The following is a 122,187-nucleotide window of genomic DNA, read 5'->3' as shown; positions in this document are numbered from 1 at the left end:
GAACTTGATAATCTTGATGCTAATGAGGAGTTAGGTTGGGTCCAGAAATCTCATGAAAACTGGATTTGGAAAGGGATCAAAATACTGCCTACTTCCATAGGGTTGCTAATGGCAGAAGAGAAAAAACACTATTCATAATCTCAAAGATGGGGAGGTTAATATCGAGGGAACTAAAAATCTTTTGGCCATGCTACTTCTTATTATAAAGATCTTTTTGGCCCTGTTTCTGGCAATTTGTTTCATATTGACTCTGATCTTTGGGAAGCTAATGAGATCTTATCTGTTCAAGATAATGATGATCTGACTAAACCTTTTACTATGGAGGAAATTAAACATGCTCTGTTCTCTATGAAACCCGATAAGGCTCTTGGTCCTGACAATATCCCTATTGAATTTTTTCAAGCTGCTTGGCCTATTGTCTCCTCTGATATTTTTAACATGTTCCAAGAATTTCATAAGGGGACTTTGGAGGTACAAAGATTGAATTATGGCATTATTACTTTGCTGCCTAAACTGAGTGGTGCTGATAAGATTTAACAATTTAGACCCATTTGTTTGCTTAAATGTATCTACAAGTGGCTGACTAAATCCCTCACTATTAGATTGGAACCCTATGCTGATAAGCTGATTAGTATTCAACAGAATGCTTTTATTAAAAAAGAAATATTATGGATGGGGTCTTAACCTTGCATGAAGTCATGCATCATATTCATGTTAAGAAAAGAGACTGGTGTGATTTTGAGAAAGTTTATGACAAAGTTAATTGGGATTTTCTACTTTCTTTTTTTTTGAAACCACACACCCTTTTTATTAATGACTTGACACAACTGTTACATCAGTAATAAGGAGAGGGATTTTCTACTTTCTTGTCTTCATCGTAAAGGATTCAATGACAAATGGTGTCATTGGATTGATCAAGTGCTAAGGGGGGGCACTGTTAGTGTTAAGTTGAATGATTATGTGGGTCCTTACTTTGTCAATTACAAGGGGGCGAGACAGGGTGATCCTTTATCTCCCATGTTGTTTAATTTGGCTGCTGAGGTTCTTACTAAAATGGTGTTGAAAGGTCAAAGAAATAATATGTTCACTGGCTTGGCTAGTGACTTGGTTGAGAATGGACTTGCTATATTGCAGTATGCTGATGATACTGTTATCTGTTTACAGCATGATTAGGAGAAAACCATTAACCTAAAGCTGTTGTTGTATATTTTTGAAATGATGTCTGGTTTGAAAATTAACTTTTTCAAGAGTGAAAACTTTCTTATGGGGGGGGGGGGGGGTTGATAATGGGATTGCTTCCTACTATGCTAACTTGTTTGGATGCCAAATTGGTTCTCTTCCTCTAAGGTACCTTGGTGTACCTGTTAGCTTTGCTACTATTAAAAATAAGGAGTGGGATTTTTTGAACACTAAATTTCTTAAAAGATTAGATGCTTGGAAAGGCTGTAGCTTGTCTATGGGTGGTAAGACTGTTTTGCTGAATTCTTGTTGATCCAGTCTTCCCTCTTATCACATGTCAATGTTTTTGTTTAATAAGACCTTTATTGAAAAGCTTGATAAACATAGAAGGAGATTTTTTTGGCAAGGTTCTGGAGATAAGAAAATGTACCATCTTGTTAAATGGTCTAGGGTGTGTAGATCTAGGAATAAAGGAGGTTTGGGTATTAAAGATCTGAGAAAACAAAATATTAGTTTGTTGTGCAAATGGTGGTGGCATCTTGATACAGGACAAGGATTATGGCAAACTATTGTTAAGCAGAAATATCTTTCTCATGCCTCTTTATCTACTGTGAAATCTAAACAAAATGATTCTCCTTGTTGGAAGGCTTTGCTTAAAGTAAAAAATTACTATCTTGCTGGTAAGAAGATTCATTTGGGTTGTGGGAACCTCATGAGATTATGGAGTGATGACTGGGATGAACCAATGGGCTGTTATCTTCTCAGTTTCCTGAACTTTTTCATATTTGCTTATCCCCTGATATTACTATCAAAGAGTTTATTGATGCTGGTCTTGTGGCTCATTTCAGAAAACAACTTAATCCTACTCTGTTGTTACAATGGAGAATGGTTAGGGATAAAGTGGGGGTTTTGCTTTTATCTGATGAGTTGGATCATGTTAGTTGGCTCCATACTAAATCTGGGATCTTCACTGTTAAATCCCTCTATACCTGGCAGGAGAGGTTCATGCATGGGGCACATAACAAGTGGATTTGGAAAGCTAAAATTCCTCTTAAAGTTCAGATTTTCCTGTGGTTGTTGTTTCAAGATGCTGTGCTTACTAGGGATTTCCTGTGCAAAAGAAATTGGAAAGGCTCTCCTTTATGCTCGTTTTGTATTCAACCTGAAAATGCCAAGCATCTGTTCTTCCTTTGTTCTGTCTCTAAGGTGGTTTGGGAAAATGTGGGTTCCCTGTTTGGAACTGCCACTATTCCCAGTTCTGTCTGGCAATATTTTGTGTGGATGCATTCTTTTCTTCCTCATGGTGATCGTTTTTTCGTTATCGGTTTAGTTGCTGTTACTTGGGCTATTTGAAGATGCAGGAATCGTGTGACTTTCCAGAATCATCACTTCCGTTCCCCTTTTGAGATTATCTTCACTGCTTGTGCTTCTGTACTGTCTTGGTCAGGTTTACAGCGGGCCGGTGACAAGGAGCTCTTGAAAGGGAGCTCAGTAGCTGATTGCCAATGCGAAGGAGCTCATGCGCAGTCTTCAGGATGATGCTTCTGTACCTTCTGATGATGGCATTGACGTGGCGCGACTATCTCTCACTCTCTGAAGATGTTTGTTGTGAAGGACTGCTCTCTTTTGTACCTTCTTTTGTTCCCCCTCCCCTGTTGACAATGTGTATCAGACTTTACATTTCCGTTAGCAATAATGGAAAGGGGGGAAAACCCCAGGTGGAATAGATATGGATCGATCGCGATCTCAGCACGGGGAGACAACGCTTGTCGCATGTTATAACGCGCCGCGCTCGACCTGGGTTGGCCCAGGACCGAAGTCCACGCACGGCCAGAAAAGACTCGGGCGGTCGGGCTTGACCTCATCGTGCGATTGGAGAAGAAATTGCATCGTTGGCTAACGAGGGGCAAGGAGTCGGAGTCCTCACGCGATGGGTAGGCTTGTGGGCTGTGTCCGCCTGTGGGCTGCGGGAGTCGATGGGCTGGGCTGCAAATCTTCTAGGCTTTGGGCTCACCGAGCAGCCTGAACCGATCCTTCCTGGCTCGGCAGGAAAATATAAACGAGCCCAAAAAGCAAACTCCGGTGTGAGTGTGTGACGGAGCATGGTAGCGACAGAACTTCAAACACACGTACACATAATTCCTAGTTAGGTGTCCGTGCGTTGCAACGGAGATAACCATCCTATCACTATTTATAACACTCTTATGTGTGTGTGTAAGTATTCCTGGTCCTTGTGACAATGTGGGAATAAAACAAATACTGTAACACAATCGACACGAAGAAAAACATGGGCATGCATGAACTCTCTTGTCTGAATTGCAAATATCTCTCTATACTGAGGCTGACGGAGACATTCACACGAAGATCTTATCGCAGAAGAAGGTAAAGAGGGTGGAGCTATGATGGCAGTGCACTGGCAAAATGCCGACCCGTTCAACACCTGACCTAAGCTTATACCCTCGGCCTGACATCTGATATAACTAAGTAACTAACTGGTGCCACCATAGAGAATGGCTTCACAATCCGAGAGATAGTTTGATGGTAAATTCTAATCATTTTTTACAACACACCATCCAATGCCTTATTAACATACACTTTCACTTCTTACAGGTGCAAGTAGTAGAACCGACGCACATTGCGTAGCAAAATAAAAAATTATGACAAAGCCAACATGTGGCTTGATTAATTTAAGAGGCATCTAAAAATTGATGATATATACAAATTCTAGGTAATTGTCCTGAGAGATAATGACATAATGTCGAAGACGAACAACAAGATAAAATTGTTCCTTGAAAGTTTACATTGTCATATTGACAAAATTTAATGGAAGAATAAAAGGCAACCCGAGCTTATGCATGTAAATTCTTGACTTGCGGATTCAGAAGTGAAAAAACCTCCAACTCTTCAATTTTCAGCCCTAAATATTCCTTTTTTTGTACTTCCTCTGTCCCATATTAAATGACTCAAATTTACTCAAATATAGATGTATCTATACTCAAAAGGCGTCTAGATACATGTAATATTTCGTCACTTAATATGGAACAGAGGGAGTACCATCTTTGCCAGAACTTCTTTTATTTATTTATTTTGAGGGAAAAGAGGATTATATTAGACAGAGGTAACAAAGTCATTACAATCTCTCTGCACTGTATTGACTCTTCTTCATCGTGCCGCACCATGATTCGGCAACTCAGAATACTCTTCAATATTCCGATACAAATATGTTTTCACCATGACTCATACAATGGATCTTGGAATAATTATATGATTCTTGCCATCGAATGTCACATGAAAACTAGTCAAAATAAGGTTCATGGCACACATTGGTAGGTCCATCCGTCTATATCCAAATGAGATAACATCAAGTTCACACTTTAAACTAAGAATACATTGTGATTGCAATAAATTACAAATTCTAAGTGGTGGGATGTACAGCTTCTCTTTAAACAAAATTATTCAACAAAGAAATTAATACGATCTCCACATATAATAAACAGAAAGCTAATGAGACGATAGAGCTAGCCAGCCAGGTGTAATATAAATGCACAATATTGGTTAATAAGATGGTACCACACTAACTTTCCCAATTTTTCTTACTGATTTTACTATGGATCTTTAAGACATGGAGGAACAAAAGAAGACATGAATTCTAGCAGTTAGTTAAAGGCAAAGTACATCAACGAATCATGTAATTAATCTGATACATGACACAATTTTTTAACAATATGCTAATGCAGGGCATGTGTTCAAGAAAAATAGGCTAGACAAACCTCAGGTTCATCAGTTGTCCAGGGAAGTCCTTGAGCAATATGTATGCGCTTTCATCCTCAATAAGCATTTCCTGTACTTCTTTAATAAACTGTTGTTCTTTGGCCCTTCCTATTTGCTGTTAAAAAAGGATTCACAGATCATAATGTATATATCAATATAGGTCATTTTAACTACTGAATCTACTACTACCGACTTGCCCATTAACAAGCAGAACATTAGCCAAAGATTTTGTTGTTCACCTCTGGTCTCAGCTTGAAAGGATGCTGGCTAGTAACCTTGAGCTTTCTATTCCAGCTGCTCCTTAGCGATTCAGATGACTGCAAGACAGCATTCATTTCAGAGAATAGAAGTTAATGTATCCTCCTGTTCCGCCAGCTCCTGCGCTCTCCAACCGACATCCTGCTGTCCCAGCTCGATCTAAAAAAGAGCAACAACTTTCCATCGATTGATCGATATAATGTGTCAACAACAAATAAACACAACCATCTAAAAACAAATAAATACAACTCCTTCTCCTGACTGCTTGTCTGAACAAACTAACCTGTTGCTGTTGCCATCGGGTGAAGTACAACGCCTGCTCGGCTCTATGTCCGGGAAATCAGACGGAACCCCAAAGTTGCTCTCATCCTTCCAAGGCTGCAACCCCGGCAGTGCCCAGGTCTCCTCTCCGGCACGATCGGCATCAGAGGAAGCGTCGGAGATGGAGAGCAGGCTCTCGAAGGCATGGACCAGGTGCTTGATGTGGCCAGCCCCAAAATCTGGCACGCTATTCAATGCATTTGCCATCACTCTGCTCCTAATCGCCCTCACCTTGCTCCTACCCTCCAATTCTGCCACATCCGCCTCGCTTCTTCCGGGCGGCGCAGGCGTGCAGCGCTTCTTCCGGGCGGAGTTGGTGGTCGGAGTCTTCGACTTCGAGTTCGGGTCAGAGTTCTCACAGGCTTGGGAGACGCACGCGCGCAAGGCGGACTTGGACGGGATCTTCACCGCCGCCGTGGTCGATGACTTGGGCGGGGTCTCCGGCGGCGCCGGGGCCGGGAGCTTGGCCGGAGTCTTTGTTGTCACCCCGAGGACCGGTGAGGAGGAGGGCTGGGACGGCGGCGGCGGCTCGATGAGGAGGAGGAGGTCGGTGGCATAACGGTGCGAGTAAAATCAGAGGAGGAAAGCGCGAGCGCGAAGGAGACAGCGGCGGCGGCCGTTTATGCTCCATGGCGGCGGCGGTCTCCGGGGCGGCGGCGCGTGCAGGCGAGGAGCGCGGCGGTGACGGGTCGTCCATAGATCTTGGCCGGTGGAGGCTAAGGCGGCCTGGGCGAGCGGAGGTGATGCAGTGCGCGCAGGAGAAGGAGAGAGAGGGCGGGGGTGGCGGCGAGGTGAGGAGGTGTGAGGGACATCGGGCCCTTTTCCTCACGGAAGGAAGGGTTAGCGATTCTGTCTTTTTTTTTGCATGCATCGTGGTGTGAGGGGGACGGTGTACAAGCCTACCAGCTTACCACGGACGCAACTGTAAATTAAGAAATAGTAAAGATATTAACTGATTAAACACATAGAATGAACATATAACACGACGCATTTATTCCTCCATTATTACTTCATTACTCAAGCTATAGCTAGCTTGCTTGCTAGCCCACACGGGGGATCTGGGCGACGGTGTCGATGAAGATGCGAACGCGGTTGGGCCTCAAGTCCTCGGTCACCGGCGCGCCGACGGGCAGGACGATGATGTCTGCATCAGGCTTGTCCTTGAGGATCGCCTTCTTGGCCTCCTCGACGGACAGCCCGACCACCTCCGGCCACGACGTCTTCTTCCCGCCGCCGCAGGCCACACCGTCGACGGAGGAGAAGGAGCTCATCTCGTTCGATTGAAGTAATCGAATCAGCTGACCTTAATTAGTTACCCAGCGCCTGGTGTTGTGTAACGCATTGGTCGATGTAGCGAGGTATTTATAGAATGAGATTATGAGGAGGTAGGTTGGGTGATACTACCGTGTAGTACTACGTGTTCTTCGTCTTTCGTGGGTGCACATGCAATGAAGTTATAGTTAGTTTGGTCAAACAAGCAACATATATACTACTGTATACTTAATTCCACCGACGGGGATGATATAGTAAATTAATCAAGCAGCTGGAGAACGAGACGGGACTAGATCGAGCGAGGAGATAAGGTTTTCTTTTCCAGGGAGAGAGATTTCAATCGATCGGGCATCATAATATTATTTTCTCATGATATCACACTGTTACATAAAGAGCTAGACCAAGAGAGGAGTATCATGCAATGAGCAAATGAGAGCTCAACAGGCTCTACACTATACACGTACGAGTTTTGGTGTCATTTTGGTGGAAATGTGCGACTTGTCTTTTTTTTTTCCGGAGAGGATCACCGATCTATTAATAATCACCACCAGCAGTACAAAGAATTCCAAAAGTAAAAACATTTAATATAAATAGGTCTTTAAAAAAGAGCCACCGTCCTTGCCCCTCCATCACCAGAGCCAGGCAGAGTTTGCCAAAAGAGAGCTTATGGTAGTAAACGGTGAGGTAGTGGTCGTGCTAAGGCCTCGGAGAACCAGTGCCCCAGAGCAGCAACCATCACCAAATATAAGAACCATAAATCGATCAGAAGATGTAGACCTGAAACCACACGAACAAACACGAAAGCCGATCGAAACCCAAGGGATTCGCTGGAAACCTGAAAAGCCGGTCTGATCCCAAGGGATTTGCTGGACACATAGCTCCACGCGCCCTCCGCTGGCACTAGGCGCATTGCCGGAGCGAAGACAGGATGGGGAGGGCCTTATTCTGGTTGCAAAATGTCACTGCCGCCTCGCCATCTTGAAGTAGACACTAAAAGAACCTAAAACAAAAAAACGAGAGGTCCTTCCGACAGCGAACGGCCGGGGTCTGTCGCACTCCGTGGCCAAAGAAGCCATCGGAGGCTGGACAGACTGCCGGCGCGCCGGCGGAGGGAGAAGCCGTGCAGCAGCCGCCGCCGCCTAGGGATCAGATCGCGTGGGAGCCTGACCTAAGAGCCAAACCGTTTTTTGGTATTGTGCACCTTGTCTTGACATGATGCTCCGGAGTATTTTCATCTTATCGATACAACTTCACATGCGGAGTTCACCTAGATTTTGTTGATGCTTTGAGCAATCGGGTCGAGGCGCAAGACAATTCACAAGTTAATCTTCGGGGGTCCGCCGCTGACTATTCATGGCTTTGTGGCAGAACTGCTACATTGCTAAGTTGTACGGACACGGCAACACGCATGCGCAGCCATATAGTGATACGACGAATATACATACATATAAATATTTTAGAATGCGAATCTCCTATATCTAAATATTTTTCTGCCTCCTCTGCCATGCCATCGTTTTTCCCACCAGCGAGTTGTTCCCGCGATAGGTACCGTCGGACCCTTCGCAAGATGGGTTTCGCCAGCGGCCAGCCAACCTATGCAGCAGATAATCCCAGTAGATGGGCTTCGCCAGCGCCCGTAGTTGGGCCAAGTCCGCAGCCCACCTATGCAGGCATGAAAACAACGCCTCGATCCTGATCCTGATCGTTGCTTTGCCCCCTATCAATCTCCGCCGCTTCCTTTTTCTCTCCGTGTGCTATACACAGCCACAGCTCTCACGCCGTGTGGCAATTTGGTAAAGTGAAGAAAATGACCCCAAGACACGTGGGTAAATGTTACAAACCCTTTGAAAACCTAGTTTAAAATCCGTGGTTCCGTGAAATTTACTCCATTTTGGTAGATGTGCTGATACTCGGGAGTTGTATCTTATTGATACAACTTCGCATGCAAAGTTCACCCAGATTTCATTGACGCTTTGGGCAATCCGGTCGAGGTGCACGGCAATTCAGGTGTCAATTTTCTAGAGTCCGCCAACTATTCATGGCTTTGTGGCAGAAAGCCAGAACTGCTACATTGCACGGCGACACGCACACAAAGTCATACGGGACACGACGAATGTGCATATATAAATATTTTAGAACGCAAACAGGATCGGAGCCAGGAATTCAACATGAGGGGTACGAGTTGGGATTAGGTGGGACGAAATTAAATACTTCATCTATTTTTAAGTGATTTTTAATGAGCTAAGTACTAAGTTTTAAGTAAAATTAATTTCTTGGGGGGGCAAAGGCCCGGGCGCCCCCTTTGTCTCCGTCCCTGAATGCAAATCTTTTATACTCCTATATCTATAAGTAGCAGCTCCCAGTGTTTGATTTTCCTGCTTCCTTCTGCCATGTCATGGTTTTTTCCACCAGCGCCTTGTTCCCAGCGATAGGTACGTATCGTCGCACCCTTCGCAAGATGGGCTTCGCCAGCGCCCAGCCCACCTATGCAGCAGAAAATCCCACTAGATGGGCTTGTCCAGCGCCCGTAGTTGGGCCAAGTTCGCAGCCCACCTATGCGGGCATAAAAACAGCGCCTCGTTCCTGATCCTGATCGCCTCGCGCCGTCTGCCCTTCCTAAGCAACTGCCGTGCTCCCCTAAAAAAAAAGCAACTGCCGTGTGTCGCTCGATCCGGAGAGGGCTGACGTCTTCCCTCTCCCGTGCCCTGCGATCGCCTATCTATTCTCCGCCTCTTCCTTTTTCTCTCGGTGTGGTACATGTCACGGAATCGTTGAACATGTCACTCCCATTTGAGCCGGTATATTATTTTTTTCGGAAAGGAGAAATGCCCCGGACTCGATCGATGCACACAGTCATATATTATTAAAATCATCCATCATCCAAAATCATCCGAAGAACAAGAAGCCAGTTACCAAAGGAAAATTACATATAGTGAAAGAAAAACATCAATATCCTTCCAGCCTAAAACCTGTGCGCCATCCAAACCGGCTGAATAACTCCCGTGCGACCGTCTCCAAACGGTTGCACCCAGAATCCATACATTTCTGAGCCTCCGTCCGAAGCAGTAGGGACCACATACGGAGCCAATGGGACGCCCGAAAAACGACCTGCAAAAAGTTAGCCACTCTCTTGTTATGAAAAAACAAATCATTTCTGCAATTCCATATAGACCAACATATCGCACACGTCCCTATAAGGATGAGCGAGGCAAAAAATTACTCAACACCCCTAAGCCACCGCCCAAACATATTAGTAACACAAGATGGCAGTGGTAAATTAAATGTCACAAAGACGGTTCGCTACACCAAACGCGCCATCGGACACTGGAAAAAAAGATGTTGAATGGTCTCATCTTGATCACAGAAAACACACTTCTTGCTACCACCTCAATTCCTTTTGGCCAAATTATCCTTAGTAAGCACCACCCCCTGACATAAGTACCAAGCAAAAAAAATTATTTTAAGAGGAACTTTAAGTTTTCAAATAACCTTATGACGAAATTGGCAATCATTATCAATAAGCGAGTTGTACAGCGATTTCACCAAATATGACCCAGAAGAATTCAGTCTCCAGGTAAAGGAATCTGCTTGATTCACAAGATTTACAGACTCGAGTTTATGACACAACTCCAACCAATCCACCTGACGATCCCCAACAATTGCTCTACGAAATGCAATATTAGGAGGATCCGCCCCCAACACTTCAGCAACCGGAGCCTTATGTTTAAGAGCAATCCTATAAAGAGATGGAAACTGACGTCTAAGAGGAGAGTCACCAAACCATGTATCTTCCCAAAAACAAACATCAGCTCCACAATTAACCGAAAAAGAAATATGAGGAAAGAAAAACTGACGAATCCGCGGCAATCCCTTCCAAAAAGGTGAATCATAAGCCCTCGTTCGAACTTGGGACAAAGAGCTTGCGTAGAGATATTTATTCCGCAATAACTCCACCCACAACTCCTCACCCAAAAGAATCTTATATAGCCACTTACTCAGCAAACAAATATTTTTAATCTCGAAATTCTCAATCCCCAAACCTCCTTGATCACGAGGCCGGCATAGGATATCCCACTTAGCCAATCTGTATTTTCTTTTTTGTTCATCGCATTGCCAAAAGAATTTCGAACGATAGAAATCCAATCTTTTAACGACCCCTTTTGGAATTTCAAAGAAGGACATCATGAACATAGGCAAGCTAGTTAACACCGAATTAATAAGCGTAAGACGGCCACCACTAGACAAAAGCCTTCCTTTCCAACACCTAAGCTTCTTCTCAAAATGATCCTCGACACCTTTCCATTCTTTATTCATCAACTTACGGTAATGGATCGGAATTTCTAGATAACAAAAAGAAAACGAACCCACCCCGCACCCAAATAATTGAGTATACTGGTCCTCACACTCCTTCGCTTGGCCAAATCAAAATAAGTCGCTTTTATGAAAATTAATCTTAAGCACCGACAGCTGCTCAAAAACGCATAAGAGCAACTTTAAAAATTTAGCTTGTTGGAGATCATGCTCAAGAAAGATCACTGTATCATCAGCGTACTGGAGTATCGACACACCTCCAACTACAAGATGCGGAATAACCCCATTTAATCGACCAATAACCTTAGCCCTCTCTACCAGCACTGCCAACATATCCGCCACAATGTTAAAAAGCACTGGGGACAACGGATCCCCCTGCCTAACGCCCTTCATAGTCTGAAAATAATGCCCAATCTTGTCATTCAATTTGACACCAACACTCCCTCCCTTCACAAAATCATCAATCCAAGCACACCAGTGCTCATCAAAACCTTTCATCCTAAGAGCCTGTTGAAGAAAGGACCATCTAACCTTATCGTAAGCCTTTTCAAAATCAATTTTTAAAATCAGCCCATCTAATTTTCTGGTATGCAACTCATGAACCGTTTCATGTAACACGACCACACCCTCCAAAATGTGCCGCTCAGACATGAAGGCAGACTGCGTAGGTTTAATAACCGAACTAGCCACAACATTAATTCGGTTAGTACAAACTTTCGTGAAAATTTTATAGCAAACATTTAACAGACAGATAGGCCTATATTGCTGAATCTGAGAAGCATCCTCTTTCTTAGGCAACAAAGTGATTATCCCAAAATTTAAACGAAAAATTGGGAGAGATCCAGCATGAAAGTCAGCAAAAAGAGCCATCAAATCATTCTTAATCACCGCCCAAAACTTTTGATAAAACTCCGCCGGGAGACCATCAGGACCCAGAGCCTTATTGGGCTTCATCTGAAAGACCGCCTCACGCACTTCCTCCTCCGAAAACGGCGCAGTAAGAATGGTATTCTCCTCCGGACTAACACGCTCAAGGTCAGCCAACATTGATTCATCCATAGAAACTGTACTAGCCTCTGATGGACTAAACAATTGCTTGTAATAATTGGTGATATACAGTCTCAGCTGTTCATCACCAACAATCGTACCTTTCGACTGCTCAAGCTGAAAAATTTGCTTCTTACGATGCTTCCCATTAGTAACCAAATGAAAGTAACGCGTATTATTATCACCATTACGAACACTATTAACTTTCACCCTCTGTGATCATTTAGACTCATCATCACGATACAAAGCCGCTAACTGATCATCAGCGAGGCGCTTAGCCGCCCAATCATCACAGGACAAGGGACCAAGCTCAGCCCGCACATCTAATTCCTCTACCAATCGCAAATGGCGATCCCTCTCAAGCTTAAAGCCGGTATATTTTGAAATTGACAAACTTACTATTTACGTGTATAATTGTTGAACATGTCACTCCCATTGAAAGAACACCGTCAGATAAACCTTAAAATAAAGTCAACTAAATACAATCACACATGGCAAATTTAGGACTTGATTTGGGTGACTGGTTCCACCACGATGAACAAAACCTACGTTGCGTTGTGAAAAAAGAGAAGAAAAACAGCCAACATCAGAACTTACATAAGGAGAAGCAGTAAACTAAAGTTCGATCGAGGCGGAGATTCCGGTCTCACAACGACGACAAAAAGTAACGATGCTGCCATCGACGGCCACGAGGATCTCTCGTTCAAAATTCGTGTCTTGTGCTTTTTCTTTCGTTCTCTGAACTTTAATCTTTTCGCCATCCGGCAGCCTTGTACATTGTTTCTTCCTGCTAATGTACGAAAGCCAGCCGTTTTTGATAGATCTTCTATCTAAAATAAATAAAAAATCCAAATGCCTGTACTAGGCAACAAGAAACGCTTCCTCTGTTACTTTGCGTGCCACAATAAAAAACAGCTGTTCCCGTTTGCTATTCAACACGTCACATCACGCATCGATTATCTCCCTGTCACATGATCACATCAACCATGAATCAGGTTGAATCACTCGTATGATTCCATTTTACTTTTGGGCAATAACTAGTCTCTGATTTCACTCATCTGCCGGTGCTAGGTGAGCACTCAACGCATCCTGCCGTCTCTGATCTTTTCTGTGCCTTCTGAAACTTGATTGATTGGATACCATTCGCCGTGATATATAAAACCCTGTATACATCTCTCACGTTGTGCTTGACTTACACTTGCAGTGTCCGGTGGGCCACGTGTAGTGCTCGCGCCAGGTGCCATCTGCCCAGACATCAGGGAGATGCCACGTGTGCTGCAACAGCGGTGGCTTCCTGTGTGGAGAAAAATCCATCCGCGTGTCACGCCCCAATAATATGTCATGCCCAAATAGGATGGCACACGCAGGATATGGTTACGGCTGAGTCTTTAACCATTTATTTAGCTTATCCGTTATCAATACCCATATCCAGCGACGGGCAATACTTTTTTTCATATCCGTCGTCCGTTTGGATAGACGGATATCCACGGGTAAAAATAAGTTTAATAAATTTGATCAACAACAACATGTTTCTTTGAAATGACACCTTATTTATCAAAACCACAACAATTTTATCATAAACAATACTATATTAACACATTATAAATAACAACCGCACAATACTATATTACCCGCCGGATACGCCGGAGATGAATAGCCATTGCCATCCCTGGTTTCGGCCCCAATGCCGCCCGGGGCTGCGCCGCCAGGCTAGCCTATTACGACCGCGGGGCCCACCTCCAACTTGCCCGTGCAGGCCATGCCACTGCCCCGCGAAAGCATCTGGCTACGACAGCCCAAGGCGAAGCTGCTTCGTCACTTCACGGCCCTGCACAGGTGGCCTTTAAACAGGCTGACAAAGCGGCGGCGGCCTTCGTCACTTAACGTTTTTGGTACAGCTTTGCCTTTTGCTAATTCTGCCCGGCACCTGGATTTTTCTTCATTTGCCCGTTCAGTTCCTTTTGGATTTGCACAATCATGCAAAGTTTTGCATGGTTGATTTTTCCATTTTCATGGAAATAGAAACAGTGCCCGAAGCCATTTTTTTTTCCTTTCCAAGAGGTGGTTGTGATCTCGGCCTTTGCATCTAAGTACCAAAATTTAGGACTTGACAGGTTCCACCACGATGAACGAAACCTTCGCTACATTGCCACAAGTTGTCAAAAAATAAAAGAAAAACAGCCAACATCACTACTTAACACGTAAGGACAGAGTAAACTAAAGAGCCTCCAGGCGGAGATTACGGTCTCACAACGATGACAGAAAGTAACGATGCTGCCATGGACGGCCACGAGGATCTGTCGTTCAAAACTCTTGTCTTGTGCTTTTTTCGTGGAGTATCTATTTTTCAGTCGTTTAAGAAATAGTTATTTCTCAGTCAACAATCGTAACCCCAATCAAGATTTTATTATCCATCAGATCTACATTAATCTTACGTGAATTTCAATGATGGAATCAAAAGGTTGTTATCATCGACTAAGAAATAGTTATTTTTCAGTCGCCTAAGAAATAGCAAAACCTTCTTCTTTCGTTCTTTTCGCCATCCGGCTGCCCTAAACATTGTGTCTTCCTGTAAATAGATGAAAGCCAGCTCTTTTTGATAGAAGATATAAATCGAAAAGCCAGCACTAGGCAACAAGAAACGCTTCCTTTGTTACTTCGCGTGTCACAATCAATCGCAGCTGTCCCCGTTTGCTATTCAACTCGGTGCATTACGTACGTATCGATCTTCTCCGTGTGACATGAGAACATCAACCGTGAATCACTCGTATGATTCTATTTTATTTTTGCGGAAATAACTAGTCTCTGATTTCACTCGCCTGCCGGTGCCAGGTGAGCACTCTGTCTCTACGCATTCTCTGATCTTTTCTGTGCCTAGCTTGTGAATTCCTGAAATGCTACCGTGAATTGTTTCCTGTTGTCACACAGTGTGTTTAGGCATGGCGGAAATTGCAGGTTCGGCTGTTGTGCAGGAGACGGTGATCTAGCAGGGCCGTGTCTTTCGTTCTCAGCAAGCGCGAGGAGAAGACCGCGAGATGGCGCACACCGAGCTGGAGTTCGCGTTGGAAAGATCCAGCAAGCTGCCCATCACCGACACATCGTTGCTTCGTCGGCGGAGGATGCTGAAGCGCGCCCACGAGGAGTGCCGCCAAGTTCTGTACAGACACAAGCTCGTGATACTCCAAGTTCAAGAGACTGAAGAGACCGACAAGTCAAGGGTAAAACCTCCCTACTCTTTCCCTGCTCCTGGAAAGATCATTCGTGCCGTCAAATCGTATTTCTTCAGTCCGCCGGGCATGGATGAGTTGAGCTGCTCTCGTGTCGTTGGAAGGTTCGAATGGTTCGCGGACAAGGCCGGTAAGTTTGTGAGGGAAGTGGAGTCTGGATGTTCCCTCGCCCACTACAGGTTTATCAACCCTCTCGTCGCGCAACTTCTCCAAGGGAAAAATCTGAAATACGACAAGGCGCAAGGAAACCGGAAGTGTCATCTTATGATCGAACCTGCGCGTTCGGAAGAGCACGGTGTAGTGGCAATGCTATGGCTTCGTACCAAAGATAGCAAGATGCCAACGTCAAGTTTCAACTTAGTTCTGATGCTACGACTATCAGAAAGCACAGATGCAGTTGGGATTGCCACTGATTGTTTGCTGTCGCTCGGGCCTCAGTTCCGGTCGTCGGCTCAAGTTGTAGCTGGAGAATTCGCTGAGATGCCCACAGAAGACGTTTTCCATCACCCTTCAGCAATTGCGGGGATCCCGTTGAAGCTGAACATTTCTGTTGGACTTTATCGCCCCGATCCATTATGTTGCCTAGCAGATGGCCACAGGCCTTTTAATTGTGCTGCTTTTCTTTTCCAAAAGGGGGCTCTCCGGCCTCTGCATCGAAGCGATGCACACAACCAATTTATTGCAAATTTAAAACTTCTCAGTACAACATTCACGAATCACACAAAGTGAAGACAAAAATAAGCCAAATAAAACAAAGATCCTGAAGATAATTCCTATGCATCTTGCAATCTAGCAACAGGCCGCTAGCCAGCCAGGTTGGAGATATCCCGAACGACCGTCTCTAGCCGAGTGCACCCCGAAGTCGAAAGCTCCCGCTTGTCCTCAGGGAGGAGGAGGGACCAAAAGCGGATTAGAGTGGTGGCCTTGAAAATAACCTGCAAAAATGAACAACTCTAACCCTGTTAAAAATAATATCATTTCGACAATTCCAAATAGCCCAACAGACAGCAGACACTCCCACCCGAATGTGAGCCTTAGTCTTTTTGTCAATCCCATTTAACCAATTCCCAAACAAATTAGAAATATTGGTAGGGGGAGGCAAATTAAAGGCAAAGTAAATAATTCGCCACGCGAGTTGGGCATAGGGACAAGTGATGAATAAATGATGAATGGACTCCTCGACGTCACAAAAACAACATTTCATACATCCTGTCCAGTTCCTTTTGATTAGATTATTGTTCGTAAGCAACACTTTTCGGTCAAGAAACCACATAAAAATCTTAACTTTTAGGGGAATTTTTAATTTCCAAAGATAATACCGCGAGAAACCCATAGGGCTATCCATTAAATCTCTGTACATAGATTTAACTGAGAAAACCCCAGAGGAAGTTAACTTCCACCAAAATCTGTCTGGCATGGTGGAAAGATTAACCATCATTAATCGCTGGACTAAGTGCAACCAAGATGTCCACTTATTTCCAGTTAGTAAACGTCTGAACTCAACGTTCAGGGGCACCGTCGATAAAACATCGGCCACAAGAACATTTTTCTGTTGCACAATGTTAAATAATGATGGATATTGAAGCGCAAGAGGACTATCCCCCAACCAAGTATCTTTCCAAAATCGAGTACCACGACCATTCCCTAAAATAAATGTGCCTTTGTTAAAGAACTCATCTTTAACCCCCATTAGGCACTTCCAAAAAGGGGAATCGGCCGGTCGTAACTTGGCTTGGGAGATGGTGTTAGAATGAAGATACTTATTACGAAGGAGCTGCTGCCACAGACCATCTTCATTAAGTAGTTTAAACAACCATTTGCTGAGTAAACACTTATTTTTGAGATCCAACAACTCAATGCCTAGTCCGCCTTGATCTTTAGGGTGACAGATAATATTCCATTTTGTCAATCGATATTTCCGCTTCTGGTTATCAGATTGCCAAAAGAAGCGCGATCTGTAGAAATCCAATCGTTGTCGTACCCCAGCGGGTATTTCAAGAAAGGATAACATAGACATAGTCATGCTCGTAAGTACCGAATTAATCAGGATAAGTCGATCTCCGTATGAGAGTAACTTGCCCTTCCAACTCCCCAACTTGTTCTCAAAACGGTCTTCAACAGCTTTCCATTCCCTATTGAGTAATTTTCTATAATGAATTGGAATCCCCAGATAACGAAATGGGAGAGTTCCACATGCGTGGCCAAAAATCTGTTTATATTCATCCTCACACACTTGAGCCTGACCGAAACAGAAAATTTTACTCTTGTGAAAGTTAATTTTAAGGCCCGACAGCCGTTCAAAACAGCACAAGATCAACTTCATATTAACAACCTTTTCTAAATCATGATCCATAAAATTAATCGTATCGTCAGCATATTGGAGGATAGACACTCCTCCCTCCACCAAATGAGGGATGAGGCCTATCACTTGGCCATCATCTTTAGCCATATCAATAAGAATAGCAAGCATGTCCGCGACAATATTAAAAAAAATCGGGGATAGAGGGTCTCCTTGTCTCAAACCTTTCCGAGTTTGGAAGTAATGACCAATGTCGTCATTAACCTTTACTCCCACACTTCCCCCTTGCACAAATTGGACAATCCACTCGCACCCACTTAGGGTCAAAACCTTTCATCCGCAACGCTTGCTGGAGAAAAGGCCATTTGACCTTGTCATATGCTTTCTCAAAATCAATTTTGAAGAGAACACCATTCATTTTCTTACGATGAAGCTCATGAATGGTCTGATGCAAAACAACCACTCCCTCAAGAATATGACAACCGGGCATAAAGGCCGTTTGAGTCGGTCGAATCACACCTTGGGCGATCCTAGAAATGCGATTTGTACCGACTTTCGTGAAAATCTTAAAGCTAACATTAAGCAAACAAATGGGTTTGTACTGCTGAATCTGGACCGCATTTTCTTTTTTAGGAATAAGGGTAATAACCTCAAAGTTCAACTTAAACAATGGCAGCTCCCCATGTTGAAGTTGGACGAACAGGGCCAACAAGTCAACTTTTATAACCTTCAAAAAACCTGATAGAACTCCGTAAGAAACCCATCAGCCCAGGAGCCTTATTATGCTCCATCTAAAAAATTGCATCATGAACCTCCTTTTCAGTAAAGTCAGCTACCAGAATGTTATTTTCATTTGGCGTAACACGGGTAATTCCCTGATATTCTCTTCCATAAGCGAGAAAGAATTCGAAACCGGTGTTCCAAATAGTTTCTTATAATAATCTGTAATAAAAACACGCAAGTTATCCTGTCCCACAATAATACCTTCATCCTGCTCGAGTTGGAATATTTTTTTCTTACGATGTTTACCATTGGCAACAAGGTGAATTTTTTTTGTATTGCTTCCACCCTCCTGGACATACTTGACTTTTGCCCGTTGCGCCCATTTGGATTCCTCATCCTGACGCAGTTTGGACACAAAATCATTGGCATCACGCAACGCATCTCGCTCAGTAGCAGAGAGCGGAGAGGATTCAGCTTTTATGTTGAGGGTATCAATGATATGAAGCAGACGATCACGCTCTTTCTTATAAATTCCACTTTGATTCTTTGCCCAACCACGAAGGAAGCGACGAAGATGTCTAATTTTATTTTGCCATCTCTCAATGGGCGAGGAGCCTCCACGACATACAGCCCATTCGGCTGCCACTATCTCGTAGAAGCCCTCTTGCCGCAACCAGGATAACTCAAACAAAAATTGAGCTTTATTACCCAGGTGCTCCTGATCCCCGGAATCAAGAAGAAGGCGAGTATGGTCCGAACTCGCACGAGTCAGAGCATGAACCGTCACCAAGGGGAACTTTTGCTCTCAATCAACGCTAGTCAGAACACGATCCAACTTCTCATATGTTGGGATGTCCCGGCGACTCGCCCAGGTATATTGACGGCCCGAGAGAACTATTTCTCTTTAATTGTGCTGCTAACAATATCATTCCATCAGAATTGTCGTACAGATTTGAACAGCAGGTTATGTTACTGTCTTTCCGCTGCTATATTTCAGCGTCCGGGTACAACTTGGAAAGCTCAGCCGACACGAGTGTTGTGAAAGGTTGGCCACCTCTACGACTGACAGTTTTGTTCACGCCGCATTGCTTCCAGGAAGGTTCGGGAAGCAGCTATGTGCTCAGGACAATTGAGGGGCAGGAGGAGGGTACAAGTTTTAGCCTTTACCAGACGTGGGGGATGGCACGAGCAAGGGCAATCGATAGTTTCATTTATCGACCTGACACAACAGAGTATGAAATGCACTGGGACTCGCTACATGGTTTCGCATTATTTATTTTTCAGAAACCGAGCATTGAGAGGGGAAGCGTGCCCAAGACCGGAAGACTGTGGGGTTCTTTATCAAGCCGATCCCAGCTCTAAGCCTATGAGGACTGTTTTCCAGTTCTTCGTGCCTAAGTCTGTTCGTCCAATTTGCAGGGATTCTATCTTTTGTCAGTTTCCCCATATTACAGTGTTAGTCATGCCCAGTGTCATTTAACATTCGATCGAACATGTGCGTACGTAAACTGTATTCTAGGAGTAATTCAGAAGAAAAAGCACTAGCACCGTACAACGACGTGGCTCGTGGCGAACGGTGGCGGGTAATGTCGATCGACCGGCGACGTGTGGTGGTGCTAGATTGATGCAAAGGACATGGGACAGCCAAAATATGTATATGGATCGATCCGATCTCAGAACGGAAGACAGACACAGCGTGCGGCGCTAGGCGCTAGCTAGGTGTCATGGGCCCAGTGGAGATGCCCAAGGCCCAACGACTTCGAAGGCCAAGAGAGTGTCATGCGATGAGCAAATCAGTACGAGTTTTGGTGTCATTTTGGTAGATGTGCGCCTTGTCTTGACCTGATGCTCGGGAGTGGCTTTTTCGTTTAGGATAGTAAAACTGGGCACCTGGGATCACGTCATCAGCCTTCTCGGCGGTCCGATCAGGCGTCTGAGCGAAATCCGACCGTCCATTTCATGGGCTTTCGTCCTATGTGCAGCAGCTGCTCCCAAAGAAAATTGAAACTGGCTGGACCAAGCTCGAGCCTCACTGCGCCCCGTTAGTTGGCCTCGCGACAGAACCCTCGCCACCCATCGCAGCGACCTCCCCGTGCGCTGCCCCTCTCGCCGGCCTCCCTCCGGCCCTCCCTGTGCGCTGCCCCTCCTCTTGCTGCAGCGCCTGCAGCCCAGATATGGAACTGGGAATCCTGGGCCGACTCTGCTTTCCGGCGGCTGGGTCGATCGATCGAGGCGGCTGCCGATGTCTGGATCAACAGAACGGATCCTCGACCGTGCATCATTGGAGAATCTAAGTGGGCGACTTCGTGGGCGAGTGAGTTAATTCGGTCTTCAATCAAGCAATCAATCGTCCGTTTCTGGTAGCATCAACTCCAATGGGGTCCGCTCACCGGCGGCCGACGTGCAGGTGCGTTACTGCCTCCTCCCTCTCGAGCCTATAAATGGTGCTTGCTCCTTCCTTTTGCTCTCCTTCCTTCGGCAACATCACACGACATCTATGGTTCTTGCTTAGGTTAATTTCCTCCCTCACTCCCTCCGGCCCCTTCTCCCCGATAGAACCCTTCTTGCCAATTGATGTTATTTCCCTATCACATATGCAGGTACTGGTTGCTGTGGTCTTTCCAGATTCTGATTGTCTAGGGAATTTTCAAAACCGCATCTGGTATATTGATCCCAAGAATTTTGATATCACCATTTCCAATGGCTGCTGGTCAGGTAAGTTAATTTTCTATGCCAATTATCGCTTCATCTGCTCATGGTTGTTTATGTATGTGCTTGATTCATGAAATAGGGCTTCTTCGGTTTCCTTTGCAGCATTTTATATAGAACAGCGGAGTAAAAATGCAGAAACGTAACGATGGCAATGGTCCTTCACGGAAGGAGAAGATCAGCTAATGGTAATAATGCGGGCAGACCAATCTTTCAAAATCTCCATTTGGATAACCTGTATTTTTCTTGTATTATTTAATCTTCTTGTGTCAATGTTTGTAAGTAGTTTCAGTAATATGTCGATATCTAACATATCAGAACAAGAACAGATCAATTGTATTGCCAACTGCGTGATGCAATTTTTCAATTGTTGGATACTCTCTTGAAGTCAAACAATGTGAATTAAGTAACTTGTACACACTGGAATGATATTTTGGACTCTTTCTTAATTAGATCGGATCAACTTGATCTTTACTACTTTGCTTGTGTCGTGTGCAACTAAACTGAGTCCATACCATCCACATATCTTGAGTTCTCATCCTACGGATTTTTTTTCTATATGCTTTTATTTGATGAGAACTGCTATAGGAAAGCTATTCAAGAACATGGATTAAGCCAAGAAGAAGAAATGCTCCCTTCCAATTTATTGATGTCTCTCCTTCAGAAACTGAGGTTGAATTTTCATTGTGACTTACATCGTGTCACCACTAAAGCATACATGTCCTTTTTACCCTACAGTTGTATCAATTCACTTGACGTACTGAGGAATGTGATTTTGAGTCTTCATTTCATTAAATTAAATGATATATCTAAATTTCTATTTGAGCAAATGATAAGCACTCTGGATTTTTCTTTTGGTTATCTGTTCTGCTACAGATATGTTTGATCTACTTCTGTCAATCGAGCACTTAAATTATTTTCCCCTCCTGCTTATAGTATTTAACTCCTACACTTATTAGAGCATGAGGCAACACTATGTGTTTGAATACGACAAAACAAGAGAGTCCATGTGACGACCAATGGTACCTTCGAGTATGCTTTATCTCAAATTCTGCAGGCATAGGTGTTGCCATCGGTCGCTGGTTAAGGTTTCTCTTTTTTTTTTCTGGCCTCCGCTTTTGACAATTGCGTCTGGGATGCAATAATAGACCTTTGATGCTTATATGGTTAATAGGATGTTTCTGAATTGTTTTCGTTTTTATTTTCAGGAGGTATAGATGAAATCTGATGATGGAAGCATCATGTTGCTTGTTTCAGTATCCACGTGCCTTTAGCCTTTCTTTTTCATTCTGAATGGGAGAATGCATGCTTGTTGGCCATCACGTGCACATCTTCTCAGGTAAAGTAGCTCTATTTACTTTTCCCTCTAATTGTTTATGTTCTCCTTTTTCTGGTAAGGAGGGTAAGTTAAAGCAGAGGATACATAACACAGTGTTGTAAATCAGGGAAAAAGCAGCAGCAGTATGAAAGCATAGGTCTTTTGCCAAGAGGTAAACATGAACCTTGCGAGCTGTTAGTCATGGGAAACATACCTTTCATTGCTAAACTAAAATATACCTTTTGCCTGAGGAATTAGATTCAGTTTTTCTTATAATCTTATGGTAAAGATGCTAATGCATTGCTGATGATTGACCCACTGTGGCGTTTTTAACTATCGTTATGATTACTACAAGTGAGTTCAGGTTTGCAAAATTGATGTATGTTTATTGGAAAATTGTATGATATTCTTTCTCAGTGAATGGTGTTCTCAATCCAGAAGGAAGCTTCTTTGCTGATCGTGTCTCGTCTTTAAATTGAGTGATTAAACTAAGAGAACGATCCTTTACACAATCAGGTTTACTTGGGTGAAAATAGGTATAGCCACTGCATTATTTTTGGGGCATCACTTATCCAGTGAAATTTGTATAATTTATTTTGAAATTGCAAACAAGCCAAGGTTTTGTCAATACCAAGTTGCTCTATTTAAAAAAAGAAACAAAGAAATACAATCTAGCATGCCGTGGAGATGATAAATCAGACTTATGAGATGAAGTTTTGCTGTTAGATGGGCACACCCTGTGCAACTACTTATTTTTATTTGGCTGTTTGCTTTGGATATGACACCTTTCTTTCTATCAAAGCATGCTGATGGATTGTCCTGGTTTCATTTGTCTAATGGAATTTTTTTCCTACCAAAATCAATGCTTCATTATTAGTTCAACATATACTCATATAAGACGCGAGAGGAAGATAAATGTACATATTTCCAGTTGAGCTACAGACCAATATATGGAATTTGTATGTTCTGAGTCGAACATGGCTCTGATTTTCTAGGAAATCACCAGGGAGTAGAGAGTAGTTCCACTTTTATGTTTCATAAAGGTTTGTAAACGCAAAGGGAGGGACGACCATGTGAGTGGAAAGAAGGAATTCTTGGTTTCTTGCCAGTTGTAATTGTACCATTTGATAAAAACAGCCGTGGTTTCTGTTTATCTCGTTTGTTTCAAAAGACTAAACAATGCTCTACTTGCCTTGCAACTTCTGAAAGCAAAGCCAACGGCTTGGCGAAGTCTGGCTTGGCGTTTCTTTTTTTTTTCTATCGGCCAAATGGTTTAGTTTTCACATACCTCTGTCTAAAGTACATGAGAAATTGACCAAATGAATGGTCACACACAATCTATTTGTAACATCTATACACCCAAGAGTCCATAATTTGATTTGCTTCTGACTACATATCTTAAATTCTTTTGCAACAAACCGCCTCGCTATTCTGAAAGTTGGTCGTCTGTTCGTGGGCATTTGTCATATATAGCAGCTCCTCCTAGAGAAAAATGTAAGCTTTCTGGTTAATTTGGCCTTCGGCCTATGGCTAGAGCCGAATGCCAGATGTTTGGACATGTAACGATCGAACTACTTCCTGGAAATCGAGACCACTACCGGTGGAAAAAAAGAACAAAACCGAAGCTTTTCACTTCCGGTTCCTTGAGCCAAATGGGATGTCATGGCCGGGTTGGCTTTCTGGAATTGACAGTTTCATTAAAAGAGTGCCGATCCATCTAAGCCATACCGCAGTTGGGTTGATCAAAAAAGAAAAAGGAAACGTTGTTCCATAGAAACGCCGCCGGCCGCCGGGATTGGTATCGCAGGCATACAAAATTCAGTGGTCACCACTTCATTGTGCTTTCCTTTTGCAAAACCAATAAAACATGGGTTAATTTGATATATGTCAGTGCAATTTTGGAGATTTTGAAAAATGCCACTGTAATTATCATCCTTTGAAAAATGCCACTGCAATTCTCATCCTTCGAAAACGACGAAAAATCTGCATATTTGCAATAATATTTTTCAAAAGATGAAAATTGCTATGCTGTTTTTCAAAATGGCCAAAATTGTTGTGGCATATATCAAATTAACCCATAGAACCTTTATTATTTCTTATATTACTAACAAGTTAACTTCATGCAAATTAAACTTTCCTGTTTCGTGACCTCAAATATTTGTGTTCTCTCTATGGTTGTATTGTCAAAACTGTTGCCGCGCGCCATCAGGATCTGGTCTTATCAATACAACTTTGCATGCAGGGTTCACCCTGATGCCCATCGACCCGGGCAGCCGCCAGCCGCAAACGCTGCCCGCCAGAAAAGGCCTTTATTGGCTCAAGCGGCCCGTTGCTAGAAACTTGCGGCCAATGCGGCCATGCCCGCGAAGCCCAACAAATCTGCTTCGCCCGTGATGCGCAGACTCCAGACATCGAGACACCCTCTCCCTCCTTCCTCTCTTGCGGCCGCCTCGTCGCCTCGGACTGGTTGAGGCTAAGGCTGGGCGCCTCCACGCCGAGGCTGATGGCTGCTGGAGCGCCTGGGCCTCGGTTCGCCGCTGGTGGCTGCCTCCGCCACGCAGGGATGGGTCAGAGGGCGCTGCCGTTTTTGACGGAGAAGGAGGGCAAGGGCATCGGGCCGCCATTGGAGGCTGCGCCATAGGCCGCTGTGGCGCTGTAGGCTGGCCGTAGCCCCGTAGCCACGTGAGGGACTCGTCGCTGGAGGACGCGCGCCGTCGCCGGCCGTTGAGGTCGGGTCGGGGTTGTTCTGATTACAGTGAAGATTGCAACCATCTTCTTCTTCGATTCTAATCAGGCATGAACAGAATCAAAGATTGATTAGAATATCAATCAAATTAGTATGGAAAAATAATCAATGAGGGAAGACTTGATTAGAGAAATCAATCTGATTTTTGCTTCCTGTAAAAGCATGTGTCTGTTCATGCTCCAATCGATTTCCAAAGATTGGTTTCCTCATGTTTGATTTCTCATGTTCTTCTCTGTTTTTCATCTTGTGATTACCAATCATCAACTCACTGGTTCCCAACATGGAGAAACAGATACATGGAGTACTGTGTGCGTGCAGTTTGAAGCAGATTGTATTCACTCGTTTATTCGTTCATGGAGTTGCGGCTGCCCGTGCAGCCTATTGCGGCCGAAGCGGACAAGCCCGCATAGCCCAGTGGGCGAGCCGTTGGCATCCCTCATCCAGATTTTGTTGTTTTGAGCAATCCGGTGGAGGGTTCGCAAGATGGGCTTCGCCAGAGGCCAGCCCACCTATGCAGCAGAAAATCCCACTAGATTGGCTTTTCCCGCGCCCGTAGTTCGGCCAAGTGCACAGCCCACCTATGCAGACATAGAAACAACGCCTCGATCCTGATCCTGATCGCCTCGCGCCATCTGCCCTCCCCAAGCAACTGTCGTGGCCGTCGCTCGATCCAGAGACGACTGTTCCCTCTCGCCTGCCCTGCGATCGCCATGCTTTGCCGCCCTATCAATCTCCGCCTCTTCCTTTTTCTCTCCGTGTGGTCTATGACAAGGGCATCTGCGAGAGCTCAGACTACCTGCCACAGCCCTCACGTCGTCATGCTGCTTTTGCTTCTGCTGCAGCCTGCAGCCTCTGCTGGTGAGCACGGTCTGTGCAACCCTCCGTCCTCGGCGGTGAGAACTCCTGTTGTTGATATTGCTGGTGAGCAGGCCAGCATAAGTGGAAAAGATATTATGAAGAGAAGTCTTCTACCAAATGATATAGATCAGGCTTTCCCACCGTGAAAGAATTATAGGTGAGATGATTTCTATCAGGTGATTCCTCATCATTATTGTGCCGTTCTTTTTTCCTTGCAAAAAGATTTTTTTTAGAGAAAAGGAGCGACCTCCCGATTTCATTAATGAAATCAACACAGTTCAAAGTTGTCTAAATGTTCTCAGACTGCCAGGACAACGCCCAGCAGAACCAGAACTCCACCCACGGACCAAATTACAGCTAATTAACAAAGTACCAAAACTTCAGAAATAATAGGACATCAGAAATAAAAGATATTGCTTTACTTTTAGAGTGAAGAGACGTTATTGCCTATACCTACTAATCCTTCTCGGAAAGCTGTTGATTCTCCCGGCTTGCCATGTTGTCACGTGGGGCAAACTTTCTTTAACCATCTTTTCGTGATTAATGGAGTGCACGTTTATTAGTTATGTTAGGAGTAAAGTTCATTTTAAACCCTGTGCTTGTAGAGGTGGACCCAATCGAATCCTGACCTGCAAATACCTGAACTTAGCACCCTGAACTTTCTAATCCCGGTCATTAGTGCCCTTAAGTGGTTTGCCAAACAGGGATCCATGCTCCCACAGCCACCGAACTGTTCAAAATGAACACTTCAGAACAAAAAAGACAAAAGAGAGACTCGATCTTAATTGATACCAACGAGAGAAATTAACTGGAAGTTGAGCTTATCAACGCATCCCACATGCATAATACCTTCTTCTAGGATTTCGCGGACTTCATGAAATTCACCTCGGCGCCTTCATGCCGGCAGTACTTCGTTGGCTCATACTCCATCGGATCTTCACGATACGGCATCGGCGAACGCCTATCTCCCACGGTGCCTCTCCGCCATCGACGACCACCGCTCGACACAGACCCAGATGACATCTCCACCGCCGTCGCCGCCGACTCCGGGATGCGAATCCTAGTTTTTCCCCGAATTGCAAAGTGTTAGTTTCTTATTTCGAAGCGGTAAACCTTCTTATCCAGCGTGGCCTAAAAAATCCCAGCTTAGACCCTTCCACGTCAGCAATCCCGAGGCTAATCCTACTTAAGGGCACTAATGACCGGGATTTGAGAGTTCAGGGTGCTAAGTTCAGGGATTTGCAGGTCAGGGTTCGATTGGGTCCACCTCTACAAGCGCAGGGTTTAAAATGGACTTTACTCTTATGTTAATCACATTTAAAGAAAGCAATAAGAATGAATGTGTGAGACATTACTTAGTTGGAGGCATCTGCTTTGAATGAATGTTAATCACATTCAATGCAATCACCTTTTAGGACAATATGTCTCCCTACCACCAGTGGGCTATACCACTCTCGCATCCACCATTCCTCTTTGCTTTTTGATTTGGACTAGTTGGTTCTGTGGTAGTTCATTAGTTAGTCCATAGGTGGTGGATGACTCCCACAAATGCATGATTAATTTATAGCGAATGATTGCATTTAATGTGATTAACATTCATTTATCATGGCTGCCTCGCTCCAACCAATGCCTTGCCCGTTTACTGTGATTTCTTGCATTAGATGTAATTAACATAATTAATAAATGTGCATTCCATGAAACATGAACAAATCGTTAAAAAAATGCTTGTTCCACTTGACAACAGAAGTGTGCAGTAGCACTATTGATCCCCATCAGATATGAGTGACACATTCATCACATGCCTAATTAAACATGTGTGCAGAGAAGCTATGTAAGCTGTGTGGTCTTACCACACTGACTCTTCTAGCATGAGGTGAATCCGTCGTTGTGTACATGGGCGGTGAGATTTGGCGATACTACCCAAATAAAATCGCATGCATAGGCTTGCACTCAGTAGTTAGACTAGATGGCTTGATATCAAAACATGTCCCATGCATGAAACATGGGAAATGTTATTAGAATTCCTTATTAGGGTCCTCAAGGATGTTTATGGAAATGTTATTAACATTCTTGATTAGGGTCCTGATGGATGTGTATGGAAATGTTATTAACATTCTTGATTAGGGTGTCCTCGTGAAGGTGTCTGAAAAGAAATCATTGAAATGGGTGCAACAACTCACATTGTATTTATCTAGTATATCCACTCCAGCACTTATGTACCTCCCAAGTCTCGGCATTAGTGTCAGTTTTTAAAATATAGGTTTAGACTTTTTCCATGCACATTGTGGATGTGAACTAGGCAAACTAGCAATATAGTAACATGCATTTTTTTGACAATGTAAAAAAATATTAGATAACATAAAAAAGTATGTGTCAGTTGAAAATATAAAAAACAATTCAAATCGATTGTGTTGACAAACTAGCAATATAGTAACATGCATTTTTTTGACAATGTAAAAAAATATTAGACAACATAAAGAAGTATGTTGACAATGTTTCCACCGATTGTGGTTCCAAAAGAAGGAACAAAAAAGCAGCAATTAAAGAAATGCTTTGCCTATGAGTTGTGTTTTTTGTTGTTTAGTTCGGCTTGTACCGTATGGTAAGTGGTATTCCCTCCGTTCCATAATTCTTGTCGAAATCTTACATGTATCAAGACACCTTTTAGGAATAGATACATCCATTTTTGAATAAGTTTGAGACAAAAATTATGGAACGGAGGGAGTAGTTTGGTGGAGTCTCTGCTTTTTTTTTTGGGTCGACTTTGTTCGCCTTTGCTGCCTGACTTTTATAATATATGATTGTGTGCATCGGTCGACGTAGAGGCTGGGTTATCATCCTTTTCGAAGAAGAAAAAAACATTGACAGACACGTACGACTCATCTGAAACTCGCAATACATGGATCCGGAGGGCTCGGTGTTGCGCGCGCGCACGGCACGTTACCGTCCGATAGTGCACGTTATCGAAATCAGAAATTACTCACTGTCATAGCATGCACGGAGATTTGTTTGCCGGCAATAAATCGTTAACTCAGTTTCCCAACAACGTCCGTATGAATTTTAGCAATAAAGATAAATTATCATCCATGGACGGCGTTTCAGAGTTTTATTATTTAAATGACGACGATATAAATTCGTAAACTTGGTCATGATGGAGTCCTTCGGATACTCCTCTCCTCCCTGTCAAGAGTAAATTCCGCATGCATAGAGAAGGCGAGTAGCTAACTCGCACTAATTGCAAAAGGCCGGCCGGCTAGCTTTATATACGAAGGAAACCTCCCGCCAGTCCGCCTCACAGAAGCGTGGAGCCGCCGCGGTTTGTCCGCCGCCTGGGGCCGCAGCGCGTCGGAGCTCGGAGGTTCTCACGAACGTGACGCTGCGAAACCCCAACGGCGCTGAGATGTTCACGGCTGGGGTGCGGGCGTTGACGTTTTTTCACGTATTCGGTAGCGAAATTAGAACACCATGCTTGCACAAGCTTGACTAACCTCATAAATTTTGAAAACTCTCATGAGCCGTCCATTTCAAAAATGAGAACTTAATATAGTTAAACGCGCCATGGCCAGAAACATACCCTTCGCAACATAAGCTGTGAAACCGCTGCTTCGTCAACGGATCGACAGGAAAAAAAACAAAAACACCAAAATATGAATCCGAGAAACACCGACTCCATGGAGTAAGCTGTGAGGCCTGCACTGGGATGAGGACGGAACACCGACAAGAATCTTATAGTCGACACCATCTCCACATTCAAGACAATACCGCCCAGAACACAAAAACCTAACAACAAAAACAAAACTAGATGCCAAACATCCATGGTGTCCAGTCTGTCAACGCCAAATCTCAGCTACTCGGCAATAGCAGTTGCTGAGCTTTGTGGGTAGAGATGTTTGGTACACTCCGAATGTTTTGTGAAATTTGTGCCATTGCAGTTGCTAAAAATGCGTTCAGATGATTTTGTACACTACAGTGAACATAAACCACTACGAGAAAATTTGTCTTTGCCGGAGGCCTCGGCCTTTGCCGGTGGCCTTTTTTCGGGCATTCGGCAAAGAAGGCTTTGCCGGAGGCAAAATAAAAAGGTCTCCGGCAAAGAATACAAAACGTCTCCGGCAAAGAAGGTGACCACATGTACTTGCCGCTGCGGTAACGGCGAGAAAACAGACTAGATTCTTTGCCGGAAGCCGGCCTCAGGCAAAGAGGTTTTCAAAAAAAAATTCTTTTGTATCCCTTTTCTCTCTAGTTTCAAATTATGATGTAAACCATCACTTTTTGAGTTGAATTTTTTATTGTAATTTCATTTAGCATTGATTACGAGCAATATGAATTAAAATCACCACATTTTATGTAAAATATTTATTTATCATTTTCTAGAGCCGTTTAACAGGGAAAATGAAATAATACTAAAACTTTGTCGAAAAATAGCAATTTTTGTCGTGAAGTCGTATTATGGGCATATAAACTTGAGATAAAAATTTCAAGTTACTACACAAAACTAAAATATATCAAACCTGCCAAATATATACACAAAACAAAAAGAAAAAAAAAAGACAAAAAGTCTTTGCCGGAGGCCAAGCCGCCGGCAAAGAGGTTTGCCAGGTCACCAATCCGGGTGACTGCCCTGCGGATCGATGAAGTTGCTATAATATCTGAGCCGCACATCGCTGTGTCCTTTGCGTTTCTCCTCTGTGCTTCCTTCCCCTGTCTCTCATCTCTCCCCGTGCTCTTCCTCTCTCATCTCTCCCAGCCCCGTGGCCTCCCTCCTCTCTGCTCCTTTCCCCTGGATCTCTCTGGTCGGCGGTGGCGATTGGACTGCGTGGGGAAGCTGTAGCGGCGGTGGCGAGTGGCGGCGTCGACGGGACCGCGCGGGCGGCGGCGGCGAGGCCGCGCGGACAGCAGCGGCGGCGGCGGCGGCCTGCAGGGAGGTCGCTGGGGAGGAGGCAGCAGTGAACGCGGCGCGTGCTGCTGAGTCCCGCGAGCTCCTCTCTCTCCCGCAGGTCCTGCGAGTCTCTCTCTCTCCCGCAGCTTCCTCTCTCTCCTGTGAGTCTCCCGCTCCTCTATTCCGCGAGCTCCTCTCTCTCTCTCTCTCCCTGCAGGCAGCGGCCATGGCGACGAATGGGGGCTGTGCCTCCTCCCCAGCGACGGGATTTAGCAGCCGCTCTTCCTCCTCCCCAGCGGCTCCTCCTCCCCCAGCTCTCTCCCTGCAGGCAGCGGCCATGGCGGCGGAGCAGCGCGACGGAGCAGAAGCAGGAGGCACAAGCAGCGGCAGCGGCCATGGCGGGGCGAGCGGCGGCGGCAGAACAGCAGCCATGGCGGGGCGAGCGGCGGCGGCAGAGCAGCAGCCATGGCGGCGCACGCGGTGGAGCAGCAGCCATTTGCAATTTTTTTAAAGTCCAATAATTACTTTGCCGGAGGTTGGCCTTCGGCAAGGGCCTGCCATGTGGCCTTCCGTCCGCCTGCTTATCCGTTACTTTTCTTTGCCGGAGGCATTCTTTTTCCCTCCGGCAAAGCCTTTGCCGAAGGTGACGAGAAAAAGCCGCCGGCAAAAAAATCTTTACCGGTTGAGCTCCATACCGAAACCCTTTGCCAGCGGCCCCGAGGAAAGTCTCCGGCAAAGCCTTTGCCGAAGGTATTAGTGCAAAACCAGATTTTTCGGTAGCAAACTGTTTCCACGGCTCATAATTTTTTCTTGGATATATAAAAGTATGATCGATTTTTCACTGAGATTTTGAAATAATTCTAAAAGGTCAGGTCAACGTTGTTAACAGAAACTCATTCATTTTTTAGGAGATCTTCTGTTAAAGTTGCTAACATAAACTCCAGTGAACAAATTTTGAAATAATATTCTAAAAACTCTAGTGTCGAAAATTAACATTGTTCATTGGTGCAATTTTGCAGATTTGGATTGATCCGGTGCTCATTTATACCAATGTCGAACGGACAGAAAAATAAAAAAATCTACTTGATGGAAACGACGGCCCTAACCCGGATAGAAGGAATGTCGAAAGGCACAACAGCCGTGGGCACGACGAAGAGCGGGGTGCGGTTGCTCCAAAACCCATCGTACGTAGAGATCGCCGAACGGTACATCGACTTCAGTTTTTTGGTAATGGCGCGCTTCCGAGCAGCAGAGATGCAGTTCCACTGTCGTCCTGAGGGAAGAGCGCGCCGCCGACGCGGACGACTCAACGCCGACAGATGTGGGCTGAATATGTGTGTAGGTAGCACAGATCGTACGGCCAGACGGCTGCCGCTTCACTAAAAGACCCAACAGCAGCGGCAATTAAGTTGCGGGCGGAGGAGCTGCAGACAAGGACGACGTTGAAGCCGTCGCGGAGTTCCGCGTCGAACATCTCCCCTGCGCGGACTTGGTCGGTAGCCGCGAGATCCCAGGCGTGCTGAGAAGTGCAGTGGTCCAGGACCGCGGCCAAGGAGCTCTGGAAGGCGCAGGCGCGCACCGGGCAGCGCGCGTCCGGTGCGTGTCCAGGTCGTAGTAGGCCAGCCGGGCAGCACAGCCGGCGTCAGCATTGTGGCACGGGACGCGGATGGACTCCAGCAGGACGTCCATGGGGAGGCAACGGCTGTAGGGCGCGCCTGCGGGGTGATCCTCCCGGCAAGACGAGCACAGCGCGTGCCCCTCGTTAGACTGCAAGAGTGTACACGTAATAATTAGAACATGTTAGACCATCTCCAATGGCATCCCGGGGATATGGATATATTGATCACAAAATCATTCCCCAATGACATGCATCTCCTAAACCGATAGGCAAAATGTTCTATTTGTCCGAACACGTCCTGTACAGTAGGGTAGCCGTGTGTACGAAGGGGATGGAAGGAACGATGCACGTGAGTACCTCGAAGATGGGCGGCTTGAGTGGGAGGAAACAGAGGCGGCAGTGAAGGCGCGCTCTCGGATGGCCGGGGAACCGCGGAGCGAGGAAACTGCGCCGCACGGTCCCACGCGGCAAAGGAATAGCGGCGGCCGGTGACGACGCGCGCCTCCGTGGACGCCATGTCCATGGTCGAATTAGGCGCGTCCAAGGATCCGTTGAGAGGTCTTTTATGGTACCTTTAAACTGTTGTCAGCCATCCATTTTATTTAATTTGAAGGTCATTGATTTATACCGGTGGTCAAAACAAGAGTGTCAAAACGCAGGAAGGCAAAAATTGTCTGAAAAAAAATCCCGAACAGCTAAAAAAAAATAAAAAAAATCGGCCCAGTCCATCGGCCCAGCAAACCGCGTCACTTCCCTTCATTTTCCGCTTCGTTCCGCCGTCACTCTACCGCCGCCGTCCGCCGGCTTCCCATGGACACCCCGCCGTGGACCTCTGCCTCGGCTTCAGGCGCGTCCGACCCGGACTCCGCGCTCGTCGCGGCCGTGGCGACGCGCTCGTCTAGGCGTCCCGCCTGCCCGCGCCGCCGCCCATGCCCGACTTCCTGGCCGCCCACCTCCCGCGCCTCACTGCCTCCCACCACCCGCGCGTGCTCTCTCTCGCCGCCTCCAGCCCGGGGCTCGCCTTGCCGCTTCCGCTCCTCGCGTAGCCCAGCCTCGTCTCGCCGCCCTCCTGCCTCCCGCTCCTCCCCGTCCTCCCCTACCGCCACCTCTTCCCGCTGCTCCTCTCCTTCGTCCCGCTCGACCCGCTTCTACCAATAGTTCTGTGCATAATCAAGCATTGGCTCATCCCTATTTTAAACATCTTGCAAGAGTGGAGAGACAACCATCATGCCAACAACCAATTTCAAAAAAAAGTTTGAGTTTGAGCGAAGAAAATTTACCAAAGAAGACATGAGAACGGTGCCTGCCTTTGCTGAGCGTGAGAAGGGAGTCGGAGAACAGCCATGCTTGGCTTTCAAGGCAGCAATTCAGAGCCCAAGTTGGTGGTGCATAGATGATCATGTGATGCAAGCCATGGATGACAAGGAAGAACTTCTGGCTGCGAAAATGGCGAGCATCGGCCATGTCCATTGCTGTAGATACTGTGTGCCAATCTTATCTTCTTTCTAGAAGAGGGAAGAAAGACAGTGAATTTTCTCCTCTTTTTAATTAGGATTTAGGGATAGGCGCTTTTGTATATATTACAGCGAGTTCTGCTGTTCGATGCTGCTGCTTGTGTTAACATATCAAACAATCCTCTCAGAGGTGAAGCATTTCTGTTCAAGAGGAAGTTTAAGTTCTGGAGTTCCTTTGCCAGACACCTTTTATGGAATGGTCGTAGTTGTGATGAATTGCTAGTTGTGATGGGTTAGCCGTGGTTTATAATCCTTAACTAGATGATCCCCGTGCGTTGTTGCGGAAACTCAGAACAATCTTTTTACCAAGAATGAAGTTAGAACAAAGGGAAAATGAGCATAAGACATAAATCATTATAAATATCATAAATTTGGTATAATAATATGTGATTGGAAAAAGCCAATCCAAGTAGAAAGTGCATCGTCTGTACATGAGGTAAAAGGACGCCTCATTGTACAGTGAGTAAACAGAACATACATGAAGAAGATTAGAATAGATATGATTTCAAAGTACTCGTAAGAAAACCGTTGAAATTCAACAATGCACAAAGCCTAGATCTTGTAAAGATAAATGTTCCATATATTAGAACAACAAAGACTACATATGTCATACGTGTAGAGCAGAAAACCATCAATTACATACAACCTCAACAAACGTCCAAGATACACAGAGTTTGACATACAAACACTTTCTCAATCTACACAGTACTCCATTTGAATATTTGGCATAAACTTATTAGGTGCTGAGGAGAGAACAAAGCATGACAGAACATGTAATAAAGGACTAGCAAAAGGGGATCCAAAATTCTAAAACGGGGGCAAAAGAAGATTCTGCTTCTGCACCTCAAAATTCGTCACTGCACATGCTTCTCTCTTCTCATTAAATGAGAACCTGCTCAATCGTACAATATGTATGAGATGTCAAAAAAATGTTAACACCACAATGCAAATAGCATCACTGGCCAAAAGGAAGGACTTCATCCTAATTTATATATTAAAAATAAATTCAAGCTTGAGCCAGATAGAACTGTAGAAGCACCAAATGGAGGTTAACTGGAACCAATTAAAGGAGTTGATGATACATATTGCGGCTGTTCGATCAACACACAGTTTAGACGAGTGACTCCGTGCACACAGGTGAGAGGCTACTGTAGAACACCCCGCAAAGCCATAACCTGATGAGATACATACGGTGAGAGGCAGAACAACTCAATTCAATTAAGGAAATACATGGGTGGAGAAAATTGTGTGAGACTACAAAGCAGATAACAATAAACTCCAATGAAGGTGTTGCATCAAAATTCTGGTGCAAAAATCCTTCGAAGCAACTCAACCCCAGATGTATTAGCTCGAATCAGTTATTAATTATACAACAAATATGCATATACAACAAATATGCATATGACATACCGTCAGGACAGATTTCGCTGATATGGATGAAATCAATTCGCACAGAAATCCGAGATAATTCTGCTTGCTGCTGCGTTCGAGCTTCAGAAATACAGATCAATTTTAGAAAGTGGCCTACAAATCCCTGAAGAAAATAAACATAAGATGGGAAAATCCCAAACCTTGGAGTGGCTCCTAGAATCCAGCAGTTGTCGGTAGACGCAGGGGTGAGGACGAACCACGTGGAAGAAGGGACTAAATAGAGCGGTCGCATTAAGACCGACCCAAAGTCCCCACGAATTCAGGTGTGGTGGCTGCTGTTTCGGCCATAAATGAGAGGGGAATGAAGGCTGCGGTTACTTAGCGAGGGTGGAGGTGGAGCGACGGCGGAACAAAGCACAAAATTGGGGGCGGTGGGACACTCACGGTTGGCTGGACAACGCAAGACGGGCTGCACTTGGTGGGCCATCCCAACAATAGCGGGCTGGACGTGACGAGCCAACGAATCAGAAGGTCGTGGTCCGGGCGGGCGCGCACGTCAGGCACGGGCGCGGAATGAACCATTGCAGTGGTCGGCAGCAGCGAAGCCCGGCAGGGACAACACAGCAAGGGGCAGCGCATTGGCGGCGGCCGGGGCGCTCGGAGGCGCGCCATGACAGTGGTCGGCAGCGACGAAGCCCGGCGGGGACGGGCAGCAAGGGACAGCGCATGACGGCGGCGGGGGCGCGTGCATGGTGACGGCAGGCGGGGAGCTCGAGGGCGCGCGCGTGGTGACAGCGGCTGGGGCGCGGCGGGGGAACAAATCTCTCGGCTTGTGGCTTCGTGGTTGGCAGCTCGTCTGTGGCTTGCGTTGTTTTAGCGATGTCCGTGGCTGGCGGTGCTGGACGCGAGTACGCGGGGCCTGTTCGCGGGCTGGCTGCTCTGGACGCAAGATGGGCCGCACGCGGTGGGTTGGACGTGATGGGCTAAATCGAAATTAGAATGGAAATTATATTTGTTTTTTAGAAAAAACGGGAATTAGATGGAAATTTGAAATTAAAAGTTAGTTGAAATGTTGATGTGGATAGACTGCATGTGCAGCTTGCTAAATTTACCGCACTTAGTGGGTTTCAACTTTATAGAGTTTATAGATCTGGTAGTCAGAATTAAAAATGTACTATTTCAGGACAACATAGGAATCCTCAAATTTGTTCTCTTGCATCCGGAAAAATAAATACTACTCAAATATAAGGCTCCTATTGAAATTTGAGCCACACTTTGACCAACAATTATTCGGGTTTTGTCTTTGATTAAATATTTTAAAGTCTACTAAAATATAAAAAAATCTACCAACAAAGTATAAGCCGCTGAGGTGGCGGGATTTCTCGGATCAGTTAAGGTTTTAAAATGCTCCAATAGTCAAGCAATTGTTTTTATACACTAAAGAAAAACAAATGTTAAAATAAATTTATCTTATTCAACCATGAATTCAGATCCATGATTTCTCTGTCAGGAGGAAGGTCTTGGTGCCAAGAGTATCCAAACCACCAATGTTGCCTCATCTGTTAGCTGCTTCGAGAAATCGTTCATGGCCCTCAAAACATGTTGGCTCTCATTCTCAACTCTCAAGGCCAAGTACCAACCACAGACTACCATATACTCTCTCCGTCCTATATTAATTCATATTTGGACAAATTTGAGTCACTTAATATGGAACGGAGGAAGTAGAAGTCAAGTCCTTTCTCGGTTTCCATCCTCAAGGTATGGCATCTTATGGGAAACTCCTGCTTTTAACAAATTATGGATGGTAATATTTCAGTTTGGAGCATGCCTTGGTGTGATAATATAGATGACCTGAATGTTCAGCAACCTGGATTTGTTCATCCCTCGGTATTGAAGGATCTTTGGTGTACAAGTACTAAAACTTGGGATGCAAATCTTATCCGCCTCCTCTTTAGCCCTCAAGCTGCTGTCTCTATTCTTAACACTTCTATTTTTCAGTCTGAAGACCAAGATTTTTTATGCTGGAAGCATAAATCTCGAGGTCTTTGTTCCTCTAAAAGTGCTTATAAGATTTTAGTGCAGGAAGTCTATTCCCATCAGACAGCTTCCTTTTGTGCAAGAGATCTCCATTCTTCGAGCCATTTGGGCATCCAAACAAATGATCCCCAAAATCCAAACCTTCGCTTGGAGACTCATAAGGTATGCTCTTCCGGCAAAAGAAAAGCTGATTGGTTCTCTTCTCCTAGGTTTATCAGGTCTGAACCAATTGTTAGCAACAACCAGAGCATTTGCGTCTGTTATTCTTTACATTCTTAACCAGAGCATTTGCCTTCATCAAGAGGAATCTGAATCTTCAAAGTGGAGCTCTCTTAACAGACAATCTCATCCTTGCTCAGGCAGCAGCTTCAAGACCTCAAGACATCTTCAAGGCCGTTTCAAAAAAAATCTTCAAGGCCACACAGGTCATTGGGAGCTTAACCCCTTCTGGACAGGATCTTTAATGAAACTCAAGGCTCTGACGTCATTCTGCATGTATCTAGAGATTGCAACACTGTGTCTCATAATTTATCTTCTAGAGGCAGGCGTTTAGACAAAGCTTCCAACCCTTCTATAGCCTGCATAAAACTCTGCACACAGAGCTTCCTCTTGCCCTGTTTTACCTGTAATGCAATTCATTATCGTGTTCAATGTCACACTGCACTATGTACTTCGCTTCTGACTTCTGAGAAATAAATTTTGTCTGATCTTCCAAAAAACAGATTTCTCTGTTAGACCAGGTGTCTCATGATGTCCATTAACAAGTACTCCGAAATTGCAAGACCCTCACAAAGAAATTGGTCGCTCTGTCAGCCGGGCCAGATGATTTTATACTGACCGACAAAAATTAGCCGACAACTTCACTGATACACCGAAAGACATAATTAACCATCTTGGCTTTATTTCATAACTGAATCCATATGAACACTTCACTTGGTCGCTCTGTCAGTCAGACGGCCGGTCAGATGGATTTTACAACTTCTTGCAGGGAGCGAGGGGAGCACCGCAGAGGCATTTGTTATGCTGGAAGTTGTAGACATCAAGTCTCTCCATGTTCCCGCCGGCAGGCACCTGGCCGCAGAGCCTGTTGTAGCTGACATTGAAGAACTGCAGGTTCCCCAAATCCGCCACCTGCGCCGGGATTCCGCCGCGGATGGCGTTGTGGCTCACGTCGAGGAAGTAGATCCCGTCGGGAAACACCACCGCCGACAGGTCGAAATCAAGCGCGTTCCGTGAGAGATCTAGGTACTGCAGTTCCTTCCCTTGGCCGAAGAGCCCCGCCGCGCCGCCGCCGGAGCCAGTCAGGCCGTTGCGGGAGAGGTCGAGATGCGCGAATCTGACGGCGGCGAACTCCGCCGGGATGGGGCCCGTGAGGTTGTTGTGGGACATCCAGAGGTAGACCTGGTCCGCGGAGGAGTTATTACCGAGGAGCGCCGCCGGGATGGGGCCCGTGAGGCGGTTGCGGCTGAGGTTGATGCCGGAGAGGCCCGGGACGGTCCCCAACGCCGCCGGGATGTTCCCCGTGAGCGAGTTGAAGGAGAGGTCGAGGAAGGTGAGCTTCTTCAGCGCGGCGAGGAAGGCCGGGACGGGACCGGAGACGGCGGTCCAGGAGACGGTGAGGCTGGAGAGGTTGGAGAGCTTCCCGACCGCCGGCGGTATGGGGCCGGAGAGAGCCGGGAGGTGGTGGAGCACGAGGGTCTCGAGGTGGGCGAGCCCAGCGATGGCGTTGGGGATGGTGCCCGTGAGGTTGGCGTCCTGGAAGACGGCGAGGCTGACGACGCGGCCGGTGGTGGGGGAGCAGTGGATGTTGTACCAGTCGCAGCACGGGGTGGAGGGCGTCCATGACGCGAAGTGGTAGGCGTTGCCGAGGGCGGATTTGACGGCGAGGAGCGCTGATTTGTCGCCTGGGTGGCAGTCCTTGTTGGTTGGGTCCGGGGATGGCTCGGCGGTGGCTGTGGCCGAGAGGAGAGAGCAGAGGAAGAAGACGACGACGAGCTTCCTCATCCTGTAGTGAGTCCAGTATACTTACTCCGGTGTGCGCTGCGTATACGTCCTCCGTGTTTACCCCTGTATGTATATATGTATATATACCGATTTATCAATGCACTTGGACCTAAGAATTTTTGAAGCTATTGGAGTGATATCTAACTAGTCAGAGAAGAAGACCATGGCAGGGATAAGATTCATGATACGGCTGGCTAGCCCTCACACGTGATGTGTTCGGCGAATTGGCTGACATGCCGCATTTGCTGACTAGTAGTAGTACGAATGGATTCAACCCGGAATGGCAGCATCCACACCTCACATGCCGTTATTAGCATGTTTTCGATTGATAAACACACGACAGGGAACGGTTCGGGAATAACCGGTTGTAAAATTTGGGCCTGTATGGTTCGGTTGTAATTAGGTTGAAACAGTTTGGTTCGGTTTGGGTTCAGAATGGAAACAGTTTATGATGGTTTGGTTTGGGCCTAAACAGTTTGGTTTCGGACTGTGTAAACCCATAGGTTTCAAAACTTTTGACGTCTCGGCTTAGCAGAGCTTCACGAGGAATCGATCCCCACAGTAGCTGCCGGTCTCCCTCCCAGATCCGCCGCTAGTACCCCTCCCTAGCTCCGCCGCCACGGTAGCCTGAGTTTTCTTGCTCTTATCCCCTTGCTGCCCCTGCTCGTGACCGGAGCTTCTCCGTTGTCCTCCCGCCGCCGAAGTTGCTCGTTGCTCCCCCTCTTTCTGTCGGCAGGATCAGGTCGTCGTTAATTTTTGTTTGCGGTTAGTTACTTAGAATAGTGTTTTAATTTGACTTTGGTGCTGATCTTTGCTTTCTATTCCGCACGCACCTATCTTTTCAGTACGTCGTCGTCAACTCCCAACATGATTGAGAACATGACAGTGGTGGACGCTGGCGTACTAGACTGCGGCATATGTGCCTTTCCACTGAAGCCACTGGTCTTTCAGTTACACATTACTTCCGTTCCGTAATACAAACTATAAGATATATTTGTTTATTCTTTTGACAAACAATTAGTTTCCTCCTCCCTTTCAAACCGTAAGGCCTATGTCCTAATGCACATTAACCAAGGAGTTCCTAGTGAGGTACTCCATCTCTTTCGGATTGGAAGGCCTATCTCCTAATTCACACTTACCATGAATGCTAGTTAGGTGCAAAGTTAATCATTAACAAAGCATGTCTATACATATGTCTTCTTCAACCATTTGGTTGGTTCCACATTAGGAACCAAAGTTTGCTTGTTCCCAAGACAAATGGCCCTAATAAAAAGTAAAATGATTTCTGAGATAGGCCTTATGAACTTAAAAGGAGGGAGTATTGGACTAATTATTATTTCATTAATGAAGTACTACCTGCGTTCGGGTATATAAGGCATGCGCGTGTTCCAAGATCATCAATTTAACTAACAAAATCTACTCCCTCCGTCCGAAAATAAGTAACTTGGATTTGTGACGTGGATTTGTATAAGAATCTATACAAATCCAAGTCACTTATTTTCAGACGGAGGGGGTATATTATATTACACAGAAAGTATATCATTAGATTCGTAGTCAAATGAACTTTTGAATCATACTCCCTCCATCCCGAATTAACTGACGTGGATTTATATAAATAAGTTAATTCGAGACGGAGGGAGTATATTTTTTATGTCATATAACTTATATTTTGCTAGTTAAATTGTTGATCTTGGAAACGTGCGTGCCTTATAAACCTGAAAGGAGGTAGAAAATATGCACACATGTCCTCTTCGACCATTAGGGCATTTTCAATATATTGTTGTAAGATGCTTGTTGGTAAATTTGCCATGTAGGATGTTTTGGTGATGTGACATATAATAAATGAGGTGGGAGAGTGAGGTTGTATGTGGACATACAATGCTTGCACAAGCTTCAAGCCTTCAAGGTGCAAAGAGAGAGCAACCTTGTTTTTTTCTCTCATCTCCTATTGGACTAGTTAGATAGGCCTTATTGTAATAGTTGTATGATATGTTGTTGGTTGATGAAAGAAAAATTTACACACAAAGTAACATACAAGCTATTGGAGATGCACTTAGTTGGCTACACATTGGAAACCAAAGTTTGCTTGTTCCCTAGACAAATGGGCTTACATACTACTCCCTCCATTCTAAAATGTAGGGCATATAGCTTTTGTTGACTGCAAACTTTCTAAACTTTGACCAAACTTATAGCAAAAGACACCAACATATAAAGTGTCAAACCAAGATACTATGAAAATATATTTCACAATAGATCTAATAATCTTATTTGGCACTGTAGATGTTGATACTTTTTGTTAGAAGCTTGGTCAAACTAAGTTTTAATAGTTATGCGCTCTACATTCTGTGCGGAGGGAGTAAAACTGTAAAAGTGCCTTATAAACCGAAAAGGAGAGAGTAACTAGTACAATATAAAACTTATGTGAAATACCATTGATATTATTGTATTCGTATTAAAAGTACTACTTATGATTATGATTTGTATCACACAAGTCACGCACATGCATCTTAATGGAGTAATGCTACCCCTTGTATTTTGGAAAAGAGGTACTCGCTCCGGCCTGAATTACTTGTCATTGATCTAGTATAACTTTGTACTAAATCTGAGACAAGTAATTCCGGCCGGAAGGAGTAGTACATTTTATGTGCCTACGGAAACAGTAGCGAGCTTACATGTGTTGTGAATCGCAAACTAATTTATATAGATGCTATCCTTTGTTAATTTGCAGTGTGATGTGGGACACCTGGTGTGCTCAAGGTGCAGCAAGACGGAGATGGGTCCACCTGGGAGTATGAAGAGGTGCCATGCCTGCCGGCGCGACCTTCCAGGCGGCTACCGCCGGTGCTTGGGCGTGGAGAACATCCTGAAGTCCCTCAAGGTCCCATGCCCCAATGCTGCATACGGCTGTTCCGCCATGCTACCCTGCAATGACGACGACCATTAAGCGCACCTCCGCCGGGACTGCCGGCATGCGCCATGCCACTGCCCCGCCGACAACTGCACCTTCACCAGCTCCCCATGGGACCTACGGGCGGATGGCCATACACAATTTCAACGAATGCCACAGATGGCATGTTCAAGCTCTCCCTGAACGAGGGCTTCCATGCGATCCATCACTACCGGAGTTCGTGCGTGGAAAAAGACAGGGCCATTCCTGATCAGCTATACTTGTTCCTGCTAAAGGTCGTGCGGGAGTCGCATGGCTGCGTTGTCACCGCATTCTATGTACACCGTGCAGTTGCCGTCGACGAGTCAGCGGTGGCATCAGAGTGCCGGCTCAAGCTTGCTTACGAGAGTCCTTGCGGCAGCTATCGCCAGGAGTCTACTTTCAGTGTGGCCTGCACTGATCTCTTCGGCGGGCTGCCTTCTTCCGACGACTACTTCGAGTTCGTTCTACCAAAATCCATTCATGCACTCTGTCCGGATACTATTGAGATCTCAGTTAGTATTGACATCAATGACTAATCGGAGGCCTCGATCGAATGAAGGGGTATTCTGGTCTAGTTTGAACTGTACCAAATGGTTGCTGGGGCTGGCTTATGCATTATTTTTGGTAGGAAGGAGAACTGAACTGTTACCCGTTTTCATTTTGTGAACCTCTGAGTAACTAATTCTAAGCTTACTCTGCTATGTGGTACCCTGCGCGCCATGTGTGTGATGTACATTTACCTGGTTATGTTGATGCTGTACCCGGTTTGGATGTTATTGGGGAATCTGGCAGTAGTAGGATGTTATGGACGGCATTCCTGAAAATGTGTTTCACTTCACTTGTTGTTCCTGTCTTTTTTGTTTGTTTCATTGTGCTGTTTACCCAACTGCTGTGGAGGAAATTCTACTTATACATTACTCCCTTCGATCATAAATTATTGTCGTAGTTTTAGTTCAAATTTGAATTTGAACTAAAACAACGACAATAATTTAGGATCGGAAGAATAATATATTTTTGTTTGCTATAGTTTCTTCAAAGATGGATTTGCCCTAGACCAAGCACAGGCTTTTCAACCTGAGGCAATAATAGGGAGAAACATACAAGGGCATGTACAATGGTTGATAAGACTGTTTTATCTTAATTGTGACACGTCAATTAGAAAAGACAACAAAATATGTTGTACAACGGGTTATCTCTTATTGTTATATCTTAAAATTAATTCTTAGATGAATAAAATTAACTAAATAAATGCTAAGAAAAGGCAAAATCTAGTACAATGGGAAATTTGCCTTATCTTTGCCTTATCATTCTTGTGAAAAGATCATCTCTTAATTAAGAGAAGACTTGTGACTTTTCTTAATTTCTCTCTTTCACGTCAGATTTTATCCCATGTGGCATCGCTAAAAAAAGGCTGGCGTCATCCCATTATACACGTCCTAATGAGCTAGGTCAGGTGCCTGTATTGTTGGTGCCTGGATTGCAAGCCCACGATTGGCACACCATGTTTGTTTAGTGCAGTACTTCTGGAGACATGATTATTGTGCTTGCAAATCGAAGTGAGTTGCCACCAGTGTAGCAAACAAAGAATCGGATTGAATCCAGTGACAATTTTGACATGGAAGTTAGAAGCTGAAGTTAAGAAAGGAATCAGAAACATTTGGAATCGAGGGGCTTCTACAATTGTGGAGTCGTGGAGAACACTGTATTCTCTTATGCACTACACGTCATCCAGAAACACATGGTATGTAGTCTCATGGAACAAAAGAATGAACCAACAGGAACCTCGCAAACACAGGTGGTGGTGGAGCAAATTGTGCTGCTTCAACGAGGAAACCGTTCAACATCTATCTGTTAGCTGTGTGATGGAGCAAAACTAACGTGTGTTTGTGCTATTTGTTCAAATATAAATTAGAAAGAAGTTTAATTTCTGAATCGACAGAATCGTGTCATTCAAAATTTATTCTATAATCGCTTGTAAAAAATTGATATAAATTAGAAAGAAGTTTGTTAGCAAAACAATATCATAGAAAAATGGGAGAAAAAAGGGGTGTGCCGAACGGGATTACGAGAAGGGAGAACATATGGCCTTAGATAATTATTCATTTTTCTAAAAAGTAAAACTAATTTATACGGGGTTTTCATTCAGTTAGTTAATTTGTTATTTTTTTGTTAGAGATATTTTAGATAGATAAGTAAGCAAGATACGGGCATGGATAAATAAATAAAACAGAGATAAATAGCCTCCCGTCGCCTCGGCCTCGCCGTCCACCACTCCACCTGCAGCTCCGCCGCCCCCGGCCTCCCTAGAAGCCTCCCTTCTCAAACCCTAGATGGCCAACCTCCCTTCGCCACGATCCTCCTGTTAGCCCCGCTCCATCCACTGTGGTGATTCTGCCACCGGTCGTTTTTCTCCGACCCGAGTCTGCTCCTCACATTGTTCCTTTCCGTCCACGAGCTTGCAAAAGGTACAAAATTTCCCGTTGTCACTTTCCGTCATGCCATTGGTTCCAGCTAATTCATTGATGCACGGGAGAGAAGATTTTTTTTCTGTTTGATCCTACGGCAGATCTCATCCCTTGTTAGTTACTGGGACTGTTGGTTAGTACTAACAATGGTTGGTGAAGTATGTGAATTTTGCTGATCAATTATGTCTCTTGTCAGTGACATAACATGATTAGTATTTGGTGCTGAGACTGCTGAATTCTTTTTGTGGGAGAGCAGAGGAACAAGTTCATGCACATTGCTTGATTTCAATGTTAACGAGTATTTACAATAGTTTTAGAATATGGGACGGAGGGAGTTTTATTTTCTTGTAAAAAGCTGCAAGATAGTAAGGAAAGTAGATATGGAGATCCACTCATTCGTCTGTTTCAAACATCAGTTCAATTTTCATGGGTCCTTTCACCATTGATGTGATGAGCTTTTAGCACTCTTTTGTCCCCTTCTCTATCATGCTTGCAATGTCAATGAATTGGAGGTTTTTTCTTTCGTACCTGTAACTTCAGTTAACATATCCAGCACTCTTTGCCCCTGCTCGCTTATTTTGGATCTGATACGCGATGTTCACCGTTACCTAGCCAACCTGCTACTCGTCATTATATAACTTAACTTTTTTCCCGAGAATGTTTGTTATGTACCTTGCATGTATATGTTTATGTTGCATTAGTTTCCACACTTACACCATGATCTATCTCATATTTCCAATTAATTTAATGCCCTTTTATAACTTTTGTCTTGCTAAAGAAAGTCAAGTGTGAAGAATTAATACCATGTGCCACAACTGTAACACATAGCTTTCAAGTTAGAAAATCTAATCGGTGCATACACATAAGCTTCTAATCTAAATAAAAAATTAATACAGTTTCATAGTTCCTCACATCAATTAGTAATTGCATTTTATCTGTATGAATATAATTCGATGTATGTTTGATTGATATGTCTACATAATACTGTATATTCTTCTTTGGTACAGCATCGTCAAGAATACTTTGGTAATTCTTAATCTTGAATTATTTGTTCCTCAATATACGGCATACATAAATGTGATTTGATAATTCTTTATAAGCTACAATTGACTATAGTCACAACTTTTTCACTATTGCTTTGTAATTTTCATGAACAGGTTCAGATTTCCTCTGATAAAACCTCACGTTCCCCTGTTCGGTCCATCAAATGGGTGATATATCCCAAATATAATGTTTTCTCAAGGTACAACTTACTTTCTTGTTTCTTCACTGTGTATTGTGCTGTTTTTACATGTTCAGATGAGTTTTCAATCAACTATGTAAAATTACTTTAGAAGTTTAATTGAAATTTATTTAGTTATATTAAATTAAGGATCTACTGCATAAAATTTCTTCTGTGGATGAGTGGTATTTGTTGAATTTTGATAAACTATATTAAACTTATGATGTAGAATGTCTGAGATGGTAAATCCTTCTGTCAGATGAATAATGCTAGGTAAGATACGAGTTTAATAAATGTATTTTCAAGTTCACTAACAATTATATGATGTGATAGTAGAGTTCACTAATCTCATTTGGTTCACAGCAGTATATAGTTGGTTTCCATGTTTGCAACCTGAACAAGTTAGTGTCAGGTTGACGATAGGAACATGTTACTCTAGATTTATCTTACATTCTTGCATTATACGACAAAAAATATCATTTGTAGTATTAGATGAACTGTGGCATACACATATCAACCTTCTGATTTGTTACATAAGAGATGGGCATCCAATTTCTTACACCGCATATTACAACCTGCTAAAAAGTATTGAGCTAAGTGCAATCATTACATAAGACTATCTAACATTAGATATTTATTTTCTTAGAAAGTGTTGGATTAGTGTTATTTTGTGCTGTATAATTGTTTTTTTCACTTTTGTCTTTACTGATTCAGTCTTATATGGGAAATTCAGACTCATTATATCTTGGCAAGTCAGTTTTTATTGCGCCACTGAACATATTTATCCATCGATCTCTTAGTCCAATGAGCAGCTGGATTATAGTTATAGCTTACTAATCATCGCTCGATGTATTTGCATCGTGAAGCTAAATCCGAGCTCAAGTTCATTTTGATGTTTTTGGGTGCAGGATAAATACCGGTTGTAATACTACAATGGATGTTTTAGTGCACGTACGAGCACTGTTGTATGCTAGACATATCAATCTTCATCCAGAAAATGGTCTCACAATCATCGATAATTCCTATGAACACATTAATTCAAATTAACTTTTCGAAGCCAAATCACCAAACAAATACATTATTGTGCAAGGAACTTTTTAGTTTTGAGCTATGCTCAGGGACAAGAACTTTATCTTCTGTGGCTATTACATTTCTTTTATATTACCCCTATCGCCTACCTGAACTTGCAGTAAGGTTGATCGACAGTTTTGTTTGCACTGCCTGGTGTTAGTTTTACTGTACTACCTGAATGCTTTAACCCAAGAATGTTGCAGCTACATCTTTTCTGACATAACTAAGCTTATCTACATTCTAACTGTTGAAATATTGGTGACATGGGGATTTCTAGAGATTGACATACAAAGCAGCTTCCTTCAGAAAACTCAGTCTTCATAGACCTGTTTCCCAAGAAGGTATACAACATATATCCTTTAATCTCATTTCTCATTCTTTTCCAATGCAACAGATAAATCCTCACACTTCAACTAATGGCGATTTCTATGTTTGCTCTTTATGCAATAATAAAAAAGGCAAAATATCAGGTGAAAACGCCCAACAGGTGAAAACCTGAAAACTTGCAACGGCAGCCGTTGGATCCGATTTGTACGGCTCAGATCGGACGTAGGAATGCAACCTGCCACTTAAACGCAATTTTACGGAAAACCCCTTGACATTTGCGCTAATGCTGAAACTAGGAGGTCAGGGCCCTATGAACTGCTCGTCTCCCCCGATTCGATTTGGTCAAACTCCCTCGATTCGATCCCCACCGGCACCAGCGACCTGGAGACCCAACCCTCGGCGGACGGCGACCAACGGCGGCCCTGCTCCCGTAGCGCGCGACGACGACCTGAATCCTCGGTGGCGTCCCGCGTCACGCTGGAGGCGGCAACGCTGACAGCACGCGTTGGCGGCGGCGGCGGCGGGCGGGACCACACGTGGTGGTGGCGGTGGCGGCGGCGGGCGGGACCACACATGGTGGTGGCGGTGGCGGCTACCTACGCGGCTCCTCGGCCTGTCCTGCGTGACAGAAACTCTGCTACCCGGCGACCCGACGCGGCACCACGCCCCTGTTGTTTGCTGAATCTACTGTCTGCTTGATGTTATCTGAAGCCACGATGTTTGAAGCTGTGTTATCTGAAGTTTATGATGTGCTGAAGCTGTACAGAATTTTTTTGTGACATTGTTTGGTAGCTGAATCAATTCTCTTAGATGGTTTTCTGTACACTGAAGCAATTTGGATGCAAAGAATATTTGCAAGAAGAACTCTTGCAAGAATGTGATTGTAAGGGAATTTTTTTGCTGTACACTGAATCATTTTGGATGTAAAGATTTATAATTGCAGATTTGTTTAGTGAAATCAATGTGACTGTACAAGGATTACTTGAATGAGTGTGAACAGGGAATGTTTGCTGTTTTACTCATTTGCTATTGTCGCCAAAATCTGTGGATTACTTGAATGAATGAATAATGTGCTATTTTTGCCAGAATCCGTGGATTACTTGGATGTAAAAATCTGTTAATAGTGAGGCATGATGCATAGCTGAAAACTAAAATATTTGTTCAGTTCTGAAACAGTTTCATGCAACACCAGAAAAGATGGGCAAAATATAGTTGAATTCTTCACCTTCTTCCATGGTTTCAGATAACACACAGCTAGATAACACACAACTAGGCATGAATGATACAAAGAATGTGAATCTACAGGAATTTTTTGTTCTGTTGCTAAAACACTTCTGACATGAGCTCCTGGATATGTTGGAGCTTCAAAAAAACCCTATAGTTTGACATGAATTGATTAGCATTGTGTGTGAGCATACGTTTGGAGAGAAAAATAAATTTTGTGCATATGACAAATACCTGTATTTCTTAATTTTTGTTAGGACAATTACGGTTGTCATGGAAGCCAACTTGCTTACACTTCTTGCACATTCTAGACACTTTATATTTCTGTCCACCAACATCTTTCTTCCCGTTTCCATTCTTTTTTTGAGTCCCTTCTCCATCCTTATTTTGGTGTCCACCCTTGTCTAAGTGTCCCTTAATTCTTTTGCATCTACCCTTTGTATGGACATCAGTTGGAGGATGAATCTCAACTTGGTTAGAAATAGTACAACCAATGTATGCCTCGAATTCATCTTCTCTACTAGGACAATTTGCAGCAACCTGTTGAGACATGTTTCTTTTCATGTCAAGAAGAGTGTTTCTCAATGCTTCCAATTCTTTAGGAGATTGTTCAGCCAACCTGATTGTGTCATCTAGTGTTTGGTGTATTTCAGAAACCATTTTCCTTTTTTTCAGATCTAAGGAACTGCTTTCATTCTCTTCAAGCAAGTTGCCATAGCTATCATATAGTTCCCTCATGTTGACCGTTTTCTTCCACCTATCCAGAATAAAATGGCTAGGGAGCTCATTCACCTTTGCACCTCTCAAAGCCACTATGATATGTCGACATGGAATTTCACGTGTTTCAAATAACATGCAAGAGCATTGACCACTCATGGATGTTGTGTTAAATTGAACTTGACGAGACTTGGAAGAATGGTCACGACTTATAATCGTGGTTCTCACATCACCTTCACATGATATGTTTTCAATCAAGTAATGATCTCTAGCTGCACACACCTCCTTCTGAAAAGATTTGAAAACAACATGGGTGAATAACAAACTAGCATGCTTCTTAATCTCCCAGGATGTAATCAATGGAGGCGTAGAATTGAAGCATTCATGGTCAGCCTTGAGTTCATTCTGACGTTGTTCTTCTAGGGCTGTACCAATCCTAATCCAAAACTCCACCAAAGCATGTTTGAAACCAATGAAGTGGTTGAAAAAAGAGTTAGCACTCTCTGACCTTGAAGTGGTCCTTAGAATCTCAGCCAAGAATACACCTCTGAAGTATGCTGGTATCCATGATTCACGTATTTCATATCTCCTAGCAAACCATGTGTGGTCCCGGAGTCCAAATTCAGAAAATAACTTCTTCTAGTGTAATCTTCATGCTTTGGTCTTCATCAGTTACTATGAGCCTTGGTGCAACCCCATCCATTGCTTTCAAAAATGTTTCAAACACCCATTTATATGACTCTACCTTCTCACTAACAATCAAGGCGGCACCATAAAAGACAGATGCCATGTGGTGGTTTATTCCCATGAATGGGCAAAAAATCATGTTGTATTGGTTGGTGCTATAAGTAGAGTCAAAAGACCCCATCTCTCCAAACAAAGCATAATTCTTCCTACATATAGCATCAGCCCAGAACACATGTGTGAGCCGTTTCTTATCATCAAGAACGTACTCAAAGAAGAACCCTGGGTTCAATTGCTTCATCTTCATGAGGTTGTCAAGGAACATTTGAGCATCCGAATCCTTGAAAGTACTTCTCATGTCACGATGATAATTCTGCATATCTCTCTTTGTGCACCCCACAAACTCAAATCCACCCTCACCAACACGAAGCAATCGAAATGCCCCAGATGTGCCAATGCTAGCTGCGTGACATGTGAATAGTGTGCTTTTGGCCTTTTCACTGACTTGTCTGTTAGACCTGATTAAATGCTGCTTCCTTGGTGTGACAAATTCATGAGTGTGCTCTTCGTGAAAGTATGATATTTGATATTTGTCATCCTTCGTACGCTTCACGGTTATCATGGCCTCACACCCACATCTAGTGATTTTGCTAACATGTTTTCTTTTCTTCTCTCCATTCAAACTCAGCTTACGTTCCTCCTCTTTCTTTGATCGGAAGCTTGATTTGCGCAAAGAAAGCGCCTCCAGACTACCCCATTATCAATGGTCTCCTTCTTCTGCCCAATTCGAACCGAAAATCCAACATTTTGTGCATAAGCCTTGTAAAACTCTTCAACTGCTTCCATACTATCGAATGCCATACCTACAGCTGGCTTTAATTTTTCATCACATTCTGGTGTACACGATGAATCCTAAAAATTACAACTCCTGTTAGTCATACAAGCTGATAATTATTAGAGAAATTTGTGATAATGATACTCACACAAATTGGGCCACTGGAAGCTCTCTTTTTTGGTGTACTGAAGCTATCCAAAATGATCGGGGGAGGATGCATTTATGTATCATGGCCTCCTTCCTCGTTGCAATCAAGGGTTTCGAAAACCACATTGCAGCCAAGCTAATAAGAAAACAACCATTGCAGTGAGCAATTTGAATCAACTAATGAAGAAGAAAAGCACCATCAAAGAATTCCAATGCTTACCTGTGCACCAGTACCAGGAGTCAGGAGCGTGGAAGGGGACAGAGGCTCATTGATGGTGTTGCTTATGACGAGTGGTAGTGAAGCGCGCTCAGAAGGGTGAGTCACGACCGGCGTAGCGCAATGGCTCACGGCCAGGGCCAGTGGACGTCGGGGGATCACGGACGGGGCCGGTGGAGGTCGGGGGATCATGGCCGGCGTCCAGTGAGTGCTCCCAAACATGGACGGAGGAGGTCCAGTGCTCCCGTATGTGGATGGCGGAAGGGCAGTGCCATACGGGACCAGCGAAGGGCGAGGGATGGAGGCATGCAATCGGCGGGCGCTCCCGAAGGTGGTTGGTGAAGGGACGACGGTCACGTAGGAGGCCTGCTGAGGGCGGGGGATCACGGCTGTAGTACGGAGAGCGCTCCCATCGGTTTCCAGTGAAAGCCTAGAGCGCCGAAACATGGCCGGTGGAGTTCCAGCGCCAGGGGTTGGAGCTTGAGGCTCCATGGCGATCTCACGATCGATCTGGAAGACGGATCGTTTTCCAGTGGCCAATCGTTACCAGCATTAGCGCAAATGTCAGGGGTTTTTCCATAAAACTGTGTTTAAGTGGCAGGTTGCATTCCCACGTCCGATCTGAGCCGTACAAATCGGATCCAACGGCTGCCGTTGCAAGTTTCCAGGTTTTCACCTGTTGGGCGTTTTCACCTGATATTTTGCCAATAAAAAAATCCATCCAATGTATCCATAACACTGTGTTAGGGTCTTGACATTTTCTGCTTATCAGTGGAAACTATTCATGGAAGAAGTAGGCTTGCACTGTCTCGTATTACTCACTTGTTAATGCTAATGCAGAGAAGCCTAATCCTCCAACAGGCTGCAAGTATGTCAGTGTCGGAGGCATCGGGAACCTTGACCAGCAGGAAGAAGATGCGCTTCGTGGTACCGCCGGCAAATCGACCAGTTCGTGCCTGGGAAGAGAGTGAAGATGAATACGACAGCACGTATAACACCCGGGGAGATGACAGCGAGGATGAAAACCAACATGATCAAGAGCACTCAGAATCTGATGGTAATGAAGAGGGACAGGATGAAGAGGACGAGCAGGCAGAGGAAAACCAATATGATCATGAGCTCTCAGATTATCTTGGTGACGAGGAGGAAATGCAGGATGTAAAGGAAGAGCAGGTAGAGGAGGAAAACCAACGCAATCAAGAGCTGTCAGAATCTGATGCTGACGAAGAGAGGCAGGATGCAGAGGAAGAGCAGATGGAGGAACAAAGCCAAAGCAATCAAGAGCACTTAGAATCTGATGCTGACGAGGAGGAGATGCATGATGTAGAGGTAGAGCAGTTAGAGGAAGAAAGCCAAAGCAACCAAGAGCGATCAGAATCTCACGATGACGAGGAGAGTCAGGGTGTAGAGGAGGAGCAGGTGCAGGTGGAGATGGAAAACCAAAGAAATCATGCTCCTTTCGAATCATCTGGTGACGAAGAGGAGGGACAGGACGAAGAGGCTGAGCAGGCAGAGGATGTTCCTGAAGATGGCGGCTTTCAGAAGGGCTCCTCCAAGCCGGCCCTGGCACCACCATTGTCCAAGCGTGCAACGATAGCTAACATGACGCTGGACGAAGATACGCTCGATTGCGGTGTGTGCTTCCTCCCCCTGAAACGACCGATCTTCCAGGTATTCATTTATCTCATTTTTCATCTCTGCTTAATTTAAAAAAAAAGAATTATCCCTGACTAATGTATCTTGATGCTACCATGTTAATTGCAGTGTGACGTGGGTCATGTGGTATGCTCGTCTTGCCGCGACAAGCTGGCTCCGACCCGGCGGTGCCACATGTGCTGCGCCCCCCTAGCTCGTGGCTACCGCCGATGCCATGCCATGGAGCAGCTGGTGGAGTCCATCCGTGGCTCATGCCCCAACGCGCCCTATGGCTGCACTGTCAGGATGGCCTACTATGACCAACATCCCCACCTCCAGGTGTGCCGGCACGCTCCGTGCCACTGCCCGGCAGAGGCATGCGGCTTCGTTGGCTCAACAGAAGCGCTCCTTGACCACTTCGTCGTCGCACACAAGTGGCCGTGCACCACCGGGGTTAAAGTCAGCGTGATGCGCGACGTCGAGCTCCATGACGGCTTAAACGTCGTCTCTGTCGTCCACGACGCCAGACAGTATCTATTCCTGAAGATTGTGGCACGCACGCCATTGGGCCGTGCGATCTCATGCTTGTGCATACATCCTCCTCAGGTCGCCGCTGCCGGCTCCTTGCAGTTGACATCGAAGAATGTGAAGTGGAGGCTGAAGCTCTCCTACTCGCACGACGTCGTTGACGCGGATGACCATTTCTTCCATATACAGAATTGTTCTTTCAGAGTAGCTTGCACTGATCTCTCCGGTGGGATGCCCAATCCCAACGAATGCTTCCAGTTCGTCGTGCCCAGTAGTGTTCAACCAGACGCCGAGGCCACTGTGAAGGTCACGGTCGATTTTAGCATCCTTTAGGTCATCAACCTGTGGTAATTTTTTGTTTTATCAATCACTTGTGTTGGGTGCATGCTTGATGAACTGGGTGGACGAAGAAGTACACTGCTTAGCTGATATTGGCCTATGATCTTCTGGAACTCCTTTTTTTTGGGAGTTGGGCTCATAGGGCAATATTGTAATTGTGAGCAGAGGGGTCTGGGTATAATTTTGGCAAAATATTTATCACAACATATACATTACGTATTTTGTACGTCATTTGTTAGTATTTTGTTTTGCACGCTTGCCATTATTCTTTTTTATAGCCACATTTGCTATTATTCAGTTGCTCAGAAAAAAAAATAGAGCAGCAATTTCTACCTGCAAGATCAACGAATCATATTATTGAGTTATGGTTGGACGAGAGGGACCACTGTTGTACGTATGTTGCTAATTTTTTGTCATGACTAAAAAAAATTTCATCCTTTTTTTGGATGCTATTCAATATTTTGGCAATGTCCATGTTTCTTAGTCCTTTTGTTTTTTGTCAACGTTGGCTAAACATAGATGACTCAAATTCTCAACCAAAATACTCGAGTAGTGTGGTTAGCCAAATTTCGACGGTGCTGACTCGGGTTCATACAGAATACAGCAGCAAAGAGATACGGGTATAAATATGTGAAAAATCGATAACTCTGTTTCCTCTGGATGGAAAATGCTGGAAGCTTGGAATGGCAGATAAACGCGCCGGGCATATCATAGGTTCGATATGCCAATTGGACATAGGGAAGTTGTGCCGCGAATGTTCAGCTGGGCGGGCCAAACATTCCTTTCGATCGACAAAGGTCGTTGGGAGTAGCAAGTACTGTACTGGAGTACTACACTGGAAATCTAGAACACTGCTTGCTGAGCAGAGACCTTTGGTTGACAAGACGGACAACGAGAGTCAAACAGCACAGTAAATGTTGCACGTCACGAGCTTCAATGCGAAGCAATGGTGTCTCGATCTTATTTTCTCTCCGTACTCTGCCCTTTCTCTGGTGTGCTCGTCGGTCAGTTGGTGGTGGAGCCCGCCGGGGAGAAGAAAGCGCGCAATTGTTTTAATCTCTCTCTCTGCTGCTGCTCCACCAAACTTTACCAGCCGCTTGCTCGCCTTTCCCTTTCTTCTTTTCTTTCTTTCTTTCTTTCTTTCTTTCTTCTTCCTCTGTTCCCTGCTCTGCTCACTCCATCAGTCCATCCCATTTCACCTCGCCCCGGCTTGGCTAGCTCCCAGGCATTGCCTCCGCTTCGAGGGCCATGGCGACCCTCAAGGGCGTCGATGACGCCTTCCTCGGCGTCGGGGACAAGCCGTACGTCTCCTTCCCTTGCTCCCCCTCTGGCCTCCTGCTGTTCATTTCTTTTTTGTAGCATCTTTGTTTTCTTAGACTAGATTCCGGGCAATCTTGGATCAGCACTTGAATATGCCTGGCTGATTCTTTCTCTTCCACTCTTATCTTTTTTTAACCCTTAAAATGCAGTTGGTAATTTTGTTTTACCCAGGAGCAGCAATAAAACTGCTCTGCTCACTGGAATCTCTCGTAAGAAACGTAATTGCTCCAGAGTCTCAAATCCGGGATGGAATGGGGGAAATAAATTTCAGCTATATTATTCTTCACTTTACCTCGGTGGTGTAAATGTCAGGTATATATAAATCTAGCTCATGCTATTTTTTTAATTTATTGATTCTAGAGGGTTGGACATCTGGTGCGTTATGGGCAGCAATATAGTTCCAATTGCAAAATCCTTCCATGGCAAGTTCTATACGGGGAACTGCTACATCATACTGAATGTAAGTTTATCTGAAGTAGGCTGCTTCAGCTGTAAAATTGTACATCTAATTACTCTGCCACATCAGTGATTAATTCACATGTTGTGCAATGTCTCAGACAGCTGAGCTTAAGAGCGGAACCCGCCGGCACAATGTGCATTACTGGGTAGGGGAGGAAGCCAAACAGGTGTGCAGCAATTAATGGTCCCTGTTGTCATTCTTGCTTAATGATGCCTTTTGCTTATGGCTTTGCTTGTCCCTATTTTCCATCCTGCATTGTGGTCACCTAGGAAGATTGCTTCATGGCCTCGGACAAGGCTGTCGAGTTGGATGCGGCTCTGGGCTCCCAAGCGGTCCAGTACAGGGAAACGCAAGGCGAAGAATCCGACGAGTTCTTGTCATACTTTAGACCATGCATTATACCAATACAAGGTAGCTTCTCTTCGCACTGGAGTAGATCTGGGGACGAATGTGACAGGACTACGATGTTTCGGTGTGAAGGAGAGCATGTACCTCGAGTCAGAGAGGTAAGAAGTGCTACCTCAAAGATTTTCCTGTGCATCTCAGTTCCTGTCTACGTAAGACGCCTAGCTGGAGCTGTTTTCTGTGCTGTTTGCAGGTTCCATTTTCGCGTTCTTCACTGGATCATAGTGCAGCATTTATAGTGGACACGCCGTCGAAGATCTTTCTTTTCAGTGGTTGTAATTCTAGTATACAGACAAGGGCTAAGGCATTAGATGTCATTAAGCACCTGAGAGAAAACCGACATTGCGGCAGATGTGAGATTGGGACAATAGGTACCGTAATATGAAATTACGTCTTCCATCAGCAAGGATAGAGAGATACTTATTATGTTTATTTTTGCTTGTTAATGATTGTAGAGGATGGAAAGCTTGTTGGTGATTCTGATGCTGGTGAGTTCTGGAACCTATTTGGAGGCTATGCACCTATTCCCCGTGATGTACCAGGCACGGTCAATGGGGAGTCGATGACTACCTCACCCAAGAAACTTTTTTGGTGACTACCCCAGCTTAATTCTGACTCCATTTTTAACCTTGAGTTAGCACATAAATCTATATGGGTAAACCTTCCTGTCTGTAGGATCAACAAAAGAAACCTTGTTCCCATGGAGGCAAATTTGTTAGACAGAGAAATGCTGAACTCTGACAGGAGTTACATACTGGACTGTGGCACTGAAATATTCTTGTGGATAGGGATAACAACACTGGTTTCAGAGAGGAAGACATCAATTACCGCCTTAGAGGTAAGCCCATGGTATTTCCTTTTATTACTGCATATGTGCTAGTTGCTTTATAAACAAACGAAATAAGTCCATTTTACCCCCCTGAACTTATCGCAAAGTCCAAAAATCACCCTGAACTCTGAAACCGGGTATTTAACCCCCCTGAACTTTCAAAACCATGCACCCGACCCCTCTCTGCCTGTTTGAGGCTGTTTTGCTGTGTTGAAGGTGGTTTTGACCCATTTGACCCAGCATCTTCTTCCTCTCCTTCCTCTTCTCTCTCCTGAGCCACCCTCCCCTTCTCTCACGCGCGCCCCCCTCTACGCCTTCCTCTCGCGTGCCGCTCTGCTCCTCCTCTGGCGCCGCCACAGCTACTGCCTTTCACGCCGCCCCCTCTGCTCCTCCCTCTCGCTCGCCTTCTGCTCCCCCTCTCGAGGAAGATCTGCCACGAGCCGCTGGAGGCGGCACCGGCTTGGAGGCGGGTCTTGACGACATCGATCAGGAGCAGCCCGTGTAGGTGAAGGCCCTCGCCGTGGCGCCCGCGCAGGCCCTGATGGTCGCGGACGCGAGCGGGGTTGGCACCTGCTCCTCCGCCTGCGCGGAGCTGCAGGGATGTAGAGCGAGGAGGAGAAGACGGCGGCGTGGGAGGAGGAGACAGGGCGTGTGGTGGAGGAGGAGCGAGGTCCGGTCTGCGAAAAGGGAGGGGAAGTCCTGGAAGCAGCCGCCAGAGGAAGGGAGCACATGGTCAGCTTGGACGACGGCATCTCGGCTGGCCGCCGGTGCCGGCGCCGCCCGCGTGCTAAGAGCAAGAGAGGAGTCAGGCTCGGGGAGGGGATACAGTCGACTGGTCAAACCCACCTTCAACACAACAAAACAGCCAGATACATGGCAGAGGAGGCTTGGGTGACCGGTTTTGGAAGTTCAGGGGACTAAAATGCCCGGTTTCAGAGTTCAGTGTGTTTTTTGGACTTCGCGATAAGTTCAGGGGGGTAAAATGGACTTATGTCTAAACAAACTCAGTAGTGAACTTTCTAAGAGAACACCTTTAAAAAAATTATATTCACTGTGCAGATTATTTTTACTTTTCTTCAGAAAAATACTGCAGAGAAGTTACAAACATACCAGAACAAATGAGGGGTGTTAAAAGGTTTGATTATTGGTACCTACAGTCTTTGCATATGTTTGAAGTAAATTCTTATTTTTACAGGATTATGTACATTGTCAAGGCAGATCATCAATTGGTCGTACTGTTATAGTGACTGAAGGTCATGAAATTGCCGACTTCAAACTGCATTTTCAGCATTGGCCCAAGAACGTTGTGCAAAAGTTATATGAGGCAGGGCGTGAGAAAGTGGCAGGTGGGAGGACCATAGTTGATTTTGTGTACCTATCGGTTCCATCATGGCAAGGTCTAATTTAGAATCATGGCAGCAATTTTCAAACATCAGGGCTACGATGTTGCAGAAATTCCGGAAGATAAATCGCCGCAGCTCATCAGTAGTAATGGTTGTCTAAAGGCAAGTTTTTTACCCAGGTGTGACATATATGCATGATTCTGGCTTGTAAGTTCTAACAGAATAAGATGTACTGCAGGTTTGGCTGGTAGACCGCGGTTGTGCAACCCTCCTTTGCACTGAGGAGCAGGAGCAACTGTACAATGGGGACAGCTATATCATACAGTATAGCTATGCTGAAGATGGAAAAGATTATCATCTGTTCTTTGCTTGGTCTGGACAGAATAGCATACAGGTTCGCTCTTTTCTGAATTTCCTTGCTAAGGACCACTTCACATTTCCAATAACAAAGTACCATTAACAACATGCTGCTGTAGAGATGTTCTGGAGAGACTTATCAGTTCTCTTTATGCACGCGCATGATGTGCTCATCTGTAGTTTGCATGTTACTTAAGTTAGTCTGTGCATTTGGCTGCAGGAAGACAGAGTTGCTACAGTTTCATTGGTGTCAAGCATGGCCGATTCAGTCAAAGGGCATGCAGTTGTCGTGAGCTACTTCACTGATTTTCCTTTGAGCAAATCCCACTAGATCCAGGCATTGTCCAAATAGTATTTACCATGATACTCAGTAGTATCACTCACTTGCAAGTGCAATTTCAGGGGCAAATGTTTGAGGGCAGAGAACCAGAGTTGTTTTTCCTAGTATTCAAGTCATTGGTTATATTCAAGGTACACTTTTGGTGTTGTACGATTTTTGTACTTGAATACTAGTTGAAAAATGGATGCATACTTGGATATGAATACTGGAGTTCATTTTATCTCCATCTTTTTCCAGGGGGGCAGGAGTGCTGCTGCTGCATATATGAACTCTGTTCTACAGAATAGCAATAGAACTGAATGGTATCAGAAAGATGGAACTGCATTATTTAGGGTTCAAGGGCTGAGACATGATTGCATACAAGCCATTCAGGTCAATCTGGTGAGTTTGCGGGGGGATAAAACTGAAACACTGAGATTGTTTGGTCTTCTACTGTTCTAAATAGTCCTCTGGTTACTGGATTACTTACTGAATTGCAGGCCACAAATTCTCTCAATTCCTCGCACTGTTACATTTTACAAGACGGTGCTTCTTTGTTTACCTGGCTAGGAAGCCTTTCTTCACCAGGTGATCATGCTCTACTTGATAGGATGATGAATAAGTTGTGGGTAAGGGTAACATTTTACCATATCGACCTGGTCTAGGAAAATTTTGAATTATTCCCGTTGTGGACTGTATGCCGTGCTATTTTTGCAGCCACTAAAGCAATCATTGTTAGTAAGAGAAGGTTCTGAGCCTGACCACTTCTGGAAAACATTAGGAGGAAGATCAGAATACTCTAAAGAAAAGCTTGTCAAGGGTTGGCCTGCAGATCCACATATGTATACTTGTACTTTCGAACAATGTATGTTGTGTAGTTTTCTACTACCCAGTAGCCTTTTGTGCGTCAAAATGTGTCTAATCCTAACAAATCACTATTTTCAGGTCTGTTCAAGGTTAGTGCTACCTTATGACAAAACACTTGGTTTGCCACAGGAAATCAAGGATGCAGCCAAATTGTGCTTGTTGATTTTTATTGCAAATGTTGTATATATAGTTGATGTCTTTCTGAGATTCCAATCTTCCAGGCAAAGGAGGTGTTCAGCTTCACGCAGGATGATCTTGCAACTGAGGAGACTTTGATTGTGGACTGCAGCGAAGAAATCTACGTCTGGGTCGGACTTCACTCCGGTGTCACGTCCAAGGAGCATGCTCTTGACATCGGCAAGGTCATAGTGTTTCCAAACTTGTGGTCGTAAATGTAATGTAACTAACCTTGCAAGGGGAAAATCTCAATTGGTTTTTACATTACCTGCAGATGTTCCTTCAAGCAGGCATTGGTCAGGATGGACGGCGTTCAATCGACACAACTGTATATGCAGTTGCAGAAGGGGAGGAACCTGCATTTTTCACCACCTTTTTCGACTGGGATAGTTCAAAGCAAGCAGAAGCTGTAAGTGCTAATGAAGTTTACATAAATCGTGGCTTAACTCTACATGATTTTGTAAAACTCATAAATGTGTCTATCGTCTGTCAGTTCGATGGATTCAATACATCCCATGACTAGTTTCTTTTCTGTGTATTACCGGCAATACTTTTCCCCGATGTGCAAGGGTAGGTCGACTAATGGCATACTGTTTCTCTACTTTTTACATGTAGACGTTGGGGAACTCATTTGAGAGGAAGCTCGCGATGCTGAAAGGTCTTTCACCAAAATTGGAAGAGGTTAATTTATTAACTTTTCTCATTAAGTTCATTCAGAATTTTCGTTCAGAAAAACTTGTCTTGCTAAATATTCGTGTGAAGACTAAGGGTTGTGTGTTACACCGTAGTTGAAAACAACTCTCTCGAAATCATGCTCATAAAATTTGGTAAAATCTAAGAGCATATAAGTATATGATTAAACATCCACTAAATTTGTATTGTTACAAAACAAAGTACATTATTCATGTGTATCTACCAAAATTATACCTAACTTTGATAACTTTATGAAGCCATAAATGTCTAATTCCATTTCAATTTTTAAATAAATAAACCGTATCATCCACTTATTGATCCATATCGATTGAAATGTCGGTCATGACGGTCGATACACCTTGTCTATATCGGCCGGTACTTGTAAAAACAAAAAGAAGAAGACTTCATGAGAAGATAAATCATATAAAAAAGAATTAAGCATCAATGACAGGTAGAGAAAGGCAGTGCATCTGAAGCAAGTGGAAGCTAGCGTTAGTGTTGTCTGGATTGGTACAATAATGAGTTGGGTTTAACTGATAAATAAGGGATGTATCCTGTCAAAATGGAAATCTTTTTGAAGATTTGAAAACAACCTTTGAAAAAGCACAAATAAACTTCTGAAAATTTCTCAAGGAAAAAATGTACTATCAGAGAAGAGTACTGTATTACACATCTGCCCGAAATTTCAACATGTAAAATCCCATTTATGAAATACATAAAAGATCAAACTATTGTGAATAGTACCAAAACTTATTTTTACTATTTTAGTTCACTATGGGCAGTTGAATTTTTTTACCTCACAACATACATTGTTTCTCTTAGTTGCATGGTTGTATGGAACACTGTTCCCTAGCAGTAAATCCATCTCAAGAATTTCAGAAACTTGTGCATGTTCTTTTCAAGCAGCATTTTTAGAAGAAAAGAAATCTAATGCCCATTTTCACTGGGTGTGTTCCCTTGGGAGAAAAAGGGGGTGTATTCAGTGAAAATCGATGTCTTTTTCAAAAATTTGGAATGCCTTGTGAAGCACATGATAACATTTGACAAATTGCTTGCTGCTGCTTGCTTGTCGACAGTCGTCGCCGGACACCAGGATCAGCCTGCGCAAGTCACCGTCGAGAAGACCTGCAGCTGCAGGGAGACCATCGGAGCCAGCAGCCACGCCGGAGCAGCAACCGTCAGCAAGGAAGATTGCGTTCGGCTCTGCCGGGAGGTTGGCTAGAGAGAGATCCCCATCAGCGTCCGGACTACTGTCCCCATCGTCAGCATCATCGTCTCCTAAGAGCCGCGTGAACTCCTCGCCGTCGACACCGGCGGTGGCGCGGCGGCTCTTCAGCAGCTCCTCAATGCACGCGGCGGCCGAGGCAGCAGCAGCTGCCTCGCATGTCGCCTCCCCTACGGCCAAAGGATCACGACGACGGTGATAGCAGAGACAGAACTCTGTAATTCGGCTGGGCCGGGCCTTTCGCTGCACGTAGGCCTCACGACGGAGAGGACGGCCCACGGGCCGGCCGGCCGGCTGCATGATGTATATTTGCGTTGCACGCGCGACGACGTACGCGACGTGAAGAAGGCAATCGAGATCCTTTGTGTGTTCTTTTTAATAACCTTTTTAATGCGTGTGTACATGTGTATTTGTCGAAGAGTAATTTTTCGGACAGTAATTTGTGCAGCCGCGTTCCGCAGTCAAAGCCGGATACCGAGTGAATTAACCGTTTCTGGCTCAACTGGTCACGCCGCAGCAAAAGGTAAAGGAGATCATAGTGTACTACTACGTGTAAGGTGGAATTAAGTCGTTTTGATAAAAATAAGTAAATGGTTGTTTTCTTATTTGCCAAACCCCCTCCCAAACCTAAGGGGAGGTCTCCCTAAAAAAAGAGACTTTAGTAAATTCTTAATGAAATCGAAATAACAATATTACTCGTGCTAGATTTGAGGTTATGAACGTTCATTATTGGTTTTATTCGTTCTAGTTTCACTCATGTTTCACAATCAGAAGGAAACATTAATGAAGTTTGAAAATCTTAGTGATTTCAAAGTGAAATCTTAGTGAAACTGGAATTTGAAATATTTAAAATTTACTAAAATTTCAATTCATGTTTCACTAAATTCCAGGAATTTGGGGAGACGCCTCACGGGAAGTCCTATAATATTTTATTTTTATGAGTTCTTTTATTTTATAGCTCTGTCTCTAAGTAGCTCTTCGGTAACACTCTGCAACGCGTCGAGTATTTCGCTCATCTCATCTCTAAAACCCTTTCTTCGTCATGAGGGTAATTACTCGTCCCGTCCTTGCTTAATTTGAATCGTCTCGGGACTTAATTTCGGAACTTAATTAGGCGGAACGTATCTGCTGAATGACGCGAATAGAGTTGACCTCACTTGGACAACATGAGCAGGGTCGACCTCATCAAACTATTTGGCGCATCCCTTAGACATGACATGGCACATGAATTTTCTGTTTACACAAAAATGGCAAAACATCAACATACTATTTGTCGTGTCCCAGCGACTATTTGACTTATCTACCAGAAAACAAAACGATGACATGCTTCCTCATACCGATGATTACGTATACTACTCGTAGAGTGCGTAGACCCTCGCGTCTTCAATCTTTCCTTGTGAGGTTAGATACAATGCAAGTTAGTTCTCGATTTCAGTTTTCATTTTGACCCAAAGGGTGAAATATTCACTAATTTGGAATCGACTGAAATTCACCAACACACATTTTGAACAAACCTGTTTCAAATGGCAAGTTGGTGAAATTTTCGGAACAGTAAATAATCCAATACCTGTGGAAATTGCTTAAATTTACAAAATTGCACTGAAATTTCATTGACCTGCGGTTGTACACTCTAGTACCACGCATTAGTCGTCTGATCTGAGCGGCTTACGGGATAAAGCATTTCAATTTTGGAGTATATGACGAGATTTGGTCCGGACTTGTCTCCGTCGTCAGCATCGTCTCCTAAGAGCAGGACGAGAATGCATGGAAAGGGATCAGGTACCGGCCGGCGACGGTGAGCAGATCGACAGTGATCAGCTCGCTGTGGCTTGTGCAGAGAGAGAGAGAGCCGGGTTATTATGAACAGAATTCGGGCCGGGCCTTTGGCTGCACGTACGCCTCACGGCAGAGAGGACGGCCCACGGCCGGCAGCACGATGTGTTGCATTTGCATTTGCGTTGCGCCACAATCTGACATTTGCCGGATCGCCCACGAGGACGTGCGTAATAGCCTCCTGATTCTGAGTTATTTTGACTCGAATTTGTGCAAATATGAATGTATCTATATAGATACATGTAATATTTCGACAACAATTTAGGATCGGAGGAAATATCTCGATACACGTGCATCCATGCATGTAGTCTTCTTTCTAATCTTTAATTCTGTTTGAGATCCTCTGCGTGTGTTCTTTTTAATAACCTTTTAATACGTGTGCAGTTTGGTAATTCGCCTACTCTTTTCTTCCAAGAAACTTCGTGCTTAACGAAAAGGGCCTCGTGTACGTACGCGTACGTACATACGTTCTTGCTACCCGGAATCGCGTGTCGCCACACTCAGGGATTCCGTCAAAAGAACTGCCGTTTTCTCACAGATCCAGCTAGTAGAGCATACAGTGCGTATCGTGGTCCGCCATTGCCGTCACGTACATACATAGATATCGAACCACAGCGACGACAGACGACACCAGTACCGGAAGCGTGCCGTACGTACGTCAGACTCGCCACTCGCGAACGAATGCCGTCAGAAAAACTGAAATGCTTTATCCCGTAATCCGGCGTCAAAGACGCGCGGCAGTTCTTTCTCACAACAAAATGTACGTATACTGGAGCAAGAAAACCAGAAAGTTCAACGCTGGAGCAAGAAAGTTCGTCCGTACGCGCTGTCACCGGGAATTTCGCGTGGAGCATGAGAAATTGTGTATGGATCGATTTGGAACAACACGTTTACATCTCATCAATTAACACGTTCACGTCTCACTTGTATGCACGTTAATGACACTTTAGTAGTAAAATTTTCAACTATCACTAATGTTCTTTCTGGATTCACTAGAATTTCAATCTAGTCTCCACTCCAACTTCGTAATCAAAACGAGACATTAATAACGTTTGAAAGTATTAGCGATTTCGAAGTGAAATCTTGATGAAACTATAATCTGAAATGTTTAAAATTTCAATCATGTCTCAGGACTTAATGTCTGAACTTAGTTAGGTGGAGCGTATCGGTTGGATGACGTGAATAGAGTTGACCTCGCTTGGACAAAGCGAGCAGGGTCGACCTCATCAAACCTTGGCATATGATTTTTCTATTTATGCCACTAGGAATACTAACGGGGTGGAACACAAAAATGGCAAACCTCATCACACCGCTTGTCGTGTCCCAGCGGCCATATGAACTATCTATCAGAACAAAAACAATGACATACTTCCTCGTACCGATGTTTACGTACACTTGTAGAGTACGTTGACCATCACATCTTTGTTCTTTCTTGTGAGAGGTTAGATACAAGTGAGTTCTCAATTTCAGTTTTCAGTACGACCTAACGGCTAGAAAAGATCCCAATGAGAAATTAAGCTAGCATGCATGGTTTGACATTTCGACGAAATTTTGGTTAAAGTTATGAAAAATTAGGTTATTTTAGTGCCCCCCTAAATTTTAGCCTTCCGTTAAAAAAAATTCCGGTTTGACTTCAATTTGCACCCAGCATAAGAATGGCTTATGTTCCCTAAAAAAATGGCTTATGTAAAATTGCTCTATCCTAAATTCTAATATGTTCCTTTTCTGTTTCGAATGAGAATCGAGAGAGAGATTAGTTTGTGTAGTTTCCATTGGACAAATATATGTTGCGGTATAATTTTGATAAATTGCGGTGATATTTCCAACATCAAAATCTGAAATATATAGTTCCAAAAATTCCTGAATTTTCGATGTTTGCCAAAAATATTTGTCTAAAACGAATTTCTAAACCTTAAAAACCGTGCTAATTACTTCGATCTGCGCATATATATATATATATATATATATATATATATATATATATATATATATATATATATATATATATATATATATATATATATATATATATATATATATATATATATATAATCCAAATGTACTGCACCAGTATATGACAAACGATTGATATAAGAATCGCTCCGACTGTGATAGCTATTAGCTAGCTAACACAGTTGTATCGATCACCGATAAAAAGAACACACAAATGCATACACAGATATATAATCCAAATGTCTGTAAATAAATTATTAAACGGTACAACCAGACAAGTACAGTACTACAACACAGATGGTTTAAGGTTCAGCAGTACAATAAGCGGAAACCACATACACACATACTACAAGTTCAGGTTTCCTCTCACAAGCAAATTATTAAGACACAGTACTTAAATGAAATCCAGCACATGCAAAACACAACAGCAAAGTCGCCTGAAATTATTACCTCGTCTTCCAATAACTCCCAGATCATGCATGCATGCACGGAGATGGAGCAAGCAATGCATGCATGCAGAAGCAGCAGATTCTTACTCAGATTGAAGGGAACCTCGTCAGGTGGTCCTCCAGGTTGAACACCTGATACTGGCCGGGCTCCGCCGCGAACTGCGCCACATTGACCTCCTGGCCGGCAACGCTGCTGGGGCCAACTCCTCCGCCATAGCCATAGCTGCTAAATCCTCCTCCGCCGACTGCATTGTTGCCCATCAGCACACCATCAAGTCTTGCATTGTTGGAGGACGACCCACGGTCCTGTGCCACCTGCTGCTGTGCATACGTTCTGTTGAGGCCCATCTGGTAGTCTTCAGCGGTGAGCAGCGGGTACACGTTGTTGTAGCTAATGTTGTAGTTCATCATCTGCCTCTGCTGCACCTGCTGCTGCGGCACCTGCATGTGAGTGAAGTAGTAGGAGAACTCATCCCCAAGCATTCCTGTAGGACTACCGCTGTTCTCGCCATTGCCCGCTGCCGGGTCCTGCTCTTCTTCCACGGCGTCGACCTGCGGCGCTTGCAGCTGCTGCTCTTCGTTCTCTTGCTCGGGCGGAGGCGGTGGGGAGAGCGAAGCGGCAGTGGAGGATGGCGGTGGAGGGTGGATGGTTTTGATGTAGTGGGCCAGGTAGGACAGCCTGCCGGGTGCAGGCTGCCGCTCGCTGCTTCGCTTCTTGAGGCTGCGCTTGGCATTGAGGCCGCGCCGGGTGGCATTCCAGTGGTTCTTCACGTTGTTCTCGGACCGGCCCGGGAGCCGCCTCGCGATCACCGACCACTTGTTCCCGCATATCTTGTGCGCATTCACCAGCTCCAGGTCCTCTGCCTCGGACCACGGGTCCTTCTGCAAAAGTTCGTACAATAATATTGCAATATGATTGTTAGGAACTGTCACTCTGTCATTGCACCCACACATTCATGATTGGCAGATATGCCATTGCAACAACTGAACGCAACACAATGAGAAATTAATCGAACTAGCAGAAGCCTATGACAAAAGGAACGCACAAATGCATACACCGATATATATGTATAATCCATATACTACTCCTCATTGTGCCACATGCAAATTCCCCATATATCGTCCCACTCTTCAAGCTTGGTTTTCACTTTCAATGAAATTAAAAAAAAAATCAGTGGTTACAGTGGCTACCGAAATAATTCTCTTTCGGTCAAAATATGTATCAATGTTGTATCCACTATTTACATAAACTTCAGACAACATTGTATCAGCAATTTTGCGCAAAAAAAAACATTGTATCATCAAAATCATGTTTTCTAATCAAGTGCAACTAACATTTTTGAATCATAGATTGAATTCACAAAATATCTGTTAAATGTGTATCTGGATTTATAAATCATAGACTGAATTCACAAATCCATGCATATATAAAAATTTCGGTTAGTCGATGGCCATGGAACATCAATCCGCTAATCACAAACAGCGATCCGCTAGTCGTCCAGTGCAACTAACATTTTTGAATCATAGATTGAATTCACAAAATATCTGTTAAATGTGTCCGTTAATTTAGAAATCCACATACATATTGATCTCAATGACTGAATTCAAAAATCCATGCATATATCAAATTTCGGTTAGTCTATGGCATGAAACATCGATCCGCTGGTCTATGGCCATGAAACATCAGTTAGTCCATGGCCATGGATTTCGAAGAGTGTGTTTCCCGCCTCGGCTTAGGCCTAAGTAGCCAATCAGCACAAATTCGTTTAAATAAGCTCAGTGTCATAAATCGGTCTACAATCATGTCGCTCATCGATAGAATTCGCCTTGATAACCGCGTGCACGGTGATGGATCAGACATAGATCCATACATGATACATCAAACAAAGAATTACCCCGACTGCGAACACAAGCATGCCAAGACCTAGGTAAGGCACAAATTAAGATGGAGGTTTGGATGGAGATCATCACCTTGATGTCTGGGTGCAGGTGGTTGATCCACCTCTCCCGACACTGCTTCCCGATCCGTCCAGGGAGGTGCTTCGCGATCAGCGCCCACTTCCGCTCGCCGTGCTGATTGACGGCGGCCTTGAGCATGCTGCAACAGGAAGAAGTATGCATATATGAGCACAAGTAATTAATTGAAGCAGCTAGCCGGCAACCGCAAGGAGAAGAGACAAAGCGACAAAGGAGAACGAAACAAATCAAGTTCTGAATTTGTACGTACTCGTCTTCTTCCTTGGTCCAGGTTCCCTTGAGCTGCTCCACATCCTCGGCGGCCGCCGGCGGGGGCAGGGGCGGGGCCGGCGCAGCCACGGCCGCCACGGGGAGAGCGCCGCCACCGAAGCCGAAGCCGAAGGTCGCGGGAGCAGCCATGGCGCCGTGGCCACCATGAGCGGCAGATCCGGCGTGGGCTTGAGCAGCAGGGTTGATGGGGAAGAACTGGGCGGCGGAAACACCACCGCCAAGGCCAGAGCTCGCGAGGTTGAAGTAGTTGTAGTTCCCGGCGACCGCCCTGTCCATCGCCGCCGCCAGCTCCAGGTCCATGAAGAACTCGTTCCCCGCCGCCATCAGCCCTGGCTTCGAGGTCGGAATTCGAGCAATGGCGACGCGAATTCGATCGGGAGAGGAAGAGAGCACGAGCAAGGGGAGGAAGAAACGGGATACTCGCTGGCGTTTGCTGCCTGGGGCATGGAGCCCCGGCTGATATAGGGAGGAGCGCTGCATCGGGCCGTTCGTTCCGCGGGCCAGCCTTCCGATCTGACGGTCAGGGGATGTTCCTGGGTATAACGTTTCGGATACACTTTTATGCGGGCTCTGGCCTACGGTGGACCGGGTCCATATGGCGTCTGGAGAAGGTGTATGCCGTGAGCTAGAGTGGCCCCCAGCTGTAAGCAAAGGTCATACCTGTGCCAGGCACGCGTGGCTGCCTGGAATTATGCGCCTAATTCCCGGGTAGGGATTTAGAACGTACGCTGGGTTAGCTAGGTGATGACATCTCTAAGTTTAAAAAAAAAAATGGTGATGGCATATCTAGTTATAGGGTGTTTCTTGAAAAAATGTATAAGCAAAGGGGTTTGCGCGTGAATAGCACGGTGCCTTCTAGAAGCTCAAAAGAAAATAGAAAAAAATAATTGCCAATAAGTGCCGCCGTACGTTTTCTCTCTCCTGCGGACGCTGTTGCCAGCTGAGCAGCGGAAAAACAACGCATAATGCAGAGCCAATTTAGAGGCACGTACTAATGATGCGTTATCTGTTGTATTTCTTATTATAGAAGTTCAAGACACGTCACATCTTTCAAATTGAGCGACAGAAATTTTTCACTCTTGGGTTCTTTGCATCGATGAGCTCTTCAAAACGAGACCTGGTATATGTATGTTCCAAGAATAATATTTGAAAAGCAATTTTTTGTGTTGAAAGGAAGCAACTTTAGAATTATGGCTCCCCTGCTAGTTCTACTGGTAACTTTGGATTCTCTACCGGCAACTTTTACACCGTTGTAGATACAATAATGGCTTCTGTGCAAGAAAATTGGCTCATTTCCTAACTCCTTTTTCTCCATTGCATGCACCAATGCAAAAAGTGTTTTTCTCATATACTGGCAAAGTTGGATACATTGCACACAACTTTCACTCACCTTTGGCAACTGCACTCCGTTGTTACATTTTGCAACTCTAGCTACACTGTAGCACTAAGCTCAATAAAGTATTTGGGCTAACAGTGCAGGCAGAAAGTCTGGAACAACAGACAAACAACAGTTGAGAAATGATCCATTGAAATTTCCATCTTACTTTGTTGCATGAAAATGGAAAAGTATTGTGAAGACGGGCCTATAACATTAGCCATCCAGCAGAAAAATTTGGCCATACACATGGCCCAACTTATATTTTAATGTGTGCTGAGAGATTTAGTAAAAATGATCACCGTTGAATGCGTCTCAACCATTTCTGTAGAACATTGTGCTAATAGTAGAAGCACCGTTCTGGCACATGGAGCATCCTAAAAAAGTCGCAAACGTTCATATGGCCCAGGAAACCTACCTGTGCTATAATGGGCCAACCGCATGTTGTATCGTATTCAATAGCATTAATGGGCCTCCACTGGAATGCGTTGTGAATACGGAATCAAATACACACAGATGAGGGGTCTGTGGTCGATCCACATGCCAAGGGTGTTGTCGTAGGAGGGCTATACTTGGGCATACCATGGGCTGGGTTCTGGTAGCGAATCTCAAGCCCCGCCTGAGGCCCAGGTTTCGACTATTGAAAATACTAAATTAGTCATTTTTTGGGACGATTTTTTTACCAAAATTTGAAAACTTTAATTTTATTTATTTTGGGCTTTTCTTGGGCTAAAAATGTATAAACTAGAGACTTGTCCGGGAATTCTTGGGCTAAAAATGTATAAACCAGAAACTTGTCCGGGAAACCATGCAGGTTCTGGGCCGGGCCGGGCGACCCACACACTGACACACACATTGACACACAGTTATGTGTTGAGCCGACCTAGAGCTCGGGCATGTACCATTAGAGCATGTACAATGCAAGGTGCTTAGACAGGTGCTTACGAAAATAAACCAAGCACTTTTTTAAGCACCAGTGCTTATTTGCATAGAGGAGGTGCCAAGTTAGGCATCTGCTTAGTCTAAATAAGCATAAATGTTTAACAAAAACCGGTTAATTTTTCTAAGCACCCACCTAGTCATCTGGCATTGTACATGCTCTTACAACTTTGCGCCTAGGTTGGTGTTTAAACGCTGGGATACAGTAAATCATTTGACAAAGTGTATTGACCCGTTGGTACGAACAAGGATGCTAGATTTTCCGTTTCATTCTCGGAATCGTTACATGCACGTCCATTGACATAAATGGAATCGATCGTTACACGCGCCCGTTGGTATAAATGGAGTAGTTACACGGCCGCCTTGGTAACTTGGTATAAATGGATTATATTATTGCTATGACGTTTTTACCCCAGGAGACACGTGCGGCAGGTAGTGCGATGAATCGAATGAAGTTGAAGTTTCTTGTTTCCATGTACGTACCGACCCGTGTTATCATAATAGTTACTGTACTATCTTGGATAATGAAAAATGGTAGGATAAAATTTGTTAACGACGATGCAACATAACTCTCACTTTTTGAGCATGTATACGACCGGGATGGTTATTTCAATTTGTACTAAAATCATGAGAAGAATTTAGTATGGGAGGGAGCAGTTGTTAGTCTTGTTTTGAAATGCGGCCACCCGGATTGACGACGGGTCCGAGGTTTTTGGGCAAAGAAGTTTCGTGCTTTGCCTTAGCCTAGGCCTTGCAATCCACGGTACTGAACACACTACGACCGTACGACGGGCTGCCGACGTCGGCTCGCACACGCACCCCTAGCGTCCCAAGCAACATTGCTTTCCTTTGTCCGTTTTCTCTCAGAGAAAGGATCAGCAGGTGGATTCCCTGCAAAAAGAAAAAAAAATCAGCAGTCGGATTTCAAGCCGGTTCAGCGCGAACCGGGCTTCCCTTTAGCCCGAACCGAGCACACCAAAGAGGCTCGTCTGGTCTTCGGGCCGAGCTAGGCTCGTCTCGCCGGCAGCCCAGCTCGCGTTCATTCACCAAGTTTCAGTGTGTCTGCAATATCGGGATTTTCAGGTCAGGTAACAATTAAAAAAATCTCTTTGCATATATGTTTGTCATGTTAAAGGCTCATCATGTATCCCCATTTGTAGTGATGGACACCGGCCAATATTGTGCAAACAGAAATGAATGATGGAGGCTTTTGTACACCAAAAAAGAAATCAAGCATTCCGTAAGTTTGATGAGCTTTAATTGACCATGTATTGGGGGGTATTCAATTTCGTGAGTCATATAGGGCGTGTTCGGAAACATCCTAGCTTCACGAAACTTGATCCGGCTTCCCGCAGCCACTCTGGCATCCCGAACGAAACGTTTGTCACTGCTCTGGGTTCAGCTGGGCCGGAAGCCCATTTCTTCGGGCTGGCCTGCTCAAGAATACTGAGATACTTCCTGGGCTACTACTCAAAGAAAAAAAAAATACTTCATGGGATCATGGCTGGAGCCTCGTCATCATCCTGGAATGCAAATCCACTGCTCCAAATCATCAATTGGTCCCAAATCGATTGAAGGACAGAGAAGGAGGAAGTGAATTGATTTCTTCGAGAACAGAGAAGGAGGAATTGAATTGATTGGTCAGTTGGTTTGATGCGTCCATGGGCTGATGCGTTACGACGAGCTCGGGGGAGGAGGAGGTCGGGGACTCGGTGGGCGGATCTGCAGCCGGAGGAGGTCGGGGACCCGGCGGCCGGATCAGCAGCCGGAGGAGGTCGGGGGCCCAACGACCGGATCTGCACCCGGAGGAGGTCCGGGACCCGGCGGCCACACGACCGTGGGAGCTTAGCAGCTGCGGCGGGTTGAAGGGTGTGTTCGGCAGTGGGAGCGCCTCAGGCCGGGGCCAGTGTGGCGGCGATCGGAGTCGAGGATGGAGTCGGCGCGTTGGGCGGCGGCGGAGAGCCCCGGCTCCCGGTGCGTTGGGATGTGAAGTTGGGTGCTCGATATCAATCGAACGAGGCAAGGAAGAAAAGACCGAAGCGAAGCATTTTTCACTTGGTGGTGGCATCCATTCGTAATTTCGCACTGCTCCACGGTTTGCCGATCTGTGAATCGCCGAAAGGGTCGCTCCGCATTTTGTATAGCAAACTGGACCAGCTTCTCGGATCTAGCTTCTTGGAGCTGGCCTGTTCAGCACTGCTCCGCGTCGGATTCCAGGAAGCTGGAGGCTGGACTGCTTCCGAACACACCCATAGTTTCTGAATTACCAATCTTCCAGGCAAGACATTCTGCTTCTCACATAATGATCTTGCAACAGAGGAGACTTTGATAGTGGACTGCGGCGAAGAAATCTACCTCTGTGTCGGACTTACACTCTGGTATCACACATCCAAGGAGCATGCTCTTGACACTGGCAAGGTCTTATTGTTTCCAACTTGTGATTGTAGACGAAACTAACAGTGCAAGGGGGAACTCTCAAAGAGTAAATTGCACAAAATGTTAGACTTAATCTTGTGTGTATATATATACAGAGAGAGAGAGACACACACACATAGGCTGCATAGTTTGTAACGTGGGATTCTGTAAAGGGTTTTGTGAGAAGACAAAAATAAACGGATGACAATCTACGTGGGCCACGTGTCCCACATATATAGTCTTAGGCGGCTGCATGGTAAGATCCGAGAAAACCTGAATTCTTTTCATTAGTTGCCCCTATGCCTTCAGGCTTCCTCTCTCTGTCTTCTCCCGCTTCGACGATGCCCCACTCCCCCACCCCCCACCACCACCCATTGCCGCATCTCTCTCCCTCCCTCTTTCCCTCATATTCCCTATAGCTGGCCAATTAATGGGCTAGCCCGGGCCTGCTTGGCCCATTTATAAGTGGTTGTGCCATGCTGGCCCGCTCCAACGAACCGTAGGGTGTGGGCCAAAAAAGGCCCCATTTCTACAGCCCAAAATAGCTCATGTGCCACTCGGTGGGGCTGGTGGTTCCATGATGTAACCATTATTTAACGAATGAGAAGTCCTACCCGATCAAAAAAAAGTTTGGTCTAGTGGTTAGATTGTGCCACTTGTGGGTTGGTGGTCTTGGGATCGACTCCTGCAGGTAGCCACGACGGGTGAAAGAGGCCCGAGCTTTGTCCTCTTCCCTGTCCAGTACTCCAGCTCTCCTTCGTTACTCTACCCTGCCGCCGTCGCCGCCTCCGACCTCCATCCAAACCTCCTTAGTGTTGGTGCAGGAGGTTCCCAACCTCCTTTGTTATTCCGACGGTCTCCATGATTTTGACGGTGTGTGTGAGTTTTACCTACGAATTTCAGATCAAGAATGATTGGGATGTGATTTTTGTTAGTTCATGACATTCATGTTACAGTTTGGATTTTTTGTTAGTTCTGATTTTTGTTCGTTTGATGCTTATGCAAAAAGTTGGTCCAAACACTCATCTCCTCTAATTCTTGCATCCACTCAGCCTGGAGGTGCAGCCAGTATCCCAGATGCATGCAGCCTAAAGCCATCCAGGGAACCAAACACACCCTATATTTTTTCCTTTCTATTCTCTACTACTCTCTCACACGTGGCCACACAGGTTAGGCAGGTCCTACATGTCACAATGGCATGGCCCAAGGCGGTCTGCGGGCCGGCGCAAGCCCATCTTACTTTTGGGCAGGCCCGCACGTACTGGGCCAAGCATTTCGGACTTTTTGAACAAGACCGGCCTGTTGGCCACCTACCAACCGTCCCCTCCCTTGTTCTCTCTCTTTCCCTCTCCCTCGGGCAGCCGGGGGGCGTCAAGCCACCAACCATCGCGTCGCCGTAGCCTACACCAGGCTCTCCTCGTCATGAGGGCTGCCAGCCATGGGCACCGCCACAACCTGCAGCCTCCTTGATATCGCCGGCTGCCCCACAGCTATATCGTAGTGGAAGTGCCTCTCTGTGCGCATGTCGAGTAAATACAATTAATCTGGTGATTTATTGGAAAGTGACGCTGTTTTTACGACACTGTTGTGTTTTCATGAATTTTTACATACTAGATCGATTGTGAGATAAATTTTTACATATTAGACTGATCAAAAATGTATGCACTGAAAAATGGATTTAATTTATTAAAAGAAAAATATGCTAAAATTAAGATGGGCCGGAGTGGCTCCCCGGGTGCAAGTGGATGGAGCCTGCCTGTATTTTAGCCTGTTTCCGATACACAACTGGATTGGGCCATGTCGGTCTGCCCTGCTTGATCGCGCTACGCTCGGGACGAGAGATGGTGCGCGTGTATGACGGAATCGCTGCCATGTGTAGTCGCCTCCAAAATAAAAGTAGAAGGCACGTTAGGTGCATATAGCCAAGCAAAGATTTGTCTGCGTGTTTTTTCATGTGATTGATCTTGGGACAACGCGAATACAGAAGCACATATACAATTGTTTGGGTAACAAAAATCTGCTCCCCATAATCTTGCACGGGCTGGGCGGAGGGGAGAGAGAGAGGCGGATGCGGCGGATTGGGATCGAAGGTAGAGTGTGCTGCCGTAGTGCGCGAGGTGGGAGAGCCTGCGAAGAGCGCTAGTTGCCGCTGGCTTCTCTGCTTCTTGAAGAGGCTCTGACGCCACGGCGGGTGGCATTCCGGTGGTTTTTGATGGAGTTCTTTGATCGCCCCGGGAGCCTCGTCGTGATCACTGACCACCGGTTCCCGCACGTCCACCAGCTCCAGGTCCTCCGCCTCAATCCACACGTCCTTCTGGAAAATTCATGCAATATTGCAATGTGATCGTTGGTACAAACTGTGATTGGCATATATGGCATTGCAACAACTTTGGCTGTGTGCGTCTCGATCGGCGCAGAGGCCGAAGGTGTGAACTCTTTGGTTGTTTGCTCGATATAACGTTTGAGATTAATATAAGCTTCCATTTCCGAAAAATGGCATTGCAACAACTGATGAAACTCTTAAAGTGTGTACTAACTACATTTGACATTTTCAAATGCATGTGGCCCTAATTTGGAACACATTCAATTTGCCGATCATATTCCTCATCATGAATGCTGAACTGAAAAGAAAATGTGATATGCACAGTTACGTATAGGAATGTGTAACACATAGTTTCTATATCCGATGTTACACATAATAGTTATAATCGTGCTAAGCAAATAATATTGAGTTCTTTTCCCAAAAAAACATAATCATATTGACTTAATTAGAACATAATAGTCATAACATGGTCTAAATAACAAATGTACAAAAACAAAGTCTTAGATAGTCCACAGAATTAATCTATGTGAAAAACACAAATTGATCAAGAAATGATCAATTAATTGAGACTCATACAAAACCGGAAAGAGAGAAAGTAAATAAATTCAGAATTAACTATTATGACTTTGAGAGGGTGCACCCGGACTAAAAATTGACAAAAGTAAACTTCAATAATAAGCAACAACCGGAAATTAGTTGGAAAAAGGGACGCAACTAGTGGTCGAGATGAAAAATATAATTACTGCACTTAGTGACAAGGGTAAAGATATGGAGCACGACCAATCTGTTATCCAGGAATTAATTACCCACTCCGGAATGTTGCACGGCGATCCCAGGGCTGGAACCCATCGCACGGTTGCTCGGTCTTTGATCGTTAAAACCTATCCCAGCGCTGGAAGCCTGGAACTCATCGCATGCTCTCGCGATGTTGGGTTGCAAAATGAATCCCAACGCCTGCTGCTCGCCCTGCCCGTCTAGATCAAAACAATCGGGCGACTGGTTAAGTGCCATGTAGCCGCACAATGGGCCGGATATAATCCTTTTCAAGAATAGCATCCAGGGTGAAACACAGAGAGCAAAATTTGACCATACACATGGCCCAACTTATATTTTAATGTGTGTTGAGACATTTAGTAAAAATAATCCACCGTTGAATGGATCTCAACCATTTCTATAGGACATTGTGCTAACAGTAAAAGCACGGTTCTGGCACATGGAGCATCCTAAAAAAGACACAAACGTTCACATGGCTCAGGAAACCTATACCTATGCTATAATGGGCCAATCGTCTGCTGTATTGTATTCAATATATAGCACTAATGGGCCTCCATTGGAATGCGTTGTGAATACGGAATCAAATACACACAGATGAGGGGTCTGTGGTCGATCCACATGCCAACGGTGTTGTCGTAGGAGGGCTATATTTGGGCATACCATGGGCTGGGTTCCGGTAGCAAATCTCAAGCCCCGCCTAAGGCCTAGGTTTCGACTATTGGAAACACTAAATTAGTCAATTTTTGGGACTATCTTTTTACCAACATTTTAAAAACTTTAGTTTTATTTATTTCGGGTTTTTCTTGGGCTAACAATGTTTAAACCGGAGACTTGTCCAGGAAACCATGCAGGTTCTGGGCTGGGCCGGGCGACCCATATACAGTTATGTTGTGAGCCGACCTAGAGCTCGGGCATGCACCATTACAACTTTACGCCTAGGTTGGTGTTTAAACGCTTGGGGATAATACAGTAAATCATTTGAGAAAGTGTATTGAACCGTTGGTACGAGGATATGCTAGATTTTCCGTTTCATTCTCGGAATCGTTACATGCACGTCCGTTGACATAAATGGAGTCGATCGTTACACGCCCGTTGGTATAAATGGAGTAGTTACACGGCCGCGTTATTGGTAACTAGGTATAAATGGATTATTGCTATCACGTTTTTACCCCAGGAGACACGTGCGGCAAATAGTGCGATGAATCGAATGAAGTTGGAAGTTTCTTGTTTCCATGTACGTACCGACCAGTGTTGTCATAATAGAGTACTATCTAGGATATAATGCAAAATGGTACGATGAATTTTGGTAATGACAATGCAACTCTCACTTTTTGAGCATGTATAGACCGAGCTGGTTTTACGCGAGGAAGTTGGTTTGTTGGATCATTACACATCCGGTGGTATAAGTTGGTTTATTCGGACGGTCTCCATGATTTTGAAGGTGTATGTGAGTTTTTGTATTCATAGTTTACCTACGAATTTCAGATGAGTGAATTCCATTTTTGACCCCCAAGTTTCACTTTTTTGACGGTTTTGATCCCATTTAGTGGGTGTTCCTTTTTTAACCCCATTTAGCGAAACTTGTGCCACTAATGACTCCATTTAAGATTTTTGCCCTAATCCCCTCCGTCCTGACGGGTGGGACCCGCTGCTCAGGCCTGCGTGGCAAGACACGTCGGAGACGTATTCTGAAATGCGCTTTCTGCCGCTGTTTCGGTCCGAACCGAACCAGCAAACCGGGCCAAACCGGGTGCACAACCGGTTGGGCTCGGGACCAGCCCACCGGACTTTAAGTGGTGCCGCCCGACCCTAACACACTCCTGTTGTTCCGCATCCACCCACACCGCTGCATCGCCTAAGGTGAGGGATCGCCGGCGGTGGTGGCCTGGCGGCGGATGAAGCAAGGGCGGCGGCTGTTGGTGCGGAAGCAGTGTCCGCCCTGTGGCTGATTAGGTTGTTCGCAGGCGAGGCCGAGGTGCGTGCGGGCAGGCGATGGCTTGGACCAAGATGCCGGCGCAGAGGAAGCCAAAGGGCTGGGCGCTGCGGCCCAAGGTGTCCTGCAACTCCAGGCCAAATTCGTTGTCATCAAGGACGGTATGTGCTTACTTCCTGTACCCCGTTCCATATTCCATTATCTTGACTCGATCTTGTTGAATTGCCCCATCTCATTCCCTGCTGTGCTGTGACATTTTTGTAGGGTGCGCCTAGCTCGTCCAGTGAGTATAGGCTTCAGGGAATTCTTGCTTCGAGGATGCAGCTGCAGGAAGAAACCGAGGAGAACAAGCAGTAGTTGGTGATGTGTGTGTGGGGTGGAGGGGAGAGAAGTGAATCAGCTGAACAAAGACAAAAATGGTAGTAATAGTACTAGATGGATATATGTGAAGCTTTCATTTTTGTTAGAACTAGTGAATGATCTGGACTGGAGTATGGTATCAGTGGAATAGGAGTTTCAATGTAAAGCTTTTTTTTTTGTCATGAACTGAATGCAATGTAAAGGTGTTGAGACTGACCTTTGATATATGAAATGAAGTGAAGTTGATGCTATATTGTGTGGACCTGATTCTATAAGATTGAGAAATTTGAATGTGAGAAACCAGTCCAGTTTTATTATGCAATTTTGAAGTTAGCTATATTATGTAATGTGAGAAATCTGACCAATTTTTTAAATAACACCACAAAGAACAGTTTTAAATAGGCAATGCATATATTGTCCAGAACACTAATACTTCATATCTTAACATGATTCCCAACACCACATCTCACATAGTGCATTACATGTTCATCACACAGACAAAATATAGCAATTTGTAATTATTTAAACATCGCAGCAAATAGAGACACAAGGCAACCAATTCCTCACTTCTTCATAGCTGCATCTCTAGCTCCTGCATTTGCTCCAATTGTGAACCAAGAGGTTTTCCTTCCACTACTCGATCTTCCAAAAGCTTTGTTCCCTGCATCCACACTGTGGGCAGGTCTTCTTCCTCCTCTTTCAGCATTTGCATTTGAAGATGATGCTTGTGATTCATTTATTTGCATTGCTGCCTTGCCCTTACCCCTGCCCCTAGCTGGAACATTAGGACCTGAAGTTGCTGGTGCACTTGTCCTACCAATACCAGTCCCATTTGCAGCATTTGCATTGCCCCTTCCCCTTGTACTTGTACTTGGAGCATCAGGTGCAGAACTAACATTTGGAGCAGCTGCAGCCTTTGAATTAGAAGCAGCAGCCTTAGTCGTAGCATTGCCCCTTCCCCTTGTACTTGTACTTGGAGCAGCACGTGCAGAACAAACATTTGGAGCAGTTGCAGCCTTTGAATTAGAAGCAGCAGCAGCCTTAGTCATAGCATTGCCCCTTCCCCTTGTACTTGTACTTGGAGCAGTAGGTGGTGAATTGTTTGGCCTCTTTGCATTGCCATCAACATTTACATAGCTTTCTTGGGTGCGAGCTGTCAAAGGCTGCAAGTAATTGAAATGAAAAGAGCATAAGTACCATACGAAAGAAAATAGTGTGTAAACAACTTTGAATTTACAAACTTACCACATCGTTTATTCCTCCTCAAAGCAAGATATGATCTCATAGGTTTTGTCCACATCTCTGTTGCCATCTACATATTTCGAAAGAGCAAAACAGAGTTATCAATTGAAAAAACTGAAAAACAGCAACGTTATTGAAAAAACAGAAACATCAATATTTCCCTCCGTACAAAAATCACCTACTCTTGTACAAGATTCATAAACTAGAGGTTCTTAGCAAACTGAAAATAAAGACAGAACCATACCCGATATTACAGAACCATCACTGAAGCTAAGTACTGAACAAAAAACTAGATGATTGTCTTCATATATTGGAGCCTTTGCCATGACCCAACAAAATAGCGAAGCCTTCCCAACATGACAGAAATTCTTATACTTCAATCAAGTGTGTCTGCCACCAGCCATGGGAAGGTGAAAAACCATAAACTACACACTATGTAGATGCAGAGACAAGAGAGGACAGAAACAGGGGAAGAATGCGAGTATTGACGAACCTGCCGCCACCTGTTTCACCGGCGATCGCCGGAGATCACGAGAGGAAAGATCCACCTCACCGCCTGCAGTTCGCCTGTTCGCCGCCTGCTGGTCACGAGAGGATGGAACGGGCAATTGCGAGATACACGGGAACTGATTGAGGGATAAAAGGAAACGGTTCCAGGAAAAGAAAGAAAGGAAGAAAAGGATTAATGGTGGGTGCGGGAGTATGGTCGGGCTGGTTTGCCTGATTGCCTCGGTGCGCCCGGTTCGGCCCGGTTCGCTGGTTCGGTTTGGCCGGATCGGACCGGAACAGCGGCAGGCGAAGGAAGGCACATTTCAGAATACGCCTCCGACGTGTCTTGCCACGCAGGCCTGCGCAGCGGGTCCCACCCGTCAGGACGGAGGGGATTAGGGCAAAAATCTTAAATGGGGTCATTAGTGGCACAAGTTTCGCTAGATGGGGTTAAAAAAAGGAAAACCCACTAAATGGGGTCAAAACCGTCAAAAAAAAGTGAAACTTGGGGGGTCAAAAATGGCATTAACTCATTTCAGATCGAGAATGATTGGGATGTGATTTTTGTTAGTTCATGACATTCATGTTATAGTTTGGATTTTTGGTTAAGAAAGTTTCCGATTTTTGTTCGTTTGATGCTCATGCAGAAAATTGGTCCAAACACTCATCTCCCCTAATTCTTGCATCCCCTCAGCCTGGAGGTGCAGCCAGTATCCCGGATGCATGCAGCCTAAAGCCACCCAGGGAACCAAACACACCCTATATTTTTTCCTTTCTATTCTCTACTACTCTCTCACACGTGGCCACACAGGTTATGCCGGCGGGTCCCACATGTCACAATGGCACGGCCCAAGGCGGTCCGCGGCCGGCGCAAGCCCATTTTACTTTGGGGCAGGCCTGTAGTGGGCCAAGCATGCCGTGCTTTCGGACTTTTTGAACAAGACTGGCCTGTTGGCCACCTATAATCATCCTCTCCCCTGTTCTCTCTCCCTTGGGCTGCAACGAGCCACCAACCGTCCCCTCCCTTGTTCTCTCTTTCCCTCTCCCTCGGGTAGCAGGGGGGCGCCAAGCCACCAAACATCGCGTCGCCATAGCCTACATGGGGCTTTCCTCGTCCTGAGGGCTGCCAGACACAGGCACCGCCGCAACCTGCAGCCTCCTTGATATCTCCGCCCCGCAGCTATATCGTACAGTGGAAGTGCCTCTCTGTGCGCATGTCAGGTAAATACAATTAATCTGGTGATTTATCGGAAAGTGACGCTGTATTTATGACACTGTTGCGTTTTCTTGAATTTTAACATACTAGATCGATTTTGAGATAATTTTTTACATATTAGACCGATCAAAAATGTATGCACTGAAAAATGGATTTAATTTATTAAAAGAAAAATATGCTAAAATAAGATGGGCTGGAGTGGCTGCCCGGGTGCAAGTGGATGGAGCCTGCCTGTATTTTAGCCTGTTTCCGATACACAACTGGATTGGGCATGGGCCAGGCCGGTCTGGCCTGCTTGATCGCGCTAGGCTAGCTGTTTGTGAGAAACGCGCATGTACCGACGTACGCTCGGGACGAGAGATGGTTCGCGTGTACGAGGGAATCGCTGCCATGCAAAATAAAAGTAGAAGGCACGTCAGGTGCATATAGCCAAGCAAAGATTTGTCTGCGTGTTTTTCATGTGATTGATCCTGGGACAACGCGAATAAAGAAACACATATACAATTGCTTGGGTAACAAAAATCTACTCCTCATAATCTTGCGCGGGCCGGGGCGGACGGGAGAGAGAGGCGGAGGCGGTGGATTTGGATGGAAGGTAGAGTGTGCTGACGTAGTGCGCGAGGTGGGAGAGCCTGTCAAGAGCGCAAGCTGCCGCTGGCTTCTCTGCTTCTTGAGGAGGCGCCATGCAGGGCTCTGAGGCCACGGCAGGTGGCATTCTGGTGGTTCTTGAGGGAGTTCTCTGATCGGCCTGGGAGCCTCTTCGCGATCACTGACCACCAGTTCCCGCACGTCCACGAGCTCCAGGTCCTCCGCCTCAATCCACACGTACTTCTGCAAAATTCATGCAATATTGCAAATGTGATCGTTGGTACAAACTGTGATTGGCATATATGGCATTGCAAGCATTGCAATATTCTGTGGACTGTCGCTCGATATAATGTTTGAGATGAATATAAGCTTTCATTTTCGAAAAATGGCATTGCAACAACTGATGAAACTCTGAAAGTGTGTACTAGCTACATTTGACATTTCCAAATGCATGTGGCCCTAATTTGGAACACATTCAATTTGCTGATCATATTCCTCATCATGAATGCTGAACTTAAAAGAAAATGTGATGTGCACATTTACGTCTAGGAATGTGTAACACATAATTTCTATTTCCGATGTTACACAGAATAGTTATAATCATGCTAAGCAAATAATATTGAGTTCTTTTCCCAAAAAAACATAATCATCTTGAGTTAATTAGAACATAAGAGTCATAACATGGTCTAAATAACAAATGTACAAAAACAAAGTCTTAGATAGTCCACAGAATTAATCTATGTGAAAACAAAAATTGATCCAGAAATGATCAATTAATTGAGACTGATACAAAACCCGAAAGAGAGAAAGTAAATAAATTCAGAAATAACTATTATGACTTTGAGAGGGTGCACCCGGACTAGTGGTCCAGATGAAAAATATAATTACTGCACTTAGTGACGGGGGATCAAGTTCCCAGTAGAATTCCTTTCAAATAAATTAATAATCCGCACACATGCCAGAGTAGCTAGGCAGGGCTAAAAATTTAAGATGAATTAATAATGGCGCCGCCGTCCGGTGCTTGCAGCTGTTCTTCGTCCTCCTGCATGGGCGGAGGCGGAGGGGATAGAGAGGCGGCAGCAGCGGAGGGGGTTGGACGGTAGAGGGTTCTGATGTAGTGCGCAAGGTGGGTGAGCTTGTCTGGATAAGGCAGCCGCTTGCTGCTCCGCTTCTTGAGGAAGCGCCGGGCTTTGAGGCCACGACGGGTGGCATTCCAATGCTTCTTGGCGGAGTTCTCTGACCGGCCTTGGAGCCGCTTGGCGATCACCGACCACCGGTTCCGCATGTCCTGTGCCCGTCCACCAGATCCAGGCCCTGCGTCTCCGTCCACACATACCCTTCTGCAAAAACAAAAAAATCACGCAATATTTGAATTCTAAATAAAGCTAGTGAAATATTCTGATTCTCAATTACATTCTCCGCCCCTAATTTTGAACAAACTCAAAACATTGCATTCTCGTAGTCGCACTCTTCATGCATAGATTTACGTACATATCGATTTTGATGATCATATTCCTCATCATGAATGCTGAACTTAAAAGAAAATGTGATGTGCACATTGACGTATAGGAATGTGTAACACATAATTTCTATATCGGATGTTACACTGAATAGTTATAATCGTGTTAACCAAATCATATTGAGTTCTTTTTCCCAAAAAAACCTAATCATATTGAGTTAATTAGAACATAAGAGTCGTAACCAAGACTTTAAATCGCGCTTGAAACCATTTCGCGGAGTCTTTCGAAAACCTATAAATCCTATAAAGCGCTAGATTGCAGACCTTTAAGACATTTCGCGTTTTGAATATGAAATGACATATATGCCTTGTTCAGTAGGGAAATTCAACATAATTTTGACACAAACACTTAGAGAATAATATCATAAAACCATAATAAGTTGAGGACCAAGACATTTAGCAAGTTCACATGAAAATTAACCATGACAGTTGCAACCTATAGTGCATGAGCGACATAATAATTAACAATCAGAATTTAGATTAAGAAACAAACCATGACACAGTCCTTGACACTTGAAAACACGTTCAGAACGAAGTTCTTAACAACAAAAGGTAATACCGAAACGAAAGAATAAAGGTCAAATGTTTCAGAAACAACTGGAGAAGGCATATCAATGTCATCTGCAGATTTTGAAGACGACCCCTCATCCTGCAGTTCTTGGTCACGAGATTTTTTTTTCATAATTTACCTTGGATTTTGATTCCGATCCAGTGGAGGCCAGAGTGTTATTGTGGACGAAATTGCGGAGTTAGTTTCGCGCGAAATAGCGGCGAAAGAGCTTTCTTATCACGGAATTGTGGGCGTTGCGGCAAAATTCATCATTGCGTCGCGGTAGCCCGCCTAAACCTTGATAGCGCCGCAAAAGCGCTTGAATAGCGCTAGATTTAAAATCTTGGTCGTAACATGGTCTAAAATAACAAATGTATAAAAACAAAGTCTTAGATACATCAACATAATTAATCTATGTGAAAAAGACAAATTGATCAAGAAATGATCAATTAATTGAGACTGATACAAAACAGGAAAGAGAGAAAGTAAATAAGCTCATAAATAACTATTGACTTTGAGAGTGTGCATCCGGGCTAAAAATTGACAAGACTAAACTTGACAAATAAGCAACAACCGGAAATTAGTTGGAAAAAAAGGAAGCAACTAGTGGTCCAGATGAAAAATATAATTACCGCACTTAGTGAGTAGGGTAAAGATATGGAGCACAACCAATCTGTTATCCGGGAATTAATTACCCACTCCGGAATGTTGCACGGCGATCCCAACGCTGGAACCCATCGCACGGTCGCTCGATCTTGGATCGCCAAACGTATCCCAGCGCTGGAAGCCTGGAACTCATCGCATGGTCTGCCGATGTTGGGTTGCAAAACGAATCGCAACGCCTGCTGCTCGCCCTGACGGTCAAGATCAAACAATCAGGCCACTGGTCAAGTGCCTTGTGGCCGCACAATGGGCTGGATATGATCCATTTCAAGAATAGCATGCGTGTTGAAACACAGAGAGCAAAATTTGGCACGCAAGGGCTGATATAATTAATTGCCAGGAATTCAACTAGAAACGCACGGTCGATCGATCATAAATCGGCCTGATCTAGCTAATCGGTATGAATTTATCTAAATAAGCATAGTCGATTATAAATTGTTCTACGACAGAATTCCCCTTGATAAGCACAGTCGATCATACATAGACATAGATCCACATATCCACCAAATAATTGCCTTCATATAAATTAATAATCTGCACACATGCCAGAGTAGCTAGGCAAGGCACAAAATTACGATAAGTTAAGTCGCTGTCCTGTGCTTGCAGCTGGTGATCTTGGTGCTCCTACACAGGCGGAGGTAGAGGTTTCTGCTGTAGTGTGTGAGGTGGGAGAGCCTGCCGGGACAAGGCTGCCACTTGCTGCTTTGCTTCTTGAGGAGGCGCCGGGCTTTGTGGCCACGTCAGGTGGCATTCCAGTGATGCTGGACGGAGTTCTCTGACCATTCTGGGAATCGCTTGGCGATCGCCCACCACCGGTTCCCGCACGTCATATGCGCGTCCGCCAGCTCCTGGATCTCCGCCTCTGTCCACGTCATTCTGCAATAACAAAATCACGCAATATTTGCAATGTAAATAAAGTGAAGCATATATTTCTGATTCTGAATTACATTTTTCGGCCCTAATTTGGATAAAATTACAAATCGATTTTACGTATACCTCATCATGAATGCTGAACTTAAACGAAAATGTTATGTGCACTTTTATGTATAGGAATGTGTGACACATAATTTCTATATCCGATGTTACACACAATATTTATAATCGTGCTTACCTGATCCTATTGAGTTTCTTGTTCCGAGAAAACTAATCATATTGAGTTAAGAAGAGCATATATAAGAATCGCAACATGGACTAAAATAAAAATTTACAAGAACAAAGCCTTAGATACCTCCACATATTCAATCTATGTGAAAAACAAAATTGATCAAGAAATGATGACCTGATACAAAATTGGAAAGAGAGAGTAAATAAATTTAGAAATAATAATTATGTCTTAGAGAGGGTGCGCCCAGACTAAAAATTGACAAGACTAAACTTCGGAGAAGTTTTAGTAAAACTGCAATTCAATTTCCGGATTCGTACAGTGTGCACTTTCATGTACTCAAGTTTTACATAAGAGTGAAAGAACTGTTAGTACATGAACTGGGCAGAGAAGAACCCTTTGGTACACAAAGTCGTAAATCATGCATTTGGCCCGTTAAACTTAGTCGGGGAAAACTTTGGTTCAAATCTCCATTTTGGGGACAAAAGATCGTCGTATATCATTCCCTATCGTTCTCTCATTCCCCACCCGTCTCACCCAAATCGCTTGCTCCTCCTGCGGCGGCAGGTTCTCCCCTATCTATATACACGCCATCTCCACCCATCCCACCACATGCCGAAGAAGCAGGAGTATGGTGCGACGATACGAAAATTTGAAAATATACTTGGAGCGAATGTACAATTTAGTCAACAAACTCAGAAAATGCACACATAAAGCACTAAACCGAAACCAGTATTAGTATAACACTTAGAATCAAAAAGGTTCGGCGTGGTTAATTCCGGCTACGTGACAGTCACGTCGGCTTAGGCCAAGACCGTCAGTTTTTGTTTTGGGGGGAGGGGTGTTTGTAGAATTATGATAACTTTTTGCTAATTTAACATCTACCACCAAATAATTATGTTAATTTTTCTTAAAAAAAACTCGAGAAACTTCAACAGCAACGTACGTTCTTGGTTTAAGTTGACGTGGCTGCCAGGTGACTATTTTATAAGTACAATTTTTTTTTCTCTGCTGTGTCTTTTCAATTCTCGTGTGGAAAACCGTACTCGTAGTGGGTTTTAAGCGCAGAGCCGAGAGCTCACGTGGGCCGTGGCCCTCCGTCTTCCTTCCTCAATTACCACGCCCAAGTGCCCAACGCCTCTTCTCCTTCCCCCATCCTCTCCCACTCCCACCACCCTTCGCTGCATTTCCGTTCCTTCTTCGTCGCGGCCCAAGCAGCCAAGCCAAGAAAGCCATTGTGGCCGAGCACCGAGCACGCGGGCACCAAAACCCCACGCTCCGTTCCGCTCCGCTCCAGGTGAGAATGGATGAAACCATTCTTCTCTCCTTCCCTCGGTACTCCCCCCTCAAGCCAGGCGCAAAACCCTCAAATCCCCTGCTCTTTTTTTCTTTCTAAAAAAGGAAGCAAAATCCCCTACATTTACTCTGGATTTCGGAGGTTCTCTCAAGCAAGTTTATTTATTTTTCGTGTTTGATGATGATTCCTTGCCTAGTTGCTTTCTTCTCTTGTGTCGTCCTTGGTTTGTGCTTAGCCGCGAAATCGCCTTTTTCTTTTCTTTTTCCCCCCGATTTGCTTGCGAGTTTGGTCATGGTATCGTCGATTCCATCTCTTCCCAATCCGTATCTCCATGCGCACTTTAATTTCTTGTTTCCAAAACACCTTTCTTGGTAGTTCGATTCTTGTATTAAATAGATGCAATACGTAACCTTTTTATGCTGCGGCGGTTGTTGGAGGAGAGGAGGGCTGGCAAGAAAGAAACCAACAAATGTAGGAGGATCCGGGGGCCTAAATGTGCCTCCCGTGTTGGTATGCTGAGGCATACGGAATTGTGCTATATTTTGCTTCTTCCTGGCTGCTCTGATGTTCAATTTAGTAGGAGTCTTGGGAACACAAACCCTCATGCATGCTTCACTTACCCCCTGGGCTAATTACTGTAGCTTAATTAGTTGAAGTATCACACTTGTTGTTAAACTTTGTTGGAATATGAATCTTTGTTAGGGTGGGATGGTCTGCCATTTGTGCAGCCCTGCCCATCTGAGTACAAAATACAGATCAGAGTCGTATGCTTTGTTTGATACTGTCTGCAAGAGGCTTGTGGAATGCAGGCCACTGGGCATTGTTTTCTAGTGTTCGCCACTGCTCATGTATATGCTGCATTTGTAGCATTCTGTAATATTGACCACAACCAATTCATGAAACTGCATACCTTCTGCAGTATCACTTGTTAAACCTTGTTGGAACAAAAATCAATGTTAGGGTGGGATTGTTTGCTGTTTGTGTAAAGCTATTAAGATCACATCGCTGTGCAGTGTCGTGTAGACTACATATTATTGTTTTTTTTTCAAGTTTGTGCCATGATGTTAATTTATCCAAGAGGCTTGTATGGAATGTGAAATGAACTTATTGACTTACTCATCTTCTGTTATTTTTTTGAAAAGGAGGACATGCCTCTCGCCTCTGCATACTCACCTTCTGTTGTAGTTCTTGTTTCTTTGTTATTCTAGTACTGACCATTGCTTGTATACTATATACTACTGTCTTGCGCTTTTGGTAAGGTTTACCACACCCAGTTCATGATATCACTTTATTGGCCACGGGCATGTCCTCCCTTTCGGAAAAAGAAAATCACTTTATTAACACATTTGCACTTATTAATTTTCCTCAAGGTTGTTGGGGTTTTCCCTTCACTTCTTCAATGGACTATACCTCTGATGGAGATTCTGAGCTCGAAGCTTATGGCGCCGACACTTACACACTTCTGCTATCAGGAGATATAAAAGTGATGATTGATGAGAGCTTGTACCAATGCCCCTTTTGTTCAGATGGAAAGGATGACTACAACATACATGATCTACTACAACATGCCTTGGGTGTGGGAGCGGCACATGACCGGCAAGCAAAAGAGAAGGTAGACCATCGAGCCCTTGCCAAGCATTTGAAGGATGAATCTGGTAAATCGCCTAGCCCGCTGCTGCAGCCATATGTGAAGGATCCACAGCCTCCTCAACATAACAGAGATGAGCTGTTTGTGTGGCCCTGGATGGGTATCGTAGTCAATGTGCCTCATGAATATGTTGGAAAAAGTGCAAACCGGATGAAGGAGCATTTCTCTTGTTTTCATCCAGTGAAGGTTTATCATGTGTACAGTAAAGGTTACCCTACAGGTAATGCTATTGTTGAGTTTGGGAAGGACTTCACTGGTTTTAAGAATGCACGGGCATTTGACAGTCAATTTGAGATGAAAGGGTACGGGAGAAAGGCCTGGAAGGAAAAGGGGCATGGTGGGCCGGAGCCTTTTGGTTGGATTGCTAGGGCAGAGGATTACTATTCTCCAGGGACAATAGGGGACATTCTGAAAAAAAATGGTGATCTGAAGACGGCCGATGGTGTTGGGATTGAAGAAACAATTAAAAATGAGAAGCTTGTTGCCAGTTTAGCTTGTAAAGTTAATGAAAAGAACATGCGTTTACAAGCAGTTAAAAGTGAGTGTGAGGAGAGGATCATGTCATACAAAAGAATGATGGAGCAGAGGGAACAACAGCTCCAATCATACAGCAAAGGTGCGTGCTAATTTTCTGGTAATTTATGTATGATACATTGTCAATTTCAGTAACTATTTGCATTCACTGGTTTCATTCACTCGTTTCTGCACCATGTTCTTTAAAGATATGTGAGGCTGACATATATTTCAATTTCATGTGTATCAGAAATCCAAAAGATGCGAGACCTTTCTGTTAAACACACACAAAAGATTGCTGATGAGAACAAGAAGCTCCATCTGGATCTCCAGTGTATGAAGCATGAGCTCGATGCAAGGTCCAAACAACTTGATGAGTTGTCTGTGCAGACTGATTACGACAGAAGGAACCTTGAACTTGAGAAGCAAAAGGTGACGCTTTTCATGTTTCTGTATCATATTTTTCAACCAACATGAACTTGGACTACGTAACAGATTGGAAGTTAGTGTGCTGCATAGTGGTTTTCTCCTTGCAGGAATTGTGATCGTTTGGTCATGTATGTTCTACAGTTGTTGATTAGCCATTCCTTCAAAATGAAACTGTTTTGTTGATGATCTTTCTGATTTAAAGAACATCGGTCATCTGCCTTTTCTTCCACATATCATCGAGCAGAACCCTTGGTGTTTGGATTTTTACACACAATGTAATTAAATCAGTCTCCTTGGGTTGGCAACATAGTATCAGAAGAATGCAGAACGAAATCATACAACCTGTATGTGAAACATCATTCAAATTACCTGTGGCTTTTCATGTACAGAACGCAATGAGATCCAACCATCTTATGCTGGCAACATTGGAGGATCAAATAGCTGATGAAAATGTCCTGAAGCTTGTAGAACAACACAAGGTTAGTCTCTGCTCCATTGGTATGGTTATTCATGCTGGTTTATATTCAGTGACATGAGTTTTGTGGATGTCTTGCTGTGTGTAAACTTTCAGAGAGAGAAAGAAACTACTTTAAACAATATTAAGAAGTTGAGCGAACAGTTGCATGAGAAGCATAGACTTGAACTAGACATAAAGCACCTGATGGGAAAATTGCAAGTGATAAAGCAGTTGCCTGGCAACGAAGATTCAGAATCAGGGAAAAGAATAGCTAGACTGACAGAGGAGCTTGCTGAAAAGATTGAGGAGATGGATTATACTGAAACGTACAACCAAGGTCTAGTCATTCAAGAGAACAAGGTTGCTGTTGAGTTGCAAGAAGCTCGGAAACTGGTGATAGATGTATGCTACTTAGAATCATGTATTCATTGTTTTATGAGTATTCAAGTATTGTTCAAGAGTGCACTTCTGGTTGTGAGTACTCATGTTTTATCCAATTGCAGAGTCTACAGCACTTGCCTGGTCCGACCAGTGGCCGATCAGATATAGGCATCAGGATGATTGGTGAGCTTGACTCGGAAGCATTTTTAAATGTGTGCAGGCAAAATTTTCCAGAAGATCATGTGAAAGTTAAAAGTGCGGATCTTTGTAAAAAGTGGGAGAATGAAATTAACAATCCAGAGTGGCATCCTTTTATTGTTGCTGTGGTCAATGGAAAAGAGTTGGTAAGAATTTTTGTTTGTTTGTTACCATAGATATGCCAAACTTGTAGATTATTGTAATTACTCGAGATGTTTTCACTGATTGCTCCTTGCACCATTATATTCACAGAAATAAACTATGTTAGCTGTAAAGCAAAAAATAAATATTGATGGGTTTTAATATCTGCCAAGAAAAATGGGGAATAGACTAGAAATTCTTCCAAAACATTGGACTCCCTGGTTGGTGGGCCCTATATCATAAGTCGTGGCTGAACCATAACCGCTGGATGCTACTGAGATAAAAGGACATTTATGTCCATGCCACTACCAAAGCGCGAATAATGTTTTATTTGATTTAGTTGAAACATGTCACATCTATATGGCTCTTTCTTTTGGCGCACCAAATTGCCAGCAGAGAGTCTTCCTTTCTGTGTTCGAAGTGGGTGCTGTATGCTAGTCTTTTGCATAGATATTACCCTATGATGGTCCCCTACTGCATGATATTATTTTTTTCTTGTCTAATTCACGGGACTTGAGTTTCTGCTGCAATGTCAAAGGAACAGCTTAACAGACTAAATAAGTAAGCATTAGGAAGGGGTTGCAAATTTGCAATGTATTCAGAGTAAATTGGTAATAAGAACAGAGTGTAGTCTTTACCCACTACGCAGCATATGATGGAGCACAGTCTGCTTACTGACTCTAGTCTCCGCAATTGCGAGTGTGAAAGCCTGGTCACTACTTCTGAATTTCTGTGAAAAGCTTCTCCATTTTCTGACATATTAAATGTTCACTAGGATCACTAAGGCTGCAGCTTGTGCATATCCTTGTGTAGGAAGTGATCAGGGAGGATGACAAGAAGCTCCAGGAACTTAAAAGGGTGTACGGTGAGGAAGCCTATGCTGCAGTAGCAACGGCCCTGACTGAGCTGAATGAGCACAGCGGTGGCAGCAGCCGGGTTCCTTTCCCTGAACTGTGGAACTACAAGGAGGGGCGAAAAGCGAAATCCAAGGAGATGGTCCAGCATGTCATCAAGCTGGTCAAAGCGAGCAAGAAATGACGCTGGGGTGACATGATTGGATACCATAGCAATTAGATACTGGAGTACTCCGTTTTATGTTTGTTTTAAGTGTAGTCAAATGGTCACCTGTTGCCTTTTGGTGAAGTGCCTTTTCTTTCCTGCAGGAAGTGAAATCTGAAGCGGCTGCTCACTGTCCATGCAGGCTGCTGGACTTGTTTTATGTTTGACATAAATGTCCTTTTATCTCAATAGCATCCAGCGGTGGTGGTTGCTATTGACATAAAAGGACGACTTCTGAACCATAACCCTGGTTGGTGGGCCCTATATCATAAGTCCTCTCAACTTTTGGAACTGTTAGTGTTCATGGGATGCTAACTTAAGTACTGTATTAGTTCCATTTGGCTATGTGAATGACTATGTTGTTGACTTGTGGAAAGTATTTAGTTCTTTTTTACCTGTGTTGTGTAGATTGCACTTGATTTTTTTGAAGGCACAGGAAATCACTATTTTAACAGCAAGGCAGGAGAGCACTCAGTTGAAGCGGGGGTAACAAAATACAAAAGTTGCATGCATCCTTGATATGAATGTAATGTCTTTGGAGTGGAGGTACAATGATGTATGCATTGCCATTGGAGTTGAAGTGTTCAGCCCAGGCCAGCTCAGGTAACTACACGGAGGTCTCGTTCAGGTATCACTGTATCAGCGACAAAAGATAAACTACAGTAAGGCATTACATCAGGCCAGGCTCAAAAGTAAACAACTCCGGAGGTTCCAGCCGTCTTCGGTTTCTGTAAGCCGAATAGAAGCATCCTGTGACCTGGCCGTATGAATGTTTTCTTTCTCAATACTGTACTACCAGAGCAAAATCACTAGGCATCAGAATTTAACGAAGGTGTTTGCCAGCTTCAACCTATAACCGTCGACGGAAGATTCATACATATGAATAATTCCCCTCATTCGCAGAAAGCATACCTCCTATAACAAACAAGGAAAGGAACATATTATCGAGTACTAGGCTAGTACCAATTCCTCCACATCCATCGCAAAATGGGCATATGAATCTTGTCACTAGTCTTTGAAAATTACTTACAGAAAACCAAAATCAATCAAGCGGCCCATCCCATTTTTCCACCCACCCCCTCACTTTTCTTGTATTATGGGTCTGTCCTCCGCCACGAAGTTCTCCGAGCTCCAGGGTCTATCAAACTCGCTAATTTGGTGAATTTGGATTTTCTGAAAGTAATTACCCTTGAAGTTGTGGTTTTCTGTTACAAACCCCTAAAATTGTGCCTGAATGAAACACTAGCCCCAAAAGGTTTTTTAAATTTATTCCTAGTCTTTTATGAGTGGCTTCACGTTGGGAAACTGACATACTTCGTTGCCTCTATCCTTTTATAGTTGGCACGCATGCATTTCAAATTTTACTCCCTCTGTCCTTTTATACACATAACTATATATTATTTGTCTAATTATCGGTCAAAAGTTGATCTTGAATTAATACGTGCACGTTCACTATAAGAGGACGGCGGAGGGAATACATGAATGAGTGTCTACATCTCAAGTTTCAGAAGCACCCACGAAGGTTTTCGTATTTGGACAGGGGTGCAACAAGTTTATTGCTACAGTAGACATTATATGAGGAATTTGGGACACGTCGACAAATTATGAACCAACATACGTTTGGGAGGCACGTGGAATGTGTGTTGTGGTACCGGGCAGACGACCATCTCACCTACAGGTTATACAATATGTGCGAAGCATACGCACCTCCATGTAGGCACTATGGACGTGGAGGCCGCGATGCATGACCTTCTCCATACCTCCATCACCCACAGACGTCGTCATGGCTATTTATGCAAGCAGTTGCGGATATCACAGGAATGCTTCCGTGAATCCTAGTCTTTAGATAACATCACTTTGAGGCAAAGACAATAATGCCTTTTACTATTCTGAAGTATCCAAAAATTAGACTGTGCATTTTTATGTTGTTTACTTCATCTCATATTATTTATTCTAGTTATTACTAATGGAATGGAATAGGGAACGATTGCTCCCTAATCTTTCGGCGCGACGGGATAAAGATGTCACCTTCACAAATCTAAAGTTGTCATTGTCGCACCAGTGGCACCCGAGGTACCACCGCTGCATGACGCGTGGGCCACCTCGCTTGCTCCCCGGGAGGATCGCACGCCGGGCAGTACCTCGCTAGCTGCCCGGCAAGTCACCAGCACAGCAGGGCTAACCGGGCGGGGGGGGGGGGGGGGGGTTGCCTTGGAGGGTAGCAAGAGAAGTTCCGCGTGAGCGCTTCCCGGGAAGGTTACTTGCCAGGACGGGCGTTCCCGGGCACAGGCGCCCGTAACAGGAGCGGGACTGAGGGGGCAGGACAGCGACGCCATGTGGCCGCTCGACGGGCTCCCCGTGCGCAGGGTTCGTCGGGACAAGGAGTGAAGCACACTCAAGCGTTAAATGCACCGACAGAAAAGGGATTCCCGGTCCAGTCAGCCTGCAGTGACTGGCTCGGTGTAAATCCTAGGCATGTAGGACCCTAGTTGCAGGGCTACCCATCCTGCATGCGAGCCAGCGCGGCAGGGCCGAGCTGCCCCGGCTCTCTGTTCGCCATTTGTCACCCATGCACCGAGGCACCTGTGGTATCCCTTTGGGTATAAAAGGAGGACCCCCACCAACGGTCAAAGGGTTCGGTCCGGTTCGGGTTTAGATGGACTCTCAGTTCACTACTAACTCTAGCCAAGAGTAGCAAGTAGCACTCAGCTAAGAAGAGAGAGAACACCTGGAGACTCCCTCCGGCAACTTGTAAACCCTTGCTCATCGGTTAATAGCAAACTCAGAAGCAGGACGTAGGGTTTACACCTCAGGGTGGCCCGAACCTGGGTAAAAACGATCATGTGTTCATCGTGTCCCAACGCTTGACATTGGCCTGGCCGGCGATCGCCGGAGCGATCCCCGTCGCCCACTACCGAACCTAAAAGACGGTGCTCGCGCATCCCCGGTGTCTGAGCCCCGTGCTACGACATCTGGCGCGCCAGGTAGGGGGCGCGCGTGGATAGTTCGCCGGAGATCGCCATCGCCGTCGCCTGCAGCAGCATCGGCCTCATCTACCCCGACAACAGAGCCAGTCGCCATGCCTCCCAAGCGGGCTGGTGACTCTCGGATCGACCCGCGTGACGCCCCAGCGACGCACACGTGGTCGCACGATGCGCAACCCGCGTCGCGGGCTCAGGAGAACCCTGAGCCCTCTCGGGCGCAGCAGTCGCAGCTGCCACCCCCACCTCCTCGGCCGTCGGCGGACAACCGGCTGAGGGGGCCAGCGGCTCCCAACGCCGGAGCTAGTCGTGCGAGCAGCCACGATGCCGTCCGCGCCGGCGAGCGAGTTCACTCGCGGGCCGGAGATGCGCAGCAGCAACAGCGCCATGAACACACCGCGTCGCAAGCGACGCCGTCAGGATCGCACCCTACTCACCCGGGTGCGCCGGGGGACAGGGCGGAGGGCAGCCGGTCGGAGAATCGACTGCCCCCCGCCCAAACCCCGGCAGAAGCCATCATTGCCGCGCGAGTCATGATGCGGTACGAGCCGCAGCAAGGCACGTCGGCACACGAGGCATGGAGTGCAGAGTTGGACGCGCTCCTCGCACTCGCCGCCCAGCAGCCGCAGGGCGAGAGCGCCCCGGCTGGCTCAGGCCGCGGGCAGAACCCGGGGCGCGGAGACGCACCCCGCGCCTCGGGGCTGGAGAAAACCCTCCCCCGCAGGGAGGGCAAGGAGGCGGGGATCCTGAGGGGTCCTCGGATTCATCACCAACCGTCACACGGGGTGACATGCGCGCCGTCCTGAACGCCCGCCAACAGGAGGATCTCCGCCCGCGCTTGGAGCGCCTGCGCCCGGAGGAGCAGGAGGATGCTCCCATGGGCGCCGAGGACGGCTGCTCAACCTGCCTGCCGGGTCCATAGCCACTTGGGCGGACCTATGCGAGCAGTTCGTGAGCGCGTTTCAGGGCGGCCACAAGCGCCCAGGAACCATGACGGAGCTGCACATCGTGGTGCAGAAGCCAGGAGAGACGCTGCGGAGCTTCGTCAACCGCTTCTCCAGCCTCTTCTACTCCATCCCGGAGGCGGAAGCTGCCGCCATCATCAACACCTTTGCTATCAATGTCCGCGAGCCCAAGATGCGGGAGAAGCTGAGCACACATCAGATCCAGACGACGCAGGAGCTCTACGCCCTTACGCACAAGTGCGCCATGGCCGAGGAGGGGCGCTTAGCACCCGAACTCGCAGCTAAGCGCAACGGGAAACAAATCCTCGCCGCGGAGTCGGGGGCCGCCTCGAGGCCTACGAAGAAGGCCTCGCCCGCCGGCGGGTCTGGCGGTAAGCCGGGCGATGCATCCCGCTGCCCCATCCACGCCAACGCTACCCACGATGCGCAGGATTGCCGCATCCTGCAGGGTATCAAGCAGAGACGCGAGCCGCGCCACGAAGAGCGCCGAGCGGCCGGTGCCTGCTTCAATTGCGGCGACATCGGGCATCTCTCCCGGGATTGCCCCAACGACCCCAGAGCAGGGCCGAAGCCTGCCGGTGGGGACACCGGCAGAGAGGGAGCCCAGGGGGGACGCGGCCAGGCCCGTTCGGGCACGAGGCGCCCTCCCCGGGGACGAGAAAAGGCTCGCGCTGAGGAGCAGGGCGAGTCCGACTGCAGCGGGGGCGACGAGCCTGGCTTCGAGGAGCCCTGCGGCGTCACCTGCATCCATGGGGGAGCTTACGCTCTCCCATCTCATGCCGCGGTGAAGCGCCTCACCCGGGAGGTGTGTGCGCTGTTGCCGGACGCGGAGGAGCAGCAGCCGCTGAAGTGGTCGCACATGCCGATCACCTTCAGCGCCGGCGATCACCCAGCCCGGCAGCTGGGCTCAGGGGTTTTACCCTTCGTGGTCTCACGGATCATCAACAATGTGACGGTGACCAAGGTGCTGGTGGACAACGGAGCGGGGTTGAACCTCCTGTCCGCCAGGTGAGTGGAGAAACTTCAGCTGCCGTTGGAGCAGTTGAAGCCCACTGACGCGTTCCGGGGAGTGAACCCCAGGATTGTGTGTCCCTTGGGGCGCATCACGCTGCCGGTTACCTTCGGGTCCCGGGAAGCGTTCAGGACCGAGCACCTAGTGTTCGATGTGGCGCACACCTCGTTGCCCTACAACGGGATCCTTGGTCGCCGACGCTGATCAAGTTCATGGCGGCGACTCATTGTGCCTACAGCGTGATGAAGATGCCGTCCACGTATGGAGTCCTCTCCATCAGGTGCGATCTCAAGGACGCGGCCTAGTGTGTTGGCGAGGTCGTCAAGGCCGCCGCCGTAGCCGATTCCGGTGACGAGGATGTCGCCGGAAGCGAAGGCTCGTTGCCCGGCGATCGCCCCGCAGCGAAGAAGGCCCGCGCTACCCTGCAAGAGCTTGCCGGGGGAGGCGCAGGCTCGAGCTCGTGCCCCGACAAGGGCCAGAAGCTCAAGGAGGGGGCCGCCAAGGTGAGGAAGCTGCCCCTCCAAGCCGGCAACGAGGAGCGCATCATTTGTTAGGTTCGTTGCATAGGAAACAAAAATTTTCCTACGAGAAGTGCGGAAGAAAACCCAAGAATATATATACTAGATGTATGTAACGAGAGGGATCATGAACACCATACCCTCGTAGACCGCTAAGCGTTACGATCACGAGATCGTTGTTGGTGTAGTGGAACTTTCAATGAGATCAATCTCAGTGCCGAACGGACAGCACCTCCTTGGTATCCACACGTTCAGCTTCACGTTGTCTCCTCCTTCCTCGATCCAGCAAGCGAGAGGGAGAGGTAGACGAGATCCCGGCAGCACGACGGCGTGGTGACTATGGTGAATATTCTCACGGGCAGGGCTACGCCGTGCGCGTGAGAAGAGGAGGAGAGGAGGGCTCAGGGGAGAGAGATCCAACTGAAAGCTTGGGGTGTCTCTCTCCCTTGCCCCCCCTTCTATTTATATAGGGGTAGAGGAGGCGTGGCCGGCCAGGACTATCCCGTGGCCAGGACTCTCATGCGGCCAGGACTCTCCCGCGGCCAGGACTCTCCTCCTGGCCGCATGGGCCCTGTGGGCTAGCCCCTCGGCCCATTAAGGCCAGGGTGCTCCCTCACAGGCCCATTTAGCCCAGGGATAGGTGGGCCTCAAGGTGGAACCCTCCAAATCCCTCCGGAACCTTCTAGAAGCTTCCCGGTCAAAACCGGGAAATATTCCAAACTTTCCAGAACCCTGAAAACAACTTTCCATATATAAATCTTTATCTCCGGAACATTCCGGAGCTCCTCGTTGCGTCTAGGATCCCATCCAAGACTCCGAATCATAATTCGATATCATCATCATTTATCTCATCTAACCCAAGCAACATGAAACGTTAAGTGTGTGACCCTACGGGTTCGAGAATATGTGGACATGATCAAATATCAATAACCAATAGCGGGACCTGGATGTCCATAATAGTTCCCACATATTCCACGAAGATCTCATCGGTTGAACCACTATGTCGAGGATTCAATTAATCCAGTATCCAATTCTCTTTGTCTCGCGATATATTACTTGCCCGAGATTTGATCGTCGGTATCGCCATACCTAGTTTAATCTCGTTACCGGCAAGTTCTCTTTACTCGTTCCGTAATATAATACCCCCGCAACTAAACACATTAGTCGCATGCTTGCAAGCTCATTAGGATGTTATATTACCGAGAGGGCCCAGAGATATCTCTCCGTCACAAGGAGTGACAAATCCCAGTCTTGATCCATACAACCCAACAAGCACCTTCTGGGATACCTGAAAAACATCTTTATGATCACCCAGTTACGAGATGACGGTTGATGCCCACAAAGTATTCTTCCGGTACTAGGGAGTGGCATGATCTCATGGTCTAAAGAAATAATACTTGACATAATAAAACATAAGCAACTTAAACTTAAGTGACACGATCAAAAGCTATGTTTAGGTTTGGGTCTGTCCATCACATCATTCTCCTAATGATATGATCTCGTTATTAAATGACAACACATGTCTATGGTTAGGAAACCTTAACCATCTTTAATCAACGAGCTAATCTAGTAGAGGCGTATTAGGGACACGGTATTTGTTTATTTATCCACACATGTATTTGAGTTTCCAATCAATACAATTATAGCATGGGCAATAAACATTTATCAAGAACAATGAAATATGATAATAACAAATTTATTATTGCCTCTAGGGCATATTTCCAACATCATTACCATCGGTGCGAACCTCAATGCCGAATAGGAAAGCGCCCTCATCACTTTCCTCCGGGAGAATGCCGACGTGTTCGTTTGGGAACCGTTGGACCTCCCCGGAGTCCCAAGGGAGGTGATCGAGCATCAACTCGTGGTGCGTCCGGACGCCCGCCCCGTCAAGCAGAAGATCCGCCGGCAAGCACAGGAACGTAAAGATTTCATCAAGTAAGAAGTGGACAAGCTTAAACCTGCAGGGGCTATCAGGGAAGTACTATACCCCACTTGGTTACCTAACCCTGTAGTAGTACCCAAGGGGGAGGATAAACTTCGCATCTGTGTAGATTTTACTGATCTTAGCCGTGCATGTCCTAAAGATCCTTTCCATGTACCTCGCATTGATCAAATAGTAGATTCCACTGCCGGTTGTGATTTGCTGTGTTTTTTGGATGCTTTTTCTGGCTACCATCAAATTAAGATGGCAGTCGAAGACGAAGAAAAAAACGGCGTTCATCACCCCGGTTGGCTGCTACTGCTACACGTGCATGCCTTTCGGGTTGAAGAACGCGGGCTCAACATTCCAGTGCATTACGCGAGTGTTTGGGATCCCAGCTAGGCCGAAACATTGAGGCCTACATGGACGATATCGTCATCAAATCGAAGCGCGGGGACTCGCTAATTGATGATCTGCGGGAAATGTTCGATAACCTCCGCAGGATCAAGCTCAAGTTGAACCCTGAGAAATGCACCTTTGGTGTAGACTCTGGACAGCTTTTGGGCTTCTTGGTTTTGCACAGGGTGATTCAAGCCAACCCAAAGAAGATAGAAGCTATCGAGAAAATGGAGGCTCCCCGCAGAGTGAAGGACGTGCAGCGCCTCAACGGCTGTGTAGCCGCGCTGGGACGCTTCATCTCGAGGTTGGGCGAACGCGCTCTGCCTTTCTTCAGGATAATGAAGAAGAAGGGCCCAATTCACTAGACCCCTGAGGCTGAGGCGGCATTCCAGGATCTCAAGCGGTACGTGGAGTCGCCGCCGATCCTCGTCGTCCCCAAGCCGGGCGAGCCGCTGCTACTCTACCTAGCGGCGAGTGACCAAGTGGTCAGCTCGGTCCTTGTTGCCGAGAGGGAAGAAGACCCCCCGGGGGCTGAGGTTGCAGGGCAGGGGGCTGAGCTAGCCCCGGCAACCGCCTCGGACCCGGGGACCGCCGTTGAACCGACGGCGTCAACACCGTGCCTCGGACTCGTGCAACATCCTATGTACTTCGTCCGCACAGTGTTACGCGACGCCCGCATGCGGTACCCGCAAGTGCAGAAGCTCTTGCTGGGGATTCTGCTTGCATCACGCAAGTTGCGCCACTATTTCCAGGCGCACCGCGTCACGGTGGTGTCGGGATTCTGCCTCGAGCAAGCCCTTACCAACCGTGAAGCCACCGGAAGGGTGGCCGAATGGAGGATGGAGTTGTCAGAGTTCGACCTGCACTTCACCAACACCAAGAGCATCAAGAGTGCGGCTCTGGCCGATTTCGTTGCGGAGGGGACTTCAACGGGCGTAGAGGAAGAAGAGCCGGAGACCAGCCTACCCGACAAGCTGGACGAAGGCCAGTGGATCCTGTACTTTGACAGCGCGTTCAGCCTGCAGGGAGCTAGCGCCGGAGTTGTCATCTAGTCGACCACAGGAGACCAGCTGAAGTTTGCCATCGAGCTCGACTTCCCCAACTCCACCAACAACACGGCTGAGTACGAACGGTTGCTCCCCGGGTTGCGGGCGGCGATCGCCCTCGATATCAAGCGCCTGGTTGTTCGCGGGGATTCCAAACTCGTGATCAACCAGGTTAACGAGGACTACGGCTGCCCGCTGATGGCAGCGTACGTGGATGAGGTCCGCAAGCTGGAATGCAAGTTCAAGGGTCTGTGGTTCGAGCACGTCAAGCGCAGGGATAACTTCGCGGCTGACGTGCTGTCCAAGTTGGCAGCAGAGCACCGGAAGGTTGCGGCGGTGGTGTTCTGGCACAGGCAGACAACGCCTTCGGTTGCCCCCAAGCCGGTTGCCGAGGAAGCCCCCCCAGCAACCGAAGGAAACCCCGGAGCAGCGGAGGTCCATGCCGCTGATGTAGCGGCATGCATGAGCAGGGAAACCCCGCCTTGGGCGGTAGATATCGCCCGCTACCTGAAGGGGGAAGCCCTCCCGGAAGATGACGCTGCCGCGGAACGCGTAGCCCGGCAAGCCAAGATGTACGCCCTGGTGGACGGGAACCTCTACTGGAGGCGTGCAAATGGAGTGAAACTCCTCTGCGTGCCCCAAGACGAAGGGCGCACACTCCTGGAAGAGATACACCAAGGCACATGTTCCCACCATGTGGCCTCCCGGGCTCTGGCCGACAAGGCTTTCCGGCACGGCTTCTACTGGCCTACGTGCTAGTCGATGCAGAGCAGCTAGTCAAGATGTGCGAGGCGTGCCAGTTCTACGCAAAGAAGAGTAACCAGCCGGCGCAGGCCCTACAAGTCATTCCATCCTCCTGACCGTTCGCGGTTTGGGGGTTTGACATCATCGGCAAGTTGCCAAGAGCGGTTGGCGGCTATGAGTATTTGCTCGTGGCCATCGAAAAGTTCTCTAAGTGGGTGGAAATGGAGCCAGTGCGAAAGGTGACCGCTCAGGCAGCCATCAAATTCTTCAAGGGCATTGTGTGCCGGTTTGGTGTGCCTAATGGCATCATCACCGACAATGGCACACAATTTACGAGCGCCGTGTTCCAAGCCTACTGCGAGGACATGGGCACCAAGATCCACTTCGCTTCTGTTGCTCACTCGAGAAGCAATGAACAGGCGGAGCGAGCCAACGCAGAGGTGCTGCGGGGGCTCAAGACGAGAACCTTTGACAAGCTCAAAGGCCACGGGAAGCACTGGGTCGAAGAACTCCAACCCATGCTGTGGTTGATCAGGACCACACCTAGCCGGACAACGGGTGAAATCCTTTCGCCCTTGTCTATGGGGCAGAAGCGGTGCTGCCCCTCGAGCTCAAGCATGGATCCCCTCGAGTACGCGGGTACAACAACCATAGCCAACACGAGCAGAGGGTTGACGATCTAAACTTCATCGAAGAACTTCGATGCCGGGCTGCTGTGCGGGCTGCACACTACCAGCAGGGACTCCGCCGTTATCATGAAAGGCGGGTCCGTCCCCGGGAGCTCGAGATCGGAGACCTTGTCCTGCGCCGGATACAAGGAACGAAGGCCGGGAACAAGATGGCTCCGAAATGGCAGGGCCCCTTCCGGGTAGTGTAGGTAACCAGGTCGGGGGCTGTCCGGCTTGAAACCGAAGAAGACTTGCCGGTGCAAAATAGTTGGAACCTTGAGCACTTGCGTAAGTTCTACCGTGAAGCGGCGGAGCCCGACCCACAGGTGATGCTCCGGCAGCATGCCTCTTGAACTAGTGTAGCCGGGTAACCCCCGATTGTAAACCACTAGTTTCTATGAATAAAGATAAGTGATTTCCTCTGAGTTTCAAGTTGTCCCGATTATTTGCATGTTTTCTCTTCTGTCTCCTGCTTTAGGTGCACAGAAGTCTCGTTCCATCCTTGGTTGTGAGCAGGGGGCTGCCGGCGCCTCGAAAACAAAAACCCGTTGCCAGATCACTCCGGCACGGGCCCATACCGTTGCCGGGCTCCCCGCAACGCGCATCCCGCAGAAGCTGCGTCCTAGAATGGAAAAGTGCTCACACCCAAGTTTGGCATCGACCCTTCTGTGCCCAGGGGCTGGGAGGCAGAAGGGTTACCTGTGCTCTATCCGTGTTGCGTCTTTTTCGTGCATTTCGAATTTTTTTGCTGCATCTTGGGCTCGGTAAGAATCTGACATGCAGGACAAGGACGGAATCAGGCGCACTATGGTGCTCGTGGACCACTCATGGGCTGTGTCATTTAGCCGCGCCTATAAAAGGGCGTGGTGGCCATGGAGCAACTCAGAGCAAAGCTAAGAAGATAGCTTCCGAGGCGAGGGAGGCCGCTGAGGCACGGTGGTGGTGCATGCCATCAGCGCTCAACGCTGATGGGTGCACTGCCGCCGTGCCCTTGCCGCACCCCTCCAACAGGTTGTTCCGAGGTGAGGGCTGCCGCGGAGACGCTGTGGTGGAGCCTCCATCAGCGCTTGGCGCCGACGGCGGCCCCGCCACAGCGTTCCTGCCTCATCCCTTCGGCGAGCGTTCCAAGTGCGAGAACAGACAACTAAGTGCATGGTCTTGATCACCTAACTTTCTGACGCTTAGCATTGACTCGTTGGTGTGGATTGAGCCCTCCGTGTGGCTGGGGTGTTAGAAGGACGCTTGCGGGGGGAGTGCGCTCGTCGTGCGGCTCGCGGGTCCGTCCCGTGAGTGCATGCTTGGGGATAGCTATCCTGCAAGCGGAGTGGCTCGCCGCCATTACTTGACCCCAGGTCGGCACTGCAGGTCCGTCCCGGATCCCTGGTCCGGTTAAGCGTGTCGCGCGCGCGTCCCCAACAACACAAGGCATAGCACACGAGGGCCAGTAGATCCGCCCCGCGAGTCAATCCCGGGAACAAGAAACAAGTACCAAGTAGAACAGGAAAACAAAGTTCATAAAAAGCAGGGAACGATTACACGAGCTAATAAAACATGAATTGTTCGAACGGCGCCAAGCGCAGTACTTGCAGGAATAAAAAACAAAGACACAAAGATAAAACAAGGACTGGCAGGGGGCGGCGGCGACTAGTTGCCGGGGTCTTCGGCTGGGGACTCCGGCTCTGGCTCCGGCTCCGGCTCCGGCTTCCTCTGCATTTGGTTCGCCACCTCCTCGACGAACCTGCTCACCGCCTTGCAGTGAGTGGGGCCGTCCTCGCTGTCTGACCAGGCGTCTAGCAGCGTCTCGAAGGGGAAGTCCGGGTGGTGGAGGTGCACCCGGGGGAGGATCGTCTCAACGATCTCCCTGGCGCATGAGGCTATCTTCCTCCGTGCCGTCCACCTTCGCGGCCTGCATCTCGAACCTTGGCAGCAGGTCGTGCACGGCCTAGGCGATCCCGTGGAGCTTCTTGGTCTCCCTCCGCCGCTGCTCCGCCAACTTGTCGTGGTTGCCGCGCGCCAGCACCACCGCTTTCTTGGCTTGCGGGAGGAGTTCTCCTCGCCGCGAGATCTCCGTGGCCTTGGCCACGTTGTCCTCACCCAGCTTAACGAGCTTGCCCCGTGCAGTGGCCAATTTGGAGTCGAGTTGGGCGCTCTTCTCCTTGGCGGAGTTGAGCTCCTTCTCCCGCCGTGCCGACGCCGCTGCCGCGTCCCCCGCAGCCTTGGTCTGCTCCTCCGGCTTGGTGCGCAACCCCTGGAGCTGGGAGAGGTAGTTACAGACCAGCTCGTTCTTCTCGTTGAGGCAAGCTTGGGTCGTAGCGAGCACCTCCTCGTGCTCCTTCTTGGCCTTCTCCTGCGCCGCGGCCAGCGAGTTCAGGGCTCGCTGGTGCTCGGCGCGCTGGGCCTCCAGTTGCCGGTGGAGCTCCGCCTCGAGGACAACCGGCGCTGCGGCTTCATCCCTGGCCTGCCGGGCCAGGCGCGTCTCCTCCCGCAGCCGGGAGAGCTCCTGCCGCTCCCTCTCGACGGCCTGCCACACCTCGCCGAGCTGGCCCTTCGCGAGCTCGTGGCGCTCCCTCACCTGGTTGAAGGAGGTGACGAACGCCAGTTGCTGCTCCTTGATGGTGTCAAGGAACTGGTGCCCCTGGTCGTAGATGCTTGGGTCCCAAGTCGGCCCGGCAAGGATGCCAAAATCAGGGCCGGTGGTTGCAGCGGACGACGACGAGGCCCCTGCCGCCACTGTTTGGCCGGGAGGGGCATCGTACCCCTACGGCGGAGCCTCCTGTTGCTCCCCTGCCGCAGCCTCCTCCACACCCGCGCCCACGGGTTGCGGGACTGGTGGAGTTGCTGCGCCCCCGGTAGGAGGCGCCTCCTACTGGGAGACCGCGGGATCCACGTCCTCGGCCTGCACGGCCCGGGACGGACCGCTGAGCTCCGCCTCGGCAGCGACGGTGTGCGCCGACACCGTTGTGTCCGGCGTGGTGGAGCTTGGCGCGGGAGCCTCTTCCGTCTCCTCTCTCGTCCCCGCGTCTTCGACGTTGGAGCCGAGGTCGACCACCGCATTGCCCGCTTCCGTCGTGGGCGCAGTCGGGTCTGCGACAGAGAAAAGAATTAGGATCTAAAAATAAACTAAGTTACCCGGTGATGAACACAAGGAAGCTCTGAACGAGTACCTTGCGGTGTCACCGAGCTTGCGGGAGGAGCCTCCTCCTCCTCCGTCCCAGCCTCTGTTGCCGAGGCACCCGCCACGGGCTGCACTTCGCCTCCGAATCAAGAAAGCAACACGGATGCGGATCAACAGGCAGGAGAAGCGTAAACAATAGAACCAGGGGAGGGGTCAGTACCTGTTGCCGGCTCCTCCACCAGGATTGGGTCGGCGGCAGGCGCAGGGGTGGTGCCATCGGCCCCCGCGCTGCCCCGGTCGGCGCTGGCGCGGGCCCGGGTGCGCGGCTTCTTGCTCGGCGCAGCGGGTGGCGAGTCGGCTCTCACCCTCTTGCCGGCTCCTGTCAGGGTGCCGTCTTTCGGGGGGTTGAGCCTGAACTCGAAGCCCCGGAAGAGTCCCCGCTTGGGCAGGGCCGTGGGCGCCCGTGGGGTTGCCGTGCTCCCGGTTGCCGCGGGAGCCGCCACGGCGCCAGCGGACACTGCAGAGGCGGCCACTGCTGCTTGCGCTCTTGACCTCCGCATGATCAAGGTTGCGTCATCCTCGTCCTCCTCCTCCGCCGAGGGGAGGACCGCTTGGGTCCCGGCAACATGACCCGCCTCGTCGCCGGAGGACTCGAGGTCGGGCCAGCTGAGCTCCGACTCTCCTCCACTGTCCTCGGCCACTCGCTTCCCTCGGGTTGCGGGTGGAGGGGGACGCGGGGCCCGAGCAGGGGAGTCGGACATCAGCCCCCACTCATCGCAGGGTGGGTAGCCGCTGATAATCTTGTGCAACCCCGGTACGCCGGCATGGAGGGAGGGAGCCCCCGGCGGCAGCTCTGTGAAGGGGACGTCTTCGCTGGTGATCCCCTTCACCCACGCCCGGATTGCTTTCGGGGCCACGCCCCCGTGCTGAAGGCGGGTGGTGTCCCCGGGCCCCGCGTACATCCACGTGCGGCGGGAGCGCCGCTGCAGCGGCACGATACGCCAGCTGATGTAGGTCCGCGCCACGTCGAGGTCGGTGAGCCCTGCTAGCCGCTGGGCCTTGATTCTCTCGACGATGGGGAGTAGTTCGGCGTCGCAGCTGTAACGGTTCCGCTAGGTGTCATTGGGCACCGGCAGCTCGATGGGCGTGTCGATGAACTCCTCGGGTTCCACCACACGGACCCAGCACCAGTCCGCGTGCCACTCCTTCTTGATCTTCTTCTCCGACCAGACGATGAACTCCGATTTCATCCAGTCGCGAGCGCGGAAGACCACCCCCGACGACATCGCCCCCGCCTGCTCGATGCGCGGGTAGAAGTAGTGCCGGAATTATGCCACCTACGGCATCACTCCGATGAACCCCTCGCAGAGGAACTAGAAGACGACGAGGAGGAAGAGGGAGGTGGGGTGGAGTTGCGCCACTCGAAGCTGATACGCCTCCATGAGCGCGTGGAGGAACAGGGAGAATGGAGGCACCAGCCCGGCGAGGATGAAGCGCGCGAACACCCGAAAGTCGTTCTCCTGGTACTCGGCGCCGACAGGGAAGATGAGAGTCTCCCCGTACTCATTGAACCGTGAGGCGACGGCATGCCGGACCTTGTCCAGCCCCTCGCCGTTGTAGCTGGGCCGGAAGAAGGCGTGCGTGGCCCTCAGTGCCCGCCTCTTCTGGTCCTTCTCCGAGGCGGGCTTGTTGGGAGCCGTCTCGCTCTTGCTGGCCGCGGGCTTCTTGGAGCCTTTCCCTTTCTTGGGAGCGGTGGGCGCCATGGGGAACGCGGGCGGAAGCTAGCAGGATTCAGGGGCGCAAGGGAGCGTGAGGATGGAGAAGAAAGGCTGGGGGGCTAAGTGTTTACTCCTCGGCGCAGCAGTGGGGTCTTATAGCACCCCGGCGCTAAGCAACGGTCGCATCCGCACCCTACAGATGCGCTGGGGATAACTACACTTCAAGAGGATAGCGCAGGGCGTGGCCTTAACCACCCGTGTTTAAGGGGGAGGTTAGGGCGGAAATCTCGCGCCCACTACTCTGCCCGTAACGGCAGAATCCTTGAAGCAGCGCATAGACGAGGACCCGAAGCGGCTCGGGACCCACGCGGCGGTTAAGGGCGTAGCCCGGCAACCAACCAAGGAAGAGTCCACCCGGGAACAGGCGTTGCCGGCCCACGCCCGGGGGCTACTGTCGCACCAGTTGCACCCGGGGTGCCACCGCTGCATGACGCATGGGCCACCTCGCTTGCAACCCGGGAGGATCGCACCCCGGGCAGCACCCCGCTAGCTGCCCGGCAAGTCACCAGCATGGCAGGGCTAGCCGGGCTGCGGGGGTTGCCTTGGAGGGCAGCAAGAGAAGTCCCGCTTGGGCGCTTCCCGGGAAGGTTACTTGCCGGGACGGGCGTTTCCGGGCGCAGGCACCCGTAACAGGAGCGGGACCGAGTGGACAGGACAGCGACGCCACGTGGCCACTTGGCGTGCTCCCCGTGCGCAGGGTTCGTCAGGACAAGGAGTGAAGCACACTCAAGCATTAAATGCACCGATAGAAAGGGGATTTCCCGTCCAGTCAGCCTACACTGACTGGCCTGGTGTAAATCCTAGGCACGTAGGACCCTAATTGCAGGGGTACCCATCCTGCATGCGAGCCAGCGCAGCAGGGCCGAGCTGCCCCGGCTCCGTGTTCACCATTTGTCACCCATGCATCGAGGCACCTGTGGTATCCCCTTGGGTATAAAAGGAGGCCCCCGCCAATGGTCAAAGGGTTCGGTCCGGTTTGGGTTTAGATGGATTCTTAGTTCACTACTAACTCTAGCCAAGAGTAGCAAGTAGCACTTAGCTAAGAAGAGAGAGAGAGCACTTGGGGACTCCCCCCGGCAACTTGTAAACCCTTGCTCATCGGTAAATAGCAAACTCAGAAGCAGGACGTAGGGTTTTACACCTCAGGGTGGCCCGAACCTGGGTAAAAACGATCCTGTGTTCATCGTGTCCCACCGCTTGACATTGGCCTCGCCGGCGATCGCCGGAGCAATCCCCGTCGTCCACTGCCGAACCTAAAAGGGGGTGCTCGCGCATCCCCGGTGTCTGAGCCCCGTGCTACGATAGTCATCATCACAGAATTAAATTTGTCACCCCATGGAACTAAATGTTCGCTTCCTAGCCTTCTGACGCGATGGGATAATATTGCCACCCGATGCAACATAATTAAGTTGTCGTCCCACATAATTAAATTGTCACCCCATAAGACATGTCCAACCAATCAAATGGCTAGCCGAGTGTTCGCTCTGGGAGACTAAAGAACAAACGTTCACTCGTTATAAATTCTAATTGTTAATTATTGTTGTGCCTTTTTTTGAATTATATGTTACTTAGATTGCTAAAGTCCCTCATGACATGAATATGAGTTACTCATTTCGAGTCTGAGTAAGTACAAAACCTATCATTAGTTTTCGACATAAGAAAGAAAGTCTGGACATAAGGGTGCAAAACTTGTAGTAAAAAGCAGTAATTTGTAGGACCTTAATAGAATAATTAGACTAATTGAATTAGTGGTTGATTGATGATGTAAATTCCTGTGGAGATGTTTAGACAGCCGAAGTGTGCACGTAAAATAACGATTCAGCTAGATTGGGGCTCCATTATAAAAAATTAATAAGTACAAAAGCACTCTGAATTGGGTCACTGGAGATATTAAATCGACCAAAAGTCATACATATCTGAGTACATGGGCGAAGGACAATTTATTTTTGAGGTAGGTCGAACTAATATCCATATTTCATGTATTTTTTTTTAGTTTTTAATAATTTTTATGACATTGTATTTTTCAACGTTTAATATTTGAATATGTGAATTTGTATTAATTTTGGGAATTAATTTAATATTTACGAGTAATCATAAGCAGACGGCTGCAATAAGTCTCATAGAGTAGAAAACAATGACAAATATATGACTTTTTTTGTAAATGCCTCACCAAAATCTGCATGCATTTTTGTGACGATCTTTGTGCTATGTATTTTGGTAATCTAATGTTTCATAGAAGGCTATAACAAATAGATATGAATTGTCAACTCGGATTTTTATAACTATTAATATGTAGTTATATCTTGTTATTGTAGAAACATCTTCATAATTAGATATGTGACATAACAAACGAGACTCTTCTTAGCAAAGATATTTTGTTGCATTAACAACACTAAAAAACGTATAAAATAATATATGTATTGTGTATAAAATAATTGGACCAGGCCGGCCCGAGGCCCCACCTATGCCGTGCCTAGGATTCAACCTCGGGTCTTAGCCAACCCAGCACGGACAGTTCTATATTTCTTTTTTTAGGATTAATACATTTGGCCCATTAACTTTCTCAATTCTGACCCAACCCAACTCATTTTTACATTTGGCCCATCATTTCTACCGGTTTTGGCCCATTTTTTATTTTTTGCTGGGCCCGTTGGGCTTAACAGGCCTAGGCCAGCCCGTCCGGGCTCGATGTTGCACCTGGGCATGGAGGAAGAGTTTTGGTGCCGGCCTGGCCCGGCCCCTCTATTGTCAGGCTTCATCGGGCCGTGCCCGTTTATCCCGAGCCGGGCCAGCCCGTTGGCAAATTATAGTTTGGCCCATCCCGGTGCCGAGCACTCCAGCCCCCCTCGCTCCGTTGCTCATCTTCCTCCTCGCGCGTGCCGCAGACCCCTGCCTCATCTGCCTCGTCTCCCCCTTCGATCCTCTTGCTCCCGACCTCCCATCATGTACCCCACGAACCCTTTAGGTCCCCGTCGTAATCTCCCCCAATTCGTATAGAGGCAAAAATCAAGCCTTGCTCTACTGGTTCCTCCGCCTGTGTGTGAGTAGGTGGCGAGTTAGAGCTATAAATATAGGAAAAGAAGTCAGGCATTACATTGTTATACCATAGCTTCTAGTTCACAAGTTTGTGTGATAGATGTTTTATATTTTTGTTAGCCGATGCGTAGGCTTAAGAGGCATCAGGAGTAGGTAACTTACAGTTTCTTTTCAAGCAACAACGTTCATGCTAGATGTGCCTCCAGATCGGGCTACGTTTCAACGCGCAACCTGCAACCGGTGAAACGTGTGTGGCGGAGGTGAGCGAGTTCGAAGGCCAATCGTGGCACTGGGGAAACGAGGTGGACATCAAGCTCTGAACTCCGGAGACAGCAACACATGTACTCTCTGTTTCAAATTGTACCTGACTTCAGAAACCAAAAACTGAACAAATAGAAATCTTGCCCCTTGGAAACATTAAACAGAAGTTCTGTGATTCAGCACTTATTTTATTTTGCACTTGATCGACATTTTATGTAGTTGATTACGTGCGCAGGCTGCAATAACTTGCCTGGTCTAGATTTCTGGACTCTGTCGATTTCTCTGTTTCTGAATTTTCATTCAAGCAGCTTCCGAGGGAGAGCTCGTGCGTGGAGGTGGCTTTTTCGAGGGAAAGGGAAACGGGGAGCTAAGCAACGGCTTAAATAGAAGGAGAGAGGCAGCAGTCGTGGCTGCGGCAGTTGCCGCCGGTGCTGCCCACGACCAGGTGCACGAGCAGAAGAAGGAGAAGCAGGGGCTGCAGCGTTGCTGGGTCGAGATTGAGAGAGAAATGGGCTGAGTCTAGAGAAGGAAGGAAAGGAGAGATGGGCTGAGAGAAAAAAAAAATTGGCCGTCGTGAGGAGAAGGAAATCAAATACCATTCAAATTTAATGAATTGCAGAGCAAACACAATTATCAAATGTGCTCTAGTAAATATAAGAGACAATTTATAACTAAAGGTTGGACAAGTAGGTTCCTGCAAGAAAAAATTATTTGGTAGCATCTCAGTAGATGAATGTTGGGCTCGTCATACAAGTCCATCGGTTCGGTTGCTCAAATCAACTCAATATATTCGAATTAATTCAAACAAAACTCATAAACAGAATAATCAGCTTAAGTAATGCCTGTTTTCTTACAAGACTGAAAAAGCATAAATTTTGGGATGTTACACTGTGTGTATCTCTTCAAATCAACAAATGAAACATTAGATTATTTCAAGATCTCGTAAAGCCAAAGTTCAGAACCAACTTTTATTTGTCATTCTTGGAGCTACCTCAGAATATATATATTCATTCACTCACTCACTCACATTTATTTGTCTACGTGAGACCCTCCAACCATATCCAAGGACCTGTGGACGAGAGCCCATTTGATGAGGTGCAGTCAAGACTGTAATTAAGTCAACACTATCTTCTGCATTAACTTCAATTGATAATTCCTTCAATTCAGAGTATTCACTTTAGCGTTGAATAAACTATTAGACTACTTTTATATTTGTAATTAGATAATAAATTTTTTTCAGACTATCTGCACTACAAATGTTGTTCAAATCCTGGTTTGGACACCAACTCCTACCTCAACTGAGTAGTCACCAGCAACCCGCGTGCCACCTCCTGTCAATGGAAGGCAAAGAAATGAAAACTGTCTTCTCTGGCCAAAGTATCAACTTTCATGAAATACTCCTGGTAACAGTACTGGCCCTGTTTGTTGGTGCATGGATCCTGATGCCACTCAAGCCTACCTACTTAATCACTGGAGTGCCATGTCAAATGCGAACCGATCCATTCCATAAATTCGAGAAACTAAATGAAAAAAAGAGTCAAAGTTGAGACCATGATCAGTGACATGTTATCTTCTCCATTCCAGCTAGAGTTTCAGAGAGAGATATAGACGTTTTGGTTTATGGACTCCGGGAAATAAATACCTTCAGTGGTGACGCCATACATCTACGTTTTTATTTCCTTTCTTCTTTCTTGGAGGAGCTGATGAAAAATATACTAGCTCGTACCCTATTTAAAATCGAGTGTCCTGATAGGAAGTGTCACTTACATTGTGAACAAAAACCGAAGGAATTCGCAGGCTTTTCAAGCATGACACGGTAATCATGGAGAGCAATTTAAACAATAATGAATGAAGCATGAATACATTGATGCAACTAGTACGAAACAATTGGTGAGCACTTCAACTATTCTTTGTGGAATATTATTGGTAATAACTGTAACTCCGCTAGCTCCGGACAATTTGTGTGTGCAAATAATAGATTGAGTTGAGACCATATGGCATATTTTGAGGAAACATTGTGGCATGCGAAGTCAATCCGCACACGAAGAAGTATTTTGATTCTATTTCTTGAAACTGGATACACATCCATATTTTTCACATTACACAGAATTATTTTCCCTGACTTGAAATTTTTCTTACGTACAACAATAAAACTTAGCAGACTTTGGAAGGCGCTCTGCTGAGGGTGTTCCAGTCAAAATGCATGTGTTTATGTTTTCTTGGCATGTTTTTTGGACAAACGCCTTAATAAGTTATGGTTTTCAGCCATTTTTCTATAAATCCCTAAAATAAAGAAGATTTTGAAGCATTGGTGAAAACTCCCGAAGGGGAGGAGATATTGAGGAATTTCCTCAAAATAGCCTTGAAATGAAAGGAGATTTTGAGGTGTTATTTTTAGAACGCCTTTTAGGGAGTATATCAGATAGAAGACTGGGCTGGGCTTTGGCCAGGATTAGGATCCAGCCCACAAGTGTCTTCATGGCTGGCTGGAATCGGTGTATTCAAGGTAATTATACATCTAGATCCCCATGCTTCAAGACAAGCAAATCATAAACATCCAAGACAAGCAATCATAAACATCCAATCGGGTAAGTAAATCATAAACTTGATCTTATTTTCTACGTAGTAGACAAGCAAAAAATTTCCCACGACAAGAAGCCCTTTCTTTTCTGGTATGTTAATTCCCTACGCCTCTCAATCCCACGTCATCAAAACGCTAGGCAAGCAAGAAGAACGCCTATCTTGAGCTGGATTTCGATCATTGGTGGATTCTGAACTCAAAGTTAACCTGCACGCGTTAATTTGCCATACGAAACTCTCCTGTTCTGCTCTTTCTATAGGTTCCAAGCAACACGCGAAAGAGAAATCTTTCTTCTTACTCTGATTTTTTTTTTGAAAGTGTACTCTGAATTTATCCCTATGTTAATTGGCTGCCACCATCCTTAATTATATTGTCGCAGCACCAGAAGCAGCATCATGGATCATTACATTGAGTCTTTAAACTGCTGCCAGACCTGGTTCGCGACGGAACACTCAAGCAACAGTGGAACTCTATATATGAAGCAACAGTTGAGCTCGCATGGTAACATCTTCGGCAACACACTGAACAGTATTTAGATCCTAGTTACAGAGTTTCAGAGCAGCAGGAAAGAAGAACAAAGGGAAAAGCTTGATTTTCTTTTATTTCAATTCTTTTGTGAAAATGTTCATCGCCTTAAGCAAGTTTCCTCGTACCGGGGACAAGAAGGTCTGGGCTTTAGTTTCTTAACACTGGCTTGCTCATGTATGTCGGTTCCTCCTTGATTGGGCCTCGTCATCTTGTGGCTTATCATGTTCACTGTCCGTGAGAGTGAGCCCGTGACAGTCTACCGTAATCCTTCCAAGTTTTTTCATCAACCTTTGCGTTGGAACGGTATCACGCTCTGCATGATACGCACCAGACTGGTCAAGGAACAGGCCCAGACCGAGTCCCGTGGCCACTCCCGCTTGTGGCCGCGCTTTGAAGGACTCATCAATCAAAGATGTCAGACAAAATATCCCGATGCCTCGCATCCCTACTGTAGAGAATTCGCTGTCCTCGGTCGATTGGAACTGTAATACATGATGTGGTAGATAAAATTTCATTTCTCCTGCGATGTGTCGATGTTCTGCTATTTATAGGGCACAATAGGACCAGTCCTGCCAATTGTATTTTATTTTATTTTCACCCTGGCAAAATGGGACCGATCCTGCCAAATAATACGTGCCTGTGTGTCGTGACTATCTTCTTCCAATTCGAGACCCTTCTCGTGACCTGCATCTATCATGACGGTTAGATCATCTCGAGCCACCCAAAAACTGTCATACTATTGTTGCCAGAAAAGGGAACAAGAAGCAGCTAAGAACAAGAATACAAGTACATTAATTCCAGTAGATTTTCAACGAAAAGACAAGAGGCATATATCTTTCCAGTTTTCAGCTATCGTAGTTACCCAACTTAAGGGATGCAGGTGCCTTCAATTGATAGGAATTCACGATAGTTATTGATTGCTCAAAGTAACGACTTGTATTTTTTATGTACTTTTTGCGAGAGAACGACTTGTATTTTTTCTATTGGAAGCCAGACAGTGTAAGGCACCACCTTAATTTCAAAGATGAAATTTAATTCTATGGGATAATTGAGCAACAACACTCATTAAATTCTTAGATACTACCCAAGATTTGCATCGTCTTCCTTACAAAACATTTGTTGGTACTTGGTACCGGCGGATGCTAAGCTTTCATATTAAAGTTCATACAAACATGCACACATCTTCTATAGTCTACTCCAGAAACACAGGAAGCATGTTGGCCCTCAGCATCCTCACTCTCGTAACGACAAACAACTAGTTTTTGCCGGCTTTCATCCGGTCTCCCTACCATTTTGCGGAGCGTACGTAGCCAACGTGTTGGATGTTCCCGATACCTTCCAACCCTAGGCCTGCACACATAACATTTACATCCGTAACAAAGTGACTCTGGATGTACTCTTGAGTATAATAAGTGGTCTGGAATCAGCATCTTGCCCACTTCGACACAACGACCGAAGGATGCATCTATATATCTGCATATAGTATACACCAACTAAAACATGAAGGTCATCTCCTATGTGCACATTTGTACGTACCTACCTAACGTCCTTTCGAAAATATTTCTCATTAATTGCGGACCTGTTTTGTACTTTGTAGTAAACAAAACCCCTTCCAAAAAAGAAGTAAACAAAACGATACTGTTCACGTGTAGTGGTAAATGAATCGATGCAAATAACAATTTAAATGTGGGCAAATAACCGGTTGAAAAACAAGTTTTTGCATGGTGTTTTCTGCCCGTTCTTTTTAGGATCCTGACTTTTTGCATCTAATATCCTACCAGCATTTTCCAGCTAATTAATATAATAAACACAAAATGCAATGTAACGTAACAAATTATAGGGCTAGTCAAGTTACAAGAGATGACTTGATGGATACTTGAAGTTACACAATCACCCCAAATGCTAGACAAAGTTTTGAGCGCACAAATAATTGTCTTATAATGCGGTCGGCTGGAGGCCCCGATTTGGACTCACCGAAGGATCTTGATCTCTGACCGAGCTTATCAGCCCACAAGTTTGAGTCCAATCAACAACATACTATATAGGTCGCCTGCCACCATGTGTACGTCGATTCGGGTCGTCTCAAAATAGAGATCGAACCCATGGTCTAACTAATGCCTGGTAGCGTTTGACTAGTCTTCTCAACATGAGCCTACACAATTTTTTTAATGGATATGATGGACATACATAAGGGGAAACGTTAGAATTTTCGTGGACAAGAATTAAGAAACATCGATGTCATGCACATATTTCCATTGCCTCTCATCCCTATGCCTGATATTTCTCGGGTACCGTATCATACCGTTACATGCAGACCAGCAAGGTAAAACACACAGTGCACTTCCATTCCTCTACTATGCGACTGCTCCTTGGAAGACGTCTCATATTTATGAGAGGAAAGTTGGTGACACCATGAATAATAGTGTTGTCCTCACAGATTGACAGGTTCTTCAATGTTTTTTTGTGCACGCTGTTAACAACTTTGCATCACATATTTAGGAGTCTGTCTTGCGCAACTTCAGAGTTTGTAACACTGGTAGGGAGAGCAATCCAGGCAGCTCGCGAGCTTGCCAAACTAGCCAGAGTTCACGCTGTTAACAACTTCTGGATGGGGCATGTACCACTCCCAACTGAAGATGATGTGTTTGTTCTGAATGACTCTCTAAACCGCTTTCCCTTAAATCAATGAAATATCCACTTCTCAAAAAAAAAAAAGTTGCTCTGATAGAGGTGAATACGTAGAATTTCTGTTTAACTACTCCCAAATTAAACTCTTCAGGGTTTTCAGGAACTAATTTTGGATTTTTTAACTTAACTCTAGCGCAATTAGTTTGATTCGTTAGGAAACAAAAAAAATGACAAGGGAAAATATTATTCAAATTGCTTCCGATGCAACTTAAATTTGCTTGGATCTGAAGAATTTGTTTCTAACATAGCTTGTTTTGAATGTAGCGAATTATGCTTCCTAGACCCGGGAATTTGCTTCCATGATGAAAGAAATTTGCTTCACACGTGATAGGAATTTGTTTCGGCTGGAAGAACAATATTTGCACCTTCATGATTACACATGGTTCTAAGGAATTGGAGGGGGGTTTCAAATGAAGTGAAAATTTCTTCTGTTGAGTGGAGAATTTGCTTCAAAGGACAAACATTACAAATTGGTAATCAAGTTTGTCCAATCGGGATTATGCCTTGTTTGAGGAACAGAGAACATTACATACGTGTCCTAGTTCGAGAGCTTACTACAGTTTTCTCGAAATGCTCTTGTTTTCTGTGGCGGCCAAAGCAACACGGGGTTCATCAAGGACCCTCGCGTGTCTACCTTAAAGAAATCCTTTCAAGCTTTGGTCAATCTTTGAAGAACTCTACAATTAAGCACGAGAGATCCTAATGCTTCACATGTCTACCGTAGAGGATTTGGGTGACACATTCTTCGGTGGAACAGAAGTATACAAGTGGGTTCATGATGTGGTTTCTCCAACGATGTTCTGCTATTTATAAGCCAGAATTAGACTAGTCCTGCTAATGATATTTTTTCATGAAGTAAATTTTTTACCCATAAATGAATTGGGTCTGCCTCTAGAAGAGGGCCAATCTATAGGTAAAGTTGGGGTTGGACCATGATGGAACCTTCCTGCTGACCCAACCGGGCCCACAGCTTTTCCGCGCAAGCACATTCTCACCATAGTCCCCTCAGAAAAGAGTGAAATACAACGCTACTCTGTAAACTCGAAGAGAATGCGCGATTTAGTCCACGAACTCAGAAAACGCACACATAAAGCCGTAAACCGGTATTAGTGTAACACTTCGGTCGAAAAACTGTTCGGTGGGATCAATTCCGACCACGTGGCTGCCACGTCGGCTTAAGCCAGGACCACGGGTTGTTGCTGGCATTTCTTGGAGTTCTTTTCACAAAAAACTAACGTAATTATAGGAAAAAAATTAACATAATCCTCTGTGGGTTGCTGTTAAATTAGCAAAAAATTAACAAAATTTAACAGCGTTCTAGTTTTTGTCAAGCAAAGCTAAAACAAGCTACGAAATTACAGGTAAAGGCCTCGATCAGTCTGATCGGGCAAACATTGTATCTGGCAAAACAAGAAGATTAAAAGACCAGAGCACTATCCAGCAAACACCAAAAACACCAGATCATAGCTGAATTCAAACAAAGATCACAGTCTTTAGCCTTCTTCATCAGCCACCAAGGCGTCGAAGCGTCAGAGCCCATCCATGACTTCACGAATAAGCTTCCTCAACCACCCTTCTGATCTTGTGGACACCAGCTTCAAGGATTCTTCGTTTTGATTCTTTCTGCAGGATGTTCCAAGAGATAAGAGTATTACACAAGGAGAAGATAATAGCTGAGGGATCACTTGGCATTTGTTGCCCGAAGCAAGCGTTATTTCTAGTACGCCAGATAGTCCAGGCCACTGCTGCTGCCCCTACCAGCATCAACTTCCTTTGACTCCCAGGGAAGGAGCTATACCAGGCCCCAAACAAATCTGTCGAATCATTCAGGGCCCTAGAGAAACCCAGTGCACATAGGACCACATGCCATAAGAATCTGGACACAGAGCATTGGAACAGAAGGTGTTCCACCGACTCCTTCGATGAGCAGAAGTGACACTGATCACATCCTGTCGCTACTACAGAAAACCCCATCCGTGACCCCCCTCCACAATGGCGGTTAAAACGGACCAAAAAACACACCGCCACTGGAGGCCTCTCGAGACATCCACGAGGGCCACCAGTGGCGGTGAATATTGTCCCGAAACAAGTCACTGCCACTGGTGGTCCATCATCAGTGGCGGTGATAACCACCGCCACTGGCGCTGCCCATGGAAACCCTAACAACTACCAATGGCGGGCGTCCAAAAGAACCGCCACTGGTAGACCACCCGATACATGATGGTACTACTCAGTCTCATTGACCTTCCTAGAACCCCTTAAGCACCGCCCGATCACTCGTTTAGAACTCAACCGGAATGGGGAACGCACTGAGCACTGAGTAGTAACCACCGGTAAGTGGGGCGGCGGAATCCCTTTTTATGCTGGTCGGAACTCATGTAAACTAGCGAGGTGGGACTAAAAAGGGGAAACTGGTGGGAGAGCACCAGTGGCGGGCCTAAGGTTACCCGCCACTGGTGAGGCGCTGTGGCGGTTTATTTTTCCGCCAGCTGCTGGAGGTCGCCAGTGGCGGTTTATCCATACACCCGCCACTGGGGACCTTCCTATATATTTGTTCGCAATATTTTTCTACTGTGAATGCATATTTTATTTGCTTGTTTTGATTTCGAAAACAATTAAGAGATATGGATTTTTTTTAAATCTTATTACATGCTATTTTCATTATAAAGGAGAAACAAAAGTTTTTAAGCCCGCCCGGGTCATCTGAGCGTTTTGGGTTCGGGCCCAGCCAGGCGAACCCGGGAGCAGCCTACTACCTACTAGGCCAGAGCGGACCCGGGCCCACGGGGCTGTAATCTGAGCCCACAAAGAACAGTACAGGTACCGGGCCCACGGGCCAGGCGAGGAGCACATGAGACAGGCGAGAGGAATATTTGGAAGCTGATGGGAGAAGGAAGGAAAGCCTTATATACTGGTCGAATCGCTTGTAAACTAGCGAGATGGGACTAAACTCCCACCTCGCCTCGCGCGGAGCCCGCAGAAGGCCACCAGTGGCGGTGATTTCCTAAAACCCTCCACTGGAAGTGGTACCAGTGGCGGTGATTACAGGGAAACCCGCCACCAGAAGAGGGAATCAGTGGCGGTGATTGTCGTGAAACCCGCCACTGGTGCGTGCTACCAAAAAAGGAGACAAATGTTTTTTTAGCCTGCCCGGTCAACTAGGCTGTTTCAGGTTCGGGCCCAGCCAGGGGAGAACCCAGGAGCTGCCTACTACCTACTAGGCCAGAAGAGCACGGGCCCACAAGGCTATAATCCGAGCCCACCAGTGCACACATAGGGTACTGGGCTCACAGGCCAGGCGAACGGGAGTGGACGAGAAAGCGGCATTTGATTTTATTCGGAATCTGCAATGGGAGGGAGAGGAAGCCATTTATACTGGTCGAATTGCTTGTAAACTAGCTATGTGGGACTAAACTAACAACTCGCCTCGCGCGGCAGCCCGCAGAAGTCCACTAGTGGCGGTGATTTCCGGAAACCCGCCACTGGAAGGTGTAGCAATGGCGGTGATTACAGGGAAATCCGCACCGGAAGCGGGCACCAGTGCCGGTGATTTTCCTGAAACCCGCCACTGGTGAATGCTACATGACTTAGGGATTTCCCAAATCTTGTCCAACTCACCGGTGGCGGTGAGTTCTGTGAAACCCACCACTGGTGATGATTTCAGAATGCACTATTATAATCCTATTATATTCTCCGCGTTCCCAAAAAATTTAGCAGTTGTACTTTTGGGTGTATAATAATATTTTTTGTTCTCAATACAAGTTTTAGACATTAACTTATAGTATTTCATACAAATTTCTTTGATTATGTGTGGCTTTGGTGCTAATTTAATTCCATAAAATTCAATTTTCATCAAAATGAGCTGAAACTTGGCATGGGAACACCTCTCAGTCTAATGAAGCCACATGAAAAAAATCAAGCCCAAAGTTGTTATAATGTTACAATTTGGATGTTGGCTTAGAAGGTATCAGAGATATCTACCTAGATGATCCCAATATGCTATTCTTATGGGCTTCATTTGGAATTTTGACACCAAACTTCATATACAGGCATATTGTTGTGTGAGAAGACTCCATGTCAAATATCAGACCATTTTGAGCAATTTTGTAATTTATAACAATTTTTAACCACAGTAAACACTACAAAAGCATAAATATTTCATTTTCAGCAATTTATTTAGCATTGAAATCTTTAGTGAGACAAGAAATAATTATTATACACTTGAAAGTACAGGTGCCATAATTTTCAGAAAGACACAGAATATAATAAGAATATAATACTAGAGCAAAAATATTAACCAGTGGCGGGTATATATAATATCACCGCCAGTGGTGCGTGGAACAGCCATGTGGTAAACCCTCACTGCTGTTCCAATTACCAGTGGCGGGGTTTCCATATACCCTGCACTAGTGGGTCACCAATGGCGCGTATCCGGAAATCCCTGCCACCGGTGGTCTCTTGTACCAGTAACCCTAGGAAGGGTCGCCAGTGGCGGGTATCCACGAAATACCCGCTATTGGTGATGTTCCCTATATATATTATAGAGAGGGACTTAGCCAAAATTTTCGTATCCGAAGCGCGCGTCCTCCCCGACCAGCAGCGCTTCCTCGACCTCCCCGACGACGAAGTGCTGCACAAATCTTGCGCCGCCGCCGCCGCTGCCCTTCTCCCTCGCCTCCCATCCCCTCCCTCGCGCCTCCCTCACCGCTGCCCTTCTCCTCGCCTCCTCGCCGGAACCCTAACCTAGCCGCCGCAGCCATGTCTTCGAAGGACACGAGCGGGGGGTCGCAATGGACGAGGAGGAGCGGGAAGCCCCTCACCCCGCTGCCGGCCGCCGGATCCGGATCCGGCGGCCCCGCCTTGCCGCCGCCCGGCCCGCATCGCCGGGGGTGCGGCCGGGCCGCCTCGACGCCGCCGCCTCCACCGGCCCTGGCCCCGCCTCGTCCGCCGACGCTGACCCCACGGCCACCGCGACCCCTGCGACCGCCTCCACCGCCGACACCACCACCACGGCGGCCGTCCCTGTCCGTGACACCACCACTGCGGCCATCCCCACCGCCGTCACCGCCCCTGCCCAGGTAAGGGTTAGGGTTAGGTTTAATTTTCTGTTAAATGGGTTCAATTTCATGAATTTGCTGTTGTTTAGTGTCAAATTATGGTTCAGTTTGAAAATTTTGGTGTTAAATTGGTTCAATTAGATCAATTTGCTGATGTTTAGTGGTAAAATAAGGTTCAATTTGATTAATTTGCTGCTAAATGGGTTCAATTTGATCAAATTGCTGCTCTTAGTGTCAAATTATGGTTTAATTTGATTAATTTGCTGCTAGTTATGGATTTTTTGATGAAATATGATTGAATTTGATCCTGACCATCGTGTCGGTTGATATGAGGAATGTGGATCCGGCCATCATGTCGGGTCGTTGAGAAGAGTCCGGCCATCGTGCCGAGGGGGTATATGTGGGTGGGAGTTTTTTTTATGCAGGTATAAAATTCGGATAGACTCATTTGTTGTTTTACAGCAATGGTCATGCCGAAATTTTCTTGTTTTACAGCATAGGTCATGCCAAATTTTTCTTTTTTTTTAAATTACTTTTATAAGTGTTGGATAGGAACCTCAGGCTCGCGTTGAAGAGGTGCCTGAGCAGCTACCGGTTGTGGAGGGAGAAGTCGAAGAAGAAGCGGAGGCATCTTCCTCAGGCTCGGAAATTGCCATGAGCGAAGAAGGAGCCGAGGAGTAGCTGAAGGAGCTAACGAGGAAGAAGCCCAGGGTGCGACGTCTCAGGCTACGAAGTCGACTACTCAGTCGAAGTCCAAGCGGGGGGCGAACAAGGTGCCGACGGAGTCGTGGGTCGTCACCAAGCTAAATAAAGAAAACTACCCGGAGGAACCGGTGGAGGCTGTAGAAAGATTCTCGAACACGAAGATGGATCTCGGATCTATCAAAGATGGAGCGAAGTCCCGGAAGCTTTGAAGCAGGACTGTTACGAGGCGGCATGGAAGCGGTTCGTGCCTACCAATGATGAGATCAGGAGACGGTTAGAGTGGCGGATGCA

The 122,187-nt window shown here is 46.3% G+C and overlaps 8 protein-coding genes and 5 long non-coding RNA genes across 20 annotated transcripts; 8 read left to right on the top strand and 5 right to left on the bottom strand.

Annotated features, from left to right (window-relative positions):
* Window positions 1-6,477: 6,477 nt before the first annotated feature.
* LOC106866137 (subtilisin-chymotrypsin inhibitor-2A) lies at window positions 6,478-6,891 on the bottom strand. Its single transcript, XM_014898886.2, has one exon. It carries the CDS (start codon window positions 6,798-6,800, stop codon window positions 6,570-6,572), a length of 231 nt encoding a protein of 76 aa, XP_014754372.1. The 5' UTR covers window positions 6,801-6,891; the 3' UTR covers window positions 6,478-6,569.
* An 8,068-nt stretch (window positions 6,892-14,959) lies between these two features.
* Window positions 14,960-16,115, top strand: LOC112270742. The gene has a single exon (XM_024458816.1). The coding sequence runs from the start codon at window positions 15,195-15,197 to the stop codon at window positions 16,113-16,115; it is 921 nt and encodes a 306-aa protein (XP_024314584.1). The 5' UTR covers window positions 14,960-15,194.
* Window positions 16,116-20,434: 4,319 nt separating this feature from the next.
* On the top strand, window positions 20,435-23,595 carry LOC104583226. Of its 2 annotated transcripts, XR_001406063.2 has the most exons (5): window positions 20,435-20,815; window positions 21,009-21,123; window positions 21,223-21,305; window positions 22,326-22,456; window positions 22,563-23,595. It is a non-coding gene; the product is annotated as an uncharacterized LOC104583226 (long non-coding RNA). The 2 variants fall into 2 exon arrangements; XR_001406062.2 differs by having other exon boundaries at window positions 22,326-23,595.
* Window positions 23,596-30,700: 7,105 nt separating this feature from the next.
* LOC112270587 lies at window positions 30,701-32,783 on the top strand. The gene is made up of 2 exons (XR_002962850.1): window positions 30,701-31,668; window positions 31,938-32,783. It is a non-coding gene; the product is annotated as an uncharacterized LOC112270587 (long non-coding RNA).
* A 4,027-nt stretch (window positions 32,784-36,810) lies between these two features.
* On the bottom strand, window positions 36,811-39,687 carry LOC100827147 (polygalacturonase inhibitor). Its single transcript, XM_003566492.4, has one exon. The coding sequence runs from the start codon at window positions 39,460-39,462 to the stop codon at window positions 38,431-38,433; it is 1,032 nt and encodes a 343-aa protein (XP_003566540.1). The 5' UTR covers window positions 39,463-39,687; the 3' UTR covers window positions 36,811-38,430.
* Window positions 39,688-42,480: 2,793 nt separating this feature from the next.
* On the top strand, window positions 42,481-42,927 carry LOC104583225. Its single transcript, XM_010235028.1, has one exon. It carries the CDS (start codon window positions 42,481-42,483, stop codon window positions 42,925-42,927), a length of 447 nt encoding a protein of 148 aa, XP_010233330.1.
* A 1,691-nt stretch (window positions 42,928-44,618) lies between these two features.
* LOC106866116 lies at window positions 44,619-48,487 on the top strand. Of its 2 annotated transcripts, none has more exons than XR_001406048.2 (4): window positions 44,619-44,856; window positions 46,014-46,099; window positions 47,427-47,490; window positions 47,608-48,487. It is a non-coding gene; the product is annotated as an uncharacterized LOC106866116 (long non-coding RNA). The 2 variants fall into 2 exon arrangements; XR_002962792.1 differs by having other exon boundaries at window positions 46,987-47,490.
* A 6,401-nt stretch (window positions 48,488-54,888) lies between these two features.
* On the top strand, window positions 54,889-62,299 carry LOC100826533 (villin-1). Of its 4 annotated transcripts, XM_014898036.2 has the most exons (21): window positions 54,918-55,103; window positions 55,272-55,340; window positions 55,483-55,582; window positions 55,680-55,748; window positions 55,852-56,088; window positions 56,181-56,358; window positions 56,443-56,578; window positions 56,663-56,825; window positions 58,012-58,162; window positions 58,236-58,321; window positions 58,398-58,553; window positions 58,737-58,805; window positions 58,919-58,987; window positions 59,094-59,237; window positions 59,336-59,464; window positions 59,553-59,700; window positions 59,781-59,791; window positions 59,924-60,064; window positions 60,154-60,288; window positions 60,495-60,560; window positions 61,649-62,299. In XM_014898036.2, the coding sequence occupies exons 3-21, from the start codon at window positions 55,505-55,507 to the stop codon at window positions 61,994-61,996; spliced, it is 2,514 nt and encodes an 837-aa protein (XP_014753522.1). In that variant the 5' UTR covers window positions 54,918-55,103; window positions 55,272-55,340; window positions 55,483-55,504; the 3' UTR covers window positions 61,997-62,299. The 4 variants fall into 4 exon arrangements, with proteins under 4 accessions (XP_014753523.1, XP_010231690.1, XP_014753522.1 ...); XM_014898037.2 differs by lacking the exon at window positions 55,272-55,340 and having other exon boundaries at window positions 54,889-55,103; window positions 59,336-59,423; window positions 59,617-59,700; XM_010233388.3 differs by lacking the exon at window positions 55,272-55,340 and having other exon boundaries at window positions 54,890-55,103.
* A 3,820-nt stretch (window positions 62,300-66,119) lies between these two features.
* On the bottom strand, window positions 66,120-68,603 carry LOC112270741 (transcription factor MYB73-like). The gene is made up of 3 exons (XM_024458815.1): window positions 68,260-68,603; window positions 68,004-68,130; window positions 66,120-66,914 (listed from the first exon to the last, which is right to left on the bottom strand). The coding sequence occupies exons 1-3, from the start codon at window positions 68,601-68,603 to the stop codon at window positions 66,120-66,122; spliced, it is 1,266 nt and encodes a 421-aa protein (XP_024314583.1).
* A 9,391-nt stretch (window positions 68,604-77,994) lies between these two features.
* LOC112270971 lies at window positions 77,995-78,649 on the top strand. Its single transcript, XR_002963696.1, has 2 exons — window positions 77,995-78,199; window positions 78,303-78,649. It is a non-coding gene; the product is annotated as an uncharacterized LOC112270971 (long non-coding RNA).
* A 136-nt stretch (window positions 78,650-78,785) lies between these two features.
* Window positions 78,786-80,259, bottom strand: LOC106866162. 2 transcript variants are annotated; one of them, XR_002963697.1, is made up of 4 exons: window positions 80,134-80,247; window positions 79,885-80,030; window positions 79,644-79,710; window positions 78,786-79,561 (listed from the first exon to the last, which is right to left on the bottom strand). It is a non-coding gene; the product is annotated as an uncharacterized LOC106866162 (long non-coding RNA). The 2 variants fall into 2 exon arrangements; XR_001406082.2 differs by lacking the exon at window positions 79,885-80,030 and having other exon boundaries at window positions 80,134-80,259.
* A 2,659-nt stretch (window positions 80,260-82,918) lies between these two features.
* On the bottom strand, window positions 82,919-83,218 carry LOC106866065 (transcription factor MYB98-like). Its single transcript, XM_014898596.1, has one exon. It carries the CDS (start codon window positions 83,216-83,218, stop codon window positions 82,919-82,921), a length of 300 nt encoding a protein of 99 aa, XP_014754082.1.
* Window positions 83,219-86,872: 3,654 nt separating this feature from the next.
* On the top strand, window positions 86,873-92,285 carry LOC100843874 (factor of DNA methylation 1). Of its 2 annotated transcripts, none has more exons than XM_014898444.2 (7): window positions 86,873-87,064; window positions 88,435-89,328; window positions 89,476-89,657; window positions 90,044-90,133; window positions 90,226-90,513; window positions 90,615-90,836; window positions 91,645-92,285. In XM_014898444.2, exons 2-7 carry the CDS (start codon window positions 88,464-88,466, stop codon window positions 91,867-91,869), a joined length of 1,872 nt encoding a protein of 623 aa, XP_014753930.1. In that variant the 5' UTR covers window positions 86,873-87,064; window positions 88,435-88,463; the 3' UTR covers window positions 91,870-92,285. The 2 variants fall into 2 exon arrangements, with proteins under 2 accessions (XP_014753930.1, XP_024314131.1); XM_024458363.1 differs by lacking the exon at window positions 86,873-87,064 and adding an exon at window positions 87,079-87,205.
* Window positions 92,286-122,187: the final 29,902 nt, after the last annotated feature.

Source organism: Brachypodium distachyon, chromosome 2, assembly GCF_000005505.3.
Source record: "Brachypodium distachyon strain Bd21 chromosome 2, Brachypodium_distachyon_v3.0, whole genome shotgun sequence".
Lineage (NCBI taxonomy): Eukaryota > Viridiplantae > Streptophyta > Magnoliopsida > Poales > Poaceae > Brachypodium > Brachypodium distachyon.
The sequence above is the reverse complement of the archived record's forward strand: the minus strand, read 5'-3'. Positions and strand labels throughout refer to the sequence as shown.

What these genes read in the sequence shown, in the direction of transcription:
- LOC106866065 (XM_014898596.1), bottom strand. Translation starts at nt 83,218, where the DNA reads ATGCGGAACCGGTGGTCGGTGATCGCCAAGCGGCTCCAAGGCCGGTCA.
- LOC112270742 (XM_024458816.1), top strand. Translation starts at nt 15,195, where the DNA reads ATGGCGCACACCGAGCTGGAGTTCGCGTTGGAAAGATCCAGCAAGCTG.
- LOC104583225 (XM_010235028.1), top strand. Translation starts at nt 42,481, where the DNA reads ATGGGACCTACGGGCGGATGGCCATACACAATTTCAACGAATGCCACA.
- LOC106866137 (XM_014898886.2), bottom strand. Translation starts at nt 6,800, where the DNA reads ATGAGCTCCTTCTCCTCCGTCGACGGTGTGGCCTGCGGCGGCGGGAAG.
- LOC100826533 (XM_010233388.3), top strand. Translation starts at nt 55,051, where the DNA reads ATGGCGACCCTCAAGGGCGTCGATGACGCCTTCCTCGGCGTCGGGGAC. An exon ending in ACTGCTACATCATACTGAAT is followed by an intron (nt 55,583 to 55,679) that starts GTAAGTTTATCT and finishes GCAATGTCTCAG; the next exon opens with ACAGCTGAGCTTAAGAGCGG. An exon ending in CATCAATTACCGCCTTAGAG is followed by an intron (nt 56,826 to 58,011) that starts GTAAGCCCATGG and finishes TTATTTTTACAG; the next exon opens with GATTATGTACATTGTCAAGG.
- LOC100843874 (XM_014898444.2), top strand. Translation starts at nt 88,464, where the DNA reads ATGGACTATACCTCTGATGGAGATTCTGAGCTCGAAGCTTATGGCGCC. An exon ending in TTGAACTTGAGAAGCAAAAG is followed by an intron (nt 89,658 to 90,043) that starts GTGACGCTTTTC and finishes TTTCATGTACAG; the next exon opens with AACGCAATGAGATCCAACCA. An exon ending in AGCTTGTAGAACAACACAAG is followed by an intron (nt 90,134 to 90,225) that starts GTTAGTCTCTGC and finishes GTAAACTTTCAG; the next exon opens with AGAGAGAAAGAAACTACTTT.
- LOC100827147 (XM_003566492.4), bottom strand. Translation starts at nt 39,462, where the DNA reads ATGAGGAAGCTCGTCGTCGTCTTCTTCCTCTGCTCTCTCCTCTCGGCC.
- LOC112270741 (XM_024458815.1), bottom strand. Translation starts at nt 68,603, where the DNA reads ATGGCGGCGGGGAACGAGTTCTTCATGGACCTGGAGCTGGCGGCGGCG. An exon ending in TGGACCAAGGAAGAAGACGA is followed by an intron (nt 68,131 to 68,259) that starts GTACGTACAAAT and finishes TTCCTGTTGCAG; the next exon opens with CATGCTCAAGGCCGCCGTCA. An exon ending in ACCTGCACCCAGACATCAAG is followed by an intron (nt 66,915 to 68,003) that starts GTGATGATCTCC and finishes GAACTTTTGCAG; the next exon opens with AAGGACCCGTGGTCCGAGGC.